General features: G+C 45.4%; 2 protein-coding genes and 1 pseudogene across 5 annotated transcripts; all 3 read left to right on the top strand.

Annotated features, from left to right (window-relative positions):
- The first annotated feature begins 21,434 nt into the window (after positions 1–21,434).
- On the top strand, positions 21,435–91,080 carry LOC115935778 (death-associated protein kinase 1-like). 4 transcript variants are annotated; one of them, XM_055350895.2, is made up of 23 exons: positions 21,435–21,573; positions 22,859–22,988; positions 23,155–23,203; positions 23,293–23,319; positions 23,807–23,959; positions 24,311–24,356; positions 25,480–25,569; positions 26,882–26,974; positions 29,427–29,546; positions 29,988–30,086; positions 30,832–30,930; positions 32,308–32,406; positions 33,446–33,643; positions 35,052–35,249; positions 40,589–40,687; positions 51,127–51,204; positions 63,948–64,170; positions 69,086–69,274; positions 79,519–79,716; positions 81,169–81,307; positions 82,629–82,749; positions 85,539–85,727; positions 88,619–91,080. In XM_055350895.2, the coding sequence occupies exons 2-23, from the start codon at positions 22,871–22,873 to the stop codon at positions 89,849–89,851; spliced, it is 3,858 nt and encodes a 1,285-aa protein (XP_055206870.2). In that variant the 5' UTR covers positions 21,435–21,573; positions 22,859–22,870; the 3' UTR covers positions 89,852–91,080. The 4 variants fall into 4 exon arrangements, with proteins under 4 accessions (XP_055206870.2, XP_055206871.2, XP_030870103.2 ...); XM_055350896.2 differs by lacking the exon at positions 26,882–26,974; XM_031014243.3 differs by lacking the exons at positions 21,435–21,573; positions 22,859–22,988; positions 23,155–23,203; ... (3 more) ...; positions 25,480–25,569; positions 26,882–26,974 and adding an exon at positions 27,710–27,957.
- Positions 91,081–108,564: 17,484 nt separating this feature from the next.
- On the top strand, positions 108,565–113,851 carry LOC129523464 (procathepsin L-like). The gene is given in 9 exon segments (XM_055350901.2): positions 108,565–108,775; positions 110,049–110,184; positions 110,482–110,604; positions 110,705–110,851; positions 111,039–111,194; positions 111,196–111,270; positions 112,032–112,194; positions 112,839–112,956; positions 113,466–113,851. Coding segments are annotated over 8 exon segments (1,008 nt in total). The 5' UTR covers positions 108,565–108,775; positions 110,049–110,058; the 3' UTR covers positions 113,566–113,851.
- Positions 113,609–117,521, top strand: part of LOC129524488 (eukaryotic translation initiation factor 3 subunit J-like) — a 9,215-nt pseudogene continuing 5,302 nt past the window's right edge.

The raw sequence follows: 117,521 nt of genomic DNA, 5'->3' as shown, positions 1-117,521 counted from the left end.
TAGGATCTCTAATACATTGTTGAATAGAAATGAAAGGGTGGTCATTTTTGCTGTGTCCTGATATTAGAAGAAGAGCATTTGTGTGTGTGTGTGTGTGTGTGTGGTATTGCAAAATAAATTTATTTGAAGATAAACTGTCTTATAAAAGGTCAGAGGCAATTCGAGATCCCAGATTCAGCTTGTCTCATAAAAAGATTCAACTTCAAGTAGCACAATTTCTTGTCTGCTTTTAATCCTGAACATTCTTGAAGCACGAAGCAGCCAACTGTTTACACAACACACATCTGTGACATCTTGACTCTGGCACCAGTGGCGCCGCAGCTTTCAGCTCTGAGGCCGCAGGGGCTGCAGCCCTCAGCTTCGGGAGGGCCCAGATCAGGCCACTGTGACCTTTGGCTTTGCCAGCAACAACAGGTCCCAGCATCCCAGCCCTTCCCTCCCCTGGCGCCTCCCAAAAGCACAAGAATGCAAACGGAGACTGGCCCACCACTGAGGCAGGGGTGGACTCCCGCCTGAGTGTGCCAACAGGGCGGGTGGACCGTCCTGGTGACTTCCTGGTGGGCCTGGCCAACCAAGAGGCCAGGTGGCCTCACCGGGCCTGACCTGGCTGCCTGGCAGCCCGGAGAGGAAGGAGGAAGGACGCTCATGGTGCAATAGCTCTGGCCACGCTGGCGGGAGCTACGTGATGATCCTGGCGATGGCTTGCAGGGAGGGGAAGTCGTCGTCCCGGGCAGCATGCAGCGCCTGGTGGCTGCTGGCGTCGCCATGCGTGAGCACCTGCTGGCAGGTGGGGCACACACGGCAGTCCAGGCCCGCCTGCTGGGTGGTGGCCTGCCACGCGCACTTCTTGTTGTTCTTGGACTTGGTGCTGAGAGTCTTCTCGCGGTTGCAGAAGTCCGTGTGTGCAGACAGGAGCTCCTGCTGCTTGGCCGTGTCGGGCAGCAGGACCAGCAGCTCATTAAAGACCTTCTGGAAATCCTCTCCCAGCAGGTCCCGGCAACTCTTGTAATACTGGGCTGCGGAGATCGGGCCCTGTCTGAAGTCCCCTGAGTGGCTCTTGAACTCGCTGAAGCGGGCCTCGTCGCTCTTCAGGAAGTCCCTGATGGACTGGATGAGCTGAAGTTTCCTCTCCCGGAAGTTCTCGGCGACTAGGTAGGCCCGTGGGGCAGGCGGCGGCCTGGGTGCTTTTGTGGTGGTGGTGGTGGTGGCGGGGCTGGGGGCTAGGCAGAAGGCCAGCGAAGCCGGGGGGCGGCTTGCTGATTGGGGGCACCAGGCCCGGTGGGGGAGGGGGAGGCGTGCCCTTCAGGAGCACCACAGCGCTGAAGCCTGGGGGCGGCGGCATCCGGGGTGGGCGGGGGCCGCCGAGCGCTGGGAAGTCCTCCTGTGGCGTGGGAAGAAGAGCATTTTATCACTAATATGATGTTAGTTGCAGGTTTTTGGTCAGTATACTTTATCAGGTTGAGGAAGTTTGTTTCAATTCATAGTTTCCAGAGTTTTTAATCAGGAATTAATATTGGATTTTGTAAAATGCTTTTTCTGCATCTGCGGACATGGTCATAGAATTTTTCATCTTTATTCTGTTAATATGGCACATTATATTAATTGATTTTCAAAATTAAAGCAACCTTGTATTTCTGGGATAAACCCCATTTAGTCATCATGTATGAACTGTTTTATATATTGTGAGAGTCATTTAGCTACATTTTTATTAACTGGATAATTGTTGTGTCTGTGTGCATGGTGGGGATTATCATCTGCAGTTTTATTTTCCTGTAATATCTATTTTCCTGTAATATCTGCTCTGAAACCAAAAAAGGTTTCAGAGTAATGCTGGCTGCTGTGGTCTGAATGTTTGTGTTTCCCCCAAAATTCACTGCATTGAAACCTAACCACCAACGCAATAGTATTAAGAGGTGGGAACTTTAGGAGATGATTATTTCATTAGGGTGGAGACCTCATAAATGGGATTAGCGCTCTCATAAAAGAGGCACAAGGGAGTTCATTCACCTCTTCCACCTTGTGAGGACACATAGCAGGTGCCATCGATGAGGAATTGACAGATGCTGAATCTGCTGGCACATTGATCTTGGTCTACCCTTACTCCAAAAGTGTGAGCAATAACTTTCTTGTGTTTATAGATTACTCAGTATAAGTTATTTCGTGATAGCAGCCTGAATGGACTGAGACACTGGCTTTATAGAGTAGGTTGGAAAATGTCTCCTCCTCTTCAATTTTCTAGAAGAGTTTGTGTATAATCAACATTATTTACTCCTTAAATATATAGTGCTATTTGACAGTGAAGCCATATATGTTTAGGGTTTTCTTTGTGGGTATGTTTTTAACTATGTTTAATTTTTAATAGATATATTTATTCTTGAGTGCCCTTTGGTAATTTATCTATTTCAAGGAATTTCATCTAAGTTGTTGAATATATTAACATAAAGTTGTTAATATTCTCTTATATCCTTTGAATATCTGTAGAATCTATGACTTTATTAATCTCAAAGAACCATTTTTAATTCATTTATTTTCTTTATATTTTTTCTCTTTTCTATTTCATGGTTACTAATCTTCATCTGTCCCTTTGGCTTATTTTCTTTATCTTTCCCTTTGGCTTATTTAACTTTCATATTCTCTTCCAATTTGTTGTGCTTATTGTGTATGTCAGCTTAATTTTTTAACAGCCTTGCTGAGATATCATTGATATATTAAAAACTATATATATTTAATGTGTACAGTTTAATGAGTTTGAACATATGCATATTCTCATGATACTATCCCTACAAAAGTTTTCTTGTGTCCTTTTGTTGCTTTTTGTTTATTTGTTTGTTTATTGTTTTGTGTGTATGTGGTAAGAACACTTAAGATGAGATCTTAAAATTTTAAGTGCATAATACCATATTGTTGACTGTAGGCACTATGTTGTACAACAGATCTCTAGAATTTACTCATCTTGTCTAACTGTAACCTTATACACCCATTCAGCAACTCCCCATTTCCCCCTCCCCTATCCCCTAGCAACCACTATTCTATTTTCTACTTCTATAAGTTTGACTATTTTAGATACCTCATTTAAGTGGAATCATGGAGTATTTGTCTCTCTGTGACTGACTTAATTCATTTAGCATAATGTTTTCTATGTCCATCCATATTGTCACAAATGGTAGAATTTTGTTTTTTTTAAGGCTGAATAGTATCCCATTGTATATATATATACACTACATTTTCTTTTTCCATTCATATATCAGTGGATATTTGGGTTGTTTTTGTATCTTAGTTATTGTGAATAGTGTTGCAGTGAACATGGGTGTGTAGATAGCTCTTAGAGATCATAATTTTAACTCCTTTGAATATATAACCAGGAGTGCAATTGCTGCTTCACATAGTAATTCCATTTTTAAGTTTTTGAAGAATCTCCGCAGTTTTCCATCATGGCTGTACCATTTTACATTCCCACCAATAGTGTACAAGAGTTCCAATTTCTTCACAACCTCACTTTTATCTTTTGTTTTTTTTAATAATAATCATCCTAACAGGTATGAGATTGATATGGTTTGGCTGTGTCCTCACCCAAATCTCATCTTGAATTGTAGTTCCCATAAACTCCACATGTTGTGGGAGGGACCTGGTGGGAGGTAATGGAATCATTGGGGGTGGTTTTTCCCGTGCTGTTCTCGTGATAGTGAATAATTCTCATGAGATCTGATGGTGTTATAAAGGGCAGTTCCCTGCACACGCTCTCTTGCCTGCTGCCATGTAAGACATGACTTTCTCCTCCTTCGCCTTCCACCGTGATTGTGAGGCCTCCCCAGTCATGTGGAACTGCGAGTCCATTAAACCTCTTTTTCTTTATAAATTACCTAGTCTTAGGTATTTCTGCATAGCAGTGTGAAAATGGACTAATACAGAGATGATATCTCATTGTGGTTTTCATTTGCATTTCCCTAATGATTAATGACTTTGAACACCTTTTCAGACACTTGGCCATTTATGTCTTCATTGGCAAAATATCTGTTCAAGTTCTTTGCTCATTCTTAATTGAGTTATTTGAGTTTTCACTATTGAGTTATAGCAGTTCCTTATATATTTTAGAAATTAACCCCTTATTGGTTGTACGGTTCGTAAGTATTTTCTCCTGTTCTGTAGGTTGCCTTTTCACTCTGTTGATTATTTCCTTTGCTGTGCAGAAGATTTTTGGTTTTATATAGTCTCACTTGTTTGTTTTTGCTTTTGTTGCCTCTGCTTTTTGTGTCAAATCCATTAAATCATTGCCAAGATTTAATTTCATGAAGCTTTTTCTTTACTATTTTCCCAGGAGTTTTACAGTTTCAGGTCTTACATGTAAGTCCTTAATCCATTTTTATCTTTTTCAAGTATTTTAAGGTAGGAGGCTGAAATCACTGATTTGAGAGCTTTCTTTTCTAATACAGACCTTTTGTCAGCACTCCACAAATTTTGATACATTGTGTTTTGATTGTCACTGTAATCCCAGCACTTTGGGAGGCCAACGCAGGTGGATCACGAGGTCAGGAGATTGAGACCATCCTAGCCAAGCTGGTGAAACCTTGTCTCGACTAAAAATACAAAAATTAACCAGGCATGGTGGCAGGTGCCTGTAGTCCCAGCTACTCAGGAGGCTGAGACAGGAGAATCGCTCGAACCTGGGAGTGGCAGTTGCAGTGAGCTGAGATCATGCCACTGTACTCCAGCCTGGGTGACAGAGTGAGACTCTGTCTCAGGAAAAAAAAAAAAAAAACTTTCTAATTTCCCCTTTGATATCTTTGATTCATGGTTTAATTAGAAGTGTGCTGTTTGATATCCAAGTATTTGGAGATATTCTAGAGGTACTAATGTTATTGATTTTTACTTTGATTTCACAGTGGTCTACTATATATGATTTAAACCTTTTTAAAATTAATCAAGACTTGTTTTATGGCCAAGAATATAGTCTATCTTGGAAATCTTATTAGTGCATTTTAAAGGAACATATATTATGTTATTGGGTGGAGTATTAATATTACAGCAAGTTTATATATATAGTTTATATATACATAAACTATATATATACACATACATATATACACACACATATATACATTGATACTATATATATACACATATTGATACATTGTGTTTCAATGGTATATGGTAACAGGAAGCAAATTATTAGAATGGTAGAATTAAGCTCAGTTACGTCAATAATATCAAATGTAAATGGCCCATATACGTATATATATATATATGTATATATATATATAGAGAGAGAGGGAGATGGAGTCTCACTCTGTAGCCCAAGCTGGATTGCAGTGGTGTCATCTTGGCTCACTGTAACCTCTGCCTCAGGGGCTCAAACAATTCTCCTGCCTCAGCCTCTCCAGTATCTGGGACTACAGGCATGCGCCACCACACCCGGCTAATTTTTTTGTATTTTTAGTAGAGATGGGGTTTCACCATGTTGCCCTGGGTGGTCTCAAACTTCTGAGCTCAGGTGATCCACCTGCCTCGGCCTCCCAAAGTGCTGGGATTATAGGTGTGAGTCACCGCGCCCAGCCGATAATGTTTCAGTCTTCTATGTTGTCACTGGTTTTCTGTCTATTTTTATTTTATCAGTTATTGAGAAAAAGATATTGAAATCTCCCCAGTATAACTTTGGATTTTTTAATTTTTTTCTTCTAATTCTATATGTTTTTGCTTCATGTATTTTGAAATTATTAGGTACATAAATATATACAATTGTTATAAACTTTTGATTAGTTGACCCCTTATCATTATGAAATGACTCTCTGTAACCCTGGTAATTGTCTTTTCTCTGATGTCTACTTTGTTACTGACTTAGCCACTATAGCTCCTTTTGCTCAGTGTTACCCATGGTATATCATTTTCCGTGTTTTTACTTTTACCTCTTTGCATCTTTATATTTAAAGTGTTTTTCTTATAGGAAGCATAGAGATGAATCTTAATTCTTTATCTAATTTAACAATATCTACCTTTTAATGGGGCTGTTTAGATGGGCCATTTACATTTAATATTATTGACATAACTGAGCTTAATTCTACCATTGTAATAGTTTGCTTCCTGTTTGTCCCATCTTCTGTTCATTCCCATTTCTGTCTTTTTCTGCCTGCTCTTGGAATGAGTAGGGTTTTTTTTTCCAACTTTTATTTTAGATTCAGAGTGTACATATGCAGATTTGTTCCAAAAGTATATAGCGTGATGCTGAGGTTCAGAGTATGATTGACTATTACCCAGGAAGTGAGCATAGTATCCAACAGTTAGTTTTTCAGCCCTTGTTCTCCTCTCTATACCTCATCTCGTGTTCCCCAGTGTCTATTGTTCCTACCTTTATGTCCACGTGTACCTAATGTTTCACTCCCACTTGTAAATGAAAACGTGGTATTTGGTTTTCTGTTTCTGCATTAGTTCACTTAAGATAATGGCCTCCAGCTGCTTCCATGTTGCTGCAAAGGACACAGTTTCATTCTTTTTATGGCTGCATAGTATTTCATGGTGTATATGTATCACATTTTCTTCATCCAGTCCACTGTTGATGGCCACCTGGGTTGATTCCATGTCTTTACTATTGTGAATAATGCTGCAATGAAGATAGGCATGCATGTGTCTTTTTGGTAGAATGGTTTGTTTTCCTTTGGGTATATATCCAGTAATGGGATTGCTAGGTCAAATGGTAGTTCAAGTCTTACTTCTTTGAAAAATCTCCAAACTGCTCTCCACAGTGACTGAACTAATTTACATTGCCACCAGTAGCATATAAGCATTCCCTTTTCCCCACAGCCTTGCCAGCATCAGTTGTTTTTTGACTTTTTAATAATAGCTATTCTGACTGTTGTGAGATAGTATCTCATGGTGGTTTTGATTTGGAATTCTCTGATGATTAGTGATGATGCACATTCTTTCGTATGTTTGTTGGCTGCTTGTTGAGCTTCCTTGCCACGTAGATTGTGAATTCTTTGTCATTTCAGCCATTTCAATCTGGGGAGCTAGTGTGATCTTTTGGAGGTAAATAGACACTCTGACTTTTTGAATTGCCAGCGTTTTGTACTGATCCTCATCTGAGAGGGCTTATGTTCCTTTGTCTTTTTGAAATTGCTGTCATTGGATGTGGCTTTTTGTTTTTATATGTTTATTTCCATTGAAGGTTTGACTGTGGGGTATGTTGAGTATAGTTGATAGGTTTAGTTTCTAGGTGCTTTCAGAGGGCCAAGGCTTCCTACAGGATCTTTATTTGTGGCTAGATACCTGCATTGGCTTTCACAGGTGATGTGCGCTGAAGGCATTTTCGTTTGGTGGTGTAATTAAAACCATAATCCAGTAGATGGTGCTAAAGTGTAAGGGTCAGCAGATAGGCTCTCAGCCACCTGCCTCCTCTGTATTTTAGCATGTTTGCAGCAGTACTCTTGGGTGGGGGAGACTGAGGAGGGGGCAGTGAGAGATGACCCCCTCACTAAGTGCATTCCCAGGCCTTAGGGAAGCCCCTCCAATCACTGGCACTGCCCCCATGTTTCCTTAGCCCCAAGGGGGGCTCTGGCAGGCTGCGCTCCTGCCTCCCTTAGGGGCAGCCTGAACTGAAGGTTAGGACTCCAGGAGACCTGCAGCTCCCCAAGGGCCCACTGATCCTCTGTGCTTGGCAGAGTCCAAGCAGGCTGTGGGTTATGTCTGCAGGTGTCTGTGGATGCACTGGGTCAAGGGTAGAGGATCCCTGGGGAGGGTGGTGTTGCTGTGGGTGTGCAGCTGGTGTGGCACCTGTGGCCCAGGGTTTTTTGCCCAGCAGATGGTTGTGGGAACCACCCAGCTTGTGCTACCCAGACTGGGTCTCCTAGTGTCTGCCCTGGAGCTGGTCTAGCCAGCTAGTTTTGTCCCAAGCCTTCTGCACTAGATCTTTGGGTTGTTAGGTGCTCTGGGCTTTGGGACACCCTTGGGCAGAGGCTGCAGCTGGCAAATAAGCTGCATCCTTTTCAGACCAGTGTTACAGGGGGAGGCAGGCCTAGCTCCCACACTGTCCCATGAACCTGTGCCTCACTCTTCTCAGTGTTCTGAAAGTGGAGGCTCCTCTCTTGCTCAAGCTCCAGTCACAGATCTCAGCTCAATACTCCTGAGCTATATTCTCACACCCTGGGGGTTTGGGACTGGGCCTGCAGCTTTGTCCTGTTGAGTTGAGCATTGGCTGTGCTGGGGGAGCCAAAGTGTTCCCAGGCAAGGCAGTGGAGGCTGTGCTTTGTGCATGCTCTTGCAGGAGCAGCCAGGCAAAGGCTTTAGGAGGGGCCAGTAGATGCTGAGCAGGGGGCAGGGGGAGTCGGGGGAGGTCACATGCACCCTGGTCCCACAGGAAAGACAGCCCTGCTCTCTCCTGCTCAGCATTGAGCAGGGGCTAGAGCCACTCGGCGCAAGATGGAGTGCCTTGGAGGATGGGCACCTATGATTGTGTTTTGCTGCAGCTGCCCTGCACACAAAACCTTCTGGCTCCACGCAGGCATGAGCTCTGCCTCTGGTTACTCTCTGGCAGTTTCCCGGGCATGACCCCACTGTGGGGCCATGGCATCTCTTGTGGCTATAGGATCCCAGAAGCCCATGGCAGGAGTGTGTTGCCCATAGTTCCTTCACTCACCCTCCCTTAGGACCTGTTCAGGGCCAGGAGCTGGGCAACTCTATGCAGGGTGCTCAGCTTCCTCCTTCTTTCTGGAATGAGTAATTGTTATAGCTTTATTTTTATCTCTTTTGTTGGCTTATTAGCTGTAACTGTCTTTTTTATTTTTTGTAGTGGTTGCCCTATGTTTGTTTATACTTCATCATCACTAACTTTCTGTAATATTATACTACTTCGTGTGATAGTATAAGGACCTTACAATAGTATAGTTCCATTTCTACTCTATTGGCTTTTGTGCTATTATTACAATACATGTTACTTCTACAGATATCATAAACCCCAGAATGTATTATTACTATGCTTTAGAAAGTCTTCCAAAGAGAATTGCCTTAGGGAATAATCTGAAAGTGTTGAAAATGCAAAGGAAACAGTGAATATAGAGTCCACTTCCAGGAAGCTGCCCGTTTAACTGGCAGAGAGGACCAAAGCACACCTTCCCAAGAAAACTGGACTTCAAAATGCTTCAAAACCAATAATATGTAAGGAAGGAAAAAGGTTTTGTGGTTAACAGCAACCCCAAACCATGTGAAATGCCAAATGCTGTTGCCCCTCGTGGAAAGGGCCAGTTAGCTGAGTCCTGCATAGAGCACCCTGTTGTGACTCTGTTTACCTACTTTTGCTTAAACTTGCTTGGCCATGACTCCCTTTCTCCAAGCAGCATCTCTTTATATGAGCTCCAGAGACCCACTTTGGGAAATATTCTTCCAGATGGATCTTGGACCTTCCTCCTGCAAAGAGGTATCATAGGAACAACGGGGAGTGAATGAAGGCACCCACTGCTATCTTTCTAATCTCCCCTCAGTTTAATCCTCAGCCACTCTGGTTTGTAAATTTCTTAATGATAAAGAGGTATCTTGAGCTACCTGACTCTCAGCATATTTGGTTTCCTTGTCCCCACTTGCAATACCAAACCAGTGCGTGGAGCCCGACCCACGCTGGCCTTGGGTCCTCGGTTATGCCACCTTCTTCTCCTCTGCAGTCTTCCAGGAGACCTTGTCCTTGGGAGGATGCTTTCGCCAAGGGACCGACCTCTCCTCTGCTCTCCTTGGCCCATTGCGCTGTTCGCCCTTCTCTTTCTGCATCTCTTTCCTACCTCTGTATGTTGTTCTGGTTCCCAGGGTGACGGACTGCTGTTTATCCCCTGAGTAAACTCTGCTTCTCCCTGTTGGTGCCGTGGCAACCTGAGCCGCTTGCTCTACAAATCACAGCCCATTTAACCGAGCCCTTGTATTAGTTTAAAATAGTTTTTGGAGGGTTGTACTTTTTTTTCATGATAGTAATAATTTTTAAAAAATCACCTGCTTTGCTTTTTTTTTGGTAAAAAGTATTGCTTTCCTCTGCCTCGTAGCTTCTCGAAGGGCAGAAAGAGAACAGCTCCAGGTGTGGGCTACATTCCAAGGGAATTGTGTACCACTTGGTGCTGAAGTACTGAGTTCCCATACAGGATTTGCCTTCATCCTGTGCTGAAATCCGTGAACATGTTGGGGTTAGGATCAAAGAAGGGGTTCCCGCTGAAGGTGCAGGGAGAGTGTTTCCTCTTCACATGCGTTCTGCTAAAGGTGAAGTCAGTATAGATACGCACTGGGCATTCACACCAGGCAGGAGGAAGATTAGGTAGCTGCATTTACTGGATCGTGTATAGCATTTGGGATTTGTGTGTTTCCCAGGGTGGAGATCTGCTTCACCGCAGAGACTGGGGAAGGTAAAGTTGGAGGCCAGCAATAAGCCCTGCCCAGCCAGAACACTGAAGGCATCTCAGTGAGGGTCTTTGGGTTTTGTTGTTTGTGTTGAGGTCCCTCCTAAATGATGCAGCACTTTCCTTGAAAGGTGGGAAATTGTTGCCATGATGAGAAGCAGAGAACTTGAAAAGTGAGTCCATGCGTGCTGATGGGATGAGAGGGCCTGTTTTTCTGAGGCTGGGACAGGGCCTGCATTCAGGGTGGTTTGGACACCCTCACTCCTTTCCCATGCTCTCCTGTGAGGCTGCTTGTGACCTAGTCACCTTCTGTGTCGAGTCCTTCCTCTGCACAGCTTCTGGGGTGATCTGTTAAACCCACCATCCCAGATTCTTCAGTGCTGTTCTGCTGACCCATTGCTGCGTAACAAACCACTCCAAAACGTGGTAGCTGAAAATAACAGTTTATCATGATCTCTTAACTCTCATGCTTCTGTGGGCTGCCTGGACCCAGCTTAGGGGGTTTTGCCTGGGTCTCTCAGGTGGTCACATTGAGAGTTTGGCTGGACCTATAGCCATCTGAAGACTTGATGGCCCAGATGTCCATGACGGCTCACGCACGTGCCTGGCCTCTCACAGCTGCTGTCAGCTCAGCTGGAGCTGCGGGCAGGAGCAACTGCATGTGACCTCTCCACACAGCCTGGGCTTCTCCCAGCATGTTAGTTGGCTTCCAAGAGGGAGCTTCTAAGAACTCAGGCGGAAGTTCCAGGATCACTTCTGCCACATTCTGTGGGTTAGGCAAGTTACTGGTGCCTGCTCAAGTTACTGGCCCCAGGAATGTCCATCTGTTTCAGCAAAACCCTACTCTTCAACCACAGGAGTGTGGGGCTTATTCTGTCATTAGCATGAGGTCCACATCAGAATCCCATGCTGTAAACCTAGGACCTGGGCGAGAGGCACTCACAGGAGCTTCAGGGGTTTCTCTCACCTATGGCTGTGAGGAGTTCAGGCCAAGGGTTGCTGCGGGGAATATTGCACCGTTGCCATGTGCCAGATGCTCATATCCTAGCCACGTTCTCTTCATCAATCCCATTAGAAGCATAGGAACTAATATCCCATTTTCTGGACACGGAAACTGTGCCTCTGAAAGTAACTTAACCTCTCTGAGGACACAGAGCCCGATGCAAACCAGGCTACTGCCTGCAGTGCCTCTGAACCCTTGAGCCATGTTCTTCCCATAGGGGTTTGTTCTAGGTACCTTCAGGAGGCTCCTTCCTGCTTTCACACAACCTCCCTGGGTAAAAGGAAAGATGCCCTCCCCCATGAGCTTTGAGTGCCACGCACGCATGCTGTTCTATGAGAATCCATGCAGCTCCTTTTAAGTTGTTACTTGAACTTGAATTTGAGGTGAAAACAGACAGAACTTGTATTTTCAGATACAGCTTGCATTTTGGATTTAAAGAAGCTAGGGCTAATTCAGAGGAGGCCTTAAGGTTAGGAACTTCGTTGATATGATTCATTTAATTTGAGGGAAACAGAGCATAGAAGCAAAAAATGTCTCTTGACACCCTGAATCTATTTCTAACCTTAAATTCACTCCTGTTCGACAAATGCAGAAAGGAATGCCCTGTGTTCCTTCTTTCCCTTCCCGTGTCCCAGCTTCAGTTTTCATTCAGCAAAGTCCTCCAGTGACCCAAGGAACTGAAATTAGAATGTGAGAGGTGAGCGTGTGAACACCCTTCAAGGCTTCCCCTAAATTAACAGGAGAGAACATTCAACACAGTGGTGATGACGGAGCATTGAGTTGTAGTTCTTGGTTTATTTAGAGGCAAAGCCAAGAGGTAGTTGGGGACCACCTCACTCCTTCACACCATATACACCAGGATAGTTATGGTAAAGGAGGAATCATCTCAAAATGCTTGGGGAGTTACTTAAACCCCAAGGAGAGCACCAGATATATATTTCTCACCCACATTTTTCTGACCTGAATTAAAACATTTTTATAGCAGTACATGAATGAGCCCTTCCTTCACAGGGGAATCCAAATGCAAGGCTAAGAAAACACTTCAGTGGATTCTAATTATCTTCCCCTTTCCTTGCTTTTCTTTATTTCCTGAATTGCTTTAGCCAACCCGTAATATTTTGCTTGCAGCTTGCGAGGAGTTATTACTTATTATGGGTTGGCTTGGATACTCCCCCACAAAAAAATATGTTGAAGTCCTAACCTCCAGGACCTCAGAATGTGTGATCTTCTTTGGAAAGAGATCATTCTTCTCATTGGTTACATTCTTTGCAGATGTAACCAAGTTAAAATGAGGGCACTTGGGTGGGCCCTAATCCATATGACTGGTGTTCTCATAAAGGGGGAGTGTGGATGCAGACACAGACGTGTGTGGAAGGCAGTCTACAGGGAGAGACGCAGGGAAAGTGCCAGTTGCAGGCGGGGATGGGAACGCTCATCTACAAGCCCAGGAGCACAGAGATTGCTGGCAAAGCCCCTGAAGCTGGGAAGTGGCCAGAAGGGATTCCCCTCCAAGCTTTAGAGGGAGCATGGCTCTGTAGACACCTTGATTTTGGACTTGTAACCTGAAATTTCTGTCATTTTAAGCCACCCAATTTGTGCTACTTTGTTAGTGTGGCTCCGGCAAACTAATTCACTACCTATACCTACCTAACCCTTTTTTTTTAATTGTTTTTTGAATATATTTTTAAAAATTTTATGTAGAGATGTGGGTCTCACTGTGTTGCCCTGGGTGGTCTCAAACTTGGGGCCTCAAGCAACCCCGCCTTGGCTTCCCGAAGTGTTGGGTTTGCAGGTGTGAACCACCATGCCTGGGCCTAACTCTTTTAAAGTATACATTTAGGATCAAATAAAATTGGAAATTTCAGTTCCTCTATCATAGTCAGTGTGACATTATATTTTCCAAAGATGGCTTCAGTGTTATCTGCTGTCCTACCTATAGGGCCAAACACCTGAAATCAGGAGCTGGATTCTAAATCCCCCTTCCCTTGGATCTGGATAGGCCCTTTTGATGCTGTGTGACTTCTGAGGCAGCATCCACCTGCTTGCTGGGACACTTGCTCTGGAGCCCTGACCTGCCTGTGAACAGTCCACTTATCTTGAGGCCAGTGTGCTATGAGGGAGCCCAAACTAGCCCAGATGGAGAGACCACCCAGAGACATGAGACTACAAGGAGAGAGGTGCCCAGACAGCCCCCGAGCTGCTCCAGTGCCCCTGCCATTTCAGCATCAGCCATTGTCTGATTACAACCCCATGACACACCCTAAGCCACAGCTGCCCAGCCAACCCTTCCTGAATTCCCAACCCATAAGATAATTGTCATGATTAAAGCCTAAGGTTCTGGGGAGATTTGTTACATGGCAATAGATAACCGCAACAGTTAGCATGCTCTGTGCTTTGCATTGGTCACTTTCTTTTAATTTATAAAATGTATTACATTATTACTTGTGATTAAATAGTTTTATTATTTAAAGCAGACAGAAGACAACCACAAAATCTGCTAGCTTAACATAATAGGATTTGTCTCTCACTCACTCAAAGTCTCATGCAGATAGGATAGGTTGATGACCTCCTCCAGGCAGTGACTCAGGGATCCACATTCCTTCTACCTAGTCTTTGCTGCCCCCTGGTCCTTCTTGGAGTCCTGTGCTGGGTCACCTGTGTTCTGGTGGCCAAAGAGAGAGATGAGAGTGTGGGTGGGGGATTACATCGGATGTTTTGGGGACCGCATCTGAAATGGCACACATCATTTTGGTCCATATTTTACTGGCTAGAAGTAGTCCTGGATTCAAGGAGCTGGGAAATGCCCCTTAGTTGTGGGCCTGCAAGAAACAGGGTAGTATGGTGGGAACACAACCAAGGCTCTGCCACATCTGCACACAGATCAGAGGATCTTAAAATACCAGAGCTGGAAGGGCCTTGAGGAATGAGCTTATCTGCGTGTCATCTCTGCATCAGGATGAACAGAGTCTTGTTAAAATGCAGATTCTGGGGCCTCACTAGGAAGTAGGTACCAGGAAATTACATTAAAAAGATTTCCCAAATTATTGTTGTGTGCACTAAGGTTAGAGAACCACTTAACCTGGTTACTCAACCCTCTCATTGTACATAGAGCAAAGGTGAGGTCCAGAGAGGTGATATGACCTCCTTACATCTCTTCCAGTCACCCATCCCTTGAGGCCAGAATTGGAGCTGGCGCCTCTGCCTCCCAGGGCTTTGTGACCTAGGAGCCAGGCCTCGAAGGTGTGCCCTGGGGGAGCATACTTGGTGCCTGATTTCTTCCACTCTGAAGAATCCTAATGTTTGCCTTGAAATTGGGCTCATGGGGTAATTAGTATGTAGACGGGTCTTCTGCAGCTTAGATGATAACCAGAGCGGATCCCAAATCAAGTCTTGTTATATTTTGGGCAATTCCTAGCAAAAGTCAGGAACCCTCCAGAATGTTTTAATTTAGAAAATGGAATCTTGCAATACCTTCTTCTGCATTATTAAAAGGCCCACTTTGTTTTTAATGTAGTGACATGTCCTAAATACCTTCTGTCGTGGCCACCTTTTAGGGAGGCTTTGGTGGTAGTAAAAGACATGTTGGGAGGAGAAAGAACCATGGTATTTTCCAGCTCTCTTGGTGAAAACAGCAAATGTTCATTAGTATTCATTTCACATGATTTCCCTGATAAAGCCATAATTTAAAACACTGACTCAAAGCCCTAATAAAGGAGGTTAACTTGCTTTCTAAATGTGCTGCACAGACTGCTCATCTCTCCTTCCATCAGCCTCCCTTCTCCTAAGCCAATTGTAGAATTTGGAACAAAGAGAAAAAGTGCAAGGTTTTTTGACTGATTCCCTTGTTAACCAGATTCTGCTGTTCAGCAACATTGTGAGCATTTGAGTTCTGGTTCTCAGCATGCATGTGAAAAATCCTCAAGTCATTTTCTACCTTCAGAGATTTGGGGGCCAAACAGGGAATAAATTACCAAACAATGCTTATCATGCTCCCAAACATTTGCTGAAATCATTTAGTTTCAATTATTTTAATTACTGAAGATTTTATAAGCAGAGTTCATGGCAAAAACATCTGCCTTCATGAATTGGCATGAAGGAGGATGAATATATATGTAGAAATAAAGGAAGATGAGTATATATGTAGAGATGAAGGAGGATGAGTATATATGTAGGGATGAAGGAGGATGAGTATATATGTAAGGATGAAAGTTAATTAGTATATATGTAGAAATATATATATATGTATGTGTGTGTATATATACATATATAAAATACCAGATGGGTATGTATGTATGTAGAGATGAAGGAGTATGAGTATATATGTAGAATGAAGGAGGATGAGTGTATATGTAGGGATAAAGGAGGACTGGTATATATAGGAGTGAAAGGTGATCAGTATATATGTAGGAATGGAGGAGGATGAGTACACATGTAGAAATGAAGGAAGATGAGTATACATGTAGGGACAAGGAGGATGAGTACATATGTAGGGATGAAGGAGGATGAGTGCATATGTAGAAATGAAGGAAGATGGGTAAACATGTAGGGATGAAGGAGGATGAGTGTGTATGTAAGGATGAAGGAGGATGAGTATATATATAGGAATGAAGGGTGATCAGTATATATGTAGGGATGAAGGAAGATGACAATATATGTAGAAATGAAGGAAGATGAATATACATGTAGGGATGAAGGAGGATGAGTATATATGTAGGGATGAAGGAGGATGAGTATGTATATAGGAATGAAGGGTGATCAGTATATATGTAGGGATGAAGGAGGATGAGTACCTATGTAGAAATGAAGGAAGATGAGTACCTATATACAAATGAAGGAAGATGAGTATACATGTAGAGATGAAGGAGGGTGATTATATAAGTAGGGAAGAAGGAGGATAAGTATATATGTAGATATGAAGGAGAATCAGTGTATAAGTAGGGATGAAGGAGGTTGAGTACATATGTAGGTATGAAGGATGATGAGTACATATGTAGAAATGAAGGAAGATGAGTATACATGTAGGGATGAAGGAGAAATGAGTATATATATATATAAATGAAGGGTGATCAGTATATACGTAGGGATGAAGGAGGATGAGTACATATGTAGAAATGAAAGGAGATGAGTATACATTAGGGATGAGAAGGATGAGTATGTAGGAATGAAGGAGGATGAGTATGTAAGATGAAGGAAGATGAATATATATGTAGGAATGAAGGAGGATGAGTACATATGTAGAAATAAAGAAAGATGAGTATACATGTAGGGATGAAGGAGGATGAGTATATATGTAGGGATGAAGGGTGATCAGTATATATGTAGGGATGAAGGAGATTGAGTACATATGTAGGGATGAAGGAATATGAGTCCATATGTAGAAATGAAGAAAATGTAGGGATGAAGGGGGATGGGTATGTAGGGATGAAAGGGGATGTGTACATATGTAGATATGAAGGAAGATGAGTATATGTGTGTATGGGTGAGGGGGGATGGAGTGAATACATAGGGCCTTCTGGGCATCAGTTGATAAGTCCTGACCTAGTGGGATAGGGACTCTCCTAACCTTTCTAATGTCTAACTGAAGGACTTGGTTGCCTGGACAGCCATGACATGGACTGCTTCGTAACAAGTTGAGATTTGAACAGGGACTTGTGAGAAGGGTCAATGATGAAAACTAAGAGGATCAACTAGTGCTCTCCTTGATCCCAGTCTTGATCAGTCACTACACTTTGCAGTCCTGGTCCCTAACTCTTGGGGTTCCAGGGTTATTCATTGTCCTTACTCCTGTGGAGTTCAGTTTCTGAGGACGCAAATACTGAATAAGGCACGAGATGACCAGGCCAGAGAAGGGCAAGCCTAATTTCAATTGGCTGAGCCTAGTAAACAAGCCCAGTCCAAGATGGTGCATGTTCCAGCCTTCTATGGCTATGTAAAAAACTACCCCAGACCCAGTGGGGTGTAGCTTGGGTTCCCTGGGAAGCAGACTCTGAGATGGAGAAGAGTGTGCATGGTGTTTATTAAGAACTATACTTAGGATCAAGATTTGGAGAAGAGGAGAAGGGGGCAGGAATGGGTTTAGTGGCAGCCCCAGTTGGCCAACAGGGAGTTCTGGGGCCAGAATGACCCTTGAGAGTTGCCCCAGGTTGGGCTGAGATGACCTAGTCTTTATATCAGGGATCAGCAAGTTATGGCCTATAGGCCAAACCCAGGTTGCCACCTATTTTTTAACTAAAGTTTTATTGGAACACAGCCACACCCATCATGTACATGTCATCTGTGGCTGCTTTCATGATACATTAGCAGAGCTGAGTAGCTGGGACAGACTGCAAGGCTGGCAAAGCCTAAAATATTTAGGATCTGCCCTTGATAGAAGTTTGGCAGGCCCTGTTATGTTCCCTCATTGATCAGTTGCTGAATGGACAGTCTCTGACCTCTGTGGCCTCGGCTGCGCTGGAGGGTCCCCTTCTAAGGTGCCTTCCTTGCTCAAGGCTCCTTGGCCTTGTTCTTCAAGGACATCTCTTCTTCCTGGGTTTCTCCACATGGCACAGTGGTTTGGCATCATCGTACTTCTTGCGTCTTACCTGAGGGCTTCAGGAGGTGGGACCTGGAGGCCCCCAGTCCATGAAAAGCCACAGCAGGGCTGGCAAAATCACTTGTGCCATTGGTCAAAGTGATCATGGGGCCTGCCCAGATTCAAGAGATGGAGCCACAGATGCCGCCCACTGCCTGAAGGAGGATGGCACAATCACGGTGCAGAAGAGCATGAGGATGAGATGCTGTCAGACCGTCTTTGGAAAAATGTGGAACACCATGGCAGGCCAGGTGGCTGCTCGGCAGTGCCGTGTCAATCCCAGCTCACCCAGGTCACCGCTGCAGTGCCCGTCCCTCCCCAACTCCATCCATGGTCCCTGACATCACATGGGGAGGGAGTTTGAGATGGCCATGGTGGGAATGTGACACCTCGGGAATGGGCTCTACCCACCCCAACCCCAAAGAGCCTGCTGCACACCCCTGCTGCCATGGGAGGACTTCTGGTTTGAAGCCACATGGGAAGAAAGACAGCAGCATTTATTGAGCACTAAGGGTCGCTACATGTCCTGGAACCTCAGGATGACTCCGTAAGCTATGATGTTACCCTTTATTTTATAGAAGGGGAGTCAGAGGCTCTGCAAGGTTGGAGGCCCTGGCAGGATTTGAACCATGGTCCCCTCGTTTTTGCCATCCTGCCTCACAGAAGACGGCGCTGGCAGGAGAAGGAGATCTTGGATCTGAAGAAAGCTTAGGTTGGCAGGGAGGGAGAGAAAGCTGGCCAGAGAAGAGCGGGCAAAGCCTGAGGCCAGGGCAGCATGGGGTTGCCAGAAGGCTGGACAGTGGAGCCCCTGGAAAGGACTTAGGGCCAGCAGACTACGCCAGCTGTGTGGGTACTGGAAGATTCACCCCAACCAGGCAGCCAAACTCCAGACGTTTCTCATTGTCTGAAAAATGCATCTCTGTACTCTATGACAACACAAGCAGAGTGCGAGTGAGGTGGGCTCGGGAGGCCCTGAAGAGGGCCACGGAGAGAAAGCCGGCGGCTGGGCACCACATTCACAGCAGAAGTTTCACTTCCTTCCCCTCACCTTCTTCCTGGGAAGCATAGTGGTTAGGCTCAACCAATGGACCAGTTTTAGCAGGAGGAGCGGGCAGGAAGGGGCTTTCATATTGGATCCTGTAGGAAGCAGTGGTATGCTACAGGGGTGACAGTGGCCTTCTTTATAACAACACTCGTTCCCGCAAGCTGGACCTTACCCATGTGCCAGCCTTGCCAGTTACACATGTCTATTACCTTTCATCCTCATAACCTTCAAGGGAAGAGGTCTTACGACTCCTCTTTGGGGAAATGAGGCTCAAGAGAAGGGGTAACCTTCCGGGTTTCAGGGTGAGCGCATGGCAGAAGTTAAGACTTGGACTGGATGCAGGCACTTGACTTCTCCACATCACGTGGCCGCGGTGCCTGAGTCAGCCCCAGTGGTGCGGGGCGCCCCAGAGAGCACAGAAGCCAGGGCTGGAGACCCAGGTGTGGTGGGAGAGCTTTCTTTGGATGGGGTTGGTTCACAATCTCCCACTTTTTCCCCCCTATAGTTGAAGGATTTTCTCTCCCCCTGTTGTTTGTTTTAAGAATAAGATGCAAAAGTGAGAAGTGGGAGGCCTTGCCATGTTCCATGGGCAGACAGTGTGGGGGCTGTGAGGCCAAGGGCACCTGGGAGGGGAGAGGGTGGGGGCAGACTGCATCTCCCAAGAGCAGGGTGGGGAGTGCAGGGAGGGGTCAGGAGGAGAGCAAGGCCACTGCTGAGGCAGGGTCCATGTAGGACACCTTTCACTTGGACTCCTGGGTGTCCTGGCTGGGCCCAGGCCCTGCTGTGTTCCCTGGAGGATAGGGGAGGCCTGTGGACTGTTCACAGGAGGGTGTGGCTACCTCTGCCAGGCCCCTGGGGATAGGAGAGTCACTCCACCATCCCCGTAAACCAGTGGGAGGCCCTGCAGCAGGAGCGTGGAATTAAGACGTGGGAAAATGGTCTCAGTTTTTCAGGTGCTTGTTAAAGATGCTGAGATTTCTGGTCACCATTCTTGGAAGCCCTCACACAGCAGATTTAAAGTGAGGCTCAGAATCTTCATTTTTAAAGCATCCTCAAATAATTCTGATGCCCATGGACTCTAGACCATGCTAAGGAAAATACTGACCTGGAGGGTGAAGGCATGTGGGATCTGAAACTTTTAAGAAAACAGCTTTTTTGTCATTCTTATCTGATCTTATGAGCACCAATTTTCTTACTCTGAATGGATGTAGATGTGGAAGGTATAATGTTTAGGGAGCGCTCTTGCCCTAAGAGAGATAATGAATACAGCAGTTTGTGCATAATTGCACTTAATTATTATGTTGTGAATATATGGTTAAACTTGATAAAGATTAACTTATAAAAACTCTTATTAAAACTTCCCTGTTATTTGCCATTCATCGCTACCGTGGAGTTTTTAGGGGAGCTTGTTCGTCCATCCACCTGATAAAGTTTTGAATGCATGCTGTGTGCCTGGCTCTGTGCGGTGAGTGGGGCATACAGCAGTAGCCAATAGCTGGGGTGGGAGGTTCTGACCACTCCCCTCCACCCACTTACAGTCTGGACAGAGAAATAAACTAAAAAAATCCGCAACCAACCACGTGCATTTTGCTTTTTTTGTAAATGTATTCTTTTTTTTTTTTTTTTTTTTTTTTGAGACAGTTTCGCTCTGTCACCAGGCTGAAGGGCAGTGGCACAATCTCGGCTCACTGCCACCTCCGTCTCCCAGGTTCAAGCAATTCTCCTGCCTCAGTCTCCCGAGTAGCTGAGATTACAGGCACACGTCACCATGCCCAGTTGTTTTTTGTATTTTTAGTAGAGACGGGGTTTCTCCATGTTGGCCAGGATGGTCTCGATCTCTTGACCTTGTGATCCACCCACCTCAGCCTCCCAAAGTGCTGGGATTACAGGTGTGAGCCATTGCGCCCAGGCTACTAAATGTGATTTTTATAAATGTGTTAGTATTTACATACAAACCAATACTAGACAAGAAAGGAAAAAACCCTTATCAGACCATATATTGTGAATTTGAGTTTTAAAGAATTAATTAAACATGCAAGTTATGAACTTTTCAGGTACTCTCTAATTGAAATAAGAAGATATACACTATAAATTCTGTACAAAGCTGGCTTGCAGATTTTTTCTCGTCATTAGAGTTAAGACATCACCTCTAAGTATAATTAAAATGTTTTAAAGATACACTGATATTTTCTTCACAACATTTCATCTCTGCCCCTCCTCTCATTTGTGAACATGGAACCTTAGGAAAATGGTTCCCAAGTGCTTTCAAGCACAAATGTGTCTGAATGCAGAATTGTCAACAACCTGCACAGAGAATTCTGACTCCATGCTTGGCGGTTTCAGCATAGTCTTTATGCTGTTTTCTTGTCTGAAGTTTGAGCGCACCAATAGTCTATGAGAGAAGGAATCAATATGAAACAGAGTTGTTACCAATAACCTCTGCTTCTGGGTTCTCAGCGTTGCAGGTGGCGAGCTGTTTGACTTCTTAGCTGAAAAGGAATCTTTAACTGAAGAAGAAGCAACTGAATTTCTCAAACAAATTCTTAATGGTGTTTACTACCTGCACTCCCTTCAAATCGCCCACTTTGATCTTAAGGTACGTTTCAAAGTGTAAGCCAGATAGAAGCTTGTGCAGATCACAGCCTCGGTTGTTTCTCTGCTAAGAAAAATTGAGGCATCTGAAAGAGTTACATGATTTTTCCTGTACCAGTTTAACAAACAGAATTATCACTATAAATCGGCAAGCATAGCATACATGCCTCCCACTGGGATGGCTAACCTTTTTGTGGGATAGAGGCTTAACGATAATTGATTACATTCTGGAATTCTTGGTAAAGAATACAAGGGGTCTTAGGAGCCAGGTTTTTTAGTAAGGGGGCTGCTCTTGGCTACTGGGACATTAGCCAGCAGCTAGTGACTGGCACCGATTCCTTCTGTGGCTCTGGGCATGTTAAGATAGAAAATGTGTTGAGTGATGCAAAGGCATATGGCCTGACTCTGTCACCAATAATCAAGCAAACCAAACTCAGATTGGCTAATTGGGGCATTTGCCTGGCTGGATGCAGGACGCTGTTGGAGATGTAAGCCGTCCTCCCAGCCATGACAGAGGTGTAGTCTCTTTGGGAAGGGAAGACACGACAGGAGCAATAGGAAGTGGCAATGGTGGGAAGTTCCAGTTCAAGGCAGGAAGAGGTGATCTGGTAAAGCAGCGTGTGCTCCATCCGAGTAGTTGATTCAGACCAGTAGAGCTGGGATAGGATTTCAGAGGAGGGAGGATTTTCCCCATTCTTTTGTAGCAGAGCTGTCAATGTCCCATTCATGTCCCTGCTGGCCCCACAAACAACGTGCAGAGGCACACACTCATATACATCCTAACAGAGGGCTTGCTGCAAATACCTGTGACTCTTCCTGGCATCTTGTTTCTGGCCCTGGGAGCTGGAAATGCAAAAGAAAAATTTCCACAGAAGCAACTGTCAGCCATGGAGGATGGAGAGATGGTGGATAAAGACCCCAGCTCCCTCATGCTACAATTGGAATAACACTGAGTTCTCCTTTTCCTCTCCCATTCCCCCAGTTACCCCCACCTTGATAGGACACCTCGTAGCAGCTTCCTTCTGTTTCCTGTATCTCCTTTCTCTACCAAGTGTTTCCTGGTGTCCCCTCCCACATAACCCACTTGCATCCGAATCCTTGTCTCAGGCCTGCTTCAGGGAGAACCTAGAGCAAGACATGTATTTTCCTGCTGTTCTCTTCCAACCACCCTTTCTTCCCTACTTTTTGGCCTTTTTTTTTTTTTTTTTTTGGAGAGAAGAACTATTCTGCCATCTTGTCCTCAGCATAACATATCATAGCTTTTTATTTATCTCTCTCTTTTTTTCAAGCCTGAGAACATAATGCTTTTGGATAGAAATGTCCCCAAACCTCGGATCAAGATCATTGACTTTGGGTTGGCCCATAAAATTGACTTTGGAAATGAATTTAAAAACATATTTGGGACTCCAGAGTTTGTCGGTAAGTTTCTTTGCTCCTGTGGTCATTTACATCTCATAAACATTATTCTGGCAAACCTCCCCTGCTAGAAGATTCTTTCCCTGCTACATATTCCTGGTTGTTTCATGAAGATAGAATCGGTTAGTTTGCTTCCTCCCAAGCTAAATGAGTGTTTGTTTCCTCTTAGCTCCTGAGATAGTCAACTATGAACCTCTTGGTCTTGAGGCAGATATGTGGTAAGGAGTATGTCCTTGGTGTTGTTTGCTTTCTGATTTATTTGACTATTCTTCTGACATTTTTTTTGTTTGTTTTGTGTTGTTTTTAGGAGTATCGGGGTAATAACCTATATCCTGTAAGTACCAGAATTCACAACTCATATTCTCTTCTCTTCTATGAGACCATAGGTTTAATTAACCATTAAATGTGCTGTGTTGATCTCTTCAGCTTATGCATGCTTTTGATGCAAACATATTCATTTTACACCCCCAAAACATGTTTAGTTTATACTAATTAAACATGTTCTCCTAATTCGAAATGAGTCATCAGAAACTGTAGCATAATCACTGAAAGAAAGCATAGCTGTCCATCACTGCTGAGAAAACTGATTTCCTTTAAACTACCAGACGCTGTTCCAAATTAACTTGTTAAGTGAATCCTTTTGCCTGAAGCTGAAGCATTTGCTCCTGACAGTTAAAGCCCTATGAAATATAATCAAACTCTAAAGTGATTATTCGAGCACCAAATTATAATCTTATTCCACACTCCAGATGTTATAGGAGCAAAATGACAACACCAAGGGGTCATCATTAATGTTCTGTGCCCAACTTTATTTTTAACAGCCTAAGTGGGGCCTCCCCATTTCTTGGAGACACTAAGCAAGAAACGTTAGCAAATGTATCCGCTGTCAACTACGAATTTGAGGATGAATACTTCAGTAATACCAGTGCCCTAGCCAAAGATTTCATAAGAAGACTTCTGGTCAAGGATCCAAAGTGAGTGTCCACGTTCCTGAAAGGTGCTTGGCCACGGCCTCAGCCAGCTCAGAGCCTGTGTCTGTTCCATGCACAGGGCCACGTTTCTCAGACCCTGCTTGCTTCATCTGCCAAAGGGCAGCATGCCATGTGAAATGCTTCAGAAAATGCAAGCAGGGCCCTCTGCCCCCACTCAGTCAGTCCCTGCAGGCACAGTGAAATAATCACAAAAAGACCGATGTTGTTTTTTGGCTTTCTTCCCTGAACTGCATTTTCCACAGTGTCTGCTTGGCAGGCCCAGCCAGCATGAAAACAACCTTAATATTTGCTGCTATGGTCACAGCATTTTTTTCTTCTCCCCCTCCCCTCAAGGAAGAGAATGACAATTCAAGATAGTTTGCAGCATCCCTGGATCAAGGTGAGTTGCATATTACGAAACTGTTTAGATCACTTTCTGTGTGATTGGTTTGGGCACCCTGGTATTCATGTATCATAGAGTACTGCTAACCACAGGTCACACCTGGAGTGTTAAGTTTGCTATTTGCATCGTATTTTAAGAAAAGCTGACAGGTTAGACTGTATACTAATGATCCCAGAGGTGGGGAGAGAGGAATAAGCGAGCACAGAGCAGGAACTGAAGAAGGTCAAGCCCACTTGACAACTATGTTTGGAGTGACCTGTGGGGTGTTGGCCCCAACAGTGTATTTAAAATTTTATGTTGATTCCAGCATGTAAATATCAATCAAATCTGGATTTCCAGCTTCTCTTGGGAAATCTGATGATCTGCTGACACTGAGCCCTCATTCCACGTGGCCTCGGGAAGTGGCACAGGCGCCTTGGTGCTAGGGAACAGGGCCCCCTGGAACATTACACCTTTACATTACCTGCCTGGCCTGGTTGACATTTGGATTAAAGTATCTTCAATCCAGGGCAGAAAGGGCTTAAGGGTGGGAAAGTATGATAGTTACAGAATAAAATCATGAAATAAAGAAGTGAACATCACAGAATCAGGCTCTGGGGGCAAATAGCTTTGCTGTGCAAGTTCCCAGCGGTTACCTGGGTTCTCCTAGCCAGCTATGGTGTCTCCTCCTCCCAGAGGTGGAGGACAAAAGCTAAATACATCTACTGAACAAGATACAATACAAGGAATTCTCCTGCTATAGGCCAAACTAACTTTGCTGACCTCTGAGATCCCTCTCAGCTCTACATTACTTGATGATACCCAAGTTCGAATGCCTCATAACATAGCCTCACCATGAATATTGCCATTCCCAAACTATCAGTGTGGAAAGTCGTGATTTAGTCTGACCCCAAGCTCTACTTCTCCCCAGTGTTCATGGATGATATGAAACCCTCAGATAGAAGAGTGAGCCCGCTAAGACTAGGTGCCTAGGTATTCCATGTTATCCCAACTTCTTATGCTAATTTAATAAGGTGAATGTGTAAGCATCCTGAATAAGGAGATGTTTCAAAAAATTGTCATATAACACATTTTCATAATTTGAGAGCTTTAATTTTATTTTCTTGGATTTTTATTTCAGCCTAAAGATACACAACAGGCACTTAGTAGAAAAGCATCAGCAGTAAACATGGAGAAATTCAAGAAGTTTGCAGCCCGGAAAAAATGGAAAGTAAGATTGTTTGTTGTGGAGGGATTAACAAATTCTGTTTCCTGTGTAGAGCAGTGTGTGGTCAGGGTCCATCTCCTCTGATACTGGTAATATGGAAGATACATCCTTTCCTCTTTTTAATCCACCCTGTAGTCTTCTGCACCATTACTCTATTTTCAAAAACAAGCAAAAACAATATTTTAGTCACTTTAACTGATACCATTAAATGTAATTTTGTGTTGTTTTCATCAAAACTATTCTCGGTGCAAATTTTTATAGCAGCACTGTAAAATTATAGTGAAATTTTTTTCTAATACTACAAGCCACATTTTAAATAAATTCATTCTTTGTGGTAAGCAGCATGAGATTACATTTGTGCTGTACCTTGGGTAAGTGGGTCTCTCAGCCCAGCCTTTATCTGTGAGTGGTTGGAGTGGGGGCGGGGTGGGGCCGTGAGCATTTGCAGGGTGGCCTGTTCTCCTTCCTCAGTGTGGATGGCCTCCACAGGGGCTGGGTGGGACATAGCTCTGAAGGCATTGCAGACCTCCTGGAACAAATCACACTTCAGGGCTAAGAAGGTGATGGGATGGTTTCCTGTGCCCAGGGTCATGTCAAACCTAGAGGAAGTGGGTACCTACCGTGTCTTCCCAGCTCAGGGCCAGAAATGTACCTCGTTTTCACACCTACCAATTTTGGGGTGCCATGATAGGGATAAGGAAGACCACAGCACTAGATTCTCAAAAGTCCTTAGAATTAGGCTTAAAATAGAGAGAGAGCAACCATTTCTCTTTCTCGCTCTCATTCTTTAACTGTACTTTTGCCTTAGAGAGTAAATGCAGAGATGTTTGTTCTATAGACTAAGAGGTCCCCCAGCTGTTCACTTCCAACAGCTGTTGCGTTTTGGTTATCACATTGTCTACCATCACTGCTTATGTGGCACAAAGGACACAGAGCAAGGCCCCTGCAGTCTGTGCTTCTCTGAGGGGGGATCTGCAAGGGTCAGATCACCTTCTCCAAAGAGCAGAGAAGAAAATATATAGAGAGAAAGGATGTGGGGTGTCCAGCTCTGTAGTTCAATAATGAAACACGGAAGGAGAATCTATATCCTGTTGTCTTGATTTACAAGACCTTTAAAATTATTCTTTAAGCAAATGCAACCCAGTCTGCTGTAGGATTGCCCACCCTGGGAGAGTGTGTGCTGATAGCAATGAACACGATCTCGCAGGCTTTGTCGTTTGTACTCATTTGACAATTGTTACATAAGCTGTCTCTCCTCCTCTCACCCTACCTTTTTTCTCCCCGCCCTCCCTTTAAAAAAAAAAAAAAAAAAAAGCAATCCGTTCGCTTGATATCACTGTGCCAAAGATTATCCAGGTCGTTCCTGTCCAGAAGTAACATGAGTGTTGCCAGAAGCGATGATACTCTGGTAAGCAAACCCGTGTGCCCTGGTGCTCCTTTCTCAGCACTGGGTACTCAGAATGTCCAAGCTGTTCTATTCGTTCAACCTCCCAGGAACCTGAAGTAGTGGAAATGGCAAGCTTATCCTTGATCCCCTTGGAGAGGTTTGGGGGTGCTGATTTATGCACCCTCTTGCTTCTTTCCTCTTTTTTTCTCTTTGATTTGGATGGTGCTGTCCCCTGTCATAGCCCCATACCTCTAACACTACCCTCCACCTTGATGCAAACATAAGCACAGACCACCCCCCCAACACACACACACACACACACACACACACACACACGCACAGCAAATGCACACACATAGAGACACACGCACTGATATTTTGGTAAAAGAGAGGCTAGCCAGCAGAAGAGAAAAGAGCTTGTCCTAATTTGCGTGAACTGTAGCCACTGACATAGAAGAATCTTGGTTAACAGTAGCACAGAAGGGACAGACAGCTGCCACTCCCTTCCCACACACCCACACCAGAGAATCAGGGAGAATGCAGTGCTGCTTGCTGATGTGTCTCCTAGCAGACCAGAAGGCCAAACCTGCTTGCCTGACTGGCCTGGTGTTGACTGCCCAAGGCCCTTGAATGTAACTCCAACTTTCTTAGTTTTAATGTGAACTTTGACAAAGTGGCAAAGATTTATCAAATTTGTTGTTCAGTACTCTCTAGTTATTTTTCCTTTGTAATTAGAAATGCATTCATTTTCTAATTTCTAGCCTTTATTTTCTTTATTTTCCCCTCTAATCCAAACTGAAACCTAATCACAGATAAGCTCTTCAGATATGAGTGGAAGTGTCCGAATTCAACAAGACTTTCCCCTGACAATCAAACAACGCGGCTTTGTTAAGTCAGGAGGTGAAGGGGACTCCAGACAAGGCAGCCACGGTCGTCCTGCGGGAACTACCCTGCCCCTTTAACTGAATAGTCAGCATTTTCCCGGTGGAGCCAAGTACTTCAGGGTGGGAACTGCAAACACCAGCTCCCCTTTTTTCTCCTTAAGTTAGTAGCTTCACTGAGGCTTCACATCTAGCCTTGTGGAGTGAAATGGGATTGGAGATGTTTGAAAAAAAAGCAAAAGAGAAGCAGTTCAGGGCGAGAAGAGAGAAGAGGAGGCTTTGTTTGGGAATTGTTAGAGGGTGGCTGCACAACCAGTGAAAAGATAAAAACTGTGACTCTAGGTAAGATAATGAGAGTGATTAAAGATTGCAAATTGAAATCACTGAATATTCAACTGGGAGACAATACATGTGTCACAGTGAAAAGTTTAGGGTAGGAGAGGGACCAAGGGTCTTGTAGGAGCTCCAGGTGGAAAGATCCCCTCCCAGAGGTCAGATTCCCTTATTTCCATATTCTAATCACGGGGATGAGTCATAACAATCTGCCTTATTATTCCTTCTGTTTTCCCCATTTCTCTTGACTTGCACTTTCATGTAAACGCCTCTTAGTCATTGACTTCAATTGTGATAGAAAAGCAAAACCAGTGGCATTCTTAAACATGCATTTTATACAAATATTACTAAAACCCACATGAAAAGTGTTTGGATTCAGATCTATAGAGAAGAGAAAGCAGATGGAGAAAAATGCTTTCTCCGTTCTCCCCCACAAGCAGAGATTCAGCCTCTGTAGATTAACTTTTCCAGATTTGAAATTCCAGTGGTCATAATTCTATATTCATAAGTTCAGAAATTTTGTTTAGGATTTTTCTAGCTAATTCCTTAGTTTTAATGTGAATTTTGAAAGAGTGGCAAAGATTTTTCCAGTTTTTGTTCACTACTCTTCCAGTTATTTTTTCCTTTGTAATTAGAAATGCATCAGTTTTCTGATTTCTAGCCTTTATTTTCTTTATTTAGAGCCTATTGTTTTAATTTTTATTTTTCTGTTTTTTATAATTGGGACCAGCTTTCAGAGATTTTTGCCATGTTATTCTATACCTAGCAATGGAAGAAATTCAAGTGATCAGAAAACAATTCTGTAATTGGAAAAACTGCAAATTGAGAATATCTTATTCAAAGGCATCATTTCTTTGCTGCAATAGGCTTTTCTTTTTCCTTATCCATGAAGAGAGTCTGTGTTATACCTAAAAATTTTCACAGTGGTTTTAGGAACTATGTTTTGACAGATTCTTAAGATAAACACAAAGGGTTACTTATCATCATTATTTGAAATCTGGATCTTGGACATTGTGTCTCTGGGCTATACTGCAGGTGACATTAAAGCCCAGATAAAGAGTAGATAGTGCTTGTTTGCAACATGGAAGGAGCAAAAATTCCTTCCTAGGTCCCTCCGTGACTGTATGGATTTGGGGAGTAAATGGCTTACTTTCCTCTGAATGCCCCTGTTAACAAGTGAGCACAGGTTTCTTTTATGTTGGTAAGAAAAGCATGGCTAGCAATGTAACTCTGTTTCCATCTTGGCTGTCTCTCTCAAGGATGAGGAAGACTCGTTTGTGATGAAAGCCATCATCCATGCCATCAACGATGACAACGTCCCAGGCCTGCAGCACCTTCTGGGCTCATTATCCAACTATGATGTTAACCAACCCAACAAGGTCTGGTTCTGTTCTGCTGCATACTGGAGGGGTGGGTCACAGTGACCTTGCCCTTCCATATCCAAGGAAAGACCCCATCTGCTTCTCCATTCTCCCTTCCAATTGGAAGCTCCATACTGTGGGGAAAATCACTTCTGTTTAGAAAGTGATTTGAGTTACAAATAAGGTCTTTGTGCATTGAGGGCCTTCCTTCATTCACGTGTTGTATCTCTACCCATGAAATTTTAGATCTTCTCATCCTGCTAATGAAAATGTCCCCGATGATGAGAATCCGAAAGGGGAAGGAAAGGTTTTATACCCTTCCACCTGTCTTCCTGCCACGCAGTGGTAGCTCTATGTCTGTTGAGATAGGGGAAGGTGTGTGGGAACAGCAATCATCATTTGGGCTTTTCCTTTCCTACCAAACCTGAAAATTAGTAATTTTTTTCTTGCCTATTCTAGCACGGGACACCTCCATTACTCATTGCTGCTGGCTGTGGGAATATTCAAATACTACAGTTGCTCATTAAAAGAGGCTCAAGAATCGATGTCCAGGATAAGGTCATAATTGTTTTATTGAAATGAATTGAATTTTAAAGTATTTTCAAGTGTCTCTTAATCATAGGGGTAACAGAGGAAAAAAATTTATGTCCTAACTTGTTTCTCAGTTTCCTGTAAAGGAAAATGAGCTGCTTTTAAACAGCTTGGTACAGCCTGACACATGGGTTAAAGAGGCAAACATTTATCATTTATCCTCCCCTTGGCGCTGCTGCTTGACATCAGCATTTCTTTGTACACTACCCAGATTTTACTTCTTACCGATCACATTTACTCAACAATGTTAGATGTCACACATGAAAAAGTTTTACTATCTAATTATTCTCATCAGAAATGTGTTTGCCTGCTTCTGTAGACGTCAGCACAGCTGTAAGTGGAGTAGATCTGGCCCTCTGCAGTAAGGGAATCCTAACCAGACGGGGGAGATGAGGGTTTACAAACATAAAATAATTGTTTATAAGCAATTGTTTATTTTGAAATCATTTTTTATTTACAAAAAAAAGTTGGAAAATTGGTACAGAGAGTTCCATTATTCGCTTCACCCAGGTGCCCCTAATGCTAGCATCTTGTATAACCACGGTACATTTGTCAAAGGTGTAAAATAGAATGAGGGTTTTATTCCTCTGGGAAGTTGCTCCTCTGGGGTTTGTCATCACCCAGGAAGGGAAATAACAGTGAGTCTGAGGAATGCATGCATCTGGTGCTGTCAGCTCTCTAGAAATGTGACCCCAGGTTGATTTTCCTGCAGGGTGGGTCCAATGCCATCTACTGGGCTGCTCGGCATGGCCACGTCGATACCTTGAAATTTCTCAATGAGAACAAATGCCCTTTGGATGTGAAAGACAAGGTAAGGCCACTTCTCTTAGGAGGAACATGAGGAGGTAGTAAATGGATGCATGTGAGTGTGAGTGCTGTCCTACCATGTGCATCGGGACCCAAAGGAAATGAATCAGGACCAGAATTCACCTGCAGAACATTTAAGTTGGAAATTTCTTGTTGCCTGTGGTTTGGTCTAATACTGAAATCAGCCTTAAGTCAAAATCTTTCAGGTAGTTGCCATAATACGCACGCATTGAATTATAATCCCCATAACATAAAAACCTCAAAGTTCTAGTACAGACAACCAGAGAGAGACCTCGGTCTCTATTTGATTTTCTTCCTGACTCAACCTTGTGCTTTTAAGCGGATCTCTCCTATTCTCTTCTTCTTTGAAGTGGCTGACAGTGCTGACCTGACAATCACAGACACTAGAAGATATTAATGAGACAATGCACATAAAGTAATAAAGTAAGGCTTTTTTTGGGCACAACAGTGTTATAAAAGTTACTGATTTATCAAGATACCTTGTTTTCATATGTGTGTGTTTCATTCAGTTCACACAACGATCCTGTGAATTAATTGGCTGTGCTGGAACCTGAACCTGGAATTCCTACCTACTCATCCATTATTTATTCTACTGTACAACACTTCTCTGCTTCCAGTACTGGCAGACTAATTTGACGTTTAGTCAAGCTGCCACACACAGTTGCATGGGTTGTGCACTGCACCATATCTGAGGGGTAACATTCATATCAGAGACACACATTTATTATGGCAGTTTTCTGGAAGGTGGCAACACTATATCTTGTTTTGTCTTCTTAAAATTTGTTTATTCTGATGATTTTCTGTGGGGTGGATAGAAGTAAAGTATCTTAAAGGATTTGCACTTGTTACTAATTCACAGAAAGTTATTACATGGGCAAATAGCGACATTCTTTAAAATTTCTGAGAAAATCTCTGAGAATATAAGAAAATAAGTTTCTAATCATAGGCAATGAAATGAGAAGCTTATTAATAAATAAAATTGTTCATTTAAGTAACTGCTGAATGATGAACCCAATAGTAAAAAGAGAGTGTTGTGTTTAAAGAGAAAACCACACAGCTAGAAGTATCAGCACATAAAGAAGACTGAGAACAGCTATCATGGAAAAGGGAGAGCCTTCTCCTGAGTTGTTTGCACTTCACAGGATGAGCCAAGTATGTGGGCTTAATACTCACTGTGTGGTGGACACCCCAACCTCAGGTCCCCATCCTAGCCACTATAGGGGCATCTGCCCGAGGTGGGTGGGTGGAACCAAAGGGGACAGAGTGGAACCAGGCAGGCCTGGGTGTAGGCCTTGGGTTCTGGTCTCCATAGCCTGCTCACAGATGTGGCTCTGAATCACCGGCTCCTTTTCTTCTGCAGTCTGGAGAGACGGCCCTCCACGTGGCAGCTCGCTATGGCCATGCTGACGTGGCTCAGTTACTGTGCAGCTTCGGCTCCAATCCCAATATCCAGGACAAGGTGGGTCGTGACTGACATCCTCCCTTCCTCTGCTCTATACATGAATGTACAGGCAGCCAGATGGTACAGTCGGGGTCTTTAGAGTTTTATCCAAGCTAGGCTTTCTGTCTTCCACTACAGAGGGCAAGGCTCAAGGGGCAGGGACTCAAACAGAAGTACTAGCTAAGGTGTGCAAGGTGCTAATGCCAGGATCAGGTCTAACCACTTTATTTATTCATGCATTCAATCCGCTGAACAGCCCTATGAGGTGGATTACTGTTATCATTCTCATTTTAGAGATGAGGGAATTGAGGCAGGGAAAGTTTCTGTAACTTTCCCAGGCTCACAAAGCTCAGAAGGGTAGAGTTGGGGCTTGAACACACACAGTCTGGTTTCAGAGTCTACCTTTGTAACCACCACCACACTAGGATGGCCTCTCATCGGTGCATATATGTATCTAGCCATGTTGATCCTGAAGATACAGGCCTCACAGTCTATAAGGACTTCCCTTGACTTGTTAAAGTGTGGCTCTCCTAATTACTTTCTTGCCAAAGCAACAATACTGTTACCACTCACCTTGTGTTGTAAACATGACAGAAAGCTAGAGGCATTAAGGTTGCTGGAAGAATTCATGCTCAGGGAAGTGCTCACCTACTGTTAGTAGTTTCAGATAAAGTCAGCGAGGCACTTATTAGAAAGATGCTGCAATGCACCTGCACGAAGGCTCTATTGTTCAGACAAGCAGGGCCGATGGTTTCAACGGGCTCCCGAAAGTCAATTGTCAGTCATATGCTGAGAAAGCCAAATTCATCAAACACACAAGTGTTGAGGAAGGAAAACTAATGAAAGAGAGACATCAGATCTACCTCTTAATGCTGCTGGCTCACACTCATGTTGTTATTTTATTCCAGATTAATATTTCACTCCAATACCTATGAGCTCTTTCCCTCTGCTGCCTTGGTTGCGTTTCTGCCAAATTTGACAGGGACTCTCACCTTGCTTTATACTTTGTTTCTCATTATTGTGTTCTCCTCCTCTCTGTACTCGTCTCCTTGGCCAGGAAGAAGAAACTCCCCTGCACTGTGCTGCTTGGCACGGCTATTACTCTGTGGCCAAAGCCCTTTGTGAAGCCGGCTGTAACGTGAACATCAAGAACCGAGAAGGAGAGACGCCCCTCCTGACAGCCTCTGCCAGGGGCTACCACGACATCGTGGAGTGTCTGGCCGAACATGGAGCCGACCTTAATGCTTGCGACAAGGTGCCTTATGGGGGAAGACTCATATGCACTGGGAAGTGATCTAGGGGTCTAGAGGGACCACAAGACTCCTCAGTTTGTTTCCCTAAGATAACAAACTTGAATGCAGCAAACTGTAATTACCCCGTCTCTTCTCTGTTCCAAAGATTCTGTGAACTTTTCTATATTGTATTTAATAGTTAATATTAATTTATGGCATATAACAAAATTCATGAGTTGATCAATTGACTTTGGTCTCTAAATAATTTTTAGCTTTTTTAGCTTTAGAGCAGGTACAGTGATGTTCACTGAATCCGAGACAATTCTCATTGAGGACTGACATTGGCAACACACTATTAATTTTTAGATAAACAAAGAAACAGATGTTTTACCTATTTCTATCATCCGCTGTGTTGTAAAAAGACAATAAACCACTCTTGTCTGGCAATCTCGATGCTAGACCAGGTTTAATTAAACAAATTCAGCCTCATCTGTTTTTATTGTGATCTGTACTTAAAACAAGCCTGTGATGTTGCTATATATGGTTAGATTTGGGATTCTGTAGTTAATTTAATATCTGCCCTTTGTGAAGTTATTTTCTTTGTATAGAGCAATGGTTCTGGGTCGGGGGCGACTTTGCCCCCAGGGGTGTTTGATAATGTCTGGGGATACTTTCTGGTTGTCACAACTAGAGATGGGAGTTGCTACTGGCATCTCGTCGATCCCAGCCAGTGGTGCTACTAAACATCCTGCAGCTCACAGAGCAGCCCCCTCGACAGAGAATCACCCAGCTCCAAATGCCAATAGCGCTGAGGCTGAGAAACCCTAGCACAGTAGGTTTTAGAAGTGTTTCAGAACTCTCCACCCAGCTCCTAAAACTCAACACATCTATTCATCAGGGATTCTGTAATAGGTAGAATGAATGCCCGGGCTGGTTTTTCATGGGATGCAGAGGTTACACATGTTAAATCTGCTTCTCATTTATATGACAGCCCTTGAGCAAGTTATTTCACAATACTTTCACATTTTTCCTGGTGCAAAGTAAAATAATAGGCTCTCTATTTAGGAAATTGGCAGAGATTGCTGGGCAAATGTTTTTAAAAGTGTTTTACAAATGCTTTGATTAAAGAGGCCATTGGAGTATCAACAATTACTTATGTTCTATCTGATTGTACTGCCGAAGCCTAAATGAATCAAGCTAGTGTTCAGCTTAGGCTGTGATTATTTAGAGAGGAACATGTAAAGCTCCGCATCCTCCCAGTCCTTACCCCTGCTATAGGAGTAAAGTTTCTTCATTTAAATCCTTCACTAGGCCTTTTAGTAGTGATCTTGTTGCCAATTAAACCTCACTCGATGGCGGCAGGAAAGGTGAAGAGACGGAGGCCACATGCCCAAGTGAAAAGCTCTCATGATCTCTGGGGTTTGTTTCCAGGACGGACATATTGCCCTTCATCTGGCTGTAAGACGGTGTCAGATGGAGGTAATCAAGACTCTCCTCAGCCAAGGGTGTTTCGTCGATTATCAAGACAGGCACGGCAATACTCCCCTCCATGTGGCGTGTAAAGATGGCAACATGCCTATCGTGGTGGCCCTCTGTGAAGCAAACTGCAATTTGGACATCTCCAACAAGGTATGCACAGAGAACAGGATCCCTACAGCTTCCAACTGTGTCCATCCACCCGATTCTGGGTCTTGATTCTGTGTCCTCCCGCCTGATTCCAGGTCCTGATTCTGTGTCCATCCCCCTGATCCCGGGTCCTGATTCTGTGTCCGTCTCCCCGATCCCGGGTCCTGATTCTGGGTCCTCTCACCTGATCCCAGGTCCTGATTCTGTGTTCTCTCACCTGATCCCAGGTCCTGATTCTGTGTCCATCTCCCCGATCCCGGGTCCTGATTCTGTGTCCTCCCACCTGATCCCGGGTCCTGATTCTGTGTCCTCCCACCTGATCCCGGGTCCTGATTCTGTGTTCTCTCACCTGATCCCGGGTCCTGATTCTGTGTTCTCTCACCTGAACCCGGGTCCTGATTCTGTGTCCTCCCACCTGATCCCAGGTCCTGATTCTGTGTCCTCCCACCTGATCCCGGGTCCTGATTCTGTGTCCATTCCCCCGATCCTGGGTCCTGATTCTGTGTCCTCCCACCTGATCCCAGGTCCTGATTCTGTGTCCTCGCACCCGATCCCAGGTCCTGATTCTGTGTCCATCCCCTCGATCCTGGGTCCTGATTCTGTGTACTCCCACCTGATCCTGGATTTTGGCCAAGTTTCTATTTGCATGTGTTTGTTGTTGAAAGTGAATATTACTTATATGGACATGTACTTTTTTATAGGGTTTTGCCATCTTAAGTTGCATTTTACATGTGACTTTTGAATAATTTCATAAACAGAAAATTATTATAAGTACTTTTTGCATAACTCAGTGTACACTGATGGAAATCCCGTGTGTGTGTGTATGTGTGTGTGTGTGTACATGCATGTGAGCATGAGGCTCTGTAGAGGAATCAGAGAAGCATGGTAAAATTGTAACATCTTTCTAGAGCACTAAGTCTTCAGGAAAATGTCTAGTGACATTAAGATTTGATCCCAGGACTGTATTTCTCTTTTTTATTTTATTTATTTATTTTATTTATTATCATTATTATTATTATTTTTGAGACAGAGTCTCACTCTTGTCGCCCAGGCTGGAGTGCAGTGGCCCAATCTTGGCTCGCTGCAACCTCTGCCTCCTGGGCTCAAGCGATTCTCATGCCTCAGCCTCCTGAGTAGCTGGGATTACAGGCCCATGCCACCATGCCCTGCTAATTTTTGTATTTTTAGTAGAGACAGGGTTTCACCATGTTGGCTAGGCTGGTCTCGAACTCCTGACCTCAAGTGATCTGCCCACTTCAGCCTCCCAATGTGCTGCGTTTACAGGCATGAGCCATCACACCTGGCCCTATATTTTTCTGCTTAGCTTTCCGCATTGAGAGTTTTATGGGCAAAAGTTCCTACTACCGTTTTTTGTGCTAAATAAATGTGGTAAGACTGAAGAGATGCTATCATTTGATGAAAAATGGAGAAATGAAAATAACTGTGCTTTTAGGTTCATAAAAAATGTTGACTTCTAGATTTTAGCCACCACCTTCCCTTTTCTCTGAATTCCATATAGATGTTCATTACCAAACAACACAGAATATTGCAGATTCCTGTGATTTTGGCCCTGTAGCTGTATTAAAGACAAGCATTATGCCGTTACAATTATGCTAAAAATAAAGTCCAAGCGCAATTAATTTTTTAATTTCAGGAAATGTTTATCAATGGCGTATACAATGCCAGTAGGATTCTAGTATGGTTTGTTGGAGGTAAAAGGATATCTGAAACAGCTGGAAAGTTATACTTTTATGTACACTGATTCCTTTTGCATGTTATGTGATTAACTCAAGCAGAAATTGAAATTGATAATTTCACATTCTGAGACTGTGTGGAAGGGCAGTATCCCAGGTTTTAGCCATTAGCTGCTGGTTGCTTTCTTAGTTTGTCCCGTTTTAATCTTGCCAAGTCAGTTGTGTAAGTGGCTTAAGGGGAAAGCCAAGTGTAACATGAAGTAGCATCAAGACCTTGGGTTTCCATCTAGGATTCTTTAAATGAATCAAAACCAGCTTCAAGGGACATCTGCACTTATTTGACTCTCTGTAGACATTCCCACTGTGCGCCCAGGGGTCCACTATGTGTGCAGCATCTAGAATCAGCTCTCCCCTTGTGAGAGGAGAGAGGAGGAGCTGAGCATCTCACGGTGCTTTGCCCTAACCTCAACAGGGAATGTGTTCTTCCCAGTTTCACTCCATACCTAAATGCACAACTTCACTTGTTAAATACACTCTTTAAAAAATCCACAAGACAGTCCCAGACTTTCATGTTTTGAAACCACTGGCTTATTTACTGGAAAAGTCTCACATTTTTCAGGCTGCAAATATCTATAAGTAAAGTCGATAAATGCTGACATAAACTTGTGTAATCACTGTCTGTGGCAGAGCAGCTGTACATAGAGGGCCTTCTGTAGACGATTTTGTCATTGAATGAAGCTCAGCTGATGTGAAAATCATCAGTTCCAGTTTCACCCCTTGGAATTAGCAGCAAAATTCAGACCCGTAATCCAGAGCCCATCTGGACAGAAGTGTGCTGGCTCCAGAACAAGCCCTGCATCTCTGCCCCCGCAGACAGGCTCCCCAGGTTGGCTTTGACGCTCCCATCATCAGCACACCCTGATTTTGGGGATCTCACAGCTTCTTCAGAAGGGTTGCTGTCAGGCTTGTTTTGCTATTTTTTTTTTTTAATGGAAAGGTGATGGGGGCTTTAGAAGGGCTTAAAAGAAGCACAGGTACATAACAGAGGGCATCGCTTCCTACCAAAGCACATCCAGCTTTCTAGAGACTCACTCAAGCAACTGATTGTGAGCGTGGGGTGGCATCCACATTCTGCAAGGAGGCTGTTGCTCTTTCTCCATTGCGTGGTCTTGCCTTTTCGTTATCTGAATTAAGTTCCTCCAGAAATAAAAATGGCCATTCCAATCCTACCCTGTCACCAGTATGTGACAGGACCTCATGGCTATGTTTGACGCTCATGCAGTGAAACAGACATTTCTGCATTCTTCCTCCTTCTCATATGGAAATCAGGAGAGTGGCCGTTTAACTTGCCGTGTTAGAAAGCACGGAAAGGAAAGGGAATAATAGATGGCGCAGAATGCATGGCCCTTACCCATTTGTCCCTCTTTAAGTCGGTGCTTCCCATAAGGACAGACAGAAGGCACGCTGTGCACACGCACACATCTGGGAGGATGAGAGAGGACTCCCTGCCTGTCAGGTGTTTATCGAGGCCCTTCCAGGGCAGCAGTGTGCCCAGCGCGGAGGGAGGAACTCATAGATGCCAAGGTGAATGGCTTTGCCCTCAGGCTGCTTTTAGACACACTCAAATTCAGATGTAGCGGCATCTCATATTGTCATTGCTGCTGAGATGGGCATAAGGTGCTCCAGAAACACAGAAGCAACAATTCAGATATTAAAGAAATCAGGGAAGGCTTTTCAGAGTTGATCACTTAAGATGATCGAGGCTTTGACAGATGGAGAAGAGGGAAGCCTGTTTTCCACCAAGGGAAGCCAGTGTGTCTGCCGTGGGCTGTCGCTGACACACGGCGGGTGTGGGGTAGGTATTTAGGGAGGGGGTTATGGGGAAGGGAGAAAATGAAGCTGGAGACGTTGGGTCCAGGTGTGGCAGACCTGGAATTTAAGGCTAAGGGGTTTGGTGTCATTCTATCCCAACCTGGGCCCTTCAACAGTGGCCGTTTCCTCTGCCCTTTTCTTCATCACACTCTCTTCCTCAGCTTTCTTCCCTTCTAGAAAACTGTGCATTCTACAACCAAAATTACATCTCCCTTACATTGCATCTTCTAAACATTTCACTCAGTCTTCAAAACTTTCCCTTTTCCTTCTCACGTGAACTCTAGGATGCTTGAAAGCTTAATATCTGTTTTCTGCATTACTGCAGAAGATAATAATGAAGAAATATGAATGTATCCCACACTGCAGCAGTGTTTACACTAGCCGGGAATTGGAGCTGCCTAGCCTCCCCCCTCAGTGGCTGAATGAATCATGAGAGCCACACGGTGGACGCGATTCAGGCATTCACGAGAATGTGATCCTTCCCGTTACAGGCATGGAAAAGTGTTCCCAATCTACTGTTAGGTGGACAAAGCAAGAGACAGAGTGGGAGGTGGGCTATGACCACATCTCGGCTGTTTAAATTATTTCTCTCCTGTTGAGGATTCATAGATAAGAGCTTGGGAGGAAATGGACTAAAATGTTAAACAGGGACAGCTCTGAGCTAGGGAGCTTGAGAGTAAGGGGGGAGGGGAGAAGGAAGATTTTTATTTTGTATTATATGTTTTTCTAGGTTGCTTGGATTTTTAAAAAGAGCGTGTGTTAACTTTATAACAAAAACTGATATTTAAAAATACATAGCATTAAAAAAAATTCCCAAACTTTCTCAGTTCACAGCATCCTCAGGGTTTCAGTAATTATTTTTTTCATGGTTCCCCTAGATCAAAAGAAATCCCTAACAGTTCTGTTCATTGAGTGGTTCAGTCCAAACAACTTAGTAACCGCTTATGTCCTAACAGCTTAGCAGCAGCTAAGAAAGATAATACACATAAACGGAAAGAAAACTAATATTTTGTTTTCCTTCTTCCGTGACCACATTACGTACAATCTGATGAGTGCTCCCGTTGGGCACTGCACTTCTGAAACCTTGGACTCAGAGTGGACACGGCCTCATTTCCTGTCCACAGTGATTTCCTCAAGACTCTTGGTTCCTCTCAGGGCAGCTACCAACCCCCCGCTGTGAGAGACATGATGTCATGGAAGGCAGGGTGGTGCAGTCTAATGATGACACTCTGCACCTCTTCAAGCCAGTAGTTCACCTGGTCTCAGAACCATGTTTCTTATCAAAAACTTTAGATATTCCTGGGCACCCCTATGAATTCAGTACAGTTCCCTGGGGTACCTTGGCACACAATTTGGGAACCATAGGCACAAACAAGGCTTATGGGCTTGTCCTGGTATTTTCACTAATTAGGAGGTTTTCAATATCTGTCTTCCATGTCTTCTTCCCTGGCTGTGTCTAAATTTGAACTATGGTGCAGATCTTGCTGGAACTCTGGACCTTGAGCCCTTGGCTCCTGTCTCTTTCAGGCCAGCACAGCAGGAAACTTACTTATCTTTGAAGTTGTATTTTGAAGCTCCTCTTTTAACTGCAAAGTACTTGGAAAGGTTCTGCCTGGCTGGCCTGCCCCAGTGGAGAGCAAGTTTCAGGAGAAGGGAGATGGCTCCTTCCTCCTTTCTGGTGGGCCCTGACCCCTTCCTTAACCTTGTGTCTCCGGAATGTCATCCTCAGCAACTGCGTGAGAAGAACGACCTTTGGCCTTTTTTCTCTCTTCCCAGTATGGACGAACGCCTCTGCACCTTGCGGCCAACAACGGAATCCTAGACGTGGTCCGGTATCTCTGTCTGATGGGAGCCAGCGTTGAGGCGGTGACCACGGTGAGTGCCCACAGCGCTTCATGAAGGAGGGAGCTGTTGGGAGCCTCTGGCGCCTCCAGGGCAGGAGGGACAGGGCTTGTATGGCAACTCTGCATTCTGATGCTGTTCAGCCATAGCTCCTCCACTGCGGTAACATAGACATTCGCCCACACATGCCCAGCCTAATGTCTCCTTAATGTTCGTCCTCTTCTCATCTCACCACACCCTGCTCTGCCAGGGATTCCGCTGCTTCCCGCTGGCCTTTTTGTTTTTTGTGTCACACACCAGGGCCCCTGCATGGTGGGGTGTGTGTACTTCCTAAATGCTCCTCTGCCCCAGGGCGCTGGAGCCCCTGCCCTTTAGAAGGAGCTGGGGGAGGAAGAATCCTCAGTGGGTGTTGGGTGCAGTCTCCACATTTACCCCACAAGACCAGGCTGCCAGGTGCCGTAAGCAGGAGTTGCTTAAAGAGTCAGGCATTGCTTTAGGCCTGTGGAGTATTTTAAGTGAGATTTCTTCAGTTCTCTCACTCCCTGCTCCCGATGCCAGACCTAGCACCTCCCTGCTGAGGAAACCCTTTGATTCACATTTCATGAAATACCCAAGAAGGAAAATGCATCAGCTAATGAGGTATGGTTGCAATTTTATGGCTGCAGTGAAATAATATCATTCGAGTGCTTGCTGGCCTGAGAGTAGGCTGACTGTCCAGTCTTTGTGGGACAGTCCTGGACTCACAGATGAGAGCTTTACTGACAGAGGGTGATTCTCTGAGGAGACCAAGAGGGCCTCACTTCCTGGAGATCATCCAGAGGTTAGCAAGCCATGGCCCACGGGCCATATCCCACTGCTGGTCTTTGTAAATGAAGTCTTATTGGGACACAGCCATGCCCAAGGTTTGTATTGGCCCTGGCGGCTTCCACGCCAGGTGTCAGAGCTGAGCAGCTGTGACAGAGACCATATGGGCCACAGAGCCGAAACACCTACTTGCCTGGCCCTTGACGGAAAATGTTTGCTGACCGCTGGGGCTAGGATGTCGCCTCCCCGAATGCACTCATGTTACCGGGATGTCATTCCCTCCCCAGAAGTAATAGGTCTGATCTGTGCAGTGGGGGGCCCAGCTCTGTGCTTTCTCTGCAGGCCCAGTTATTACCAGTACTCCGCATGGAGTGAGGCCCCTTTCTAGGGCACCTGGTCACCCACCGCAAACGCACACACCGTACCCACATCACCCTGCTGTGCCTGACTTGCTAGATCTCGTTGGCCATTGTCAAGCCCTGCCCAGCCATGCTTGGGCACAGGTTCCAGTTACTCCCTAATAGAGCATTTATATGCATTTTCAAGACAAAGAAATATTTTTGTCCTATGTGTGGCCTCATGAAAGACCCAGCCAGGCCATTATTGAAGGTGCCAGCAGCTGACGCTGCTGATTCCCGCAGTGCGGGTTGGGGCTGCTGAAATGTGCGGCCCCCTCTGTGGGGTCCCTCCGTGAGCCGCGGGCCCCTCTGCCCTTGCCCACGACATCTGTATCGGTGGTCCCCGCCTGGCTCCTCCTCAGGTCCCTCCGTGCACCTCCTCGCTCTCCCGCTTGCCACAGCAGGAAAAGCGTCTTCTGTCCCCAGGCCCCTCCCACGGTGCCCAGAGCTAACCTCAGAGCCACACCAGCAGCGTTCATTCTGCAGCCCCCTCAGTCACTCTGCACACACCGCACCCGCAGTCACTCCGCACACACCGGGGGCGCGGTGAGAGCGGGGAGTCCAGAGGGACAAGACAGGCACGCGCCCCTCAGGAGACTTCTGGAAATGGGAGAGGGATGCTGACCTGAGAGTCATAGCCGTCAATTACAGTCACTGAATGGGACCGCGTGGTGACAGGAAGGAGTCGGTCCTGAGGGCGTGGACAGGGGCTGGGGGCGCCCCTGCGGGAGGCATCGCTGGAACCTGCAGGCCAGGCCCCGTCCTCAGCCGGACAGAGTCCCGGGAGGATCGCCCTGTTCAGGACCGGGGCTCAGCGGCCTCCAGTGCCCTCCTGCGGTAGGAGCGCAATGTCTGGAGCTGGCGTGGAGGCCCAGGAGATGGGAGGGTGAGCAGAGCTTGGTGGGCCTGGCCTTCGCCGCAGGGAGCCGGGGCTTCCTCTCCCGCGGGCAGCCAGGGGAGGGTTCCGCAGGGCCGGGGAGACCCTCCAGACTGGAGGGCATTACTGGGGGCGTCGCCCTCAGAAACGTGACCACACCACATCCCTTGGTTTAAGTTTCCTAGCAGCCACATGGAAGAAGGAAAAAGAAACAGGAAATGAATTTCAATAATATATTAGCACAAGATATGCAAATATTATCATACCTGTCAATAAATTTATTGATTGATTTATTATTTGTATATATTCATGGGGTACAAGTGCAATTTTCTCCACTGGTATATTACACTGCGGTGAAGTCAGGGTCTTCAGTGTGTCCATCACTGGAGCAAAGCACATGGTACCCACCAAACAAACTCCCATCCTCCACGCGCTTCCCTCCCCTTCACCCCTCCAAGTCCCCGTTGTCCATCATTCCACACTCTTCTTCCCTGTGTACACATCATTTAGTGCCCACTTTAAGTGACAGCATGTGACATTTGGTTTTCTGTGTCTCAGTTGTTTCACTTAGCATAACGGCCTCCATTTCCATCCATGTTGCTATAAAGGACATGATTTCCTTTTCTTTTTTCTTTTTTCTTTTTTTGTTTTTGTTTTTGTTTTTTGAGACAGAGTCTTGCTCTGTCGCCAGGCTGGAATGTGGTGAGGCAATCTCGGCTCATTGCAACCTCTGCCTCCCAGGTTCAAGTGATTCTCCTGCCTCAGCCTCCCAAGTAGCTGGGACTACAGGTGCAAGCCACCATGCCCAGCTAATTTTTGTATTTTTAGTAGAGACAGGGCTTCACCATGTTGGCCAGGATGGTCTGGATCTCCTGACCTTGTGATCTGCCCACCTCGGCCTCCCAAAGTGCTGGGATTACAGGCGTGAGCCACCATGCCCAGGCTGATTTCCTTTTCTTAATGGCCAAGTAGTATTCCATTGTGTATATATACCACAATTTTTAAGTCTAGTCCTCTGTCGATGGACACTTAGTTTGATTCCCTACCTTTGCTACTGTGAATAGTCCTGCAGTGAACATACAAGTGCAGGTATCTTTTTGACATAATGATTTATTTTCCTTCAGGTAGATACCCAGTAGTAGGGTTGCTGGAATGAATGGAAGTTCTATTTTTAGCCATTTGAGAAGTTGCTGTGCGTAATTTCTCTATGTTTTCCATAGAGGTTGTACTAATTTACATTCCCACCAACAATGTATAAAAGTTCCCCTTTCTCTGCATCCTCTCCAACATCTGTTATTTTTTGACTTTTTAATAATGGCCATTCTGATTGGTGTTAAGGTGATACTCATTGTGGTTTTAACTTGCATGTCTCTGATGATTGGTGATGTTGAACATGCTTTTCATGTTTGTGGGCTTTTTGTCTTCTTTTGAAAGATGTCTCTTCATGTCCTTAGCCCACTTTTAAGTGGGATTATTTGGGGGTTTTTGTTGTTGTTGAGTTGTTTGAGTTCCTGGTACATTCTGGATGTTAGTTCCCTGTCGAATGTAGAGTTTGCGAATATTTTCTCTCATTCTGCAAGTTGTCTGTTCACTCTGTTGACTATTTATTTTGCTGTGCAGAAGCTTTTAGTTTAAGTCCTGTTCGTCTATTTTTAGTTATGTTCTGTATGCTTTTGAGGCCTTAGTCATGAATTATTTGCCTAGACCCATGTTTAGAAAGTTTTCCCTGAGTTTTCCTTCAGTGTTTTTATAATTTAAGATCTTCCATTTGAGTCTTTAATCTATCTTGAGTTGACTTCTGCAAATGGTGAGAGAGAAGGATACAGTTTCATTTTTCTGCAAATAGATATCCAACTTTCCCAACACTCTTTATTGAAAAGGGTGTCCTTTTTCCAGTGTATGTTCTTATCAATTTTGTCAGAGAACAGTTGGCTGTAAGCATGTGGCTATATGTTTCTGGGTTCCCTATTCTGTTCTATTCCATTATCTGTTTTTATGTGGGTACCATGCTGTTTTGGTTGCTATAGCCATCTAGTGTAATTTGAAATTAGGCAATATGATGTCTCCAGCTTTGCTCTTTTTGCTTAGGATTGCTTTGGCTATTTAGGCCCTTTTGTGGTTTCATATGAACTTTAGAGTTGTTTTTTCTAATTCTGTGAAAAATGAGGTGGGTATTTTGATGGGGATTGCATTGAATCTGTAGATTGTTTCAGGCAGTATGGTCATTTTAACAATATTAATTCTTCCCATCCGTGAGCACAGGATGTTTTTCCATTTGTTTGTGTCATCTATAATTTGTTTCATTAGTGTTTTTTAGTTTGCCTTGTAGAGATCTTTCACCTCCTTGGTTAAATATATTCCTAGTTTTTTTTTTTTTTTTTTTTTTTTGGTAGCTATTGTAAATGGGATTGCCTTCCTGATTTGGGGCTGGATCGTCATTGGTATATAGGAATTCTAATGATTTCTGTATGTTAATTTTGTATTCTGAAATTTTACTGAATTAATTTATTAACTCAGAATTTTTTGGTGACATCCTCAGGGTTTTCTAGATATAAAATCATATCGTCAGTGAACAGGGATAATTTGACTTCCTCTTTTCCAATTTGGATGCCTCTATTTCTCTTGCCTAGTTGATCTGGCGAGGACTTCCAGTATTCTTAAATTATTGAGATTTTTCACATTGTTTGGTTTATACAAAGCTTTCCTTCTGTGCCCTCACAGCGCATCCTTACTCCCCAGGTTTCAGGCTGAGTCAAGGCCTAGGGAGGGGCCTCTGGTCTTCCTGGAAGGCCCAGCACCTACGCCTTCCTCGTACCCTCCAGAAGCAATTCCATCCTCCTCTCCTTCAGAACCACCCTTGACCACCAGCGCCCCCTGCTGCCACCTTCCCTCTCCGCTGAGTCCTCAGCCAGGGTGACCTCAACAAGTCTGCACGTCCTGTCCCCACTTTGTCCTTGCCTCCCCTACTCCTGCACCCTCCACTGTCTTGCCTTCCATTCCACGTAACCCTCAGCAGAGTCCCCACTCACCTCCTGACAGCTTTCCTTCTAAACTGTCTTACTATAAAAGAAAACATAGATAGAAAAAAGCACATAAACCAATATAAAGCTTAGTGGGTTTCCATAAGACAAACACCTTTGAATTCCACGCAGGTCAAGAATAGAACTTTCCCAGCCACCCCAAAGCCCCCATGAACCTGGCCCAGCTGTTGCCTCCGCTCCTGCCCACTGTGAGCCCCTCCCTGATTTGAAGCCAGCTCTTCCTTTCGCTTCCTTGTTATCTTTCCACCCAAGCCCCAGCTGCTGCCCCCAAGCCTCTTTCACTGGATATCCCCAGGACTGGGCACCCTTGGCACGCCCCGACAATCCTGCCTGGGCTGAGAAAGTCCCCGCGTCCTGCTTCTCCCTAGGCCTCTGCTTCCTGCTGGTCCATCTTCTCCCTCTCCATCCGCCTGGCCCTCTCTGGCCCCCAGACTTGCAGCTGTCCAACACTGAGGCCCATGCTCAGGTCTCTGGTCCCTGCTTGCCCCTGAGTGCCAGCCTCACACAGCACCTTCAGAGGCCCTCGGCACCCCCACACCAGGGTCCCTCCCTCCAGTTCTGTGCTTCCTCCTCCCCAGTGTTCAGCCTCTGCAAAGGGCTTCAGCACCTGTCTGTCACTCTGCCCAGGATCACGGAAACCCTTCTTACTCTCTCCTCACCTGTTTGCATCTAGCCGGCAGCCTACTAAGTCTCCTCCCACTTCTCCATGACCACGAAGCACCCGCCCCTCCAGCCCCCACCTGGTTAAGGGCGTCACCCTTAACCTTAGTCTCCTCCAGACCAGTCGGACTCTTAACCCACCCCTGCACTGTAGCCTCCTGCCCCTTGGGACCAGTCCATCCCAGCCCCACGTTTATCTTTCTAGAAATGCCAGCCACTCGGTGGGCTCCACTTTCACCTCCATCTGGGGCTCCTCTGCCTTCAGGATGTGAACTCTGCAGCCTCTGCCCAGCCTCCCCTTCCCCTCTTCACCCCTTCAGTTGTGGCTGGGTCCTGGGAAGCCCCTGCCGGCTCCCCCATCATGGAGTTGTCACCTGCTGTTCTTTCACGCTGGAGCTCCCCTTTCCCCCTTCACCCCCTGCGCATAGTGTGCCCACAGCATCAGCACACACAGGCACACATCTCTCTGCCCACTTCTGCCCTGAGGGTACCTGATGGCGCTCTGCCTTCAGAGAGAGACTTGGAATGCCTGCTACGGGCATGTGGGCACACAGCCCATAACATTCGGGGAAGACTCCGTGGCACCCACTCCTCCTCATCCATCAACATTCACCTCCAGCCCAGGAAACCTCCTCTGTTCCAGCCTCTCCGGTGTGTGTGATTTGCCCCTGTGGGCTGGTAGTCCCTTCGCCTTCCTTGCTCTATTGGAATCGTATCCTGATTTCTCCTAGCAGGAGTGAGCCCTTGGGCAGGAATCACTGGGAATTCATTGCTGCCTCCTAAGTGGGCTCCCTGCTTCCACCCTTACCTGTCCACAGCCTGGTCCCCACGCAGCCGCCTGGTCAGACGTAAGTGTGAGATCTCATCCTCCTTGCTCAGATGCTCTAGCAACTTCTCATGGGAATCAGAGCCCTTCAAATGGGGGCTTCCCCAAGGATCTGCCCCTGACATTGCCTCCCTGACCCCCATCTCCTGTTCCGCCTCCTCCCCTCTCCCTCCGCATCAGCCCCATGAGCTTCCTTGACGTTCTTCAAAAGTGCTGGCCATCCACCGCCCCGGGGCCTTTGCACTTGCTATTCTTGGGCCTGAGCGGCTTTTCCCCAGGTATCCATGTGATTTGCTCTCTCACCTTCTGCAGGTTTTGACTCGAGCTTCACCTTCTCAGGGAGGCCTTTCTGGACCACCCTATTTTAAATCCTATCCCTCCCCCACCCCCAGGACTGCCCCTCATCTCCCCTGCCCCATTTTTCTTCATAGCACCTATCACCACCTGACCTACTGTATTTTACTCACCTATTTGTTTCTTGTTGGCCCTCCCCACTAGATTCTGGATCCCATGAAAATAGGGACTTTTGTTGGTTTTATTCACTGCTGTGTCCATAGCCCTGTGCATAATACGCACTCAGTAAATACCTGCTAGATGAAAGTATGAAGGAAGGAAGGAAAAAATGAATGGCACCATAGTCCAGGCAGGACATGGAGTGTTTGTTGACCCAGTGCTAAGTAGATGAGCCCTTATAATTCTGTAGGTTAACAAAAAATCCATATTTTCCCCAACACTATCTAAAGATGTTTAAATGACTGTGCACATTCTTTCAGATCATCTTTTCACTGGGGATACACAAATAGGTTTCCCTGTGAATGCTTGCCCCAGTTGAAACGCCATCTGTTCCTTTGCAAAGCATATTACATGTGTCACTAGAAGTCATGATTGTGAGCATTTCCCCAGACGTCAATAAGCAGCATGTCTGTGAAGGGCAGGCTCCTAAAACTGGCTGGCCTGTGGGGCTCCGGCTTCTTGAACACAATAAGTGAAGTGGCCTTTCACCTTTCCATGGATTTCTTTCTATGTCATGGGGCCAACTTGGGAATCACTGCCCACAGTCTAGAATGTAGTGTTGTGGGCTTCTGGTGCACAAGAGACACCGTGATTTCTGGACCCAACTCACCCTTCTGCAGCCACTTGGTCCCCAGGGCTCACGTTGAGATGATGGACAGCTGAGTGCTGAGACACTTGGCCATCTTTCTATATCTTTTCAATGCATGCACTTCATTGAGTCCATGAGCCCTGTTGGTAAGGAGGAGGGCAGCAAGTGTAAGTGTTGCTTTTGCAGCCTCCGTCGGGGTGTCCAGTATAGCCAAGACCAAAATGCAGAGATCTGACTTCTGCCCCTTTCCCTCTCAGACAGAAGGCCAGGTAGTTAGGGCAATTCTCAGCTCTTCTGTGAATAATTTCCAACACTGCTTGCTTCTTCTGTGCCTGGCACTGTGCTGGTTCTTTCCGTTTGGTTTTCTCTCACCTGCTCAAGAACCTGTGCAGGGAGGGTGCCATTTTCCATCTTGCAGATGAGGAAACCCAGGCTTGGGAAGGCTGAGTGACCCACCACATAGCCAGTGAGGGGTGGGTTCAGGACTTCAAACTGGGTCTTCTCCCAACTTCAAACTGTCTCCTGCACTGCCAGGCATTTCTGTTGAAAGTCTGAATAGTGTCCTTTAGAGCGACATGTTTTGCAAGCTGTAAAGTGCAGTGCAAATGTGAGGAAACATTTTTATTTTATATATATATATATATATATTTTTTTTTTTTGAGATGGAGTCTCATTCTGTCACCCAGGCTGGAGTGCAGTGGCACGATCTTGGCTCACTGCAACCTCTGCCTCCCAGGTTCAAGCAATTCTTATGTCTCAGCCTCCTGAGTATCTGGAATTACAGGCATGCACCACCACACCTGGCTGAGTTTTGTATTTTTAGTAGAGACGGGGTTTCACCATGTTGGGCAGGCTGGTCTCAAACTCCTGACCTCAGATGATCCACCCACCTCAGCCTCCCAAAATGCTAGGATTACAGGCATGAGCCACCATGCCTGGCTGTGAGGAAGTATTGTTGATGGTGGTTCTCTTGACTTTGAAGAGGTTGAACAGTGGAGAGTTCATCCTGTCGGTGAAAGGCCTCTGCTTGTGTTTTGTGCGCGTCTGAGCTCTGCAAGAGGAACGTCCTGTTCAGATGTGTCGGGGGCAGGAAACCTCAGTCAAGGCTCAGATTTCTTCTAACTAGGGCAGTGGTTCCCAAACCTTGCTGCATAATAGAATTAATCTGGGAGCCCAGGATGTACCCCATACTGCTGACAGCAGTGTCTGTGTGGGAGCTGGGCGACAGGATATTTTCAAGTTTTACAGGCAATTCCAGAGTGTAATGGAGAACCCCTTCTCTTTATGGACTTTTCTTGTGTCCACAAAAAAACTAGAGCATTTGGCATGGATCCCTGGTTGGAGATGCAGTGTCTGATAAGGCACCTAATTCACCCCCAAAGCAAGCTTGAAGCCCTGGCCTGCCCACTGGGGGATATTTCAGGAATTTAAAGGAACAGAGAGACGGGCAGTTCTGATTGCACAGCAAGCCTCCACCGGAGCAGCCACCTGGGCTTCAACCAGCAGCCTAAGGCAGTGGTTCTCAGCAAGGCAATTTTGCCCCCACCCCCAACAATTGCCAATGCCTATTTGGTTGTCACAACTGGGAGTTAGGGGGTGCTACTGCCACCTAGTGTGTAGAAACCAGAGATGCTACTAAAATTCCTAAGAGGCACAGGACAGGCCCAGCAACAGAGAATTGGCCTGGTGCAAAATGTCAGTGTTGGCAAGATTGAGCAACAGTGTCTGAATGGGACCCCAGGCATGACTCCGGGAGTGACTTGGGTTGAGGAATTAAGAGGTTGCTGTTAAGTAGATTTCGGATATCCCTAAGCTTCTACAGGGATGCAACTTTGTTATTGATACACATTGATAGATAAACCAAATCCTTACTTTTTTATTTAAAAAAAAACATTCATTTTCATTTTTTTAAATTGCTTTTCATCTTTTCTACTTTTGAATTTTTAGTGATCTCTAAAACTGCAACAGAACAGCCCCTACATGTCCCTTTTCTCCCCAGTGGCAGGGGAACAGTGACAGCTTCTGCCTCTCAGGGGTGACTTCAAGGACCGAGGCTTGCAGAGCACTGAGAGCTGGGTCGTGCACATATTATGAGGTGGTGTTCAATAAATACTTGCTGTCATCGTGTATGTTCATGGTGTAGATACAGAAACAAATTTATTCAGTGTGAAACTGCAGCCTATGAAAAATCTCTAAATAAAAAGCAAGCATAAAAGTGCCATGGACTCTTATTTCCTTGTTTTCTGTTCACCAAAAGATCTTTCAATCAAAATTGCCTGTCAAACTAAGTATTTCCTTTGAAATGCACAGTAATTACCAGGAGCTGGTATCATGCAAGGGCTGGGTTTGTCCCTGTAAGGATTATAACACAGTAGCTTGCACTAACTAGAATTTGGCACCTAATGAGAATCTTTACTGTCTGCCTGATTGGAGATTGGAGAGAGGGGTTCAGGACAGGGAGGAACCAGCCAGCTGAGGAGGCTGTTGAGTTGTGATTAAACCTGTGGACCTGAAAGGTGTCGCTATTGGACAGGAAGACACCAACATGTGCTTTGTTCCTGCTTCTTACCTTCCTGTCCTGGACAATCAAGTGAAATAAGGATTGCACAGCCAGAGAAACACACCAAGACGTGCTCTTTGTCCACCTGGCTTGCTTCTCACACCTGCTATGCTTGTTTCTGCCTCAGACCCGTGGAATTGGTGTATGGAACACACACAGCTCTCCTTTTCGGAGAAAAGAAAGTAATGTATTTTTCTCCAACAGGATGGTAAGACGGCAGAAGATCTTGCTAGATCGGAACAGCACGAGCACGTAGCAGGTCTCCTTGCAAGACTTCGAAAGGTGAGAAGTTCTGTTATAGGTCTGAAGTTCTCTACCCGTGTTTATGTGAAAAAGTCTCAGTCTTTTTCCTTATTTGAGAATGAGCAAAATGAGGCTCTAGACAGCCAGGTTTTAGGAACAGTGGTCCCTGTCCTGTGGTTTGCATGTCAGTCGGTATAAATGCATCAGCTCCCTATCTGTTTTCTTCTCTGTTTGGACTTGGAAATCATTTAGCATGTTTGCAGTTGCTGTGCCTGGTTTTCCTTCTCCCACTCTCTCTATAATAAACCACTCCCACAAAGTAGCGGGGGATGAGGACGCTGACTCTGCCTCTTTCCTTCTTATGTTTGAGCTCCAAGATGGCTGTTAAGCTCCTGTTTATCAAACATTGTTGCTCTGAGGCTTAAAGAAACATGACAAAAATAAGTAAAGGCAGGTGCACCCTTTCCAGCCTACAACATGACAGTTGTGTCAGGAGACTTCACAGTAGCCATACCCTTTAATCTAGGAACTCTGTTTTATGCTTAAAGATGTTCACCGCAGTATTATTTATAATACAGTAATAAAAATTGGAAACACAGATAACCCACGATAATGTCTAGTAAAGGGTCCTACAGCCATAGAATAGAACGGCTTTGGCCTTTTAAATATTTTAAGAAGTTTTACTAATAGGAGTTTATTGCTTGGGGTGGGGGGAGCCACTGGGCTTCAAAGCTGAAGACAGATTGTATATATGTAATAATCTCTACTATGTTAAAATGCATAGAAAGAAAATGATAGAAGTGATGTTTTTTGATTTTGCTATTATACTCAACATTTTCGTCTTTAAACATTAGTGTATTTAAAAAAATTTAATTACTGTATTTTTTAAAAAATGTTATAACAATGGAAATCATTTTTTTTAAAACCACAAACTAGAAATAAAATGATAATTCACTTGGTTTAAGTGCTTGCTGAGAAGATAATGTCCAAAATATGCTCCAGATATCCCACAAAGTTCTTGCCATATAGACCGAGAAGTGCCTGCGGAAAAGTGGTGAGATCATAACCTTCACAGCCCCTGAAGTTTGAATTTTCATACGTGTCCTGTGGTCTTGCCAGGGGCGGGGGGGGGGGGGGCCACAGATTGGGATAATTTCTTTCCTCATGCAGAATATAGACTTGGAGAGACACACTTCACATATGCATATTAAAACCCCTTGGAGTTGACCTGGCAGGGGTAAAATCATGGGTGATTGATTTTCACACCCTTCTGCTTTGGATTCTGAGAACTGGCCTCAGAGGCACTGAGCAGATGTTAATAAACTCTTGAGAGCTGCGATTCAGTCTCCCCTTTGTCCTGGAAAGTCCAGAAAGAGATAAGTCAGGTAAAATTTCCCTAGCCTTACTCACCTGTTCTTACCAGAAATTCATAAATTACAATTATGGGCTCAGTGATTGCTCACTCTGTACCATTATGGACTGTGTCATTATGCCAGCGAATTTGGACTAGAAACTCAAGGGGAACCTTTTCGTTTACAGGCAAAACAAGCAGGGGCAAGGGAGATCCCATGAGTCGTGGTTACCATTCAAGAATGAGCCTTTTCATAGAGTTTCCTAAGTTTAAAATTCACTATCTTTGAAGCAGAGGACCAGCCAAACCAGACACAACATAGGCCCCGATTTTGCAACCTCTGGCTTTTGCTGGATTGCATAGCAGGGGGCCCTGCATTGGGCACAGAATCTCACGCCTCTAGGCTGGTGTACATCCATTACCCAGGCAGCATCCATTGATAGTGAAAGGAGAAGAGAAGTCTGGTTTTTGCACAGGCTAAAAGAGCACAATTTTTTTTTCCTGTTATTAGGTCTCTATTATGGTCCACTAGTAGGAAGAAACACTATTAAGGAAGGGTGAAAGGCTTCTTCGACAGGCCTCATAGCTTTACCGAGTGCATAAGCCTGCTTGGTCAGGTGTGCTCAGGTTTCCACACAGAGGCTGCAAACCCACCTGCAGCACCTGGCACCTGGCTTGCATCCCTGAGTCCCCATGCTGTGCCCTCCCGGGTGTGTGATGCCCTGGCTCAGCTCACACAGCGCCAGCACTTCTACCACTACCGCCCTCTGGAAATCCGCTTACCACATTCACTCTCAACTTCAAGTGCTGTTTACCATCTAAGAAACTGTATCACAGAGCAGGGGCCAGGGGGACCTGCAGTCAGCTCGTTGTGAGGCAGACACTCAGCTGCAGCAAGGTGACCTGCAACACCCTGTCAGGTCACTCGGGAAACCCACCTCATGCAGAGGGAGGAGGCGTCTCGTGGGCTGTGCTGTGTTCTGCTGCCCATGCCCCCTTAGCAATGGTCCCTTCTTTGACTTAAAAGTAGCTTACCGTGTGAGATGCAAACCCACTGTTTGGACGAGTCTGGAAACAGTGAAGGAATGCTCAGAAAAAGGACCGAGGGAGAGCAGTGTTGCACTAGCCGGGGATGGTCGGATCGGTGGTGGGTGGAAGGTCCTTCTCCCGTCCTCTGTCCCCGTTATCTGCAGCCTGCTTAGATGACTGGCATAGTGAGGAGTAGAGTTGCAAAGCACCTTGCTGCGGCGCTTCCTCCAAATCCTCAGTGAAAGGGGCTTGTTCCCATTTAGAATTCTGAGTTTCTGGGGGTGGGCTCTCACTCTGTCTCAGTTTGGGATTTTCTTTTCTTCTATCCATTGGTACCTTTGTTTTTGGTGCCTAGATTTTTAAAAGAGTTGGGAAGTAGACTATTACAGCTATAAAATACAAAATACAAAAATATAAAATATATTTTATAGTTTATAAAATAGAAAAAACTACAAAATACAAAATATTATTTTGTGTTTTACCATTATCCTGTGGTCTTTTTCTCTAAAGGAGAGGTCAAGGAAAAGAATAGTCACCTTTTTTTTCTTTGTTTTTTTTTTTTTTTGAGATGAGGTCTTGCTCTGCGGCTGAGGCTGGAGTGCAGTGGCATAGTCAGGGCTCACTGCAGCGTCAAACTCCTGGGCTCCAGTGCTCCTCTTGCCTCAGCCTCCCAAGTAGCTAGGACTACAGGCACTTCAGACACGTGTCTCCGCACCCACCTGGCTAATTTTTAACATTTGTATTAGCAACTATGTCTCAATACATTGCCCAGGCTGTCTCTAACTCCTGGCTTTCAGTGATCTTCCTACTCTGGCCTCCCAAAGCAGTGGGATTACAGGCGTGAGCCACTGCACCTGGTCAGAATAGTCATCTTAATGCCCTAATTAAAGGACAACATCCCCCTTAGCACCCAGAGTCCAGTGAAAAGTGCCCCCTCATCTTTATGTAGAAGCAAAGTACAGAGTAGTGCCTGAGAGCAGAGACTGGAGGTCAGATGGCCTGGGATCCAACTCCAGCTCCGCCATGCTCTATCTGGGTGAGCTAGCAAGCTGTTCAACAGCTCTGTGCCTCAGTGTCCCCGCTTGTCAAATGGTTGAGTCAGCTGCTACCTCCCACGACCGTGATAAGGGTTGGATGGGTCGATGTAGATGATGTCCCTTGCACACTGCCTGCACACAGTAAGCAGCACGTGTTTCCTGTTATTGTTGGAACCCCGCAGACCACTCTGGAACAGCTGTGAGGTGCAGCAGTGGCCCCTGTGGCTGGGCACCCTGAGTGTCATTTGTGATGACAGCCACCATTGAGTGCTCAGTGTGTGTGGTGGGCACTGTGATTTTACAACATCCCCAAGGTTTACAGAGGGGAATGTTGCTGCAGGAAACCTGGATTCAAAGAGGTGAGCAACATGCTAATCAGTGCAGACCTGAGGTCCTGACCTGACCTGGAAATACCTGTGATCTGCTTTTAATCAATGGGCTCGGGGGGCTCCAGGGCAGATTCCTGGCCAGGTGGGATATGTCCTTTTCCACACTGGCTGCTGTACCTGTGCTGAGCCGCCTGCTTTGTAGTGCACAGGGATCGCCTTCCCATGGGGAGGCCCAGGGTTCTAATTCCCTCAGAATCTTCTAGATGCTGTGTTCAAGGAGTCCCTGGAATTTGTTTGTCTTCATCATCCCTCAGTGGGCTCTCGACGTTAGCCCCTGATTAGCCATGATGGGAGGAGTTGTCTGCCAAGCATTGCTAATTGCGGTTTTTCTTCCTTGTGTATGAATATAAATCCCCATGCAAGTAACTGCTTGGCACCTGGGCACACCCGGTACTGGAATTTGGTTATTGGAAATGACTGAGCTGTCGCGGCAGCTTCCTTGGAGAATGCATCGCTGAGGATTGTGGGGAGCCCAGGAGCAGGCAATGCCTGTGGAGGACACCAGGAAGGGGACTGACCTGCAGTTCTAACTTGGGTCACCTGGAGGAGGAGACAATCGGGTACATGATCGGGGAGGGGAAGGGAGAGAAGAAGTCATTCACCCTGCAGAGCATCTTAGGACCATTTTCCTTTCCATGTCATTTCTCCTTGATATTCCCCAGTGTTTCTCACTGGGTGCTGTTGGCAGTTTGGGTGACTGGGAGGCCCTGTCCTTGCAGGATGTTTCTTGTCCCTGGCCTCCAAGCATCTAACATGCTAGCATTCCCTACAGCCATATTGTGAAAACCAAAAGAATCCCTCCACACATTTTCTCTCAACCCCTAGGGTGCTACCACACTCGGCAAGAACCACTGCAGGTTGATCCAAATCGCAGTCCTGGGGAGAGGTCTGTATCTGGGACAGCTGAGGATGGTGGCCCTACATTGCCTGCCATTTTATTTGGTTTCCAAATGGGCCAATTGAGCAAAAGAAATACTTTCTATCTACGCTCTCAGCTCTCATTAGTTGACATTGCCTAGGAATGTGTCTTTAAACTATATTTGCTAGGGAAGCAATGGGATTTGGCATCTGGAAATAGAACCAAAATCATCCTGTTTGCCCGCAGCAGTGGAAGATGTGCAGGGGAGAGGGACTGGCTGTTTTGATCACTGGAGAGTTCAAGGGGCAGGAGCACTGAAGACTGCTGAGGCCAAGGCTACAGCTCTTGGGGAAGAAGGCACCTGGGGCAGGGCTGAGCTGCATGGGATCGACTCTGACGCACCTCCACATTAAGTGAACTAGGGCAGTGGTGTACAGGAGCCTCTGGTGCTGTCCCTGAGAGCCGAGCTTGTTTTCCCATCCTGGTGACATCACATGGGAGTCTTGAAATCAGCCAGGAAGGGAGCATTTGCGCCACAGGAATCAGCAAATGCTAGAGATGAAGTCTGCTTCTCCCTACCAAAGGTTGTTAAGTTCATCGTTGCTTTGGGGGTCCCTGAGAGCCCGCGCTTGGCTGTAGGTACCACCTTATCACAGAAGGAAGTTGTACTTTCTACTTCCTTGTGCTCAGTCAGTAACAGAGCCCTGTGCAGCTGTCCAAACCTGCCTGAGGACTGTGTTGTTGCTCAGCCAAACCCAGTTCTCCTTCTAGAAGAAAGGAGGGACCCCTTCTATGGGAAAGGGGTTGATCTAGATTTTTATATCAGCACCCATTTTTACTATAATCACTGCAAGTCCCATTCTTATCTGATTTTAAAATAAGAATTTCAAGGGGGTTGAGGAGTTGGCTTATTTTTATTTTGTTTGGCCATCCTTCTAATCAGATTTTCCGTAAGCCTGAAATTAAAAGCCTGGGTGCGGTGGCTCACGCCTGTAATCCTAGCACTTTGGGAGGCTAAGGCGGGCAGATCACCTGAGGTCAGTAGTTGAAAACCAGCCTGGCCAACATGGTGAAACCCCGTCTCTACAAAAAAAAATTAAAATTAAAATAAAAAAAAAATTAGCCAGAGATGGTGGTGTGTGCCTGTAGTCCCAGCTACTCGGGAGGCTGAGGCAGTAGAATCGCTTGAACCCAGGAGGTGGAGGTTGCAGTGCACTGAGATCATGCCACTGCATTCCAGCCTGGGTGACAGAGTAAGACTGTCTCAAAAAAAAAAAAAAAAAGTAGTTTGCTTTTACTAAACCTAAGACCCAACAGTGAAGAAAGGTGGCCAGGAATATTTTGAAAAATGAAAACAATTTGGGAGTTGCCCAGATTGAAAAATTCACCACCTGTAAACTGCATTTGCGTAATTAAAAGTTGCTGCACCATCCGTGCAGTCTCACTGCACCCTGCCACATGGGCAAGGCCACATCGCCTCTCAGTGCTCTTATCTGGCCTTCCCAGACCGTGAATGGTCTTCCCCATCAGCTTGCTAATGTTTAGTCCTCTTGTCTGATGTGAAAGTGAAAGCTAAGTTGCTAGGGAGAAAACAGTACTGGAAGAAAGAAAAGTAGAAACTAGATTTACCAGGGCTTCAAAGAGCAACACAGTTACCAAATAACATTCATTCACTCACACACTGAAAAGATATTTCCAGTGTCTACTGTAAGAGCTGTTCTAGGCACTGCAGAGACCACAGTGAACAAAATCGGCAGAACCCAGCCAAGAAACCGAGAAGAAAAATGTGTAAGTCAGGTCAAGGGGTGGCAAACAATGGCCTACAACCCACTGCCTACTTCTGTAAATAAAGTTTTATTGAGACACAGCTACACACTCTTGTCTGTGCCTGGTGTTCATACATGGCAGAGTTGAGTTGCCAAAGAGACCATCTGGCCCTCTGCGGAAAGGGTTGCTGCCTCCTGGGGTAGGTGCCATGCAGGGAATTGAAACAGGATGAAGTGAGATGAGAGGATGGTGGAGTCTACTTTCACCTGGCTGATTGAGGACCTCTCTGATGTGACACTGAAACCAAGACCTGAAGGGCAAGAAGAAGGAAGCAGCCCGAGGAAAGGCTGGAGGAAGACAGAGGAATAGGGAGTGCAAGGGGCTGGGTAGTGAAGGGTTGGAGGAGCTCAAGCATAAAACAACAAAGAAGGAGGGTAACTGGGCTAGGGTCAGAGGATGTACCTGGGCGTGCAGGCAGAGAACAATGCCCGACATGACCCAGGAGGCGGCACAGCTCTATAGACCTTACCCAGCAGGTAAGGAGTTCGGGTTTGGGCCAAGTGCAGGCAGGTGTGAGATCTGTCTTAGGTTTAGGAATTCTCCCGGCTGCTCAGACTGGAGCCTCAGGGTCAGGAGGGGGAGCAGAGGGACCTGATAGGAGGTGATCTTGGCAGCCAGGGGAGATGTGACGGTGCTTGGACTGGGGCTGTCCAGGCTCTATTACTTAGTGAGCCTTGGGCAAGAATACCAGGGAGGCTCCTGCTCCTGTGTAAATATTTAAAGGATGTGATTAGAGCTAATACAGGTAAATACATTCTACGCTACACACACACACACACACACACCCTTATGACCACCTGGAAGGTTCTGAGTCAGAATTCTGCGCTCCTTGGAGTTCGGTTCTGCCTCTTCCTCTCCCCAGCCTGGTCTCGCCCTGACTGCAGGAGGTCTTGCCCACACCCTGGATGCCCCAGGTCTCCTGAGTATCCTCCAGCCACACCCACAGACCTAGGGGACACACACTGGAGAGCACTTCAAGCCATGAGCCAAAAATGTCGGTGGCACCATAGTCCCCTCTCCTCTCCCCTAGAGGTGTTGGCTGCACGTGGCTCCCACCTGGCCCAGCCAGGGAGGGCCCGACCAGCCTGGGCTTCGTGCCAGCCAGGTCTCAGGGTTGTCTTGTAACTTGTGTTAAACACACACCGTGTAAGGACTACTGAACTCCCCCTCCAAATAGTCTTCCTAGCATCTTCTAGACCTGGCCTGGAGCCCTCTCTGAGTTGGAGATAGATCATTACGTGGATGAAAGCTGCTTTCCCAGGGAGAGGCCTCTGTGCCGCAACCCGTCCCTACCCGCCATCTGGTAGTGAAACGTGAAAACGTGCCTCCACCAATGAGGGAGATATATTCGGATGTGCTTAGATTCCCCAGGGTTCTTAGTGAGCAGGACGACGGGTCATCTTCCAGGATCAGATGAGATTTTCTTGTGAAGGGAAATACCCGAGGATATTTTGCTTTTCTTTGCCTTTCAAGATGATGGTGAATTCTGTAAGTCTAGATCAGTGCAGTTTCCTGGCCTCTCTTCCCAAAGACTTGGTGAAGGGTGAGTGGGCACATCTCGGCCAAGGCTGACAGCTCCTGGTGGAGGGGAAGGGGGTGCACCAAGGACAGGTGCACTCCAATATTTCACTCCAAAGGGTGCCCTATTCAGGAAGTGCCTTCCGAGTGGGATGCACTGTGAGGGGCCCTCCTTGGATGGTCCTCAGTGCTGTGGGATTCACCTTCAATGTGCACATCCCTGTCTATTCCTGTCTCCTCTGCTTCTGAGGAACCTGCCACGTCCCTTTCAGTGTCCAGCAGTGGGAGGAAGACCTGGTAGTGAGTTCTGGCTTTGCTCTGTCACCTTGGGCAAGTGCCTTGGCCTCTCCAAGCCTCAATTTCCTCATCCGAAAGGGAGGAGGATGGCATTAACCACAAAGGTTTCTTGGAGGTTTTCATAGGGAATGTGAATGAAGGCATAGCATGAGCTGGAAGGCACCATGCATGTGGAAGTTACTGCTGCAGACAGGAAACACATCTGTCTCAACTCCTCCTGCTGCCTCCTCCCTCCTTCTCCATTTATTGTGCTGGCCCGTGAAACAGGCAGATTGCCAGGAGCTTCTGAACCAGCATTGCCCTGCATGGAATTTGAAGGAGTGAGCTGGACTGTCAGTACAGGGAAGTCACAGGCATAGCTTGCCCTCATACACAGGAGCAAGTCAGCCTGCAGGTTCAGTCGCTTCTAGAAGCCTCTCACAGGGGCAGCGGTGTCTGTAGTTGACCATGGTTCGAGTCTCCTGAGAGTGGAAGGGCCTGTGGGACTCCTGCAGAAGGAATGAGCTTGCCCCATTCCTGCAGATAGGACAGATGTGTGTGCTGAAGCTCAAAGTGTCAAGATCCACAGGCACAAAACAGGAAGAAAGAGCTGCAGGCAGATTCATGGCACAGTTTCTTTACCAAAATGGGGGCACCCGGGATCCAGTGACTGGATTTAACCAGGAGCAGTTTTCTGCCTTCCCCTGGTCTCAGATGAAGCAGACTCGGGCCGGTACCAAGAATCTCTGTGTGGCGGGAGCTGCGTTCAGGGAATAGATGGGGAAGTTTGCATCTACCCTGTGGGATGCTCACCATGGAAGGTGACCACTGCTCAGCACAGTGGACGCAGCTCAGGTGCTCATGCATGGTGTGGTGTGGGTATAGCCTTGGACTCACAAGGAAGACCCAGGGCTGCTGCGGAAGGCTGGAGTAGGCTGGGAGGTGGAATTGCTCCAGGGTCGGTGGCAGCGCGGCAGCATGGGCGCACCTGGTGCACGTGGCGCTGGGGAGAATTCAGAGCCCCATTCCTTCCAGCCTGACAGGTGCCACCCCCAATGAGTAACTCCTCATAATAGAATCTGTCCAGCTTTTTTGCTGATTCAGGTAATCAGTCAGGGACATTGCTATCAAGACCCCCAGCCCTTTCCTTTCCCTTTGGTGCTCTGTCTCTGAACCTGTTGGGATTCGAGGTCAGAAGAAGACACCAGAGTACAGACCACCTCGTGTTCTACAGATCATGGTTTGGTGCCGTGGCCTCCACCCCAGCTGCCCCAGCATTTTACAACACGCCTTGTGTCACGCTCCCTTGTAGAATTTATAGACAGGGACGCACCTACTACACAGATAGTTTCAAAAGATCAGTAGCATGCCCTAACTGTAATATAACAGACCTTGTGGGAGCATGCGCATAGTGAAATATGCTGGATGTCAGCATGCATGTGCTAGGACACAGGCAGGAGGAGGCTGGGAAACCCAGCAGGTCCCTGCACTCACGCACAGGATCACTGAGTGCAACCCCCACAGATGCCCACGGACACTGGAGGGCTGGGATGGCAGCTCCAGCATCACAGCAGCGTGCTGAGCTGATGTCCAGAAATCGGAGACAGCACTCAGCAAAGATAAAGGGGAAAAAAGCAAAGTGTAGTTATTTGCCAATCTATAAAATAGCAGCATTCATGGATAACTCAGTATATATTAAATACTGCCCCCAAAACCCTGTGGATGATGTGTAAAGTGTAGTTAAGTTCTCAGCTCAGATGATTGTAAACAGGCTTTTCCCCTATATAAATGCTCATCAGATGCTCAGAAGTCAGGGGACCCAGGAGAATTCTTCGCTGTGAGGGACATTTTGTTACAGGGTGTCTGGACACCCAGCATCTGGCTGCAGGAGTATCCTCTCAACATTGTGGGAACTAAAATGCCACCTCAGATCTCCACAGTGCCCACCAGGGGTCAGTATAGTTCCTGTTGAGGAAGTCTGGTCCTGGCTTAGGAATTGCAAATGGAAATAGGAAAATCAAAGCCTTCAGGAGAGTTATGCATGAGATTGTAGCAATGCAGTTATAACAGCAAAAGTAACACTGGCTTTTGCTGCTGGAAGAGATCAGGAGATCAGAAGTAAGTGAGCGCCTCCCAGGATTTAGAACTGAAGGAATGGTCCCGCCAGGTGTAGATCACATGGAGATGCCCTTGCGTGGGTCCCTCTGAGTTCTGTCATTTATATGACACTGGTTTATGGAGATTCTACACCTGCCAGGGCTGGGAATTCCATCTGTCCCCGCAGATGGGCTCCTGGTCTAGAAGGGAGAGCACCCCATAATTACAGGTCAGGGGTCACCATGGAGAGCCACACATGGTGGGAAGAAGCATCCAGGAGGAAATGGCAGGCAAGACAGGTTTTGTGGGTTTGTGGGAACCCACAAAGCAGGTTAAAGCAGAGGGGGTCCTCCTGGGTAAGGGTGAGGAAGAGGCTTCAGGCTGCACTTCACGGCTCCAAACAGGTCCTTGTTAGGGAGCAGGGCAGGAGTGGTGAGAAGGGATGGTGGCCTGTGAGGGGGTGTGACACCAGGGTGGCATGGTCAGTGCCACATCACGTAAACCTTGAGCAGGTTCCCTTGGGTGCACTGAACACCTTGCCTACACTATCCTGTTAAAAGCTCTTACTTGGTATTAGATGTGAAATTGTTCACATGTCTGTATCTCCCCAAGACCATGGATCTGGGCTGAATCTAGATTTTCCTGTTGTCAGCACTATGCTTAGCATGGGGTTGGAGGGCCTCCCTAAATGCTGGTTGATGAATGAAGAAGTGAGTGAGTAGTGAACTATTTCATTCTGTGGAGCCTCCTGCTTCTCCATATCAGATGGAAAAAGAAGAAAGTAATGAGGATACTGTGTTCCCAGCCCCCTCTGCAGCATGGAGCTTGTACGTTGGAGTGCCCCTTCTCTCATCCTCTTGTCCCATTACTGCCCTAAAGGATCCAGACACCTCCACACAGAGAGGGACAGATGCTCTTGCTGGTCAGACAGGGCTGATCCTATTTCATGATTAAATCGAAGGCTTCTACCTTTCTTGATCTCCCGGCTTTCCATTTTCTTTCAGCCTCTTAATTGATTAGGGTAAATTTTTGATTATCCTTTTTATTTTATGTGTTTAGTAATATATTAATATTTTAAAATTTATTTATTTATTTATTTATTTTTTTTTTGAGACGGAGTCTCACTTTGTCACCCAGGTTGGAGTGCAGTGGCGTGATCTCCACTCACTGCAAGCTCCACCTCCCAGGTTCACACCATTCTCCTTCCTCAGCCTCCCGAGTAGCTGGGACTACAGGCTCCCGCCACCACGCCCGGCTAATTTTTTGTATTTTCAGTAGAGACGGGGTTTCACCATGTTAGCCAGGATGGTCTCCATCTCCTGACCCTGGTGATCCACGTGCCTCAGCCTCCCAAAGTGCTGGGATTACAGGCGTGAGCCACCACACCCGATTTGTTGTAGGTCTGTTCCTAGGCTTCTTAGGTTGTCATGTGGTTGAAACCAAAAGTGATGGTAGATATTTCTAATACTCACATACAGGTGACATTGCCATGAAGTTAAATCAAAAGTGCTAGTAGCTATTTAACAGTACGATAAGGTTCCTATTCCAGACCTACAGTTATGAAGTGGACATTTGGGCCATCCAATTATGTTTTTCTGATAAATTTCTAAATAAAGTGTGGGGGTTCCACACACACACACGCACGCACACACACACACAAATGGAAGGCTTCACAGTTGCTCCATCCAACTCGTCATGCATCAAAATGCAATGGAAATAGGCAAATTCTTAGAGACAGAAAACATCTCTATGGTTGCCAGGCGCTGAGCAAAGAGGGGAATGAATGGCAAGTGACTGCTCACGGGTACAGAGCTTCCTTTTGGGGGTGACACAAATGTTCTGGAAGGATACAGCAGTGATGGTCGTGCAGCACTGAAAATACACTAAAAGCCTCTGAATTTCACACTTGAAAATGGTGACTTTGATGTTATGTGAATTTTACCTGAATTTTCAAAGTTTTCATTGGAGATAGAAATAAACATACCGCCAGGCACGGTGGCTCACACCTGTAATCCCAGCACTTTGGGAGGCCAAGGCGGGCGGATCACCTGAGGTCGGGAGTTCGAGACCAGCCTAACCAACATGGAAAAACCCTGTCTCTACTAAAAATACAAAATTAGCTGGGCATGGTGGCTCATGCCTATAATCCCAGCTACTCGGGAGGCTGAGGCAGGAGAGTTGCTTGAACCCAGAAGGCAGAGGTTGCGGTGAGCTGAGATCGTGCCATTGCACTCCAGTCTGGGCAACAAGAGTGAAACTCCGTCTCAAAAAAAAAAAAAAGAAAAAAAGAAACATATCTTCAGCATGGGTAAAAACTGCACACCGGGGATTAGGAATCTTGAGAATCATTATTTGCCTCTTTTTCTGTCACTCACTGGCTCTTTCTCATCCATGCTCAGGATACGCACCGAGGACTCTTCATCCAGCAGCTCCGACCCACACAGAACCTGCAGCCAAGAATTAAGCTCAAGCTGTTTGGCCACTCGGGATCCGGGAAAACCACCCTTGTAGAATCTCTCAAGTGTGGGCTGCTGAGGAGCTTTTTCAGAAGGCGTCGGCCCAGACTGTCTTCCACCAACTCCAGCAGGTTCCCACCTTCACCCCTGGCTTCTAAGCCCACAGGTAGGAACCTCCATGCTGGCCCCGTCTCTCCAGCAGGTGTTGGCTTCTGCACTCTCTCCTTTCAAGGTCTAGGGGAGAAGGGAGTTGTGTTTGGGTCACTTGGCCTATACTGGACCCTGTGGCCTTAGTGGTTTTCAGGTCCAGGTTGGCTGGTGGCCTTGTGTGTGCTGCCTGTTGTCCAGCAGTAACAGACTGACTTGGCAGTAGCAAAACAAGGGCCTCACTGAAATCACAGCCACAGACACAAAGGTCCATCCTCATAAATGTGCAAACTGCAGAATTTGCACAGTCAGCTTTGGGGACACAGTTGCAAATTGCATTGCATTCTACTCAGGGCTCTGGCCTTAGAGACAAAAAGAGCTCAAACTCAAACAGTCCAAGCATAGCACAGATCCAATAGCAGCCCAAGAAGGGTCCTCAACCCTTATCCTTCTTTCTGGAGTGCTACAGGCAGACCCAGTATTGTAGATACATAGAGCAACAAAAAGGGATTTCCAGGAAGCACCATCCTGCTCAGTTCAAGGTTGGATAGAGGTTTCCAGAGGCTCCTTAGTGGTTTTCAGGGATGGTCTCTCTGGTCACATCCACCCTCCTTGGGAACCTTTGCTGCCTTCCGGGCCTTCCACAGACAGGGTTATTGATTCACATTAGGGGGCTGTCAGGAAACACCTGGCAGTGAGCAAGAGAAAACGATGCAATCTTGGGTGTGATTCCAACTGAATCCTCCTTTAGACTGAGCGAGTGAGTTTGTGGAAAGACAAGAGACCTTCCAAGAGTTTCCTAAACCAGGACAGTTTTGTGCTTTGTGCCTTGATTCATTCTCTGTATATGATGTCACAGAAGAGCCAGGTCTGTTCCCCAGGTTGATGCTAAAGTTTGTGTTTCTCTTACGTCCCCTCAGTGAGGGAGGACGCTGGGGAGCATGGGTAGCTGCGGAGAGTTGGCTGAGATTTATATTCCCTTTTCAACTTCTGTTCTCTGAACACAGCTATAGAATTGAAATGAGGAGAAGAAAGAATAACCAAAACAGAGTTATAATTCGTATTATTATATTGCTGATACATATGTCAATATTTATAGAGTACTGTGTGCCAGGAACTGGAAGAAATATGGTCTGAAGGATGCCTCATTTAATCCACGTGACAGCTTCCGGGGTGTTTTTACCGCTATTTCCCTGCAGCCTTGAGGGGTCAGTTGGCTTCTCTGAGGCGCACAGGTGGCAAATCCCAGAACATCTGATGCCTGAGCCAGTGCTTGTCAATAACACCCTGCATAAGGAATTCACAGGCACACCTTTCCATTTTCCAGTGTGATTTTTTGTTTTTTGTCTTTGCATATTAAGTTAAATGTTATTACAAAAGAGTCAAAACTTTAAAAAATTTAAAAGTAGATAATGGAAAAAATGTGACAGAAGGTTAAGATTAATTTATTATTAAAGAAAAAAATTTATTTTATTTTATTTGAGATGGAGTCTCGCTCTGTTGCCCAGGCTGGAGTGCAGTGGTGTGATCTCGGCTCACTGCAACCTCCGCCTCCTGGGTTCAAGTGATTCTCCTGCCTCAGCCTCCCAGGTGGCTGGGACTACAGGTGCATGCCACCACACCAGGCTAACTTTTGTATTTTTAGTAGAGACGGGGTTTCACCATATTGGCCAGGCTGGTCTCAGACTCCTGACCTTGTGATCCACCTGCCTTGGCCTCCCAAAGTGCTGGGATTACAGGCGTGAGCCACCGCACCTGGCCTCCAGTGTGATTTCTGCTCTAGTTGAGGATTTAAGTGGGGTTCAGTTGCTCCCTTAGAGGGAGGCAGCACGCTCCTGCTGTGGTTAAGGGCACTGCAGCCTGAACGTCTGTGGTTAGGAGGGTGGGATATGAGAGAGAGAGAGAGGTCATGAGGTCATGATCTGGAAAGTTTGCAAGGCCTAAGTGGGTGTGCAGATGTTGCCCAGGAGCCCCCATTGTGGAGTCCTGGGAGTCACCTGTGGCTCTGCCCTTGGCCTCAGAGGTGAGGTATCCATGGCCTTGCTTCTCCTCAGTATCTGTGTCTGGTCTTTGCAGCAGGTTCCTGGTGAAGGGTGGCTCTGGGTGACCCTTTTTCTGCACGCCCCACCATGGGGACAGCATCTTTAGCCAGGGATCGGGGAGGGGGTCCTGGCGCAGAGGCAGAAGCCCCTCTGCATGAGAGCCCTAAGGTGCAGGCACACCAGCTGCTTTCAGCCCAGCCGTGGGGTCTGGGGAGGAGGCGGCTGTCCTGGTCCCTGGGCCCCCACAGTCAGTGCCGCCTGCCCCTGGTGGAGGAAGTGTGCGCTGGTGGTTGCCCCTGAAGCCTGGTGGCTGAGGGATCCCTGGGCAGGAGGCATAGCTCGGCAGCTGGACTTGGAGGTGGATGAGACAGACAAGATGCCCCCATCCCTGGACTGGGCGGGTCACCAGGCACTTGCTGCCCTCACAGCTTGTACATCAGCATCAGACAGTGCCCGGGAAATGCAGAGCAGGGCACAAGCACAGGGCACCACGAGGGCGGCCTGGGGAGATTGGACTCTGGCAGAGGGTATGTGTGCTGGAGTCCAACGGAGCAGCGTGGCTTTGTTAGACACCCGAGGAACTGCCGCCCCTGAGCATGCCTCCAGGGACTGGGCCTGGTTCCTGAAGCAGCAACACTGTCACCTGCCAGGGGGCACTGCTCGTGCCTGGCAGGCCGTGCTGGGGTCTCTTTCAGGCCAGGGCTCTGGACACCAGTGACCTCTCCTAGAATTGTCAGGCCCTTTTCCTTTCAATGGGAGAGATGCCTACATGGCGACATTTATATCATCAGACAGCAAGAAGTTTGCTTTTAGAATTTTGGCCCTTTTCCACTGCCGTTCTCTTGAGAACGCTGGAGGCCAAGGCTGAGCTCCCAGCCAGGAGACCGGACGGGGTCCCCTCGAAGTTTTCTGTTGCACACATCACTCAGCTGTGGGGACACTGAGGGTTGTGGCTGTTGAGCTGTGGGAAGGAAAACATCCAAGGTCATAGGAGGCATGAATGTCCAGGAAGAGTATTTGAAGAAGCCATTCCTGTTCCCGCGGAGAGGAGCCTGCGGGAGGAATTCCCGGTGACCAGGTAAAGTGGGTCTCCTGGGAGCAGTCAGGTTACACCACCAGGGGGCAGTCGTTAACAAAAATGATTTCCCGGGATTTCAGTGCTTCCCCATGAAATTATTGTTTTCATAACACCTTGTACAAAGCCTGTCCTAACCTTTTATCCTCCCAACGAAAACTGTCACTGAGGAGCAGGAATGACTGCCATTTACCAACGTCTGCTCTCCTCATTAAGCACACGGCCACATGCCACTAAAAGAAGGCTTGTTCCTGACAGGCAGGCACCCAGACACAGATTCCAGGTCACAGGGAAATGGACAGACCCATTCTTGGGCAACCCAGCAGCTTTTGCAGACTGGGATTAACAATATGCAGAGAAATACACTAAAATGGCAGCTATGTTGACATCAAGACTTACATCATTTTGCTTTTGTTTTCTATTTACATTCCTATCTGCCAACTTTCCTACAGAAATAGAATATGTGTTGGTGTTTTTCAGAATAAATCTTGCCCTCCTAGTGCCCTTTCTCCTTTCCCTGTACCTAATCCTGCCCTTAGGATCCACTTTTCTTCTCCTCATCCCCTCCGTTGGATACCCCCATTATCCATGTCCAAAGTCTTAACTCTTTGGTCTTTAAGTAAGGGATTACCTTGGTGTTTGGATCGCCTGTTTTAAAGTCAGATATCCAGGTGAAATGGTCACTTCTTTAGTGCCTCGCAATGTCTATTGTATTAATGGTAAACCAATGGTACTGCAGTTAAGATCAATGAATCCCTTCTCCGATACAATTCGTTCACCAAGTTCTTACAGAGCACCCTCTGTGGGCCCTGGGTCACAGCCCTGACCAGAAAGGCAGCTTCTGCCTGCACAAGCCTGGTGGGAGAGACGGGGAGCAGGGCAGGCCAGTGAGTAACTGAGACAGTGAGGAAGCACAGGCTCTATGCCCAAACGCAGGGGACCCAGACAGTGTTATTCAGCTCCCGTACAACACCCACAAGTTCACCATTGTTTACATAATGTTTCCTTTAAACTGACTCACTTTTTTAAATGTACTAAAATACATTGATTTGAAAATGAAAGTTAATATCCCTATCATAAATGGGAACCCAGTGTCACTGCCATGAGTAAAAATAAATGCAGTGAACAGCAACCAATGTGAATAAAATCCAGCTAAACGCCGATGCCCACACCCTCTTCATTAAAAGGGAAGATGAGCAGGTGTTGAGGAAATGCTAAAATCGGAAGGCCTCAAGTGGAGACTTGCTGCAAGAACAACTGAAAGGCCTTCAAGGGAATTTCAAAAATGAGTAGCTTTCACAGTGTGTGATTCAGCATTATTTAATGCTATGGCCTGCTACTGTCTGAAATCATTTTCCATTTAACCTGCAATAATAATCTCATGTGCAAGAGAGAGAAGTCGCTCAGTGGGAGCTGGAGGAAGACAGAGACTGCGAGTATCAGAGAAGTAGCAGGAAGTGAGAAGGGAAGAAACCCGACCTCTGTCCTCCCACCCTCTCCACAGCCTCCCCTTGGCTGACCCTAGGCAGAAATCACATGGCAAGCCAGCCTAGAGACACAATCCCTAGGACTAGCCACCCGGGCAACAGGGCGGGGCAGAAAAGGTTGTGGGGGGTTAGAGCAAGCGGAAAAGCCCACAGCCTTGCTGGGAACACTGCTGCCCTGCACGTGTGAGGGCAGACACACTCAGCCTGAAGCCAGAGTTGGGGTGGGGACAGAGGCGTGCTCCAGAAAAGGAAACCTCAGGGCCAGCCTGGGAGGGAGACAGGCACACGCTGCCCCCATCGAGTACTCATGTGATCCTTTCCGTCCTGCAGTCTCAGTGAGCATCAACAACCTGTACCCAGGCTGCGAGAACGTGAGCGTGAGGAGCCGCAGCATGATGTTCGAGCCGGGTCTTACCAAAGGGATGCTGGAGGTGTTTGTGGCCCCGACCCACCACCCGCACTGCTCGGCCGATGACCAGTCCACCAAGGCCATCGACATCCAGAACGCTTATTTGAATGGTATGCCCTGCCTGCCCCAAGGGAAGGACCTCAGGTTTCCCTTCAACAGGGCTGTAAGTCATCTCTAAAGGGAGCTTGTCCTGAGCTATATCTGTCACTTCCAGAAGGAAATCCAACACAGACTGATATTCAGAGTGAGCCAGGACTGAAGCATGGCTGGCTACCATCCCTAAACAGTGAAATTAAACACTGGGGTATTGTCAGCGCCTAGTAAAGCACTTGGCATACAGTAGGTGCTTGATAAATGACTGTTGAGTAATAATATTTGTACATATTTATGGGGTACGTGTGATATTTCGTTGCATGTATAGAATGTGTATGTAATGATCAAGTCACATTATGTGAGGTGTCCATCACTTTGAGTTTTTATCATTTCTATGTGTTGGGAACATTTCAAGTCCTCTCTTCTAGCTATTTTGAAAAATACAACGCATTGTTAACTATAGTCACCCTATTCTGCTATTGAACATTGGAATGTATTTCTTCTATCTAACTGCATGTTTGTACCCATTAACCAACCTATCTTCATTCCCCCCTCCACACACACACACAGCCTTCCCAGTCTCTGGTATCTATCATTCTACTCTCTACCTCCATAAAATCAACTTTTTTAGCTCCCACATGTGAATGAGAACATGCAGTATTTATCTTTCTGTGCCTGGGTTATTTGACTTAACATAATGACCTCCAGTTCTATCCATGTTGCTGCAAATGACGTGATTTCATTCTGTTTTATGTCTGTGTATAAATAGTGTTCTGTTATGTGTATACCACGTTTTCTTTATTCATTTGTTCCTTGATGGACACTTAGGTCAATTCCGTATCTTTGCTATTGTGAATAGTGCTGAAGTAAACATGGGCGTGCATGTATCCCTTTGATATACTGATTTCCTTTCCTTTGGAAAAATGCACAGTAGTGGAATTACTAGATCATATGTTAGCTCAATTTTTAGTCTTTTTGAGAAATCTCCATGCTATTTTCCATAATAACTGTACTAATTTATATTTCTACCAACAGTATATAAGAATTCTCTTTTCTCTGCATCATTGCCAGCTTCTGCTATTTTTTTTTTTTTGTCTTTTTAATAATAGCCATTCTGATTGGTGTAAGAGGGTGTCTCACTGTGGTTTCGATTTGCATTTCTTGGATGATTAGTGATATTGAACATTTTTCTCATTTACCTGTTGGCCATTTGTATGTCTTCTTTTGAGAAATTTCTATTCAGGTTCTTGCTCATTTTTGTTTTCCTTTCTTTTTCAACTTGTATTTTAGATTCAGGGGTTCCTGTGCAGATTTGTTACCTGGTCATATTGCATGATGCTGAGGTTTAGGGTATAAATGATCCCTCCTTCCCACCCCCTCTAGTAGGCCCCAGTTACTATTGTTGCCATCTTTACATCCATGAGTACCAAATGTTTAGTACCCCCTTATAAGTGAGAACATGCCATATTTGGTTTTCTGTTCCTGTGTTAATTCACTTAGGATAATAGCCTCCAGCTCCATTCATGTTGCTGCAAAGGACATGATTTTCTTCTTTTTTATGGCTTCATAGTATTTCATGATGTATGTGTATCATATTGTCTTTATCCAGTCTGCCATTGATGGGCGCCTAGGTTGACTCCATGTTGTTGCTGTTGTGAATAGTGCTGCAATGAACATACTAGTGCATGTGTCTTTTTGGTGGAACAATTTGTTTCCTTTCAGATATATACCCAGAAATGGGATTGCTGGGTCAAACAGTAGTTTTAAGTTCTTTGAGAAATCTCCGAACTTCTTTCCACAGTGGCTGAACTTATTTACATTCCCACAATGTATAGGTGTTCTCTTTTCTTCACGCCCTCACCAGCATCTCTTGTTTTTTTGTCTTTTTAGTAATAGCCATTCTGATTGGTGTGAAATGGTATCTCATTGTGATTTTGATTTGCATTTCTCTGATGATTAGTGATGTTGAGCTTTTTTTCATATGTCTGTTGGCTACTTGTATGTCTTCCTTTGAGAAGTGTCTGTTCGTGTCCTTTGCCCACTTTTTAATGGGGTTATTTGGTTTTTGCTTGTTGAACTCTTTAAGTTCCTTATAGATTCTGGATCTTAGATTATGCCTTTTTGGATGCATAGTTTGTGAATATTTCCTCCCATTCTGTAGGTTATCTGTTTACTCTGTTGATAATTTCTTTTACTGTTCAGAAGCTCTTTAATTAGGTCCTACCTGTCAATTTTTGTTTTTGTTGGCAATTGTTTTTGAGGACTTAGTTATAAATTCTTCCCCAAGGTCAGTATCCAAAATGGTGTTTCCTAGATTTTCTTCTAGGATTCTTATAGTTTGAGGTTTTACATTTACAGTTTTAATTCATCTTGAATTATTTTTTTATATGGTGAAAGGTGGGAATCCAGTTTCATTCTTCTGCATGTGGCTTACCAGCTATCCCAGCGCCACTGATTGAATAGGGAGTCCTTTCTCCATTACTTATTTTTGTCAACTTTGTCGCAGATTGGGTGGCTGTAGGTGTGCAGCTTTATTTCTGGGTTATCTGTTCTGTGCCACTGGTCTATGTGTCTATTTTTGTACCAGTACCATGCTGTTTTGGTTACTGTAGACCTTTGCCCACTTTTTGATGGGATTGTTTGTTATTTTACCGTTCAGCTGTTTGAGTTCCTTGTATATTCTGGATATTAATCCCTTGTCACATAAATAGTTTGCAAAATATCTCCCATTCTACAAATTGTCTCTTCACTCTGTTAATTGTTTCCTTTGCTGTGCAAAAACTGTTTAGTTTAATACACTCTAAGTTGTCTATTTTTGTTTTTATTACCTGTGCTTTTTGAGGTTTTATCCACAATATCTTTGTAGGACCAATGTCCTGAAGCCTGTCTTCTTCTACTGGTTTTATAATTTAGGGTATACATTTAAGTCTTTAATCCATCTTGAGTTGATTTTTGAATATGGTGAGAGACAGGGGTCCAGTTTCATTCTTCTGCATATGGATATTCCGTTTTCCCAGCAGCGTTTATTTACAAGGGTGTTCTTTTCCCCAGTATGTGTTCTTATTGCCTCTGTCAAAAGTTATTTGGCTATGAATACCTGGATTCATTTCTGAGTTTTCTATTCTGTTCCATTGGTCTATGTGTCTGTTTTTATATCAATACCATGCTGTTTTGGTTACTATAGCCTTGCAGTGTATTTTGAAGTCAAGTAGTGAGATGCCTCTAGCTTTGTTCTTTACACTCAGGATTGGATTGGCTATTTGGCCACTATTTTGTTTCCATACAAATTTTCCGACTGTCTTTTCTATTTCTGTGAAAAATGACATTGGTATTTTGATAGGGATTGCATTGAATCTGTAGATTGCCTTGAGTAGTATGAGCATTTTCACAGTGTTGATTCTTCCAATCTATGACCACAGCATGTATTTGCATTTGTTTGTGTCTTCTCAGTGTCTTTCGTCTGTGTTTTGTGCTTTTCCTTGTCGGGGTCTTTCACCTCTTTGATTAAATTTATTCCTGGGTATTTTATTTTTATTGCAGCTATTGTAAATGGAAATGCCCTCTTGATTTCTTTCTCAGCTAGTTCATTTTTGATGTATAGAAAGGCTACTGATTTTTGTAGGTTGATTTTGTATCCTGCAACTTTACCTATTTAATATGAATTTATTTCTCAGATCTAAGAGTTTTTTGGTGTAGTCTTTAGGTTTCTTTAGTTATAAGACCATATCACTTGCAAAGAGGGACAATTTGAGTTTCTCTTTTCTAGTTTATATGCTTTTTATTTCTTTCCCTTTGCCTGATTGTTCTGGCTAAGAATTCCAGTACTGTGTTGGATAGGAGTGATGTAGGGGGCATTCTTGTCTTATTTCAGATCTTAAAGGAAAAGCATTCAGCTTTTCTCTATTCAGTATGATGTCAGCTATGGGTTCATCATGTATGGCCTTTATTATGTTGAGGTATGGGTTCGTCATGTATGGCTTTTATTATGTTGAGATATGTTCCTTCTATACCTAGTTTGTTGACAGCTTTTATCATGAAGGGATGTTGAATTTTGTCAAATGCTTTTTCAGCATCTGTTGAGATTATGGTATGGCTTTTGTTCTTTCTGTTGATGTGGTGTATTATGTCGACTCATCCTTGCATCACTGATTGTGGTGTATCATCTTTTTTGTGTGCTGTTGGATTTGGTTTACTAGTATATTGTGAGGATTTTTGCATCTGTGTTTATCAGGGATCTTGGCCTATAATGATGATGATGTTGTTGTTGTTGTTGTTTTTACATTCTTTTCTGGTTTTGTTATCATAGCAATGCTGGTTTCATGGAATAAATTAAGGAGAACTCCCGCCTCTTCAGTTTTTTTGGAATAGATTGAGGAGAATCATTAGTTCTTCTGACATCCAAACCTGGACTTCTCTTTTTGGGGAGGCTTTTTAATACCAGTTCAATCTCATTACTCATTATTGGTCTGCTCTAGTTTTCTATTTCTTTCTGATTCAATCTTTGTAAATTTTCTGTCTAGGAATTTATCCATTTCCTCTAGATTTTCCAGTTAGCGTATAGTTGTTCATAATAACCTCTGATGATCTTTGGTATTTTTGTGGCATCAGTTGTAATACCTTACTTTTCATTTCTCATTTTGTTCTTTTGGGTCTTCTCTCTTTTTTTCTAGGTCAGTCTAGCAAATGGTTTAGCAATTTTGTTTATATTATAAAAGAACAATTTTTCATTTCATCAGTTCTTTGTATTTTTTTAGTATCTGTTTTGTTTAGTTCTTCTCTGACCTTTATTATTTCTTTTCTCCTGCTAAATTGTGGTTTGGCTTGTTTTTGCTTCTCTAGTTCTTTGAGGTGCATCATTCGATTGTTTATTTGAAACGTTTCTGATTTTTTGACGTAGGTGTTTATTGTTATAAACTTCCTTCTTAGCATTGCTTTGGCTGTAGGTTTTGGTCTTGTGCTTTGATTTTCATTTGTTTCAAGAATTTTTTTAAATTTCTCCCCTAATTTCTTTCTTGACCCTGTGGTCATTCAGGAGCATGTTGTTTACTTTCCATGTATTTGTACAGTTTCCAAAGTTCCTCTTGTTATCAATTTCTAGTTTTACTGCACTGTGGTTTGAGGAGATACTTGATATGATTTCAATTTTTTTTACATTTGTTGAGACTTTTCGTGTGTCCTGATACATGTTCTATCCTGGAGAATGTTCTGTGTGCTGATGAGAAAATGCGTATTCTGTAGCTGTTGGATAAAATGTTCTGTAAATGTCCGTTAGGTCCACTTGGTCTAACAGGCAGTTTAAATTCAGTGTTTCTTTGTTAAATTTCTGTCTGTATAATCTGCCTAATGCTGAAAGTGGGGTGTTGAATTCCCCAAATATTGTTGTATTGAAGTCTATCTGTTCCTATAGATCTAATAATATTTACTGTAAATATCTGCGTGCTCTGGTGATGGATACATATATGTTTAGAATTGTTATATCTTCTTGCTGAATTGATCCCTTTTGCATTATATAATGACCATTTTTTTTTTTTGACTTAAAGTCTGTTTTATCTGATATAAGTACAGCAACTTTCGCTCACTTTTGGTTTCCATTTTCATGGAATATCTTTTTGTATCCCTTTACTTTCAATCTATATGTATCTTTATAGATAAAATGGATTTCTTGTCAGCAGCATATAGTTGGGCCATGTTTTATTAGTCAAACAGCCAGTCTGTATCTTTTAGGTGGAAAAGTTAATTCATATACATTCAAGGTTATTATTAATATGTGAGGGTTTATTCCTGTCATTTTATTAATTGATTTTTTGTTGTTTCGTATATTCTTTATTCCTTTCTCCTTCATTATCATTGTGGTTTGGTGGCTTTCTGTAGTTGTAATGTTTGAGTCCTTTCTCTTCCTTAACATGTTTCCTCTACCAGTGGATTTATGCTTTCGTGTGTTTTCATGATGAAAGAATTGTCCTTTCACTTCCAGGTGTAGAACTCCTTTAAGCATTGTTTATAGATTTGATCTAGTGATGATCACTTCCCCCAGCTTGTCTTGTTTTTGGGGAAGACTTTATTTCTCCTTCACTTATGAAGCATAACTTTGCTGTCTGTAGTATCCTTGGCTGACAATTTCCTTCTTTCAGTTCTTTGAATATAGCATTTCATTCTCTCCTGGCCAGTAAAATTTCTGCTGAGAAATCTGCTGTGAGTCTGATGGGCGTTCCCTTGTAAGTGACTAGACTTTTTTTTTTTTTTTTCTGTTTTCAGACTTCCCTTTGTCTTTGACTTTTGACAATTGGACTACAATGTGCCATGGAGAGGACCTTTTTTCGATTGTATCTATTTGGAGATCTCTCCAGCTTCCTGCATCTGGATTTCCAAATCTCTTGCCAAACCTGGAAAGTTGTTAACAATTATTTTAATAAATAGATTTTTTATCTCCTTCAGTTTCTCTTTACCTTTGGGACACCAAAAACTTGAATATTTGATTGCTTTATGGTGTCCCATATGTCACAAGAGTTTTGTTTATTTTTTTATTTTTATTTTTTTAATGTTGTCTGATTGGGTTATTACAAAAGACCTGTCTTCAATTTCTGAAATTCTTTCTTGTTGATCTAGTCTGTTGTTGCAGCTTTTGAATAAATTTTGTGTTTTATTCAAGAAGTTCTTCAATTCTAGAATTTCTATTTTGATTCTTTGGTAAACTTCTCATAATATTCTGAGTTGTTTTTCTGATTTCTTTGTATTGTTTTTCTGGATTCTCTTGTACCTCACTGAACTTGTTTAATGTCATGATTTTGAGTACTTTTTTTAGATTGCATAGGTTTATTTTTCATTAGAATCTGTTGCTGGAGAGTTATTGTGCCCTTTCGGAGGTGCAATATTTCCTTGCTTTTTCATGTTTCTTGTGTCCTTACATTGATATCTGTGCATCCGGTATAATAGTCACTTCTTTGAACTTTTTGAACTTGCTTTCATAGGGGAGGGCATTTTCCTGAAGATGTGTCTATGGTGTTGGTTGAGTAGGGCACTTTGGCTTTGATTCTGGGTGCATGCAGTATCATAGTGGCCATACGATTTTTTTTCAGCTGTAAACAGCTCCAGTGGTGTCTGTAATTTTCTCAGCGGCTTAGGGTATGGTTGTTAGTGGAGGCTGTGGTAAAGTTTTTCTGGAGATGGGGATACCACGTGGGCCAGTCCTCAGAACCTAGTGGTGGCAGTGGTGGGCTGAGCATGCCTGTCCTTGGGCCCCAAGGTGGTATATGCTGGTGCTGATACTAGTGGGTCCAGGTAGGTTGATTCTTGGGCCTCCAGGCAGCTTGCTCAAGTGCTGGTAGTAGTAGCAGTGGGCCAGGTGGGTAGTCAGGTTCTCAGTTCCCTGGGCAGCAGGCGTGGTGTGAGTGATGGCAGTAGTCATAATGAGACAGCCCTCTGGCTCCCAAGCAATCTGTGCTGATGTTGGCAGTGGCTGCAATGGGCTAGGCAGGCCAGTACCTAGCCCTGCAGGTGGCATATACAGGTGAGTGCCAGCTGTGATGATAGTGGTAGGTTGGATGGGCGTGACCTCAGGCCACTAAGAGGAGTGCTCAGGTGCCAATGGTGGTGGACTGGGCTAGGTGATCCCCAGGTCCCCAGACAGCATACTCAGGCTCTTAGGGGATTGTGAAGTCAAGCTCAGCAGGCCTGTCGTCAGGTCCCCTGGTGGTGCATGTGATCCCCAGCCTCTGGCAAAATGCTTGAGTCAGGGAGGCAGTGGCTGCACTGTGGCTCTGCTACTGGGAAGAGTGGTCCTGCTTTCAGTGTCAGCAGCCATATGCAGCCAGCTGGGGAGTGTGTGATTTGCACGTACTTTAGACTCAGTGGACACAGCAGCGGTGGCTGCAGACAGGGGATTCTGTCCTTGGGGCAGATGAAAATGCACAGCCACTACTCTGCTAGGAACAGTGGGGTCTCTGTCAATGGGTTATGCCTATACCTTGGTGGCAGCTGCCAGCCAAGGTGGTGGCTGCAGGCAGAGATGTCAGTAGGGCTCTAGGGATATAGAGATGCCAAGGCCGTTGGGCTACAGAGCAGGATGCAGTCTACGGGTGTTTGGAACATACAAATGGTGCCGCACTGTAGCTGCTTAGGACTCAGAGAGTGCGTGGGAGCCAACCTGAGCTCCCTCTCTGGAGCAATACTATCATGCAGTCTCCAGGCAGCTCCCTCAGCTAATCTCAGGGCCCACATGGGTGAAGGGTCCCCCTGCACCGGGGCAAAAATTGCAGGAGTTCATGGTCTGTGTGCATTTTGCTTTCTTAAAAGTTGGGCTTCCTCTGAGCTCCCCACAGCAGAGCTGGCTGTGGCAGCACAGAGAGAAGAGAAACTTGTCTTGGGACCCCAGGCCCTGCTCCCATCTGATCTCTCACAGCCCCAGCCCCAACCCACCTCAGGACCCCACACTCCAAGAGCCAATTTCTGGGTACCAGAACTTTCCATGCTTGGCCTAAGCAGCCAGCTTTGGAGGGTGGTCCCTCCTGCTTCACTACAAGTCTGAGAAAAACCCTTTAGATCTCAGAGTGCATCTTGACTGCAGGATTTTGGGTACAGAGTAAGCACTGAGGGGTAAACGAGGTGAAGGGAGCCTTCAAATCCTGTGATGGAAGTGGCCCTGCCAGGCCGCCCCAGAGGCCAGTGGTGGGCGGCCACAGTCCTGGCAGGATGTGGCAGTGTAGAGAGGGGGCATCTCAGGTCCACTGGAGGTTCCGGGAGTCCTGGGAGCTCCAGGTGGAATCTAATCTGCAGATATTTCTGGGGAAATGGGCAGCCTGCACAGCTCCAGTATGGGAAAGCAATTGCCCCCACATACAACCTTTGACCCCTACTTGACACTTTCCTGCCTGAAGGACCCCACTTCCTCCCAGGTCCAAGCACCTCCTGCGCAGGCAGAACTGCTGAGCTCTGCATCTCACACCCCTGCATGCTTCTTGCTTCTTCTGAGCAGGCTGGACAGGGCCCTCAGTCACCTGGCCAAGTCAGTCCCTGTTGAGCCAAATTCAGGTGACTTTTCATAGTCACTGTTACATTCAATATCCTACACCCTGGCATGTTCCAAAATTCATATATGTTTATTCAGGACACAAAATCTTTTCACCCACCTTCTCTCAATTAATCCTCTATGGGACTTTGTGAGTTTGGGAATCACAAACCTAATGTGGGCAGTTTGTCCCCGGCTCCTTCCTTGTCAGGAGTAAATTCTGCAAGTAAAGGTGGAGTGTCTGTATTAAGGATATGTGAGCCTACAACCGTGTCATTATTATTATGGATGTGGTGTTCACACTTCTGTGTAATATGACCTGATGGATCTTTGTTTTTTCCCCAGGTGGTTCTCTCTTTTTTTTAATATACCAATATTTGAGAGGGAGTAATACAAAATATATATGTATACAGACACACACACACACATTTCCATGTAAGCACCCAGGCATGCACATATATGTGTACATGCATGTTGTGTGTGTGTAGCCCTCCAGGGTATTAGAAGTAGTCATGATATAGATATATATATACACACACACATAATAATGAAGGTACTTAGGGAAAGAGTTAAGCAGGTGCAGATATAAGTAGAAAAACAGACATGAATATACATGCCATAGATATGTAAGCGTGACACAAGTCGATCTGCACGTCAGTAGATGTGTGTCTTAGTTCATTTTGTGTTGCTGTAACAGAATACTTGAGACAGGGTAATTGATAAGAAAAGTGGTTCATTTAGCTCATGGCTCTGCAGACTGGGAAGTTCAAGGGGCATGGCACCAGCATCTGCTTTGATTTTGGTGAAAGCTTTTGAGCTGGGTCTAAATGTGACAGAAGGTCAAAGGGTAAGTGGACACACGGGAAGGGACAAAAACCTGCTTTACATCAATCCACGTTCTCAGGACCTAATCCATTCCCATGAGAACTAATCCACTCTCACAAGAGCAAGAACACACTCACTCACTCACTCACTCACTCACTCCCACCAGCACCAAGCCATTTGGGAGGGATTTGCACTTAGGACCCAAACACCTCCCACCAGGCCTCCCCTCCCACATCACCTCACTGAGTGATTTCAATATGAGTTTTAGTGGGGAACAAACCATACCCAAGTCATAACAAGATGTATACACATACAGAAGAATGCCTTAAGTGTCACTATGCCTACTTCGAATCCGTGGAACGCTAAGAGAATTTATGATTGAAATTTGGTTAGTGGTGTTTCACGATTGTTATCATTTTTCTTTTTCTGTAGGAGTTGGCGATTTCAGCGTGTGGGAGTTCTCTGGAAATCCTGTGTATTTCTGCTGTTATGACTATTTTGCTGCAAATGATCCCACGTCAATCCATGTTGTTGTCTTTAGTCTAGAAGAGCCCTATGAGATCCAGCTGAACCAAGTGATTTTCTGGCTCAGTTTCCTGAAGTCCCTTGTCCCAGTTGAAGAACCCATAGGTGAGCTAAGTCCCTGTAGGCCAGTGATGTCCTACCTGTGGTTGGCCAGGAATCGCCTCCTCCTTCCAGGCTTCTGCTCTGCTCCTGCCACTGCTGCTGCTGGCCTTGCACCAGGCCATGAGCAGATCCCACCGTTTGTGGCTAACAGCTGAGCCAACTTCCTTTCTCCTTCCTGCTGGGAGAGTTCCACTCTGAGAAGCTTCCTGAGGCTCAAGTGTTCGTGGTATTCTGCAGGCTGTTTTTGTTTCATGATTGCATATTCCTGCCTCAAAGGCCCACTTTGAACAATCCTTTGAGAGGCATTTCTCACTTTTTTTCTACACTTGAGAGCCATGGTCATTGTATGTTGGGTGCAAAATGGAATCCCTGCTTGGATAGCTACTGCACCTTTACCTAAAGGGTACAGAATTAGTCAGCAGAATGAGCAGTTCTCCATCCTGTAATTCCACTAAGAAACGAAGAAAGAGGCCGGGTGCGGTGGTTCACGCCTGTAATCCTAGCACTGTGGGAAGCCAAGGTGGGCGGATGCCTTGAGCTCAGGAGTTCAAGACCAGCCTGGCCAACATGGCAAAACCTCATCTCTACAAAACATACAAAAACTTAGCCAGGTGTGGTGGCATGTGCCTGTAGGCCCAGCTACTTGAGGGGCTGAGGCAGGAGGATTGCTTGAACCTGGGAGGTTGTGGCTGCAGTGAGCCAAGGTCGTGCCACTGCACTTAGCCTGGGTGACACAGTGAGACCCTGTCTCAAAAAAAAAGAGAGAGAAATGAAGAAAGGGAGCATGTTGACTGAATGTGTTATCTTAACTTTATTCCTAGAGGAGAGGATAACATGAAATAAACTTCTTTTGGTCTTTGCCCACAACAAGAGAAGCAGCCTTCCCTGGTGAAATGCAATACTCAGCAGTCAATTTTTTTTCTTTCCGGAAAAGCATATAATAACAAGGAATTGGGCTTAAGGCCCCTCTGGGTACTGCCAGTTTTGCCTCTTTCTTTCTCCTTTTTTCCCTTTGTTTTAAACACTCCCTGAAGTGGGAGGCTCTTTGTGTGACTTGCAGGTCATTTATCTCTGACCCATCTCTGTGGTGTTGCTGCACTCAGGCGTCTCTCTTTGGTCTTGTAAGTGGCATCCCTTTTGTCAGAGGTTAAATTTTCCCTCTCCTTGTAAGTAGGGGCTATTTGGAGACTTGAGAAACTGCCTTTAGTCATTCTGGTCCACTTTGAGCAATTTTCCTTGTGGCCTAGGAGATGGGCTTATCCTGTCGTTGGCCATGCTGGGGCCTTCTAGAGTCACAGTGCACAGCGGGCATGGGGCCTTCATCTCTGTGGCAGGTTGCACTTGTACCTGGAGAGTCGGCCTGGGCATGAGGCCAACACACCCCCCTCACCTGGGCAGGAGAGGCAGCCAGGTAGGAGGACCCACCCCCTGAAGCAGTTCCCTCTCTGCCCCCAGCCTTCGGTGGCAAGCTGAAGAACCCACTCCAAGTTGTCCTGGTGGCCACCCACGCTGACATCATGAATGTTCCTCGACCGGCTGGAGGCGAGTTTGGATATGACAAAGATACATCGTTGCTGAAGGAGATTAGGAACAGGTGAGGGGCAGCCATTTAGTCTCCAGCTCACGGGTAGCCTCCTCTGCCTGAGAACTGAAGCAGAGGTGTGAAAAGTACAAAGGAAGTCTCATGAACCAGAGAAAGGTTTTAAAGGTCTTTCTTTCTTGGTCAACTCTTTTCTTGTACAGGTCATGTATCCCTTATTGGAAATGATCGGCTTTAGAAGTGTTTCTGATTTCTTATTTGTTTGGATTTTAATATATTTACGTATACATAGCAGTTGAACATCCTAATTCAAAAATTCTAAATCTGAAATGCTCTAATAACCATTTCCTTTGCATGTCTTGTCTTTGCCCAAAAGGTTTTTGGATTTTGGAACATTTCAGATTTCTGGATTAGGGATGCACAACCTTTATTTTTCATTTTTATTAAAACAATGAATCCACGTAGTAAATCAAATACAAATGAAGAGCACGTGATGAAAGCAACCCCCTTCTTTCTACCTCCCAGCAACGCTGTCCGGAGGTGACTTCTTTTAGCTGTTTAGATTTCAGTACGCAGTATTCAGTGTTCAGAAACACTAATCAGTATGTCTTACAATGTAAGTTGCAACCTACTAGTGAGTCTTAAAATTCATTTAGGAAGTCGTGGCAAATTCTTTTTAAAATGGGATGGAATGGAATGGGATAGGATAGGACAGGAAAGGACAGGACAGGATAGGCTAGATCAGATGTCAAGTATTATTTTGTAAAACGTTTGTTTCACTGATGAATATGGGTATGTACAGGATTATCATGTAAAATATATGTTTTTACTCAGAGTCTATCAAAAAAGTTTGAACCTGCAGCTTTCTATAATATGCTAGTATCTCTGATCTTGCGTTATCAACTTGAGACACTTATCTATTGTCTTGAGATACTATATCTGTTGTCAGATATAAAAATGGGGCTTCTAGTAATATTTTAGGTCAGTGATGTAGCTTTTGCATTCACACCTCTATTCTTAGTCCCTCCGCTTTCCACAGTATCTCTTGTCCTCACTTGTAAGGTGCGAGCATTAGGCCTCACCTTTCCTGCCTCGGGAGAAGCTGACATCTTTCCATGCTGTGCTCCTGCTGCTTCATGCAAACCTGAAGGTCCCGCTCCTATGACTCAGACTATATGCCAATTTCCCCAAGTCTCTGCACCCACTGTGATGAGGCAGAGCCCACCACCAGCAGGGATGGGGAGGGGCTTTTGCAAGGACACCAGAACTTTCCTTCCCTCCTACCAGCCTCTTGAGCCAGTAGGAGCCTGGCCCCTCCATTAAAAGGCCTGGGGACATTAACTTACTGCTGAGGAGGCTGCTGCTCTTCCCTTAGGTTTGGAAATGATCTTCACATTTCAAATAAGCTGTTTGTTCTGGATGCTGGGGCTTCTGGGTCAAAGGACATGAAGGTACTTCGAAATCATCTGCAGGAAATACGAAGCCAGATTGTTTCGGTAAGCACACCCTGGAAAGAGCCTGGACCCCTTTGTACTTCCTTCCTGGTTTGCCTCTGGTTTCAGGGAACTGCTTCATAGTAGGAACTGGTAAGAGGTGTCTGCCTGGACATGTTTTTATCCTAGTGCCCTGGGAAAAGAAAGGAAGACTAGAGAAACAAGGAGATGATGGGAGCTGAAGGGTTATTATGGGCAAGGTGGACCACTTCAATTTTATGAAATTCTTACCGATTTATTGGTTTCTTTAAAAATATTTTATTTATTTATTTTATTTTTTCAGAGACAGGATCTCACACTGTCATCCAGGCTGGAGTACAGTGGTGTGATCATAGCTCACTGTAACCTTGAACTCCAGGGCTCAAGCAATCTGTCCACCTCAGCCTCCCAAGTAGCTAGGACTATAGGCACGCACCACCATGTCTGGCTAATTTTTTTGATTTTTGGTAGAGACGGGGGTCTCACTATGTTGCCCAGGCTGGTCTCGAACTCCTAGGCTCAGGTGCTCCTCCCACCTCAGCCTCCCAAAGTGCTGAGATTACAGGTGTGAGCCACCATGCCTGGCCAATTTTGGGAAAAAAAACAAAAAATTCAAAAGTGACTTATTGTGGAATATTTAGAAAATTCAGAAAAGTAGAAAAACAGTCACAAACTTTTTTGAAAGACAGAAAAGAATAAATGAACAAAGGGAATGAGACTGTATTCTTGGGTTGCAAGATATGACTATTTTATTTTTCCCTAGTTATATAAATGTAATACAATTTCAGTTAGCATCTGAATGGGTTGAGGGGATTGGGATTTTTATCTTAAAATTTCCACGGAAAAATTAATTAAACCTATTATAAAGCCCCTGATAATCAATACAGTTAAATAGGAGGAAAAGCTTAGAGAGTATAGAAGTAAATCATAATATCTTTAGAAATATAATGGAAAATAAATATGTCATTTGAATTTAATGGGGTAAAGATTATTTAATAAATGAACCTGGCACAACTGGCTATTTGTCTGGAAGGAAATAAAGTTGGATTCCTACACCTTACAAAGTCCAAAAATAAATGGATTAAACCTTTTAAGTAAAAACATGAAACAATAAATATCTTGAATAGAAATTGTGGAGAGTGTATTTTCAAAATAACTAGGGACTGAGGAAACCTGTTAAACCAAGATCTAAAACCCTAGAAATTTTAAAAGAAAATATACCTGTTTGAAAATATAAAAATTTTTAAAATTTTTTTCTAGCAAACAAACAAATTAAGTAAACAAAGTTGAAAGGTGAAATAGGCTGGGAAAAAGCATTCTCAATGCTTTGGACAGGTAAATGGTCACACCGTAATGTTCAAAAAGCTCTCCGGAATTGGTAAGAAAAGGGCGAGCGTCCCAGTGGAGAAGTGGTGGCATTCACTCTGGAGTCTTCCTGCTGCCGAGGCCTGAGGAAAAATGCAGGCAGATGCCTGTCTCCCTCTCTTACCTTTGAAGCTGCCTCTGGGTGTATTTTTTTTTTTTTTAACTGCTTTGCTAATAAGAAAATGCTGTGCTTCCCGCACCAGATTCTGGTTCTAGACATGCTTCCAGAATTCTCGGGAAACCCTTTCCTGTCTCCAGAAAACCCTGCCCTTCACACCAGATATCCTCGTTGGGGTCCCACTGTGGCATCATCAGAAGATAGGGGGTAGTCCGGTGAGGCCTGGGAGGAATCTGTCACAGAAACCAGGGGCGGTGATCTGGGAACTAACAGTGGTCTCTGAGGGCCCCTGCGCTTCCCCACCAGGTCTGGATTGAGGCTGCATTCCTGAGGCAGGAGGGAGTGTCCCTGGAGATTTTTGAGCTGGGCTCTGGCATGATCTGCTGCTTCTCAGACACCCGCCGCCCAACCCCTAAACTCCTGAGCTCAGGCAGGTGGAGCCCACCACGTCAGCTGCACTCACCCCTGAGAATTCTGTTTTTGAATGCAAAGTGGAATTTAGCTGACATAAAAGAATTTGAGAGGGGAGTGCGGAATTAATGGCACGGTGTAGCCTGTGGCTTGTGTGGTTTCTAATTCAGAGGTATGTGGATTACGTGAGTCTGTAACATATGCTGATCTAATTAACCAAGTTAAAAGGTTAAAAATCCACTTCAGCCTACATACCAAGAATGGGTCTAATTGGAAACAATATTTCAACAACAGTCCCCATGAATGCCTAATTTACTGGTAAACACTCACTCTAATATTGATGATACTCATTCTCTTTTCCTCTGTTCATAAAGTGATCATTGCCTGAGTGAAACAGTCACGAGAGAGAGAGCGAGGGAAGAAAGGAGGGAGGGAGGAAAAAGTGAGGGAGTAAAACATTAGGAGTTGGTGAACATTAGTCGATTGAGTGACTGAGTCCACAATTCCAAAAACATTCCTAGAAGACTCAAAATCTATTTAACATGAACTAAAGAGCCTTTATAAAACTTTATATTTGAGCAATAGATTAGGCTTAAAAGCAAGTCTGAAAGACAACTGCCCCAGTACTCAACCCAAAAAACACTAACTAGCCAGACACAGTGGTGTGTACTTGTAGTTGGAGCTACTCAGGAGACTGAGACAAGAGGATTACTTGAGCCCAAGGGTTTGAGACCAGCCTGGGCAATAGCGAGACCCAGTCTAAAAAAAGAAAAAAAAACGTCAACAACAACAAAAAAACCCACTCGTTCATCAAATCACCTGCAAGGCGCCTGAATGAAAGTTGCCCTTTCCACTGTGGCTCGGCTCAGAGCACCCACGGCTGCAGGTGAGTTAACCTGTCTGGCTCTGCCCCCTCTAGGTCTGTCCTCCCATGACTCACCTGTGTGAGAAAATCATCTCCACGCTGCCTTCCTGGAGGAAGCTCAATGGACCCAACCAGCTGATGTCGCTGCAGCAGTTTGTGTACGACGTGCAGGACCAGCTGAACCCTCTGGCCAGCGAGGAGGACCTCAGGCGCATTGCTCAGCAGCTCCACAGCACAGGCGAGGTGAGCCCCTGGGAGCCCAGGCAGGGGGCCGTGAGAGGTGCCAGGGACTCAGCCTGTCCCAAATTCCAGCTCTTGGAAGTGGTGTGAGCCTGGGGAAGCAGTGTGGAAATGGTCCAGCTACCTACAACATTTCCACACGTGTGACAAACACAGCCTCAAGTGACGCTCTGAACTGCAGTTCTCGGCTCACCTTAGGAGCTGTCATTTTGTCTTGTCGTGTTTTGCTTTTATTTCCAGAGTCTGTTAGTTTGGGAGTGCAGTGCCCACTGCCCTGGACTCCCCCTGGGCACCAGGAACTTAATCTGCTACTCCTGGCAGCCTTCAGGATGGCTTCTTTATATCAGCGTGGAGTCATCAGCTCCACACAGATCTCCTAGGTGGGAAAACAGTTGAGAAAAGGCAGTGAGGTGTCCTTGTGGAGACAATGTCTGGAGATACAAAGACAGAGAACTCTGGTGCACAGATACACAGAGTAATCATAATTAAAGATGCACATTAAAAAACTCAAGCAATGCCCAGCAGAAATGATTGAGAATAGGAGGCTTTGCTCTGGTTCTGTGACATTGAGCACCAGGGCGCGGTTTGGAAACCCTGTTCTAATGGCATCGTACGCCTGTCCCCGGAATGGGGGCAGTGCCTTCGTGTTTCTCCACCATGTGAAATTGGGAGCCTGCATGAACTAGTGTGGGCCAAGAAGAGCGGTTCTGAATATTGCAACTAAAAGCAGCTCTGAGATTATTAAAAGCCAGATGCTTACCTCCCCAATCTCAGGTGCCAGGTCTGGCCCTATAGCCAGTTTGTATGAGTCATACAAATTTCTTGAAACTAGACCTGAATCCACAAGCCAGTGACCTTGAAAACTGGAGTCGCCGGGCAGTAATTTCATCAGCCTTTAAACTCCCAGTTAAATGGCCAGAGAATCTGCCAACTTATCCAGGAATACTTTAAAGTGATTGAATCCAAGGAAGAACACAGGTGAAGGACCACATCTTAGATGACAAGATACTGCTGGATGTAAAAAATGTGTCAATTCTAATTCTAAACTCCTTTGGCACAGGAGTCCCTTGCTTTCTAGTAGTAGACCAGCAACTTTCTAGATCATATCATATAGTCTCCTTTATTTGTCATTACATCCCTGCTTGCCCTTGAGAGTTTAGTAAGTAAATGAAGATGTAAAGAAGGAGGGTAATTAAGCAGCAGGAACTACATTGTGTGGCCCGACTTTGATTGGCCCCAGGCCTCCTGCAGACCTGCCTTCCATATCTAATTTGCAGATCTTCAGAACTCCCCAGTGGCCCTTCTGACTCTGTTTTCTGGCCCTGGGTCCCACACTACGTTTAGCTGACTGTCTTAGCTCCCTGTTCTCCTCCACTATGGGACAGTTTCGTCTTTCCTGAGCCTGAGGCGATGAGCAGTGTTTAGGACCAAACTGCAAATGGTATTCCAGCAAATGCTGTATCAGGAACTAGATCAATGTTGGCTCTGCCCTCCAGGAATTTTCAACCTAGGTTCAATTCTGAATAGACTCTTAGACAGGGGGCATCTTTCAGGTTTAAGCCAGACTGTGGGCAGGAAATTACTGTGTGGTCACCGGTGGGGTCAGGGCCTCCAAGTGAGGGAGTCCAGGGCGATGGCCACTCTCCAAGAAAGGAAGCAGAACTCTTCCATAAAGGGAAAGTTCCTTCTGTTTTTTATCACTTTTTTTTCCTTTCTTTTTATTTTTTTAAGAAATAAACACAACCAAAAAGCTAAAGTCCCCTTGGGCCATCATCTCTGGTCTCATTCCTCTCTCCCCTTCTTGGAGGCCAACTATTATCATGGCGGCATATCCTTTCAGGCCTTTTCTATGTGTGTGTGTGTTAAACATTCACATAATGGTATAATAATAGAATGTTCTGACTCTTTTTTGAAAATGTTCTCAAGCCTTTAGAGAAGTTGCAAGGATAGTACCATGAACTCTCATATATGCTACATTTATTTATTTTTTTAATTAATTAATTTTTTTTTTTTTTTTTTTTTTTGAGTCTCACTCTGTTGCTGAGGCTGGAGTGCAATGGCACAATCTCGGCTCACTGCAGCCTCTGCCTCCTGGGTTCAAGTGATTCTCCTGCCTCAGCCTACAGACACGAGCCACCACGCCCAACTAAATTATGTATTTTTAGAAGAGACAGGGTTTTACCATGTTGGCCAGGCTGGTCTCAAACTCCTGACCTCAAGTGATCCACCTGCCTCGGCCTCCCAAAGTGTTGGGATTACAGGCATGAGTCATGGTGCCCAGCCTACTACATTTAAGCTGATCAGTTGTTGACATTTTGCTACATTTGCTCGATTCCTTTCCTTTCTATTTATTTACTTATTTATTTTACAGACATGATGACATTTCTTCCCTAAATAATTTAACCTATATCTCCTAAGGAGAAGGATATTTTCCCACATAACCCAATATAATTGATGATTCCAGAAACATAACATTAATACAGTACTATGATTGAATATATCATCCTCATACAAGGGTTTGCCACTGGTCCTAATAATTTCTTTTAAAGCTATTTTTATTTATGTACTTATTTTGGGATTCAGAATCCAGTCTAAAATCACTCGTTGCATTTGGTTGCCATCTCCCTTTTTTTTTTTCTTCTTTCATTTCGCTGGCCTTTTTGAAGACTTCAAGGGAGTTGTTTTTCAGAATCTCTATTCTGACATTTTCAAGCTGCTTTTCTCCACTCGGTGTTTGGTTTTTGAGACGCATCCATGTGGAATGGCCTTGGGTCAGTCCTTAGAGCATCTGCTCAGCCTCTATTGCCGGAATCAGGCCCTTTAGTGCTCTAAGTGGCTGGTGCACCTGGCCAGGGCTCTGTCCCTAAGCGTGACTTTCTGTTGTCCCCCCGCAGATCAACATCATGCAAAGTGAAACAGTTCAGGACGTGCTGCTCCTGGACCCCCGCTGGCTCTGCACAAACGTCCTGGGGAAGTTGCTGTCCGTGGAGACCCCACGGGCGCTGCACCACTACCGGGGCCGCTACACCGTGGAGGACATCCAGCGCCTGGTGCCCGACAGCGACGTGGAGGAGCTGCTGCAGATCCTCGATGCCATGGACATCTGCGCCCGGGACCTGAGCAGCGGGACCATGGTGGACGTCCCAGCCCTGATCAAGACAGACAACCTGCACCGCTCCTGGGCTGATGAGGAGGACGAGGTGATGGTGTATGGTGGCGTGCGCATCGTGCCCGTGGAACACCTCACCCCCTTCCCGTGTGGCATCTTTCACAAGGTCCAGGTGAACCTGTGCCGGTGGATCCACCAGCAAAGCACGGAGGGCGACGCGGACATCCGCCTGTGGGTGAATGGCTGCAAGCTGGCCAACCGTGGGGCCGAGCTGCTGGTGCTGCTGGTCAACCACGGCCAGGGCATTGAGGTCCAGGTCCGCGGCCTGGAGACGGAGAAGATCAAGTGCTGCCTGCTGCTGGACTCGGTGTGCAGCACCATTGAGAACGTCATGGCCACCACGCTGCCAGGGCTCCTGACCGTGAAGCATTACCTGAGCCCCCAGCAGCTGCGGGAGCACCATGAGCCCGTCATGATCTACCAGCCACGGGACTTCTTCCGGGCACAGACTCTGAAGGAAACCTCACTGACCAACACCATGGGGGGGTACAAGGAAAGCTTCAGCAGCATCATGTGCTTCGGGTGTCACGACGTCTACTCACAGGCCAGCCTCGGCATGGACATCCATGCATCAGACCTGAACCTCCTCACTCGGAGGAAACTGAGTCGCCTGCTGGACCCGCCCGACCCCCTGGGGAAGGACTGGTGCCTTCTCGCCATGAACTTAGGCCTCCCTGACCTCGTGGCAAAGTACAACACCAATAACGGGGCTCCCAAGGATTTCCTCCCCAGCCCCCTCCACGCCCTGCTGCGGGAATGGACCACCTACCCTGAGAGCACAGTGGGCACCCTCATGTCCAAACTGAGGGAGCTGGGTCGCCGGGATGCCGCAGACTTTTTGCTGAAGGCATCCTCTGTGTTCAAAATCAACCTGGATGGCAATGGCCAGGAGGCCTATGCCTCGAGCTGCAACAGCGGCACCTCTTACAATTCCATTAGCTCTGTTGTGTCCCGGTGAGGGCAGCCTCTGGCTTGGGCAGGGTCTGTTTGGACTGCAGAAGCAAGGGGGTGATGTAGCCCATCCTTCCCTTTGGAGATGCTGAGGGTGTTTCTTCCTGCACCCACAGCCAGGGGGATGCCACTCCTCCCTCCGGCTTGACCTGTTTCTCTGCCGCTACCTCCCTCCCCCTCTCATTCCGTTGTCTGTGGATGGTCATTGCAGTTTAAGAGCAGAACAAATCTTTCACTTTGGCCACTTGAAAAGCTAGTGTACCTCCTCTCAGTGTTTTGGACTCCATCTCTCATCCTCCAGTACCTTGCTTCTTACTGATAATTTTGCTGGAATTCCTAACTTTTCAATGACTTTTTTTAACTACTATATTGATTGTCCTTTAAAAAAGAAAAGTGCATATTTATCCAAAATGTGTATTTCTTATACGCTTTTCTTTGTTATACCATTTCCTCAGCTTATCTCTTTTATATTTGTAGGAGAAACTCCCATGTATGGAATCCCACTGTATGATTTATAAACAGATAATATGTGAGTGCCTTTTGCAGAAGAGGGTGTGTTTGAAATCATTGGAGTCAGCCAGGAGCTGTCACCAAGGAAACGCTACCTCTCTGTCCCTTGCTGTATGCTGATCATCGCCAGAGGTGCTTCACCCTGAGTTTTGTTTTGTATTGTTTTCTGACAGTTTCTCTGTTTTGTTTGGCAAGGAAAGGGGAGAAGGGAATCCTCCTCCAGGGTGATTTTATGATCAGTGTTGTTGCTCTAGGAAGACATTTTTCAGTTTGCTTTTGTTCCAATGTCAATGTGAACGTCCACATGAAACCTACACACTGTCATGCTTCATCATTCCCTCTCATCTCAGGTAGAAGGTTGACACAGTTGTAGGGTTACAGAGACCTATGTAAGAATTCAGAAGACCCCTGACTCATCATTTGTGGCAGTCCCTTGTAATTGGTGCATAGCAGATGGTTTCCACATTTAGATCCTGGTTTCATAACTTCCTGTACTTGAAGTCTAAAAGCAGAAAATAAAGGAAGCAAGTTTTCTTCCATGATTTTAAATTGTGATCGAGTTTTAAATTGATATGAGGGAACATGTCCTAATTCTTCTGTCCTGAGAAGCATGTAATGTTAATGTTATATCATATGTATATATATATATGCACTATGTATATACATATATATTAATACTGGTATTTTTACTTAATCTATAAAATGTCGTTAGAAAGTTGTTTGTTTTTTTCTTTTTTTATAAATAAACTTGCTCGTTGCATTAGTTTTTTTTATCTTTAATTCAAAAGGATTTCTTTTTATTTGTTGTGGTTTTACTGTTGTCACCCCACATAGCAGGACAACCCAGTCCAAAACCTAGAAAATCATTACACCTCAACTCTCAGGGTTATTGAGATGCCGATTATTACTCAAATTAGGAATGGTGTGGGAAAGTGAAAAGAGTTCAGATAATTTTCACATTTCTTCCCATTGTAAATAAAACAGGCCCCTTAGATTTTTCTCGGGTGAACCAAAAAACCAAACTGACTTAGTTTTGGCAACAGGGAACAGAGGAAGCTTTGCGACTTCTACACAAAAATGATGGGGATGGCACCAGGAGGAAGAGAAAACCTACAGCAAAAAGACCTTCGTGCCTTTCTTACATTTGTAGTTCATTTATGTTTCAAGCAAGTTGTCCACAATAAACATGATTAACTTTCATAATGAGAAAAGAAGTCCTGATGAATAAAATTAAAACTAGACATAGCTGTGTCTACAAAGGATGAGACTGAAAGGGAAATTGTGGTCGCCTTAAGGAGCAGAAACTCCTTTTCTTGTCTCAGCTCCTTCCTGAGTGTTGGCCTCACTTTCTCCTACTTCAAAAGACTGCTTCCTATAGCAGCAGGTAAGCTAAAAACCAGAGAGAAGGGGTTTGTCTCTTGCAGCATCTATATGTAAAATCCCAGAGTGGGACTCTGATTCGATTAGCTTGTGTCACATAGCTATCCCTGCGCAAATTTGGAAAAGACAGAGTTACTAGGATTGGCCTCATCACCCAATGAGCTGTTGGGGGAGAAGCAGTTCTCCCCAAGACTAGGGTTCTGTTAGTAGAAGAAAGGTGAAGGAGGATGCTGGGGAGACACATTTGAGTTACTGCACAAGTCTTAATACTTTTTTTGAGAGAGAGGGCTTGGCTTCTGTGACCCAGGCTGTGGTGCGGTGGCATGATCATAGCTCACTGTTGCTTCGAAGTCCAGAGCTCCAGCAGTCCTTCCAACTCAACCTCCTGAGTAGCTAGGACTGCAAGGGCACACCACCCTGCCTGGCTAATTTTTTTTTTTTTTTTTTTAAGGAGATGATTTCACTATGTTGCCCAGGCTGGTCTCAAACTTCTGGCCTCAAGTCATCCTCCCACCTCTGCCTCCTAAAGTGAGAGGATTACAGGCATGAGCCACAATACCCAGCCAGTGCTTTTGTTTTATGCAAGTCCTAGGACAGGCACCTGTTCATATGATTGTGGGGTCCCCAGGCTCCTGAAATGTTGGGACCACGGTCAGGAATCATTGCAACCCAAAGGTCAAGAGCTTAAGGATCACTCAACTCACTGCCCCATCTTGGGAAATGCCCTGGGGGACTCTTCAGGGGGCAGTTTGGAGTCTGTACCAGGAGCTTCTGTACCAGGAGCTCTGGTCAGGTTGAAACTGGCCACTGCCCACTATATGTAGCTGGCTCTCTCCCCTGCAGGAGGGAGGAAACAAGACCATAGCTTACCTCCTGTGTCCATAGTGAGAATCAAAAGGTGCAAATTCTAGGAGTCAGAAGGAAAAGCCAATCATGGGACCCTGTCTCTTAGAGTTGCTGTGAAATGCACTCAGGTGCCATGTTCCTTGTCACCTCTTTACTATAGTGTAACAGCCTCTGGGTACCACGTCCAAACTTGGGGCACCTTGGGGTGCCTGAGGTCTCCAGTGTGGACAAAAGTATCCCAGGGACCCAAAGCCAGTACGGTGTGGGCTTGAAGGCACTTGTGGAAGTTGCAATGGGTTCCAAAATCTCAACCCCTACACCTTCTAAAAGGAATCAGAACTTGGTGGAAATTTTCCTGGTCTTTTTTGTAGAAAAGCTGTTAGGGTGACAACTACAGGATTCACAAAAATCATAAAACTATATTTGGCCCTGTCGCTGTTCAGAGTCCACACTGGTCTTACTAAGCCCTGATAGAGTGACCACAGAAAAGTCACTCCAAAGTGAGGGGCCCAGCGTGGCTGTTCTTGCATAAACAATGACTAGACAATAGCCGGGCTGTAAAACCAAGAGGGAAGTGCGCGGATCTGAGCTTAGAAGTGGAAGCTTTCATTAAGAGTAAAAAGATGGGCCAGGCGCAGTGGTTCATGCCTGTAATCCCAGCACTTTGGGAGGCGGAGGTGGGCAGATCACCTGAGGTCAGGAGTTCAAGACCAGCCTGGGCAAAATGGTGAAACCCTGTCTGTACTAAAAATACAAAAAAATTAGCCAGGCATGGTGGTGTGTGCCTGAAATTCCAGCTACTTAGGAGGCTGAGGCAGGAGAATCACTTGAACCCAGGAGGCAGAGGTTGCAGTGAGCTGAGATCGCACCACTGCACTGCAGCCTGGGCAACAAGCGCAAAAATTACGTCTAAAAAAAAAAGAATAAAAAGACGGAGGCGGGCGTGGCGGGTCATACCTGTAATCCCAGCACTTTGGGAAGCCAAGATAGGCAGCTCACTGAGGTCAGGAGTTCGAGACCAGCCTGGCCAACATGGTGAAACCTTGTCTCTACTAAAAATACAAAAAAATTAGCTGGGCGTGGTGAGGGGGCGCCTGTAATCCCAGCTACTCAGGAGACTGAGGCAGGAGAATTGCTTGAACCCGGGAGGCAGAGGTTGCAGTGAAATGAGATTGCTCCATTGCACTCCAGCCTGGGCGACTGAGCGAGACTCCATCTCAAAATAAATGAATGAATGAATTAAAAGATGATTTCAGTTTTGCAAGATGAAGAAAGTTTCTGGAGGGCATGGTGGTGATGATGGCACAACAATGTGAATGTATTGAATGCCGCTGATCTGTGCAGTTCAAGTTGGGTAAAGTAGTAAATTTTGTGTTTATCTATATTACCACAGTTTTCTTTAAAAAAAAAAAAACTAAAAAGATAAAGCTGAAACCTAAAAATGTCCAGGTAACAATAAAGCTGGCAGAGTAATGTACAAGACTACCTATTGTATTTAGAGCAGCTCAGCCAAGCGGAGCCCCCCAGAAAAGGGGAACAGGAAAAGGGATTGATTGCTTTTTAAAGAATTTAATATTTGTTATTTCAAAAAAAAAAAAAACTTTAAAGTGGTCCTCAGAGGGGGAAGAAGTGAGAGTTCTGTTTGGCTTCTTTCCTCTTTTGATTGGCAGAGGGTTTTGTTTTTAGTTTGAATTCGTATTTGAGACCCAGCGCCACAGTCTTTGCAGGACTATGCATTCCTGAGAACTTAAACTGAACTGTTTATGAGGAATAGTGTGAGGGTGAGGGCCCAGCCCTGGTTCACTGAGTCCTCAGGGCTCAGCTCCACAGCTGCCTGAGGAATTTGCTCTCAAGGGCAATCTTCAGCGATCTGGAGCATAGCTGGGCTTTGGGTGGCAACCTGAGGGTGAGGTCAGACTGTAGCATCACAACCAAAAGTCACATGCTGATGACAGGCTCCAAATCCTCCCAGCCCAGGGCCTGGTGGCTTCCAGATGTTGACTCAGGACAGGAACCGCTTGTCTGCCCTAAATGAATGCCATGGCCAGAGAGGGTGGACCAGGGAGGCACCTCTGACAGGGAGAGTTAAGGAGCAGTGAGCTCCCTTCCACCTCCGCTGAGCAGAAAGGAACCCTGGAAATACCTTCAGGACAGACAGCTGCTGATCTCTTCCCGGAAGCGCTGGGCCTCAGAAGCTTGCTGGTTCCTGCCTATTTGCTCCCACGGCAAATTCTTGATTCTTTATCAGAAAGGAGGGAAGAAGTGTGTGGGTGTGAGGGGGAAGAAGCCACAGGAATGCCCACAGCAGAGGTCCTCGGGGACACTGGGCTATCCCTGGTGGCAACACTCTTGGGGCTGGTGCTGGGTGAGGACGGCCTCACAAGCACCCTATGCTGTGACTCCAGCCCCCAGGATTCTCCTCAGGGTAGAGAGAAGGAGCTCAGGTGAGCTCTGGATGAATGATACCATCTTTTCCATTGAAATCACAGAATTTTACAACTAAAGAGAACTTCCAGATGGTTTGAGTCAACCGCACTCTGGTGGCTGGAAGCAGAGATGAAAAGATTCAGGCAAAATTACACAGTTCAATTATTAACAATTCAGACTAAGCATCAGGCTATCTGACCCCAACTGAGGGCCCCTCATCCTATTCTACTAAGTATATTATACTGCAGTATATATGTGTGTGTGCATGTGTGTGTCATGAGAGTACATGGATATGCAGGTGTATGCATCTGTATTTTGTGCATAAATGTGTGCATTTGTGTACATGTACATTAATGTATGTGCGTGTGTCATGTGCATATGTGTAGCAGAGTTAGTGTGCATATGCACATGTGTATATGTGTATTGTGCATGTGTACGTGTATACACATGTATATATGGGGGTAAGTCTGTGTCTTTGGTATGTGCATGTATGTGTGATGTGTGTGCATGTGTGTGTGTGCTTTGTGTGTGTGGTGTGTGTGCATGTATGTGGTGTGTGTGGGGGTGTGTGTGGTGTGTGTATGTGTGATGTGTGTGTGGTGTGTGCGTGAGGTGTGTAGGGTGTGTGTGTGTGGTGTGCATGTGGTATGGTGTGTGTGTGGTGTGTGCGTGTGTGGTGTGTGTGTGCGGTGTGTGCATATGTGTGGCGTATGTGTATATGTGGTGTGTGTTGTGTTTGGTGTGTGTGGTGTGTGTGCATGTATCTGGTGTGTGTGGTGTGTGTGATGTGTGTATGTGCGGTGTGTGTGTTTTTGGTGTGGTGTTTGTGATGTGTATGTGTTTGGTGTGTGGTGTGTGTGTGGTGTGTGTGGTGTGTGTGTGTTTGGTGTGTGGTGTGTGTGTGGTGTGTGTGTGGGGTGTGTGGTGTGTGTGTGGTGTGTCGTGTGTGTGTGTGTCATGAGAGATTCTTAGGCCATAATGGCTTTTTTTCCTGACCAAGAGACTTGATTCTTGCTGATTCAGCCATGAGTGTGCATTTCCCACAATCAGGGTGACTAACCAGGACATCCGGAGAACTTTCTTCCTCTCTGCCTCACCCATCCCACTCGCTCCATCCTCAAAGCGGACACTCAGATGCTGGGGCTCCTGCCCCAGTGTGTGACCGCACGGGAGGTTTGCAGAGCCCTCAGGTTGCGTCACAGCCAGCGTTGATGAGCATCATCCTGTCTTCCAAGAAGGCAGGCCAGTCACCCAAGAATGAGCCAGAGCTGCTTCTGTAAATCACGAGATCCTGTGACCCAGATTAACATGGAAGGAGAAACCAGCAGCTGCTGCCGCCATAGGCACAAGTCAGCAACTCCAGTCCTTCTGAGGCTGGCCCTTCCTGGCCATGGGCTGCCCCTTCCCTTTGCGGTAATTTGAGGCAATGAAAGTTTTTAATCCCTTTGGTTGTATTTTCTAGACATGTTTTAATGTAGCTGAAATCATATGAAGTGTTCAATTTTATACCCTACTTTTTTTAAACGGAAGATTATGACACAGCTTTTTTACAATGTTATTAGAAGCTTTTCAGAAACATTCCTTTTAATGGCTGCAAAATGCTATAATAATGTTGTCATATCCCAATTCCCTACTGTGAAACACTCAGGCGTTATTCCCTGTTGAAAACAAAGCTGGGCTAAACATCTTTATGCAAATTTTTTTCTGTATTTCGGACTGGACATGATATATGTGGTTTTTTGGGCTGTCGGTACATAACAATTAAAATCCAAAAAGAGAAAACATGAATTGCTGAGCAAAACTTTGCATTTATGTTGCACTCTATCTGGTTTTTTCTTCCAGAAAAACATCATTTTATTAATCAATGGCTAACACACTTTATAATAATTTTTACCAAATTTTTTGCTACATATAACAGCTTTTGTAATCTTACTCTTTTAGCAAGAAGGGAAAAAATTCATTCTTTCCACCATCACGAGAGATTAATTACTCAATAATTACATTTATTACCAGTTTAGAAAACTTTGAGCTTCAAAACCCATTACAGGCAATGTCATAAATTTTAAAGATCACTGTCAAATCTGGTGAACACTCTATCAAGTTTAGTTTCATTTGATTATACATAAGCTGTAAGATTTTCTGACATTGCAAGTTTAATTGTCTAGTGACTTATTTTAAATGCTTTTTAATGCCAACACTCATTATCCAATTGTCATTCATGTCCTTCTCTGCCTGGCTTTATGGGCTGAATTTCTGTGCAGGTGCCTTTTGCTGGGAAGGCACCCTTCCCAGTGCTCTGGGCCATTCTCTGTGTGGTTCCATTGCTATCCCGCTCCAGGTACCAAAGGATTCAGCCTCCAAACTCTGCTGCCCACCTTGGTGGTTGGACACATACTCCTGGAGGACCTGGAGTCAAAACAAGCCACATACATCCTGCTGACATGGAGAACAGCCAGCTACTGAGCAAACATGCAACACTGGTGATATCGTGCAATGTTCCCAGCTGTGAATTTATCTCATTGTTTTCACCCAGTGACATTTTTATCTTATCCCTCCATAAGCCAGGCAAAAGTACACTAAAGGCTTGAATAGATTCTCTCTTGTCATTTCGGAATTACTATTTTCATTTTTTATTTGAAAATGAGAAATAAAAAGGAATCTTATAACTTCTCTCTGCCCCTTAAAGCTATTTTCAATAAAGAGTAGCTTTTTTTTTTTTTTGAAATGGAGTCTTGCTCTGTCACTAGGCTGGTGTGCAGTGGTGCGATCTCGGCTTACTGCAACCTCTGCCTCCCAGGTTCAAGTGATTCTCCTGCCTCAGGCTCCTGAGTAGCAGGGACTACAGGCACGCACCACCACACCCAGCTAATTTTTGTATTTTTAGTAGAGACAGGGTTTTACCATGTTGGCCAGGATGGTCTCGATCTCTTGACCTCATGATCCACCCACTTTGGCCTCCCAAAGTGCTGGGATTACAGGCATGAGCCACCGTGCCTGGCTGCCTTTTTCTTTTTTTTTTTTTAACTGACTCTTAAACCTTGAGAAGCCTTGCTATTGCCAGTGGTTCCCACACTTTGGGAATGTTATGAAATAGCAAACTTTTATAAAGAACATGGAGGACTGACACTCTGACACTTTGTTTTGTGAAGAACATAGAAACCACAATAACTATCCAATGCTGTCACCAATCATAGTGCCCCAAAAGAAAGAGAAGGAAAGAAAGAAATTAATAAATAGAGAAAAAAATTCCAAATGAAAAAAATTAAAGAAGCAAGGAAGGGCGGAGCACGGTGGCTCACGCCTGTAATCCCATTACTTTGGGAGGTCGAGGCGGGTAGATCACTTGAGGCCAGGAGTTCAAGACCAGCCTGGCCAACATGGCGAAACCTTGTCTCTACTAAAAATACAAATATTAGCCAGGCATGGTGGCACGCTCCTGTAATCCCAGCTACCGGGGAGGCTGAGGCACGAGAATCACTTGAACCCAGGAGGCAGAGGCTGGAGTGAGCCGAGATAGTGCCACTGCACTCCAGCCTGGGCAACAGAGCAAGACAGAGCAAAAAAAAAAAAAAAAAAAAAAAAAGCAGAAAGGAAGCCAAGGAAGGAAGGAAACAAAAGAGAGAGAGAAAGTGGGAAGGTTACAGTCTTAGAATAATTAACATTCCTTTCAATGGAATAATTTAATCTTAGGGGAAAAAATTACCCAGTGCTCTTCATTTTTCTCCATTTCCCTGGAATTGTGAAAAGTTCACCATGGGCCACATGACTCTAAAGGTTTACTGCTGTGTTTTGTTTGCTCAGGAGCCTTTGCTCTTTGCTATGCATAGAAGTTCAGGAAAAGACCTCAGGCCCCGTCTCATGACATATTTCATGACCACGTTTATTCCATCCCCTGAACACTAAAACTTACCCAAGGCCCCTGCGGGAGGGCCACACTTTAGGAAGCACAGTATTTCTGGTTGCTCTTAACATAGGGGCATAGGATCCAACAGTCAGGAGGAAATGGGATGTCTCGAAGTTCAGCCAGAGCATCACCCGCCATGAAATATGAGGGTCAGTCGGTCTCCGCTCAAATGGTCCCAGAGATGGAGGACTGGAAAAGCAGATTTTAATTCCTACGTGAGCTGACACTTACCACCTGTACTTCTCATCCCTTGTTCTGTCTTCCAGGCTATAAAGACGCCTTGAATCCTCCTCCACGATACCCGCCCCACTATTTGTTAGCACAGCTATGATGCTGCTTAAGGATTGTTTTCACTCCTAAAGACAGTGGCGCAAGGCAAGGTGACCTGGAGTGAGGCCATCCTGAGTGCCCACCCAGCTTCCCAGGAGCCTGTTGGAATTTGGAAAGACATTTGCCTCTGTTTATAAAGACTGGCTTTTTGCTGAAAGCCAGGGTCTCAAAAATTTTGTTTTATTAATAGAAGCTAAACCCCAAACATTTGGCTCTTTTTCATTCCATTTCCCCTTCCACGATCTTAACTATTCCCAAGACAATGGATACCTCTGCCTGTATCAAGGGCAGATTGTCAATAAGAAAGTCAACAGGAAATAAACATTATTATTTCAAAAATACTATCCTTATCCATTTTAAATTAAGGGGCTAGGAGAAAAGGATATGAAGATTTACTGTTGAATGGGTTAGGAGTTTCAGTTTGGGATGAAGAGAAAGTTCTGGAGATGGATGGCGGTGATGGTGGCACGACAATGTGATGAATTTCATGCCGCTCTCAAAAATAGTGAAAATGGTCAAGTTTATGTTGCGTCTATTTTACTATAATAAAAAAAATTTTGGTTTTCAGTGCGCAGGTGAATAAGGAAACCCTCTTGCCACCTCTTGGCAAGAGCAAGAAAGGAGGTTGGAATATCAGCAGTATGAGCTCTTCCAAGGGCAGTGGTGACAGCCTGGGAGACTGGTCAGCGTAGCAAGGGCAGGTGCAGGTCCCTGGTCCTAGAATGTGGGTGTGGCAAGCCAGCCTTAACTTCTGCCTGCCTAGGAGGCATCCTAGGAGGTGAGCCTTAGTGAGCAGGGGTGAGCTCTGTTTGTCCTGTAGGCAGCAGCAGATTATCTGTCTGCTCATGCAGACTATGTAGATTGCTCAGAGTTGCTAGAGGGAGGGCCTGTGGGGCCTGAACTTCAGCCTGCACTCAGCTCATCAAGCCATGGGCTCTCTCAGGGCCATGTCTGCCCAACCCTTGCAAAGCCTCTGGATGGGTGATCCTGGGCACTAAACCTTGACCATTCTAAAATACTATTTGGCACAGCCTGGATGAGGTTTGTACATAGAGTGTGTAGATCCCTCAAGTTCCCTGAACACTCCGCCATGCAAATGATGCAGAGAAGTCAGCTAGGAGGAAGACAAGGTGTGGGGAAGAACAGCACCAGCCAGGAAGCATCATCCCAAATCTGAGTTCATGAGGCTGATGAAGAGAATGTCCACACCATTAAAGAGATTCTAGCATTCCTTTTCTATGTTTGTCAACCTTTGTCCTTGTTAGTGCCTGAATAAAACTGAACATGAGAATGTGGCCATGGGAATTATAGTATAGGCCTAAGGAGAGGTTGTAAACTTCAGGCTTTATCAACACTTGACCATTTCCTCCCATTTTCTGGGAACTAATTAGCCCCTTTCTGTTTCACCCATGCAGTAACCCTGCTATTGGGCTTCATTACTCCAGTATGCTTTCCAGAACTATCATATTCCTTTAATCTTCTTGAAATAAATTTGGCTTGGATCGCACTCCCCTAAATCTAGTCTCTTTCATTGTTCAGGGAGCCACCCCTCCTCCCATGGTTGTGCAAGTGTCCCGGGGTCTTCTGAGCAGTCTGTGTTTGCTGCCTTTGGTCATCCCAACCTGTCTGACCTGCCTTCTCACCCTCCATGCAAGCCTGAGTGTGGGAATATTCCAGAGCCCACATGCTCTAAGCTCAGCCATCCCAGGTATGAGTGCAAGGAGGCTACAGCCCTCAGCCTCTTGCAGAAAACCCCTGTTCCTCCCCAAGTTTGGGAGGTGACTCTTCTCTCCTCTTTCTCCAACTCCACCAAGCTATGGACAATTAATTCCTTGATGACACTGACCTCTAGGTTCATAAGAGAGGTTTTCAGACTGGCTCCAGGAATTTAGAAAATCTTTTCCTCTCTCTTCAGCCTTGGCTTTTGGACCATTGTGAACTCAGAAATCTATCGGGAAAGTCTAATTCTGAACACTGATTCTTTTTTCTCTTTACATTCCCATTGTTAAAATTCTGATTACCTGTGAGAAAACAATATCCCTGTCTGTATAGGGGTGATGTCCTTGAAAAGGGAACACAAAAAAGGAAAAAAAAATCATATTTGCACAATAAAGTATCACCCCCCTTGTGTTATATACACCACAGGTCTGCAGGCATGAGACTGAGGTCAGACTGTGAGTATTCTCCCCTCCATCCCACCCTCCACCTGCTCTGTGACCTGCGTCAGAACCCCGGGGACAAGATAAGATTTCTCCAAAACTCAATGGAGAGTCACAGAAAACAGGAAGTGCTTTTGAGGAAGTTTTGAATGGAAGCAGGAGGTGAGAGTTGGGAACTGTATGCTGGGAAATGACCTCTCGGCTGGGACTCTTGGGAGGGTGTGATGTCTTGGCTGCTGCTCCTGTGAACTGTGGAGAAGGTCAGGTTTAGCGTAAACTGTCCCCTGTGGTCCTCCTGCAATTCTCCTAATGACTGTCAGCCCTCAGTACCAGGGTCCCATACACCCCTGCAGCACTGCATCCCCATTTGTTGGAGTTCCACCTCCTGAGACCAAATCCTGGCTTCCTCACTGACTAGCTCTGTGCCCTTGGGCAAGCTCCGTAACCGCTCTAACCTCACTGTACTCATCTGTAAAATGGGGATGAGGGTTATTCTGATAATCAAATGCCATAATACACGACAAGGCGAATGTGGTGCTTGGCACGTAAGTCAGCAGTGTGTTCCCAGTTGACCACTGGTTTCAGGAGGCCAACAAGGACAGTGGGATTTTAGGTGAGTCTTTGGGTATTTTCCCCCCATTTGTCTTGCTTATCTGTATTATCTATGTTTTTCATAATGATTACTTGTTTTATTTGTTTTTCACCTAAAAAATTATTGAAAAATAACAGATGAAACTGCTGGAAGGATAAAAGGCTAAGGTCCTCTGAGAATCCTTGAAAACAGCCACCAGCAAGTTATTCATTAGAAATTTCAAAGGGAAATTTCCAAACCAAGCCACCTCAATGACAGGCTTAGTGCTCTAGGAACAAGATGGAGGGGATGTGGGCCATTATTGTTTATAAGCCAGAGAGATGGTGGGTTACTTGCTCTATCTGGTAATTAAACATTCACATATTCTACATTTTTTAAACAAATCAATGCCTTTTTCATCAAATTATGAACAGGCCAGGACACTGAAGTTTGAAGGCAAATGTTCATTCCTGTCTGCTCCACATCTGGCTTTCCAGGACAACACAATGGTCAGTCCACTAAAAGTCAAGGAAGTCATGATTTTTCTGGCTAGAAATCAAGAAAAGTCATTTTTTGATGTACTTATTATGTTTCTGAGAATATGAAAGAGAAGAAGGAGAAAAACACAAGCCTTCCAGATGGGCCACTGCCGGTTAAGCTTGCATTTTAGGGAGAGGTGATGCCCACCTTTAACCTCTTTCGAGGCATCACACACTTTTGGGCTCAACAACCAAGAAACAACAGGGGAGAAAGCAATGATGATGGGAGCTGTTTTGGCTGAGAAACCCCAAGGGCCCAGGAGCTCCTTCACCCTACATCAAACCATGGAAAAGAGCTCACCAGAGATAGTGGGTTGGCATAGCTCCAGGTCATGCTTATGGCCCTATATCCCTAATCCATCTCTCTCTGCTCTGTCGTAAGACTTCAGTTGACTGGCCTTCCCCAGGTCTCAAGGGCTTGTCACATTCTTCATTACTTTTCTGTGTTTTTCGACAATTCTATCTAACATCTTCAGTAATATGTGTTAAGGTATGGCTCTCATAAGAGTGTTTCAATGATTCAGGGGCACTCTAATCTTCCAAAACATCTGTAAGAAGAATAGTAGCTGTGTGCTTGGAACTGCTTTCTAAGCACTACCTAACCTATCTGCTTCAATCTTCTCAATACCCACATTTTTAATTCCCCTTTACAAGTGAGGAAGTGCAGGCTCTATACATTTAAGTGTCTCACCCAAAGTGACACGGTTGTCAAAAACTGAACTATGACTTGAACTCCAAATTATTTAATTCCAAAATAAGCGGACTTAATTACTCTTTACTTGTGTACTTGATTATTGCCTGTGTCTGCCTGTCAGCCATCATGCTCACCACTCACCAGACAAGTGGTACATCCTAAATAAGTATTTTCAGAATGAACGAATACTGTCTTCCCTCGAGGCCCAGAGATTGGAGGCATCATGGTGGAACAGCAGCGGGTCAGTGCTATGTTTCACAGTTCACTGAAACATCAGGGCCAGTGGCCTTGTGGCCCCTAAGGAGTCCAGACAACTATGGAGTCCTTGGTACAAAAGCAGGAATTCCTTGTTTACTTGCAGAAACACTTCATGTTGACTTTTGTAGTCTTCTTCCTTCCTTCTTTCCTTTTTTTTCTTTTACTGTTTCTTTCCTTCCTTCCTTTTCCCTCCTTCCTTCCTTCCTGCCTGCCTGCCTGCCTGCCTGCCTGCAAAGCTAGATCAACCAGCTTAAGTTGTTACAAAACTAGAAAATCTGAATTAAGTAGAAATCATGAATTGAACATGTTTCAGAGGGAAAGAACTAAATCTAGCCTCAAATGAGAAGCTTATTTCCCAAAATATGAAAGCCTTTAAAACTTATGGCTAGCATTGTTTTTGTTTTTCTATCAGGACACCAAAATCAAGTCTACAGATGTCTGATTTTCATAGACTTCAAAGACTTTGGGGCATGCCCCAGCACCCAGCCTCATCCCTCCTCTTCTCATCTTGGATTCAGTCCCTTCTCTTGAGTTGGGAGGTTGTCTGGACAGTGTCTTTGCTATCTGCGTTGCTCCTCTCCCCACCACCCATGTGCATTTGCCCCTCTGTCCCTCAGTGCATTTCCCCCCGGATGCTCTGGCCAAACTGACCAGGTGTCTCCATCTCTGCCCCTTTTCTTTCCCCTGAATGCTGTCCAGTGTTTTCTGGAACCTGTGAACTTCCTGTGAATGATAAATACCAAGAGCTTCTCAAAATGAGACCCCATGTTCTAAACAGAACCTGCAGTCAGGATTCCAGGGAAGGTCAGTGGGTTCCCACCCCTAGAAGCACTTTGCCGTGTAAGACATTGTCTATGGAACATCAATGTCACTTGGGGCCTTGGAAAGACATTCAGGAAGGGAGTTACTACGCCTGAATTTCTGGAGATGTGTTTAGTAGGGAAGAATTCACTATAATCCATGAATGATTGATTGATTTCTAGAAAGGCTCACGAATGTTTCTTTTTGCCACTCAGGACTGGACCTCTGAATCAGTGCGGAATATGAATGAGAGCGGTCAGGGGAAAACTGGAGGATGCTGGTGGAGGCTGGAAGGCTTGCAGTCACCTGCCTGTGCTTATCTAAGTGATGAGAATGTAGGAGCAGTAGGACCTGGCCCATCACTACCCTATGTTTGTTACAGGAGAGAGGACCGTCCTCCCACAGGTCAGAGCTATTGTTAATCAAGGTGACAGTGCAAGATGCATTCCCACTCCTGACTTCTTGCTGTAAATAGGTTTCCTGAGTGGTGTTGGTTTATTTTCAATTTGGGAGCCAGTTCAATCAAATGTTTCACTAGATTCAAGTTTGATGAAAATACTAGCAAATCCCCCAACTAATGAGTCACTATAAGTAACTCAAGGCATCAGTCCTGCTCCCCACATAAGGGAGAGGAAATGGGACCACATATATAGGGAACAAAAGTGATACAATGGGCCATGAGGGTGTGATGAGTATCCCAGTGATTGCTTTGGGTAAATTTTGCTGGCCACATCGGTTTCAGTTCCTCTACATAGACAAGGAAATGCTCCTCATGACTGACAACAGCTCCTCCTGCACCAAGGCTGTCTAGTCATTAGAATGGTCTCTAGAAGACAATATCATCAGCAATCACTGTTAGCAAGGAGCTGGCTTCTGTGGTACTATGTTGTTGCTAATAGTTTTTGTTAGAGCAACTGCATTGTGGGAGGCCTGATCCAGGGAAGGCAGAAACCAAAGCCTGTGCTCCCAAGGAGGTTATGGAAAATGAAGAAAAACACCAGCCCCTCTGCAGGAGGAAGCTGGAAATGGTTGGAAGGACCAGCCATGGCTAGAGCCCCAGCACTTGGGTCATGACTCACCCTGGGTAGGTCAAGTACAGGCCCCACTTCTTCAGGCCTTGGTTGTGGATCACACCCTGGATTCTTCCCCTCCAGGTACAGCCCAGTTGCCATGATGCTCCTTGAGTCAATGAGCTCTTTGGTCTGCTCTTCTGCTCAAGCAAAGAAAGGGTCCGGCTTCAGTTCTCAGAGGCTGATAAGCACCAAGGTGGCAGGATATGGGAGTATCCTGCAGGTGCTCCCAGCATCTGCCCTGGCTCAGGTGCCAGAGGCTTGCGGTTTTCTAGCTCTTGACCTCACACCCTCGATTGTTTGTTTTCCAATTCCTTCCTGAATAACAGGGTGAACATGCCACCCCTCCTGGTGGCGAATGGGGTTCCTCAGAACTGGGAGGCCACAGTCCTGATCCTGAGGCTCTTCACTAAGCAAGTGCTGGAGAGCAAAGCCACTCACTCACAACTCTCTCTCTTTCTCTTTCACTTTCACATCTGGGGAAGGGGAGGCCATCTGAGCAGTTTCTCTCACACTCCCCAGTAAGGAACTCATGAAGGACCAAGTGAGCTCTAAGCCCCCGGTAGAAACATTCAGCTGTTCCAATGAACTTCTTGTGATCCTGAAATCTGCAAAGTTAGAACCAAGGCAGACGTAGGTACTCCAGTTACCTAACACCACAGAAATATTGTTTTTATTTCATAAAATAATAAATTTAAATACTGCTGTGGTTTCTGTGTTTTCCCCCTCCAAAACTTTTGTTGGAACTTATCTCCAATGTGGCAGCATTAAAATGTGGGGCCTTTAAGAGGTGATTAGGACATATGAGCTCTTCCCTAATGAATACATTAATCTATTCATGGAATAATGGGTTCATAGACCAACAGGTTATCTTGGGAATGGGACTGATGGCTTTTTTTTTTTTTTTTTTTTTGAGATGGAGTCTCGCTCTGTCACCCAGGTTGGAGTGCAGTGGCGTGATCTCGGCTCGGCTCATTGCAACCTCCACCTCCCAGGTTCAAGTGATTCTCCCACCTCAGCCTCCCAAGTACCTGGGATTACAGGTGTGCACCACCACGCCTGGCTAATTTTTGTATTTTAGTAGAGACAGGATTTCACCCTGTTGGCCAAGCTGGTCTCGAACTCCTGACCCCAAGTGATCTGACTGCCTCGGCCTCCCAAAGTGCTGGGATTACAGGTGTGGGCCACTGCGCCCAGGCAGGACTGATGGCTTTAAAAGAAGAGGAAGGGACCTGAGCTAGGACACTCAGCCCTCTCGCCCTGTGATGCCCTACACCACCTTAGGCCTCTGCAAAGAATCCCCACAAGCAAGAAGGCCCTCACAAGATACACTTCCTGGACCTCAGACTTCCCAGCCTCGAAAACTGTAAGAAATAAATGTCGTTTCTCATAAATTACACAGTTCCAGGTATTCTGTTATTAGCAACAGAAAAGAGACTAGGACAGATATCACAGTTAGATTGTATTCTACATGTTGTGACTGGTTCTCCAGAGAAGCAATGCATAAAAAGAGGAATAATCGGCCGGGCACGGTGGCTCACACCTGTAATTCCAGCACTCTGGGAGGCCAAGGCAGGCGAATCACGAGGTCAGGAGTTCAAGACCAGTCTGGTCAATATGGTGAAACCCCATCTCTACTAAAAATACAAAAATTAGCCAGGCGTGGTGGCGCGCGCCTGTAGTCCCAGCTCCTCTGGAGGCTGAGGCAGAGGAATCACTTGAACCCAGGAGGCAGACGTTGCAGTGAGCTGCGATCGCGCCACTGCACTCCAGCCTGAGCAACAGAGCCAGACTCCGTCTCACAAAAAAAAAAAAAAAAAAAAGAGGAATAATCTCCAAAATAGTAAACAAATTCCTGCAGACAGGAAATATAATGGTAGATACCTGAGCTAGGAGAGGGGGAGTGGGGAACTGTTATTCAATGGATACACAGTTTCAGTTTAGGAAGATAAACAAGCTCTGGGAATAAACAGTAGTAATGGTTACACAATGTGAAGGTACTTAATGCCACTGAACTCAAAGTTGGTTAAAATGGTACTTGCTATGTGAGGTATATTTTACCACTTAAAAAACTATAGGTGATTGTGCTTCTAAAAGAGTTATCAGTTTAATCTTCAATAGAAATCAATGGACTTTGTTCATTTTTAACAAAGTCAAAATATGCATATGAAAAGGTTATGGGGTAAAGGCAGAGGTAATTATTTTTTTCCCCGAAAGGTATTTTCTACAATGAATGTTTTTATGTAATAAAAAATGAAATGACAAAAGTTTAGAATGTTTGTGGGTTTTGTTCCTTAAATCCTTAATTACATAAATTAATATCTACATTATATAGATTAAGATACATATTTTTCCTCTATCTACAACATTTCTCCATTCTCTGTATCTTAAATCCTGACATTAAATGTCATTAAATTTCTTAAATCTCAAGAGAACGACTTGGTTACCAAGGAAGATATAATCCATAGCCTAGAGAGTGGGCGAATAAAAGCAGCTTCTAATGTTCTCAACTGCTTTTCTCCTGTCAACCAAATGTTTCTGTAAATAACTCATTTCTGTTGGTTTTGGGTAAGACGTGGGAGAAGGAAGAATCCCTGAATGGAGGAGTCTGGAAAGGATGCTTGACAAAACGCCCGCGCTCTCTGGAGACGCAGCCAGTCTCCTCCCTCCTAGGGTCTGGTCTTGACGATAGCATCTCGTGTTTTGGGGATGCCTTTCCTTACCAGATTCTTCTAAAGCCCAGCAGCACCCACCCTTAAGTGGGAGATAAGGCTTCTGCCCGCGGGCTCTGCGTTCTTCCACCCGGCCCCACCTTTGCTGTGGACTAAACAGGAGCCACTGGACTAGAGTACACTTGACTCTCGGCTCTGCTGACCAAAAATTCCAGGACTAAGGAATAGCAAGGTTAGGCTGAAAAAGTCCACACAGGGCTTGCGGTAAACGTCTTTTCAGGAGCCACTCGCCCAGTGCAGTAAGTCGTGTACTTAGTTGACTCGAGCGCTCCAGGGAGACGCCCGACCCTACTCTGCGCCGCCCCGGGGCACCAGCTCCGCTTCCCCCAGGTCCACTGAGGCAGGCACGCCCAGCTCTGGGACAGTCAGTAAACAAGCCACGAACCGCGCCAGGGATCAGAGCACCCAGAGGCCCCGCCCAGCTGCCGGCACAGCCAATCGCAGCGCAGCCAGGCGGCGGGGCGGTGCCGGCCGAACCCAGACCCGAGGTTTTAGAAGCAGAGTCAGGCGAAGCTGGGCCAGAACCGCGACCTCCGCAACCTTGAGTGGCATCCGTGGAGTGCGCCTGCGCAGCTACGACCGCAGCAGGAAAGCGCCGCCGGCCAGGCCCAGCTGTGGCCGGACAGGGACTGGAAGAGAGGACGCGGTCGAGTAGGTGTGCACCAGCCCTGGCAACGAGAGCGTCTACCCCGAACTCTGCTGGCCTTGAGGTGGGGAAGCCGGGGAGGGCAGTTGAGGACCCCGCGGAGGCGCGTGACTGGTTGAGCGGGCAGGCCAGCCTCCGAGCCGGGTGGACACAGGTACCGCAGCCAGGCCGCGCCGCGCCGACTCAGGGCCTGGCCCGGCCAGACAGGGAAGCTCAGCCCCCGCACGCCAGACAGCGGTACTCCTGCTGGCGTCACCGCAAACATCCTCTGACCGCTACAGCCTGTGTGTGGCGCAGGCGTCATGTCCCCGGCCCTGCCACGCCTGGAGCCCTGGAAGCTGGCTGCAGGGCGCTGGCTTCCCGCGTGCGGCCATATGACCCCGTCCCTGATTTAGGGGAGCAGTTTGGGGTGTCGGCAGCACAGGCCCAAGTGAATGAAGGAGGGAGCAGTGCGTGCTCTCCTTCCCAGTTTTTCCTGGGAAAGCATTTCAGAAAGGTTTCATTTAAGGAGAGGTTGCGGCGGCGCGGTGGCTCACTCCTGTAATCCCAGCACTTTGGGAGGCTGAGGTGGGCGGATCACCTGAGGTCAGTAGTTCGAGACCAGCCTGGCCAACATGGTGAAACCCCGTTTCTACTGAAAATACAAAATTAGACGGGCGAGGCGGCGCACGCCTGTAGTTCCAGCTGTTCAAGAGGCTGAGGAAGAATGGCTTGAACCCGGGAGGCAGAGGTTGCTGTGAGCCGATATCGCGCCGTTGAACTCCAGCCTGGGCCACAGAGCAAGACTCCATCTCAAAAAATAAATAAATAAATAAATAAATAAATAAAAAGGAGAGATTGGAAAACTTATCTCAGCTTTTGGTGTTTGTTAGTCAGGAAGATGTGTGAAGGCCTCCTCTTGGGGATCTCTTTGTCCCTACTTGGGAATCCCACCTTATCATTAGTGAGGTTTTGCCTGGGCACGAAACCTGGATTTTTTGCGATTGGTACAAAACCTGGATCAACCGTTTCCTGGTTTCCTAGTTGTTGCCTTAAGCTTCTCACCCACAAGGTAGTTTCATACCGTTCTCATAACCTAAATTATCGTTGCATAAACGGTTTCAGCTCCTACAGCTCTGGACAGGCTGCTTTTCATTTTGGTGAGTCCATCCAGTACCTCCACGTGCCCTGTTTTTCTCCAGGCACATCCTTGGCCTCTTCCACAGTCCTTGGGTAAATGCTTGGGAGAATAATTTAAATATTTTTATTCTACCATGGTGGCCCTAATTTTTCAGGGGGCAGTAAGATGGCTTTTTAGGATTGGTCTAATCAGATCCTCATTTTTGTTCCCTTCCTAGGTTTTAAAACATGAATCCTACACTCATCCTTGCTGCCTTTTGCCTGGGAATTGCCTCAGCTACTCTAACATTTGATCACAGTTTAGAGGCACAGTGGACCAAGTGGAAGGCGATGCACAACAGATTATACGGCATGGTTAGTGAAACTTCCCCAGAAAGAATAGTCCTGGCTGTTGAGAAGTTTTAGTCAGAGAGTAGCTTCTAGAGGCCAGCTTTTACCAATAGCCTAATGTAATAACCTAATGGCGTGGATTATGAGCACAATGTGGACATTCATCCTTGTTGTGTCTCAGTTTGGAGAACAGCATCCCCAGAGGTGTCAAGCCTTCCCTTGCCATGGTTTCTCTTCCATCTCTGTCTGCAGATTCACTTGGTGAGGATGAGTTGGGTTTTAGGTAGAAGTAAAGAGCATCAGTTACATGTTTGCCTCTAGAATGAAGAAGGATGGAGGAGAGCAGTGTGGGAGAAGAACATGAAGATGATTGAACTGCACAATCAGGAATACAGGGAAGGGAAACACAGCTTCACAATGGCCATGAACGCCTTTGGAGACATGGTAAGTGTACTGTGGACTGCCGAGCTCTGTGCTTCCTCTCCTCAGTTCTTTACTAAGGTAATCTCTTGCTTTTCCACATTTTATTTCCTTTTCCTTGAAGACCAGTGAAGAATTCAGGCAGGTGATGAATGGCTTTCAAAACCGTAAGCCCAGGAAGGGGAAAGTGTTCCAGGAACCTCTGTTTTATGAGGCCCCCAGATCTGTGGATTGGAGAGAGAAAGGCTACGTGACTCCTGTGAAGAATCAGGTGAGACAGTGTCAGGTTCAGACCTCCCGTCTTCCCAGGAAAGCCAAGAAGTGATTGACATCTTTGTTTTGGTAGACTTTAAAGTGATGTGCAGTTCACTTTTTAACAGTATTCAGATGTGTGAGCTGTTGTCAAAGTCTTACTGTTTTTTTTTGTGGATGACAGCTTTTTTTAATTCCCTTTTCAGGGTCAGTGTGGTTCTTGTTGGGCTTTTAGCGCTACTGGTGCTCTTGAAGGACAGATGTTCCGGAAAACTGGGAGGCTTATCTCACTGAGTGAGCAGAATCTGGTAGACTGCTCTGGGCCTCAAGGCAATGAGGGCTGCAATGGTGGCCTAATGGATTATGGATTATGCTTTCCAGTATGTTCAGGATAATGGAGGCCTGGACTCTGAGGAATCCTATCCATATGAGGCAACAGTAAGTGGAGCTCCTTGTCATCATTCCAGCTCAGCTTTTGGAAGGTGGACACTTTCAGAGATAACAGATACCTTTTTCAGAATTCATATATTAGGGCTGGGTGGGGTGGCTCACGCCTGTAATCCCAGCCCTTTAGGAAGCTGAGCCAGGCAGATGGCTTGAGCTCAGGAGTTTGAGACCAGCCTGGGCAACAAGGTGAAACCTTGACTCTATCAAAAATACAAAGAAAATTAGCCGGCTGTGGTGGTGTGCATCTGTGGTCCCAGCTAGGCTGAGGTAGGGCGATTTGCTTGAGTGTGGGAGGTGGTTGTGCAAATGCACTCTCCAGTCTGAGTGACAGAATGAGACCCTGTCTCCAAAAAAAAAAAAAGTTCACATATTAGATGGCAGAATATATATCTGCAAATTGTCAGTACTGTCATTATAAATTATTAGCCTTTGCACAATCCTGTGATTAGATGGGTAACATAGCTGTTCTTGCTTCTATGTAACGTGAAGAATATACAAGCCATTCTAAATATACACATTTCTCTACTGTGAAAAATGTCTTATGGAAGTAAACCCAGAGGTCTCATTGAAGAGACTGGAGCCAATTTTCAGTTTCAGATTAACTAATAGCATTTCACTTCCTGGGATGATTTATAACAGTGGTGACTTGGAAATACTAAGCTGCACACTGCTGAGTGTTGTGGTTCTAACTCATGTTCTCCAGGAGGAGGACAGCAGTAATCAAGTCTTTTTTTTCCCTTTACCTTTGAAAGGAAGAATCCTGTAAGTACAATCCCAAGTATTCTGTTGCTAATGACACCGGCTTTGTGGACATCCCTAAGCAGGAGAAGGCCCTGATGAAGGCAGTCGCAACTGTGGGGCCCATTTCTGTTGCTGTTGATGCAGGTCATGAGTCCTTCCTGTTCTATAAAGAAGGTAAGCATTTTTTTCTTTGTAGAAATTGATGCAGAAAAAGAGTATCATGACATACGAGCATGATAGACTCTGGTTTGTAAGTAAAGTTCGGTGTAGATATTTAGGTGCTTAGCATCATAGTTGTTCATTCTGTACATGCAATATTTATACCTGATGTTTCCATTTGACATTATGTTGCGTATATCTCCATGAATATAAGTACTTCATAACTTTTTATAAATAGCTATATTTACTGTGTAGTTTAATATACTTAAAATATTCTGCAATTGTTGGATTTTTATAATTTTTCCAAAGATTTTTACTTCTATTATTAAATCCGAAAAGAGCCTTTTGATTCAAGGATTTTAGTGTTCTGTGCTATTTTTTTAGATTGATATCCTAGAGTAGAATTACAAGCTTACAAAGAGGGGTCTTTTTTTCCTCTAGGAAAGTTTTTTTTAATGAAGGATTTATGCTGATTTCTATTTCTGCTAGTTGTAGATGAGAGCTTAAATCCCTAGCCTTCTTATTGTTGTTAAGTACTATCTGGAATGTGTGTCACTTCACTGAATTCAGAGATGCCTCATTCCCTGTGGGTGACAGGATGGGTTACTGTCGTGTGTCCTCTGGAGCTTCTCACCCCAGCCCTCATTTTACCATCCCAGGCATTTATTTTGAGCCAGACTGTAGCAGTGAAGACATGGATCATGGTGTGCTGGTGGTTGGCTACAGATTTGAAAGCACAGAATCAGATAACAATAAATATTGGCTGGTGAAGAACAGGTATAAATTGCCAGAAATACTTACATTTGAAATTCAAAAGAGAATACTTATTTGCAAACAGTGTTTGGATACAGTTCCACATGCCCTTAGGCATACTTCTGAAATCCCCAGAAGTCTAAGTTGAACATATAATATTAATGTTTGATTATAAAAGTAAGATACTGTCACAAATATCTTGGGAGTATGAATATAGTATTTGTTCCATTGTATAAAGCTGTATCTAAATCTGAACAGTTTTTAAATTCTGAGGCATATCTGGCTGCAAAGACATCCTATTGTTTTCCTGACTCTGATCTATAGTTCTGTGAAAGGTCACAGTTTGGAGGCTGGGATGGAAATTATGTCCAGGTTATGTCAAGAATTTTTTAAGGATAAACAGGAACATTGCCTGTCCTGATTCTTTCTGTTAAGTCTATGGCCTCTGGCACAGTGTTTAAGTTGGGTGTTCCTGTTAATAACCCTTTGGGCTTTATTCTTTCTCTGAAATGGAAAACCTGCTCTTTTTTCAGCTGGGGTGAAGAATGGGGCATGGGTGGCTACGTAAAGATGGCCAAAGACCGGAGAAACCATTGTGGAATTGCCTCAGCAGCCAGCTACCCCACTGTGTGAGCTGGTGGACGGTGATGAGGAAGGACTTGACTGGGGATGGCGCATGCATGGGAGGAATTCATCTTCAGTCTACCAGCCCCTGCTGTGTCGGATACACACTCGAATCATTGAAGATCCAAGTGTGATTTGAATTCTGTGATATTTTCACACTGGTAAATGTTACCTCTATTTTAATTACTGCTATAAATAGGTTTATGTTATTGATTCACTTACTGACTTTGCATTTTCGTTTTTAAAAGGATGTATAAATTTTTACCTGTTTAAATAAAATTTAATTTCAAATGTAGTGGTGGGGCTTCTTTCTATTTTTGATGCACTGAATTTTTGTGTAATAAAGAACATAATTGGGCTCTAAGCCATACCTGCTGTGCCAGTGGCTCACTAGGAGGAAGAGTGGGTGGCCTTCTGGGTCTTCTAGTCACAGATGTACAGATCTCATGTCAGCTGCCCAGTGGCTATGTCTTAACCAATCCTTGATTGCAGCAAAATTTGAAAATGATCTATGAGGACAAAGGAAAATTGTTTGAATAAAGAAAAATATTCGCTTTTTAGAAAAGTGAACATACATATATATAATTTTAATACTAGAAAAGGACTTTAGTGATCATGTTTATTTCACCCAAAGTGGTTGCATCTCAGTCAAGTTACAGGGCAAAGGTCTCAGCCCGTTTCTGGAGCATCTTCCCCCACTGCTGGTGAAGGCCCTGTGGACACTTTGCAGTCGAGGCGGGTTAAGAACTAGTGCATTGCCAAGGCTGTTTGTTTTTGGGTCCTCAAGGGATGAGGAATAAACTTCAGGGTTTGAGGCTGGGGTTCAGAAGTGGTGCTCTGGCCTCAGAAAATAAAAGACAGGTGAGAGGCTAGAAATGACAATCTGTTGCCCCATTTAGAGCAAGCTACCTGAAAATACCTGATTGATTTTTTTTTAAATAGAAAAACTTCCCACATTGCACTAGCTAAACAGCCCATACTTCCATCACCTGTGTGTTTTCAGAAGTCTCTTGTTCCAACTGAAGGAAATATAAAGAACAGATGAGAATGTCCAATGAATAGACTCCATCCATATCACAGAGGAGGGTAACCAGGTGTACAATGGAGTCTCAGCTTACAAAGCCCCTGGGAGGCTCTGTCCAAGTCCATCTCGATTGGACCATGTGCCATGCTGGACTCTCATGTGCCCTTCCCGAGTAGTTGCTAAAATTTCAAACTTTTTGACCTAAAATGGCAAATGTGGCATCTGTGAAATTCTTTGGGTATTGTAATAAAAGTCACCAGGGGTAGCAAGATTTGGGGAGGTTCCCAGGTTAAATCCCTCATGCAGGTTGGGGCTTAGATTTGATAAACTAGAATTTATATACAACACCCACTACATGCTGGACGTCACCACTGTGGAAGAGACAGACCCTGACCTCAAGGAGCTGAACAGTTAGGGAGAGTGAGGTTATCAGGGAGGGCTTCCAGGAAGAAGTCAAAGCAGATGGCTAGAGCAGCTAGTCAATAAGGGAAGATGAAGAGGTGAGCATCTTAGCAGAGACTAGCACATCAGCAACCCTGAGAAAAGACCCTGTGGTTACAGACCCAGTAAAAGTCACTGGGTCCAGGTGTTGGGAGATGAAGCTGGTCCAGAGGTAGATTTTCAGGATAAAGGAGCCACTGGGAGTGCAGTGAACAGACTGTTTTGGTTCTGTTAAACAAACCACCCAGAAACCCAATGGCTGGGAAGGAACATCTTTCACATGATTCCGCCTGGACTTGGCTGTGTGGTTTTCACGTGGAGGTCTATATCTGTGCTTGAGACATCTGCAGGTTTGAGTGGACTGGACATCTGCAAAGGCTCACTCACATGGCTGGCTGCAGATGCTGGTGTGGGCTGGACGTTCAACTTGGGCTATTGACCAGAGCACCTGCCCGGAGCCTCGCCATGGCTTGGGCTTCCCACAGCATTGATACTGGGGGAAATACATACATAGTGCAATTCAATGTTTTAAGTTTGCCAACTTGGAAGGTGTATATATACAGCTTTAAACCCTGAATTTCACAAATGTTCATGATTATCTCTTTGTTAATAAGTTAATAAGAAAAATAATTTCCAGGAGACTTGGTCTCTTTTCTCCAGTAATACAGCTTAAACATTCCATAATTCACATGTTTAAGATTGTTTTATTTACACTGTCAACAAGTATTCATTGGGCACCATTTATGAGGCAGTGCTGTGCTGCCAACACAAAAGTGAAGCAAATACTCATGACCCCTTCCTCTGTAGCTCATGTTCCCATTGAAAAGCAAATCAAAGCCTGGCACAGACCCATGGGTAAGTGCAGCACTAGGGAGGTCTCAAAGGAGCCCAGGGACAGGGCACACACCAGGGACATGCCACCCTCCAGGGTCAGAGTAGGTATAAGCAGGGGCCATCTGATCCCAATTTCAAGCGTTCATAGTTGTCATATCTTGGAAAGGGCATGAGAGGGCAGTTTCTCTTTGCGCTGTATTATTTCAATTTTTAGGTAATGGACCTTCATTATTTTCACAAGATAAGAGATTCCGAAAGTATGCAGTTCAAGAAAAAAGTTAAAGAATTGACAAGAAGGAGGAGGAGGAAGAGGTGGAGAAACAGATGAAGGCGAGTCTCCCATTTGGGGACTGATGTTCCTGAGATCTGTGCAGATGCTGCTCAGTGGGTCCATCACACAGCACAGGCATGAGGAAGCAGCACTGCCCAGCTGGACTCCAGGGTGCTCCATGCACCTCTCAGTCACACAGAACCTCTCTGAGGATGGTGGCTGTTGGCTCCAATTGACCATTCCCTGGCAAGAGAAACAGGGAGGGGGTTTTGCTAAGCGCTTAAGGAGGGATGGACAATGAGGGGATAGACCAGGGACAGTGTTCTAATGAGACTGCTTTAATGAGGACGCAGAGTGACTCTGCTCAGAACTCCAGAACACTTGCTCCCTTCAGCTGCCCCACTCCCCACAACCATGCACACTCCCCTCATCCCAACCTGGGGCAGCATGTTGAGCACTTAACAGAACTGCCATTTCTGTGGCTTTTTCATCCCTTTCCTTTCCCTCCATATTCAGGAAGAACAACAGATTACTAATCACCCACACTCGGGGAAGTCCAATATAAGTAGGAGCAAGAGCAAATCCCGAGCTTTGGGTCGTTAATTCTTCTGAAAAATCATAGCAGAGACTTCCTGTTTCCATTACAACGTGGAAGGAGTTTTGAAGTTGTAACCATCCACTCACAAGTAAAAAGCTGAACAAATTGAAAAATCAACAACTCTTCTTAGAATCATCAGACAAGTGAAGACACACAGCAAACCACTGCCTTAATAATTAGAGAAATGAATGTCAAGAATCACAGCTTACAGAAGGAGAAATTTATGAGCAGAGATTTCCACAGGAACAAGTGCTTAGTAAGGAAAACCAAGCTGTAACTGAGGAATTGCCACAGGTCCATGTGGACCAGTCTGAGAGTTAAAATTCTAGGAGTTGTGCCTTAGAGGGGCTCCTCAAGTTGTAGAGTTCCAGTAGCTCTACCAGGTTCTCAAAGTAGAAATCTAAGACAAATTCCCTCATGATTCAGGTATGTGTGGTGGGGCAGGAAGGGGCGTCATGATTTGAAAATATGCCAGAGCATTCTGTTCTTCTTAACCAGGCCTCTCCTCAAGAAAAACTTTTTTTTTTTTTTTTTTGAGACGGAGTTTTGCCCTGTCTCCTAGGCTGGAGTGCAGTGGTGCGGTCTCGGCTCACTGCAACCTCTGCCTCCCGGTTTCAAGGGATTCTCATGCCTCAGCCTCCTGAGTAGCTAGGATTAGAGGCACGCGCCACCACACTTAGCAAATTTTTGTATTTTTAGTAGAGACAGAGTTTGGCCGGGCTTAGTAGAGCTTAGTTTGACCGGGCTTTAGTAGAGACATGTTGGCTGGGCTGGTCTTGAAGTCCTGACCTCAAGTG

Source organism: Gorilla gorilla, chromosome 13 (genome assembly GCF_029281585.2).
Source record: "Gorilla gorilla gorilla isolate KB3781 chromosome 13, NHGRI_mGorGor1-v2.1_pri, whole genome shotgun sequence".
NCBI lineage: Eukaryota > Metazoa > Chordata > Mammalia > Primates > Hominidae > Gorilla > Gorilla gorilla.
The sequence above is the reverse complement of the archived record's forward strand: the minus strand, read 5'-3'. Positions and strand labels throughout refer to the sequence as shown.

Bases quoted from the DNA above. Each gene is read 5' to 3' on its own strand.
- LOC115935778 (XM_055350895.2), top strand. From the start codon at position 22,871: ATGCTTTTGGATAGAAATGTCCCCAAACCTCGGATCAAGATCATTGAC. The intron at 29,547-29,987 runs GTCTGGTTCTGT...TGCCTATTCTAG, and splicing joins ATGTTAACCAACCCAACAAG to CACGGGACACCTCCATTACT. The intron at 64,171-69,085 runs GTAGGAACCTCC...TCCGTCCTGCAG, and splicing joins CCTGGCTTCTAAGCCCACAG to TCTCAGTGAGCATCAACAAC.